The sequence below is a fragment of the Oreochromis niloticus genome, linkage group LG18 (assembly GCF_001858045.2).
Source record: "Oreochromis niloticus isolate F11D_XX linkage group LG18, O_niloticus_UMD_NMBU, whole genome shotgun sequence".
In the NCBI taxonomy this organism is placed as follows: Eukaryota; Metazoa; Chordata; class Actinopteri; order Cichliformes; family Cichlidae; genus Oreochromis; species Oreochromis niloticus.
Window position 1 is genome coordinate 2,436,616 of NC_031982.2, and position 138,250 is coordinate 2,574,865.

Here is a 138,250-nt window from a genome sequence, read left to right on the forward strand (position 1 = left end):
ACGCAGCGAGAGCCAAAAATCAGACTCACAGTGGATCGGCTAAATCCGAAATAAATTAGTTTTTCCTCTTAAAATAATAGTTCCAGCAACAGAAGAATGGAACATTTCTCGAGAATGCTGACAAAACATCTGCATTTGGCGCTTTCTACGGTCTATTTACTGCATTGTACTACCATTGAACTTAAAATGTGTACACCAGCATGGAGAGGTATATTGGTGTATATACTCCAACCTTTGTCTGATTTCCCATCTACCCCAGTTCCTCTTTTGCAAGGATGGTGTTTACAATTAGTTGCTGTAAATTGCTGTAACATAATCTTTTCAGTTGTCCATATAAGGACAATTACTCGTTTCTTTTTTCTTTAACTCATACTTGCTGTCTCCTTCTATAGCCAAAGTCAGAGGAACGGCAAGAAAAAGAAAATGTTATTAACCAAATACGACACAAATTGTGTTTGATAACCGGTTCTTTAATCACATGAACGTTAGCCCTCAGTTTGATGCCGTCTGGTCTGAAGTCCCACTCGGTGTCTGCAGAGACAGAGAACATATGGGACCTGTGAGTGTGGAAAACTGCGATAATGACTGAAATCGCACCGCTTTCGTTCGGCTCAAGGCAAATTGGAAAAAGATCTGGAAGAGCACCTGAAGCTGTTTGTTTAACCAGGCACCGACTGTGAATAATTGTGTATGATTAAAGAACGTTTGTTGTTCTCTTGATGAAATCCACTGTATTTTAGTCCTTGAAATAATAAAATGTCAAACAATTGTCTGCTGAAAAAAACATCCCTTAGTATGATGACAGCTCCTCCTCCTGGCATATGTCTGTTGATAATATTGATTTGGATCCAAACTGTGTGAGTGTGTGAAGTGTTAATGAGAACGCACAAGTGGGTTGCATGGTCTCCTTTGTCATCTCTATTTCTCTGTTCACAGAGGCTATTTAAGAAACTTTAACTGTTGCTGGGTTGGCTGTTTAAATGGTTTTTTTTTTGTTTGTTTGTTTGTTGTTGTTTTTTAAATCAGCTTTTGTTTTAGTGTTAATGATAATGAGACATATCGCTCTCGTTCTGTATCTCTTTGTATTAATGTGTTTTTTGTTTGGTTTTTTTGGCAGATGAAAGCACTCTGGGCAACAGCACCCATTATGGTTTTCTTATTTTTAGATTCTAATAATGTGTTTGAGAATAAAGTCAACGCTGCATTGACATGCAGTCATTACTCCAAACCTGCCTCTTTCATGTTATTTCTGAGTGCTTTGTGACAGCTATTTTAATTAACTGCACATAATAGCGCAGCCCTTTACAACTCCTTTGACACAATACACCTTTGTCTATATCCTGCCCCTTCATTTATTTAACGTAGTTTGCAAGTGCAAAACAAATGCCTTTGAAGTTTCACAAAATAAGTATTTTAACCTCTGTTAGGTCAAACAGAAAATCATACTTTAGTGTTTCTTTTCTTTTGTAGCCACACTGCTTTCTTAGATGGAGACGTCAGTGAAAATGTTAATATTTTGTAATTGGTCTAATACGTTGGCTTGTCACATTGTGTTCAGTATTAAATTGCAGATTTTTGGGTGCCATTAATATATGGTTTATAGGGTTAAAAATAAAACCAGCACTGATGAGCCAAAAACTAATGGACTCTTGAGGCTGATTCCAAAAGCCGTCCCATACAGAGTTTATATGTGAAAGATGGACATATCCACTATGATGTCACCAATTAGTTTTCAAGTCCAGCATGTTGTTGGTGGTGTTTGGAGCCAAGAATTGTTCGCAGTGGTGCAACAGAATGAAGGGCTAAGTGCGAACTTGTTTAGCAAACTGTATGAGAGCAAATTCATAATTAGCATAAACATGGATAAGTGCAATTAGTGCTCATCAAAACTTAAGTATAAAAGCTTATTTTGTTTTTAAATGTTCCGTAGGAATCCAGTTACATGACTTTAATTGAAGTGTGGGCTTTAACATTAAGCCACAGCAAAATCTACATTTTAACCCTAAAGCATATTTTGTACCAGGTTGTAAACAGGCTTTTTAATGCTCCAAAGTTATGGGAGTATGACTCACACATGGTGCCAGCCTAATGTGGCCAGATGAGGAACTGCAGTTTTTGGCACTTCATGGTGTCCTGGTTTCTACATCCATCTTTTTCTATCTACAGGGTGGGCCATTTATATGGATACACCGTAATAAAATGGGAATGGTTGGTGATATTAAAGTCCTGTTTGTGGCACATTAATATATGTGAGGGGGCAAACTCCTCAAGATGGGTGGTGACCATGGTGCCCATTTAGAAGTCGGCCATCTTGGATACAACTTTTGTTTTTTCAATAGGAAGAGGGCCATGTGACACATCAAACTTATTGGTAATGTCACAAGAAAAACAATGGTGTGCTTGGTTTCAACGTAACTTTATTCTTTCATGAGTTATTTACAAGTTTCTCTTTGTTCACAGCCATTGACATGTCGAAGAGGTTAACACGTGAGGAGCGGATCGAAATTGTGTTGATATCTGGTGAACGCAGTAACCGGGTCATTGCAGCAGATTTCAATGCAAGACACCCTTCGAGACCACCCATCTCCCATGCTACAGTTAGCAAACTGCTTGCTAAGTTTTGTGAAACTGGTTCAGTGTTGGATTTGCCAAAATGTGGACGCAAGAAAACTGTCACTAATGAAGAAACATCAGTGGAACAAGATGGTTTGGTGTGGTATATGGGGTACAACGATAGTGGGTCCATTCTTCATCAATGGAAACCTCAAGGCCACTGGATATTTGAAATTGCTACATGATGATGTGTTTCCCTCTTTATGCACTGAAGCTGGCACGTTCCCTGAGTTTTTCCAGCAAGATGGTGCACCACCACATTATGGGTGCCAGGTCCGAGCATTCCTAGATGAACAGTTTCCTGGAAAGTGGATTGGTCGTCGTGGGCCAGTTGAATGGCCCCCAAGGTCTCCCGATCTGACCCCCTTAGACTTTTATCTTTGGGGTCATCTGAAGGCAATTGTCTATGGTGTGAAGATACGAGATGTGCAGCACCTGAAACTACGGATACTGGATGCCTGTGCTGGCATTTCTCCTGCGGTGTTGCTATCAGTGTGTGAAGAGTGGGAGAAGAGGGTTGCATTGACAATCCAACACAATGGGCAGCACACTGAACACATTTTATAAGTGGTAAGAAACTTGTAAATAACTCATGAAAGAATAAAGTTACGTTGAAACCAAGCACACCATTGTTTTTCTTGTGACATTACCAATAAGTTTGATGTGTCACATGGCCCTCTTCCTATTGAAAAAACAAAAGTTGTATCCAAGATGGCCGACTTCTAAATGGGCACCATGGTCACCACCCATCTTGAGGAGTTTCCCCCCTCACATATACTAATGTGCCACAAACAGGACTTTAATATCACCAACCATTCCCATTTTATTACAGTGTATCCATATAAATGGCCCACCCTGTACTCTTTAATGATAACAAGCTAAAATAGATGTAGAGGAAAGATTTCAACCATGCAAAGTGGAGGCTGATTGGCTTATAAAAGGCAGGTGAGAAAATTATTGGAGTAGAGTAATGATGTCAGCATTGAGATGAACAGTGTGGTAAAGCAGTAGTCATGTAAAGAACAGAAAAGCAGGAAGATGAGTGATTACAGATCTTTCTTACTGAACTTACCAAAAGCTTCATATTTTATTTATTTTGTGCTATTTTTGTTAAACTATTTCTATACATGTCCATTTTTCAGAAGAAAAAACATCTACCATGGGCGTGGGAAGAGTCAGAGCCATAACAGAGCCCACTAGGCATTACTTCTCTTGCATTCAGCATTTGCATTTCATGTAGATACTTGCAGACACAGTTACATTTGTACTAAGGTGTACAAGGTGGCAGCACAGAGTGAAGTTACTGCACAATAGTCTTATCTTACTCTTTTTGGATTGCTCATATGTAATAAGAATATTACGGTTTTCTTGTTCTTCTGCATTGACATACCTTTTCTATTTCTCCACCTTCTGCTTTCTTTCTTTCTCCTCTCGTGGTGTGGGTGCGGATTTGTTTGGTGTTACCCTGTTTGTTTCAGTGTTGAGGTCTTGCTAGCTCTCCTTCCTTCCTTGTTGACGCACCTACAAACAGTTTGCACATAGGTGGGTAACTACCAATCTAATCAACAATTACCTGCTACTTAAGGCTGAAAAAAATCCCTCGGTTGTTGCTAAATTGTTGGACTGATGTTCAGGTTCCTTGGTTCCTGATTAGAGCTGTTTTTGCTGTGGACTTGTTTTTGTCATGACCTGGATCTGACTGTGGTTTTGAGCCTTTTAGGCTGTATTCCTTTTTTAGTGTTCATAATTTTATTATATTCATGTTACTGAATATACCGAATATTTGGAGTCCTTAGGTCCTATTATAATTTAGTCACACTTCTAGAGTTTGTTTTGTTCCCTCAGTATTTTTTGACACACTCTTTTGTGTCAACTTTTTTATATTCATTTATGTTTCTGCATTCCCTGTTTAGTTATGGTTCTCACTTCCTGTTTTATTTTGATATATTCTTGTCTCTACTGTCTTACTTCCTAAACCTTATGAAAAGCTTTCCCAGAAGTGTTAAGCTGTTATGGCTGCAAAAGGTTGGCCAACATGATATCAAACCCTATGGATTAAAATGGGATGTCACTGAAGTTCATATGCTCATGTGAAGGCAGACGAGCAAATACTTTTGGCAATATAATGTAAATCAGTTTATATATTTTTAATGCTCCTGGTAGGCTGCTTGTTCTGAGTAACACTTGGCTGAAAGGTTGTGACCTCCCAAATTAACTGGGATTCAAATAAGATTATTGGGTAGAGCCCTCATTGCCATGAATTTTGTCTACACTCTGCTTCCCCTCCAGGTTTGAGTGTGCTGCATCCTCCAGCACAGATTCTACATATCTTTCAATCAATCCTGCAAAATATCATGATTTGGAGAAAGTTTTCCTTAAAGATTTGGTAAACTGCTCCCCACGAATTATCGCTACAGCCTCATCACACCAGGGCATGATGTAATGGGAAAATATATCCATTACTCCCTGGTATCATCTGGCCTTCAAAACAAAACTCTTCTTCTGTATCAACTTCCAAGACTGAATCAACTGTATCAACTTGACAAGACTCTTCTTCAGCATTAATTTCCAAGGTCTGAACCAGATCACTGTTAAAAGAAAAATTTCTTTTACCTTTTCCAACTGTTTTAAAATACTGCAAGGAGCCACTGTCTTTCCAAAGTTTCCACGTCAAGGAAGGAAAATACTGGAAGACAGCATTTAACTCATTTGGGTCGCTTCAAGGACCATCGGATTTACCAATGCTCCAGCTGTTATCCAGGTGTTGGTGAGCCTTGTGTGCCTTGAGAGTTCCTCAACCGCTCCATACTAATCTGTCTGGATAATATTCCCATCTTGTCCCACACTATTTTGGACCATTAACGCCATTTTTATCAGGTACTCCAAAGATTACTTGAGAGCAGACTATGTTAAGGGTGTGTGGCGTGGGTGTGGTCTCTGGCCGGCTGCAGAGGAGGGGTGACGCAGTGAGCTCCTGGGGCGGCGCAGGGGTGAAGTGAACAGGTGTGCTGAGAAGTGAAGGTGATTGTCACTCTTTATATGTTCGCAGTGACAGTCGGAGGCGGAAGAGCGGACGTGACAGCAGAGAGTGGGAGTGACTGTGTCCCAGTGAACCTAAAACCACAGTATTAATAAAAGTATTGCTGTCCCCACACCTGTGTCCCGTGGATGCTTTACAGGACAAACGTTACACTGGTGCCGAAACCCTGGTGCAATGTCCGATCCCCAGCCCGCTCCACCTGCTCCCCCGGTGGCTCCGCCCGCCCAGCCGCCTGCCCAACCGCTGCAGATCTTGGGCCAGATGATGTTGGACATGGCGGCAATGGCGGCTCGTCAGGCTGCCACGCAGGACCACCAGCTGGCGTTGCTTCGCCAGCAATCGGAGCAGCAGACCGCAGCTCTGGGGGCAGCTGCTGGGGACTGCAGCCGCGCCGGCGCTCCCCCCTCCGCTGTCGGTGACTTTGCACCGGATGAAGGATGGGGAGGACTCGCTGGTGTTCATCAAGGCTTTCCAGGCCACGGCGGTGGCCTGTCACTGGCCGGAGGAGGAATGGGCCGCCCGGCTGCTGCCGCTTCTGTCGGGCGAGGCCCAGACGGCGGCGCTGAGCTTGCCCCCCAGCACGCGGGGGGTGTTTGAGGATGTGTGCTGGGCAGTGCTGGATCGTTTGGGCCTCTCCCCGGAGGATTACCGCCGTCAATTCTGGGCCAGCAGGATGACAGGAGGGGAGCGGCCGTTTGCATGGGCTCACCAGCTGGAGGATGCGGCAGCGAGGTGGCTGCGACTGGGCCCCTCGGCTGGGGAGGCTCAGCTGCTAAATCTGATCGTCCTCGAGCAGGTCGTGGGGGGCCTGCCTCAGTCAACAGTTCGTTGGGTCCTGCTCGGCAGATCTGACGGCGGCGGTTACGCTGGCGGAGGACCATCTGGCGGCTGACCCGGGACCCAGCCGTGAGGAGCCGCGGCGGAGCACCCGTATTCCGCCGCCCAGGCCACCGGCAGCAGCGTCACAGCGGAGGGACGCCGGCCCTGTGGGAACGGAGCAGGCAGTGGGGTGGAGCCCCAGGAACCCGTTCCGGCCGCTGCTTCCCGCCGGGGTTGCCCCGGAGCCACGGGGAGCCGCACAGACGCCGGGACCGAACTGCTGGAAGTGTGGGCGGCCGGGGCACCTGCGCCGAGAATGTCCGCTCATGGAGGTGGGGCAGGTGTTCCGTGTTGCCGGCGCTCCAGCGCCCGCCCCCAGTCCAGGAGGGACGTACCGCGTGCCGGTAAGGTGTCAAGGGGGTATTCGCCTTGCTTTGATGGACACGGGCTGCACGCAGACCCTGGTCCACCAAAGTTTGGTTCGACCCGGGGCATTGCTGGAGGCTGACTGGGTGGAGGTTAAATGTGTGCATGGGGATATTCACAAGTACCCAGTAGTGTCACTGTTGCTGAAATTCAGGGGCAAAACGCATAGAGTGAAGGCAGCAGTTAGCCCACGCCTGTCGCATCCCCTTATTTTGGGTACAAATTGGCCGGGGTTCCACAGCTTACTGGGGCAGTACGCGGGGATGCGATCGTGGTCTGTGAATTTATGTAACGTTTGCGCGGCGCTCAGCGGTGACGCAGGGTCGACCGACACTGACTCTGGGGGGGAGGAGTTGGCGGGGACTTCCACGGATGCCCCACTGCCTCCCGTTGTGCACCCCACGGAAGATTTTCCACTAGAGCAGTCTCGGGACGACACCCTACGCTCAGCCTATGACCAAGTGATGGATATTGATGGTCACCTGGTGCACTCTGACACTGCGCGGACTTACCCTCATTTCCAATTGCGGAATGATCGGCTTTATCGAGTGAGCCACGACACTCACACCATTGAGATCCGCACACAGTTGTTGGTGCTGCAAAGCCGCCGGGAAACGATTTTCCAGGCGGCTCATTCGAACCCCATGGCAGGGCATTTGGGTTGTGAAAAAACTCTGGAGCGCATAATGGCCCGATTCTATTGGCCGGGCATTTGGGCCGACGTGCGCCGCTGGTGTGTGTCGTGCCCAGAATGCCAGCTGGTTAACCAGCCGGCCGTGCCGAAGGCGCCGTTGCGCCCATTACCACTGATGGAGATCCCGTTTGAGCGCATTGGCATGGATCTCATCGGGCCATTTCACCGGAGTGCACGCGGCTATCGCTTTGTATTGGTCCTGCTGCATTGCAACAGCGCTTTGCCGACATGTTCTCCCCCTTACCCGGCTGTACTTCTCTCATAGAGCACCATTTTGAGACATAAAAGGAACATAAAAGACAAATTGTTCTCCGGGAATTGAAGGAAATGCTGAGGCTGGGAGTAGTAGAAGAATCGCACAGTGCTTGGTGTAGCCCCATCGTTCTTGTGGTGAAAAGGATGGGTCTATTCGGTTCTGTGTCGATTATCGCAGGGTGAATGAGGTGTCATGTTTCGATGCTTATCCCATGCCCCGGGTCGACGAGCTCCTGGACCGGTTGGGCACTGCTCGCTTTTTCACGACACTGGATTTAACCAAGGGCTACTGGCAGATTCCCTTGTCTGCAGAGTCCAAGGAAAAGACGGCCTTCTCCACTCCGTACGGTTTGTACCAATTCGTTACGCTTTCGTTCAGCTTGTTCGGGGCCCCTGCCACCTTTCAGCGCCTCATGGACCGGGTGCTGCGGCCCCACGCTGCCTATGCTGCCGCCTATCTAGATGACGTCATCATCTACAGTGACACATGGGCGGAGCATGTGCGGTGTGTGGCTGCGGTGCTGGAGTCTCTGAGGCAGGCGGGGCTCACAGCCAACCCAAAGAAGTGTGCGGTCGGCCGGATGGGCCCCGGCCTCAGTCGGGCGGTGGGGATGTGTGGTCTCTGCCCGGCTGCAGAGGAGGGGTGACGCAGTGAGCTCCCGGGGGCGGCGCAGGGCGGGGTGAACAGGTGTGCTGAGAAGTGAAGGTGATTGTCACTCTTTATATGTTCGCAGTGACAGTCGGAGGCGGAAGAGCGGACGTGACAGCAGAGAGCGGGAGTAACTGTGTCCCAGTGAACCTAAAACCACCGTATTAATAAAAGTATTGCTGTCCCCACACCTGTGTCCTGTGGATGCTTTACAGGACAAACGTTACAGGGTGAAAAATTCAAGTTTCATGTTGAAGGTCAAGGTATACCCAGCCAAGGTTCAAGCAGTGATAGAGTGGCCAGACCCCACAAGTCAAACAGTTGCAACACTTCATAGGGTTTCCTAACTTACTGGAAGTTCAGAGATTTCGGTAGACTTGCCCTACCTCTCACGAGTCATGGAATGCTGCAGCCCATCAAAAGCATTCAACACTCTAAAAGGACGGTTTTCCTCAATTTCAGTTTTGATTGGGCCAAGAGTTGCCCTCTCACAGCAACTGAACAACAAAATATATCCCTGTGCCTTTATCTTCTGCCAGCTCATCCAGCAAAGTGTAACTATGTTATGGGGGCTGAGAACTTACTTACTTACTGTCAGACTTTCTTTAGATGAGTGGAGGTACTGGCTGGAGGGGGCAGAGCAACCTTTTGGCTTGTGGACAGACCATAAGAATTTGCCCTACCTCCAGAAGCCCAATGCCTGAACTCCTATCAGGTAGGCCCTAATCAATGGTAGATTTAACTTAGCTATGACCTATTAACCAAATTGTCTCAATGTGAAACCAGACCCTTTCTTGGCACCACTCCACTTTTGATTCCACCTCCAAGTCAGAACCCATCCTGCCTTTTTCCTGTGTTCCCTTACCTTGGAGATTGAATCGCTGGTGTGTACCAACCAACAGAACAGACCAAAACATAGAAGCAGACTACCTAATTGGCTTTATAAGCCTTCTGCAGTTTGACTCAGGTAATTCATCTAGTTCACTTACATGGCCACTGGTTTCTCTTCATTTGAGGCATCACTTAGTTACCAACCACCATTGTGTCCATCTCAGGAAGGTGAGGTCATTGTTCCTTCAGTCTAACACTATATTCAATGTTGTCATTGCCTCTGGACAGCAACCCTAACTGCCCTGCTGAAAACAGCAAATGTCTGCCTGATTGTCACCAGACCTTGGCCCTTGACTACTAGCAGAATTCAGTCTAAGAAACTATCTTCCAATTATATTGGCCTATTTGAATTAGAAATCCTGTAACTGTCTAAAACTGCCCAGAAATATGAAGATTCATAATTATTACATGTCTCCCACCTAAAACCTGTTTTTTCTAGTCCTCTCTGTCCTTCTTCAGGCCAACCTCCAGCCCCCTTGGTGATGGATCGCAAGCCCACCTACTCTGTGGATAAATTGCTGGATGACAACTGGGCTGAGGGTTTCAATCCAGTCTTTAAGTCTTACGTCATTAGCCGTGCCTGGGCCCAAACTCCGCTGCAGGTCCCTAAGTCACACGATCACCGCGGCATCACTGAGAGTTAAAAACTGCCTAAATTCTTTCATCTGTAATAAAATGATCAGTGTGACTGCTCTACCAGGTGTAACAATCAAGTTTAACATCTAGGCATCTATGAAAACAGAATTTATGAAATTTAACGGAGTTAGAAGTTAGCAGGGAGTTAGCTTGCTAGTTTCCATCTAAATATAATATACCATGTTCTGACTGAGGGATTTTTGAAAAAAATTAAGACGTACAGCTCTGCTATCACTTCCAACATAAATGAAGACAGGAAAGTAAACAGCAGTGACATTTGTAGGGTTACTGAAGTTGGGCTAGCTGGTACGTGATCGCTAGTGACACAGCTATGTTAGCATAATTAAAACAGTGAAGCTGGAAGATGAACGCTAACCTTTTTCCACTCGATAAAAGTTAACGTGAGGGTTCCCGATGGTTATGAACAAATGCAATCGCATGGCAGGATGCTGTAAACGGACCGAACTTGAGTTGGGAGAACAACTGAGATAATCCATCCACAATACGAGGTTAGTCATTAATATACTGCTGCATGGGCGGGCTGTAGTTACATTGTAAGGTTTTAATAACTGAGCTTTAAAATGAATAGCGGTAATAAAAACTGAGAGAGGCCAACAGTGATCACTGACTGTTTTTAGGGGCTTGTTGAGATTAAATAGAACAAGATAAAAATCATTAAAACATGTTAAATACACAACAGCCTTATTAAACACAGGGTAGTTTGGGCCTGGAAGCAGGATTTGTCACGTCATCACTTAAAGACCGGATATGTAGTTGATTGGAAAGGTTATCTGCCAGAGGAGAGGACTTTGGTTCCACAGTCAAGGATGCCTCCTTGGTTAGAGATTTTCATTGTAGGCATTCCAACAAGCCAGGTAGGTCACCAGGAGCCTCTTATTGTTGAGGGGTGGGGTAGGGGGTACGTCATGGTCTCCTTGTCCTCCTGTGTTTTTCATCATTTTCTACCGTTTCTCCACCTTATGCTCGCACGTTCCCTCTCCTCTGTTGGTGTGCATGTGTGTTTGTTGTAATTCTGCTTGTTTGTTTCAGTGGCAAGGTCTTGCTGGCTCGCCCACCTTCCTTGTTGATGCACCTCGAAACAATTAAGTAATTATCTACCTGTGTGCAATTTGATTACTCTCCTGCTACTAGGTCCTCAGTTGTTGCTAGATCATTGCACTTACTGTGGTAGTGTACTGGTTTTTTGATTTGCTCTGGAGTTATTCTGTACTCTACGGCGCAGCCATCATGGTTTCTAAATAGAGAAAGTCGTGAAGAGAAAACCACAGAGGTTACCTGTTTGGGGGGGTCTCTGGAGTCCAGTCCAGATCTGGTTGAAAAAGAATAATTTTTGCCCACAAAACCATCTTTGGTCTATTATAAGTGTTAAACCTTTATACTAAGGGAACCCCCCCGCCCCGCCACAGAATATAAACCTGTGTACATTTGACATTTTGATATTTTAGAAGATGATATCAAATGTTAAATGGTTTCATTCTGTCCTGTCAGCCTTTGTCTTTTTGGTAAAATAATGAGTTCAAATTCAACACTCAGGCCCCTAACTCTATCAAGCAAATTAGGTATTTTTCCCTCTGTTATAATTATGTCTCCAAAGTGCCAGATCTGAGTCATAAATCAAAAGTGCAGCTGCTGAAAAAGAAAGGTGCCTCCATTTGTGTCTGCAGGTACACACTGCCCCCTAACAACCACAGGCAAGGACTGCAACCACTTCTTATATGTCATACATTTCCTGGGGTTATTACACTACCCCTAAATTCATCGTCGTCATGTTATCTAAGCTGATTTTGTTGGAAAAGCACCAGATTTAGCTGTGAAGTAATGGAGTGAATAAAATGGTGTGCTTACAACTATAAATATTTTGAATGGTAGGATTTGGGGGGGGGGGAATTCAGCGTGTTACTCTACTTTTGCAAAGTAAGAGTTACATGGGATGTAATGGGAAACAAACCCAAGAAAGAGTTGATTTTTCAACAAAAAAAAAATTCTATTGGTGCATAGCTTCATGTTACTTAACATTATATAGTTACATGCTGCAACATACTGGCAACCTGTCCAGGGTGTATCCCTAAGAGGGAACCCTAAAATCAGGTGTCATGGTGCAGCTGGGAGAGAAGAAATGCTTAGAAAAAAGTTTCATGAGTTGTTTTGTGACTTTCAGTCAATTTTTCTTTGTGTAAGGCTGCAATCAGCTGGCCTGTGCTGCTACTCTGATATTCACTGTGTTTTAAGGATATAACCCACTGAATTCGAAAACATATAAGCAGATGTTTCACAAGCTCTATGGCTGATTTCCAACCCCTAGACACTAAGGAAGCTAGTATGAAAAGGAGTCTGTGAGTGAATCTAATCAGCATCATGACCTCAAATATAAATTTTTTACTCTTGATATAATGATTAAATTAAACACCACAGCATGCTATGCATCAGCCCACCATAGTGCATCACTGTAAACTACACTGCTACTGCCAGCTAACCAGTTTAGCTTGTACAAAACCATACCAAACTGTGTAGTATGTTTTTATGCAACCTTGGAATAACACACAATGATATTGCAGATGGTTTTGCAAGATGATTCGCAAACAATAATTCAATAATTCTGTTTATAAAGTTTCACTTGCTAAAAAGTCCTTACCTTTGTAAAAATCTTTCTCCATCTATGTGTGTTACAAATTAACAAGCTGCTTTTAAATTCAGATCAAACTGAGGTATTTGTACTCAGCCCTAAAAATCTTAGAAACCAAATACTCACTCTGGGTGGCATTACTTGGCCTCCAGTAACACTGTGAGAAATCTTTGAGTGGTTTTTGTCTTTCAGTGTCTTTGAATTAAGCAGATATGTAGGATTTCTTGCATTTTCCAATATCTCTAAAATTACATTACACATTACAAACAACAGATGCTAGTTAATGTATTTATTATTTCTAGGCTGGACTACTCTAGTTCATTATTATCAGGGTGTCCTATAAACTCCCAGAAAAGCTTTCAATTGATCCAAAGTGATTGATTGATTGTTAATTTATTTCAAACATGTAAACAATATACAGGTACATTTAGAAACGTACAACAAGTGTACTGACAGGGACTAGAAAGATAGTTCTCCCGTGATAACTTCTCTTCATTGGCTCCGTATTAATCTAATAATCGGGCCCCATCTTATCTTAAAGACCTCATAGTACCATATCACCCCACTTTGCTCACAGACTACAGGCTTACTTGTGTTTCCTGCTATGGGTTTTTAAAAGTATAATGGGAAGCAGAGCTTTCAGAATCGAGGCCCCTCTTGTGTGGAACCAGCTCCTAGTTTGGATTTACTTCTAAGATCAAACTTTCCTTTTTGATGAAGCTTATACTGTATGAGGTAACCCTGAATCTTCCCTTAGTTAAACTGCACTAGGTCTAGGCTGTCTTCACTCACTTTGTTTTCATTCATTGTGTGTTTATTCACCACTCTGCATTTAATCATTAGATATTATTCCACAGTGTGCCTTTTGCCCTGTCTTCTTTTCCACACCCACAGCTGGTCACAGCAGATGGCTGCCCCTCCCTGAGTCTGATTTCTTCAGTTTTTTTTCTCCCCGCTATCACCAAGTGCTTGCTCAGAGGGTGTTGTTTGATTGTTGCCATTTTTCTCTTTGGTACTATATAAATAAAACTGAACCGAAATGAATTTTTTGTGACCACAATTGTAAGGTTGGAGCTCCAAAACTTTGGAACAGCCCTCCTCTGTCTTATCAGGTCAGCTGAATGTTTGGCTTGTATTAAAAACGTGTTTTTATAAGTTACCTTTACCCTCATCTTTAATTTTTGGCTCTCATTCTTCTTATATATGTGTTGAAGTGTGTACGCAGCAGTTAATGTAAGTATTTGTGTGTTTAAATGTATGCTTATTTTTAATACGTGCTTCTATCCAACCTGTGAAGCACTTTTTTTAACTGTGTGTTTTAAAAAGTAATACACAAATAAAGTTATTATTCTTAGAAATGTAATGCCATCTAAGAATCAGGACCACAGACACCTTCTCTGTGATCATATCCATGAACAACATTAACAAGACAGTGATGTTCGACAGTGTAATATATCACAGTGACTCACGGGAGGAAGAAAGCTCAGACAGTAAATGGACCCCTGTGTAGGTAGCATGTAGAGCTCTGCAGCCTGACCAAGAAACCTAATCCTCTGCAAACAGCCATCCTAGGGCCAAAACTGAAACGCAATCCTGCATGCACACCAAAACCCCAGAAACCTGCTGCAATCTGCATAGAGGTCAAAGTTACAGTGTTTTAGTCCTCAGATCACTGAAAGATGTTGTCTTTATTTCACTACTGTATTTACTGTAGAACTTACTTGGCAGTTGTAAGTTAGCAGCTGAACTAAGCAAAAGCTACGCCTTACATGAAACTGTGCTTCATGTCCATGAATAAAGAAAAATTATGTCATTTTTAACTATACTGTCACAACACACAAGGAAATGCCATCTGTAGATGAAGATCGTGAGGAACGACAGAAAGCTGCAGCAAAGCCACTAAATGGTTTTCATGTGATGCAATTTTATTCAAATGCAGCTTCCAAGGCCATGAATGATTTTAAAATGCAAAACTAATTGATAAAAAATAAACAATATGAAATCCTTTAAATCTCAAAATGATTCAGTAGTAACATTTTATTCAGCTAAAAAGTAGTTTAAATACTGAGTTAGCTTCTAACGTATTTTCCTCTCCAGAGCAGTGAGAGGACGGCTGGATGTCTTCTCAGGAAGCACCAGTCTCAGCTTCCTCCTGAGGGAGGGGGAGCCTCCTTCCTCAGGCAGGTACTCTTGCTGCAGCAGAGCAGCTGCTGTGGAGGATTCACTCTCTGTGGATATACCAGGCACAGAGACACCTGATATGCCTGCCTCCTGCATGCTGGCTCCATACCTCTCCACTGCAGGCACCTCAGTTTGAGCCACAACCCCTACTGATATATCAACCATTGTACCAACAGGTACATTCCTAGTCTCTGCCTGACTGTTACTAATTGATATATTCTCCACTGTGCTCACTGGTTCGAGTCTTTTAGGGGCATCCTCAGACATACAATCCTGCGAGGCAGGGAGGTTCTCTTTGGTTGTGGGTGCTTGAGGTTCAACAGATAGCTGATGCAGTCCTGCATTCTGAATGACTTGTCCCTGTGCTGGTTCAGGTTTTGGCTTAGCTACAAGAGGAGCGCTGTCAGGAAGCATTGGGCTCTGAGAGGCGGACTGGACAGCTGCAGGATTAACACCTGGGTTTGCTGCTAAGTTCAAGGGAGCTCCTCCAGTCTGAGGTGTTGCACTTACATGGAAAGGGTTAGCAGCAGACAGAACTCCTCCTGCAGCTTGTCTGCTAAGCATGTCCGGAGCACCACTTGAAGCCATGTTAGGCCCACTGAATGCTATACTAGGAGCTGGACCTCTGGGGAACAGCAATTTTGATCCTGAGGCCAAGGTGCTGAGCAGAAAGTTCCCCCCTTGAAGAGAGAGGCTGCTGCCATTTAGCTGTGAGCCAGCTGAGCCAAGCAGTGAGAGGTTGGTAGACGAATGCTGAGCACTACCCAGAGTTAGGCCAGCTCCTTGATACTTATTACCCAGCAGACTTTGCCCATGCCCACTAACAATAGCGGACCCTGATTGGTCAGCAGCACTGCTGCTTTGCACAGACTGGTTGTTCTCTGGGTATCTACTCTCTTCTGTACTTTTCTGGTTACTGTTATCACTTTTGGAAGTTGTTTTTTCAGAGAGTGTTTGGCTTTTCTGTCCTTCTTCTCCTCCGACCTCTTCTTCCTTGTTTCCATCCTCAGTCAATGTCTCAGTCTTGGAGGATTTTCTCATTTTTTTCTCGCTAGACTTTCCTTTTTCTTTCTTTTCCTCACATTCTTTTCCATCCGTTCTTTTTTCTTTGCTTTTCTTGGAGCTGCTTTTCTCCAAAGGACCCTGCTCAATTTTCTTCCTTGGATGGACTTTGCTTTTTCGTAGTGGATTCAAGTTTAGTTTGACCTTCACCAACCGGCTGGATTGAACTTTCTGCCTCTTTTCTCTTCTCTTTCTTTTGTCTCTTATTACTTCCTCCTCTCTCTTGTCCTCAATTTGACTATTTCCTTCCTCCAGGGTTCTTGAACTCTGCAGATCAAATGACACATTTCTGATTACTCTTTTCAACTCTGTGTTCTTCATCATGTCAGAGTGGTTATGAGCATTCCTTCCTCTTTCATTCAGCCTGTACTGAGAAGAGAAGCCGTTAGGCAGAGCAAAGTCTCCTGGATTGGTTCCAATCTTCCGTTGTCTCATGTCCTGCTCTGCTCTGTATGTCCTGTGACAACTTTCACAGCGTAAACTCTCATATCCTTTAATCTTTACTTCTGCATGTGTCCTGTGATTGTTCACGTTTCTGCCGTTCTTACAGGCTGGCAGGATCTCTGCTCTCTGACTAAAGGCTTCACTCTGTGGATAAGAAGATGAATTTGTATTTTCTTGAAAAACAAACTTGTTAGGGGTGTCCCTGTTCAAGATTCTATGCTGAACTTCTGTCCTTTTCCCCTCCTCATCGGGTATCCTTCTTATTTTTCTCCTTTCTCTGTCCACCTCTGCCTCAATCCCTCCATTCATCCTGTTTTCTCTTCTCACTGGGTTCAGCTGTGGTGCATCACTGCTGCAGTCAGGACAGCTGAAACAGCCACTGTTCTCATCAGTTCTAAATCTAAACTGGTCTCCAGGTTCATTTGCCCATGTGTCCAAAGTCATGGCATCCTTGTTCCATTGCTGCCTGCTGTTTTCTTGCAAGAAAACATCCCTCCTCCTCTCTCTAACATCAAGGTGATTAACACGGTGGTTAGCCGTGCTGCTGCTTCCTTCTTCTTGCTCTTTCAGTCTTTTACTTTCTTTCATTTTTTTCTTTCGAGACACTTGATAGTAAATCAGAACTATCAGCAGAGTCAAGCCAACGCCACCTGAAGCACAGGAGAATGAGTATGATTGGGTATTTCTCCTGTTTTTATTTTCGAATGTTGATCATTTAGAACTGTGTTGTTTCATATATGCTGGGTGTTCTGTGCTATGATTCTCCATCTAATACTTTAATTCTCTTTTCTTATTCTTTCATTAATGTCTAAGAGTTAAACTGAAATCATTGTTCTTTTATCCTGTGTTGTATATCATTCTCACCGATAAAGCAGATGACTGCAGTGATGACTAGATCTCGAGCATACAACTGAGGCGTTACGCTGGCTCTTGGCTCTATATGCACTGTGATGTTCTGATTGGACGGGACACAATTGGCATCAGTCAGCTCCAGCACTGTGGTTACAGCTGGGTTGTCAGCGCTCGCACACACCATCCTACGGCCATTGTAGAGGATCTGAGATCAGCACAAATAGAGAACAGATTTAAGTCAGTTCAGGTTGTACTGGTGAGTGGACGTAGGTTTAGTGGGGGGAGTTCCTGTACCTTGTCAGGTTGTTGGATGAAGGTGGAAAGGAAGTCGGCGAGCTCCAGCAGCTGACAGGAGCAATTCCATGAGTTGAGGTCCAGGTTGAGATTTGTCAGCCAGGTGAGGTAAGAAAAAGCATCCACAGGAGCAGAACTCAGGCGGTTTCTGGAAAGATCCAGAGTCGTCAGGCTCACCAAGCCACGGAAACTAAGACACACAGGGGACAACATTATATATATATTACATTAGTTTTGGTGAAGGTCCTTTAATTCTTTTAAAGAAAGGAAAAAAATAAACATAGTAATATTAAATACTTACCTGTTTCTGTCCACATGTTGAATCAGATTATCTGACAGATCCAGATTCCTCAGCTCTCTGAGGTCATTTAGAGGGAAGGAACCAGAATCTAAGCTGGTGAGCAGGTTTCCCTCCAGTGTAAGACTCTGGAGAGCCTTGGCACCTTTAAACCAGCCACCCTGGATCTGCACAGCAACACAGAGTTGATTCTTACTTCATGTATTTAGTCCCACAACGTAATATGCTGTATGTTCTTTAAATGCACAAGAAACGTTGTGGAAGACGATAAACATCTACTACCATCTGCACATAGTATGTGGTCTTACTTTTTATGTTTTATATTAAGGCTGTCTTCTTTCTAAATGCCAGCAGGTAGAGAAGAGTTCAGCTTACATAGGAAGATTACCTTGGGCAGCCTTGCTCTATTACCTCAATAAACATTTACTCATCATTTATGACTTCTATCTCTGGTTTCAAGTTTTGCTGAATACAATATGATGCTCATTTTGCTCATTACTGTCCCCATAGATGTCCAGAGGGAGAAAGGGAGGGTATGCTTCACCATATATGATGAGTTAGTCACATCAGGTCTTCAAAAAACTAAGATGGCTGAAAATGTTCAGCTCGAACCTTCAGTTGGTAAAGTGACAAAGGCTACATCCATCTTTTCCATGACTTACTATCCATGATTAATAAAGTAATCACTTAACTGCAAAATCTCTCAACTGAAAATGCTACTGTTGCAAATGCTACTGTTGCAAATAGTAGTTGCAAATTTTCCCCAGCAAAGGTACCTACCATGCTAATGATATTATGGCCCAAGGTAAGGACCTGTAGCTGGGTTAGATTCATCAGAGCTCCACCCTGTAGAGACTCACTGTTCAGGAGGTTGTGGTCCAGCAGTAATGTGTGGAGGAAGGGCAGATTTCTGAAAGACTCTCTAGCAAGTTCTGAGATGTTGTTATGGCTCAAACCTGGATGATCAGCAGGGAGAAATACATTTGAACACTATAAAACTGGGAGTCTAAATGTTTTAATGCATCTAAAAAGTGAAAGATGCAGTTTCTGTCCTGTTGCCTGGCTATACTATTGTTTCTAAAAAGAATCTGGAAAAGAAACAATTTTCCTTCTTTTGTTCTTTTTCTGTCTGTCATCTGCCATTGCTTTGCAGTATTTTTATAGTGCAGAGGACTTTCTTCTGAAGTTTAGTGGGTCACAGTTTTAAAATTAACTCTATTTCATCTAGCAAAAGGGTTTGGCACACTGACCTCTATGGATCAAAAGTGAAAGGCTGTACTAAAAGGGAACATGTAACACAAGCAAGAATAATTGCCTTGCTTGTGTCTAGTTAGTCTTGAGTCTTTATTTTTGTAAATTTGAGAGGCAAAATTTTTCATAGAATGAATACGAAAAGCTGCATTAGAAGCTTTTGCTAGCTACCTTCAAATACCCCTCTTGACCATTGTGGTTGCTGTTTTGATTCACTATTTAAACTAACTTTGATTTACTTTGAAGGACCCGTCCCATCCTTCAACAAACTGTTCCAATTTCTGCAATCAGGCAGGTTCCGCACCATACGGGCAAGAACAGAGCGACTCAAGAGGAGCTTCTATCCCCAAGCCATCTGGGTCCTAAATCAGAACATATCAGAACATGCCCCCGCATTGAACAGAATCAACTTGTCCTACCACTATTGTTGCTGTTTTGCAATTCTCAAAACTCACCAATGACTGTAATGTTGCTCAGCTCAGACAGTGAGGCAGGCTGAACTGTAGAAATTGAGCCTTCTGTTAGCAGCAGAGCCTGTGTGGTATTCGGAGCAACTGGTCAAGGCATACAAAAACACACAACATCATCAGCATATTAGTGCCTTTCGGTTTCATACGTGAGAAGTAAATTTACCACATTAAAGTGGTAAATTTTGTATTATGCTACAAAACTAGCATAAAACTATGCTAAATCATAGTTTTGGGGAATTTCACTTGTCAATAAGCTAATCTGGGAAAGAATACAAAACAATGAATTATAGTAAAAATGTTTCTAGGTTTTATTAATTATATAAGCTTACTAAAAAATTGTAATATATGACAGTTTTTAGTAATGTCAAATTCTGTTGGTTTTCTTTAGTTTATGTTTTGCAAAACTGGCTTTTGTGTTTCTTTGAGCTTTAAGGCTTGATTTTATTATTATTACATTTTGTCATTTTATAATGCATTGTGCAGTAAAATATGTATTAGTGAATCCATTTGCAAATTAGTATTAAAATTCCGAATTGCGGAAGGTAACACGAAAGTAGCACGTAACATTAGCATCACTCCAGGTAGCCCTACCCTTGTAGGCTTGTGTTAACTTGTGATATGGCGGTATTAGCTAGCTAACGTTTTTAGAAAGCTAAGGTCTGTTTTCACAAATAAATTTGGAAACTAATCAAACTGCTGGAACAAGCACTGAGTCCTGTGATTGATAACAGAGTTACTGTCTGTAAACAGTCTCATCAGTTACCACATAGCTTTTTGATACTTAAAGAGTAAAAAAAAAAAAAAAAAGCATTCCTTGTGTTTTTGTCTATTAAATTACCAAATAATGGATATATATTTTTAAAAAAAACATAATCAAAAAGTAATTAGCAAATTATTTTATTAATTTAAAATTGATTATTAAAGCATGAAATGCTTTATTTCAGTGTAACGTAACTCTCCCAGTCCTCCATATCCCAGTACCCTTTAATTCGATTGTTAATCCTTAATGTCTGTGTTCAGTGTTTACCTGTTGAGTTACTTTCTCCTTTATTTTGTTAGTTCCCTTTCTCTCGTGTTTTGATGTCTTCAACTCTGAATACTATGACAAATAATGTTTTTCATATGACTGCCGTACAGTAGGACTATGCACTTATTTAGGCTCAGTTTTCAGTTATAGAGGGGGAATGGCATTTTTTTTTTTTTTTTTACCTATAATTTTAGTCAGTCTTTGGCAGATGACAGCATCCTCAGAACAAACCATACAGGAAGCAGGACACAACGGGACTTGGGACATGCGCTGGGCGCTGATAACTAACAGCAACAACATCCGCAAAATATCTGAAAAGACATTTGCATAATCTTAACTGCCTGCATTGGGCTTCTGCGATGCAAGAAAACCATGTGTACTACTCACTGTACATGTTGTGTTACAGTGAAGTGATGAGGAGGCCTCTCTTCCACAGGGTCGTAACCTGATCCAGCTTTATCCGTATCGCCATTATCATCCGTTTGTCCTACGAAAAGACGTAATTGTATCACTGTAAAAACACCATAATCGCCCATCTTGTGTAGTCAGACCTGCGTGGCTGAGTGTGGACCTTAGCCTGCGGCATCCTGAACAGAACAACACACAAGTACTGTAGACGAATGAGTGACATCATGAATAAAACACATACAGATGTCTTCATAGGTGTTTTCACAGGTTGAAAGTAATTCTTACCGTCAACACCATCACCAAGTACACGTTCGCTCTCTGTTGCTAAGCAAACAAATAACGCTAAATGGTAATGCATCACCATGTGTATTTGTGTGTTAGGTAGCATTGGGGAGATAGAGTTTGTCCCCAGAGGAGGCTGACTGATGGATAACAGCCCGACATTGTAGCCAAATGAGGCCTATCATGTTTCTGCTAAAGCTCTTTTACTAATGGACTTTTCTCTGGTGATAAACAAATGTAAGCTACTCCACAATAACCATAAAGCAGAATGGCTCATCAGATTGACCAGCAAGACAACACATTCATTACAGAGTGCAATTATATTTCAACCTGGCAGACTTTTATCTGCTATACAAGAAACGCATTTCACAGTTTATTCCTAGCGCAGACAGCACTGCTGATTGACACAATAACGTCTAAGCAACACTGATTTAAGAGCTATTTAAGCATTATGTTTTATTAACACTGAACTGAATGTGGAGCTTCCATCTTCACTAAGCTCTTTTTTTTCACTGATGTAAATATACAGCTGCACTCTGATCTTGTGCATTTTTACATAGTGATTTTGAATTTCTTGGTAGTAGTTTTGTGTCCGTTTTTCATCACATCAAGTCTCTTTGTTATCATTTCATGCATCTTTGTGTGTCACCTTAATCTCTTTTGTCTCTGTCATTTTGCCCCATTTTTGTGAGTCTCGACACTGTTGTTCTTTTGCATAGCTTTTTTTTGTAGGGAACTGTTCTAACTGACATTATAGTTTGTCTTTATACTACTGAAGAGACAGTAGACACATGGGAGACAGGTGTAACAGTGAAGCTCCTAGGAATAGAGGTAGTGAGGGTAGACAACTTTAAATACCTGGGGTCAACTATCCAAAGCAACAGACAGTACAAAAGAGGTGAAGAAGAGAGTGTAGGTAGAGTGGAGTCGGTGGAGATGGTGTCAGGGGGATTTGTGACAAAAGGATAGCAGCAAGAAAGGGGAGGTTTACAAGACAGTAGTGAGACCTACTATGATGCAGGGTTTGGAGGCAGTAGCTCTAAGAAAAAGACAAGAGGCTGACGTGCAAGTGACAGAGTGACCAGGATGGACATCATCAGAGGGAAAGCTGAGGTTGAGCAGTTTGGGGACAGAGTTAGAAACTCGAGGTGGGAGTGGAAGTATTAAACAAAGGATGTTGAAGATGGAAATGCCAGGCAGGAGGAAACGAGGAAGACGTCTGAAAAAGTTTATGGATGTAGTGAAGGGGAACAGAAATTGTTGGTGTGATAGAGGAGGTGGTCAAGGATAGGGTTAGATGGAGGCAGATGATCGGCTGTGACAACACTTAAAGCAGCCAAAAAAAAAAAAGTTGTTTTGTAATGCATCTCTTTTTTTTGTGTACTGTATTTCTTTAAAGCTGTTTTGTGTCTCTTTGTTGTCTCTTGACAAGACACATGTGGATGAGACAGGAAACAAAGAGAACTCAAACCGAACACCATAACAGTAAAGCAATCTAGACTTGTAGCCAAAATTTCATAGAAACTAAACAGCCAACAGACCTCACACAATACAACAAGAACTAACGCTCAGAATTAACAGTATGATAGACAGTCAATCATCAGACAGTAATCTAAATCTTCAGGCACAGAATAATAGTAGTAATAACAACTCTAAAGTAAACGAAAGAACCTCAGACCAAGACAAATATACATTTCTTAGTGGAACAGAATAGAATAGCCCTTTATTGTCCTTGTACATGAACAATGAAAATATGGATGCTCCACATCTACTGTGCAGGAATAAAATATAAATAATAAGACATCAGAAATACACACAGTAGGAGAGCTTGCTCTCCACTGAGGAGCAGTAGAAGGCTAGTAGCAGCGTCTGCTCCAGGTTATTCTTCCTCAGGAGCCAGAGGAAGTGCAGCTGCTGCACTTGATCAGCGGAGATGTGATCGCCCTGAAACCTGAAGGTGGAGACAGATTCCACTCATTCTCCATTTATAATGAGAGGGCAGTGAGCCTGTCTGTGCCTCCTGAAGTCCACGATTTGGTATTTTGTTTTAAGGATGTTCAGCTTCTGGTATATCTGCTTTAGAGATTTTCTGCCTGCTGTTAGTAAAACATCACTAAGCAATGTCACAGCATAGTGGTTTATACATTCACAAAACAGTCTAAAGGTCCCTCAGTTCAATCTTGAGGAGACACACGGATCTCTTTGGGTTTGTGTGAGGAACAAAAATCAGCCGAGTCAAAACATATGCAGCTACCTGCTGTGGTGGCTCCTGGTGATTAAAGGGAGCAGCCAAACACAGCTTCATATTACTGAATATGTTCTTATGTGGCACTTTTCTACTTTGTCTCATTCACCCATTCATACAAGCACTGTTTACCATCTTTCTATCCAAGAGTCACACTTCAACAAACACAATTTGGGATTTAGTATCGTATCCAGGATATTTGGCCATGCAGACTGAAACAATCAGGGATCGAACCACTAACCTTTGGATTAGTACGTGACTTGCTCTACCGCCTGAGGTACAGCCACCCTCATGCTGGTTTTAGTTGAAAATGGCATTACTAGTTGGTAATATAGCCTAGATTTCCTGATGAACTGCACTGGTTAATTAAGTGCTGCAAAGAAACTACGAACTTGCCTAGAAACTACATTAGTGAGACTTTCACTGAAGCACATCAGGCCTCATGATAGTGTGATGCTCAGTGTGCAAACATGTTAACCATAGGATATTAGGTTTCAGTCCAGTTCAAACTTATCCCATCTTATTAGTTGACTGACTCCTCGGATACCTTACAAAGTTTTACCCACCATCGTCACGGCAACTCAACTCACTAGACAGTTACAACATTTGGAAAATATACTTTTACATTTACCAAATACCAAATTGTGCACCTTTATTCCAATGCCATCTACTACAGCTTGGTTTCTTATTCTGAACATCTAAACATTAATTTTAAAAAAGATCATTGTCAGACCGTCATCATAGAAATCCGTTAAAAACATTAGCAGGTTCCTTACCTGTTCCTAACCAAGTGTTTTAACCCTGCTGCAGATATGGTGCACTCCACTCACATGATAATCCATCAGAATGACCTGTAGTGCTTGTCTGCTGTAGAGCCATCATTTACTGATTGCTGTAGTGCTGCAACACGTACCGTGTATATGAGTGGGTTTAGCTCAGGTTACCTGCCCGTCTCTGAAGCATGCTCAGTAGAGCTGGCTGTCACCTGAGAGGAACAGATGTCATGTCTGACTCGGAAACAGAGCCTTAAACTTTGTCTTAGTTTTTTTGTTGTTTGTTTTGTTTATCTTAATTCTTATTTCTAAAGATGCATTTTTTATTTTATTTTTTTTAAACATTAATTATTATTTGCTTTTAAAGTGAGGATTTTCTGTTTATGTTTAACCATTTTTTTTTGTGTGTGCGTGGCCACTTGTGGTCTTTATTTGTACTATATGCACCTTCTTTTTTGGTACATGGCTTCTTTTCTCACAGAGCTTTAATCTGCATTTGTGGAAGGCACAGTGAACTGTGTTCACAGACAGTGATTTCAGGAAGTGTTCCTGAGGGCAGGACAGAATCATGCATGCTTTTGTAATACTGATGAAGCGCTAATGAATTAATACATGCTAGGTATTAAGTGAAATATTGGGTTATTATTAGTCAGAAGATGTAGGAATGGCTACTGGAGCTGATGGGCAGTAATTAATAAATACGCACAACACAAAATGCTTTTGCCTGCAAAAGCATTTTGCATGTGTTTAACCAAAACCAAAGAAAAATAACAAGAAAAGAAAAGGAAAACTTAAATAATCACTCCTGCTGCAGCTGTTCAATTAATCAAAAACACAGTTGGGGTGAACAAAGACAACTAAGTAATATCAAAAACACTGATCCACACTGAAGAGGAAAAAGTCCATGAGTTTTATCTGAGTGTCCATGAGAGATGTCCAAGCACTATAAACATTTATTATTCAACAAATATCGGTCAAATCAAAAATCAGAATCAAGTTGTTTGGACAGCAGCAGCCAATTAGCATCAGCTGGTAGCACCACAACCAGTCAATTAAAAGTTCAAACTCACCAATTCCGTTCCGTTCAGTGCACGACAACACTAAGGCTCTGGCTCACAGTAATCAGCGTCTAAGTAGTTGGTGTTAAAAAAAAAATGCATTAAAACGGGAAAAACAAGTGTTTGCCAATACAAACCTGCAACAGCTCTGTCACCTGGCTTGCCCCCACACATCTGACGGGAGGAAGCCGGGACAGGCTTACTATGACCTATATGCCATCTGCAAGTCGTGAGTTCTCAGAATCTGCTCTTTGAGCACAGAGTGACAACATCACGGAGAGTAAGTTTGATAACATCATGGAGAAGCTCACGGCTCTCCAATGGGAGATTGAGAGACCAGTGTCGGACTGTTAGAACAGCTTTGAAATTCTCAGGAGTTGTTCGCACTTAAGTAAAAACCACCATCACTTCATGCGGCTATCCCTTCGGCGCCAGCTGTGGTCTCAAGGCTGGAGCTGAACAACAACACCCTGATAACAGACTGTGTTTAGACTGTTCTTCCCATTCTATGCAAGGCCAACTGGGTTGGCTGGAAGACTGTTTACTTAGGCTGGCAGGGCGAAGGACACTGTCTCAGCTGAACTCTGGACACATACACACACACACACACACACAGACATATATATACACATGCAGATATACACTCATCCCCCCCTCCCCCTCCAAATGCCTTCGACGCTTATTCCCTTCCAATGCTGATGGTGGATCAAGGAGACCAGCGCATAGGCTGCAGGCCCGGATGTACTGTCTACATTGGCTGTCTCTCACCCTTTACCCATCCCTGTTGCTTGTCATGTGTTTCTTTGGTGTATTAAGAGTTTTTTTCATGTGCTATGTGCAAAGGTGTTTTTTTCTGTTCTCAAACTGATCTCCCTATTGGAGCTCAGTCTCGGGGGAGTTCTTTTTTCTCCTTATCTTTCCTCATGTTGTGCATTTTCCATTGTTATACCTCTCTAACCTGTCTACCCCATGTGATGTTTGTGTAATGCATGTATGGTCAGAAGGGTAAGATGGCGCTGGCAAAGGTCGGCAGCCTTAACCCAATTTCCTTCGGGGTCAACCTTCAGGATCAATAAAGTTTTATTGAATTGAATTGAATTGAATTGAATTGAATTGATTGGCTGAGCATAGTCATGTGGTTGGAGTCATGTATTTGTGAGGTGTTCAATGGCAGGAAAAGTGCAGGAAACTACTAAAATCTAGTAAAACAGATTTACTCTGGGTTACACCTTCATGTAATTTTACCAAGGGGCCCAAACATTACAGATATACAGGGTGGGCCTTTTATATGGATACACCGTAATAAAATGGGAATGGTTGGTGATATTAAAGTCCTGTTTGTGGCACATTAGTATATGTGAGGGGGCAAACTCCTCAAGATGGGTGGTGACCATGGTGGCCATTTAGAAGTCGGCCATCTTGGATACAACTTTTGTTTTTTCAATAGGAAGGGGCCATGTGACACATCAAACTTATTGGTAATGTCACAAGAAAAACAATGGTGTGCTTGGTGTCAACGTAACTTTAAGTTTCTCTTTGTTCACAGCCATTGACATGTCGAAGAGGTTAACACGTGAGGAGCGGATCAAAATTGTGTTGATATCTGGTGAACGCAGTAACCAGGTCATTGCAGCAGATTTCAATGCAAGACACCCTACGAGACCACCCATCTCCCATGCTACAGTTAGCAAACTGCTTGCTAAGTTTCGTGAAACTGGTTCAGTGTTGGATTTGCCAAAATGTGGACGCAAGAAAACTGTCACTAATGAAGAAACATCAGTGGCTGTCCTAGCTTCATTCAGCAAGAGCCTACAGTGTAGCACTCGCCGCATGTCACTGGAGAGTGGCATTAGTCGAACATCGCTTCGGCGGATATTAGCTACTCACAAATGGCACCCTTACAAACTCCAGCTACTGCAGCATCTCAACGAGGATGACCCAGATCGGCGCACAGAATTTGCAGAATGTGCAAAACAAAAATTGGAACAGGACCTTCAGTTCACGCAGAAGATTTTGTTCAGTGATGAGGCAAACTTTTATGTGAATGGTGAAGTTAACAAACAAAACCACCGCTATTGGTCTGACACTAACCCACATTGGATGGATCCCTCCAAGACTGTTGGAACAACAAAAGTGATGGTTTGGTGTGGTATATGGGGTACAACGATAGTGGGTCCATTCTTCATCAATGGAAACCTCAAGGCCACTGGATATTTGAAATTGCTACATGATGATGTGTTTCCCTCTTTGTGCACTGAAGCTGGCACGTTCCCTGAGTTTTTCCAGCAAGATGGTGCACCACCACATTATGGGTGCCAGGTCCGAGCATTCCTAGATGAACAGTTTCCTGGAAAGTGGATTGGTCGTCATGGGCCAGTTGAATGGCCCCCAAGGTCTCCCGATCTGACCCCCTTAGACTTTTATCTTTGGGGTCATCTGAAGGCAATTGTCTATGGTGTGAAAATACGAGATGTGCAGCACCTGAAACTACGGATACTGGATGCCTGTGCTGGCATTTCTCCTGCGGTGTTGCTATCAGTGTGTGAAGAGTGGGAGAAGAGGGTTGCATTGACAATCCAACACAATGGGCAGCACATTGAACACATTTTATAAGTGGTCAGAAACTTGTAAATAACTCATGAAAGAATAAAGTTACGTTGAAACCAAGCACACCATTGTTTTTCTTGTGACATTACCAATAAGTTTGATGTGTCACATGGCCCCTTCCTATTGAAAAAACAAAAGTTGTATCCAAGATGGCCGACTTCGAAATGGCCACCATGGTCACCACCCATCTTGAGGAGTTTGCTCCCTCACATATACTAATGTGCCACAAACAGGACTTTAATATCACCAACCATTCCCATTTTATTACAGTGTATCCATATAAAAGGCCCACCCTGTACAATACTTATTTTTTTTGGCCTTATTCCTTGCACACAGATTTCTCCAGATTTTCTGTCTATCTTATGATGATGTTATGAACCATAGATGATGAGACCTGGCATATTTTGACACAGTGTGTAGTGTGTTCTTAAAACAATGTGAGGAAACTGAACAAGTGGAGGACAAAAGAGAAGTGGGAGGCTTAAAAAAACACTATCTACAGCAGATGAGCAGTCATGTCCTTGAGAAAAAGGGCAAAAAAACCACCAGAATAGACCTGACTCTGGACATGATATATGCATGGGGTCCTTCAGTTTATTCATCTACTGTTTAATGAAGCCCTAATCACAAATGCTCTCAGGCGAAGGCTGGCTGTCAAGATGCCATTCTTAAGGAAGGGTAACAAGGAGAAAAGAGTGAGATATGCCAAATTACACAAGAACTAAACTGAAAATCAGTGACAACAGACCTTATGGAGAAATCTGCAAAAACACTCTGGTCATTCTCGAAAAACAATCATATTAAATTAAGCTTTAAAAATACAAAGGTATATTAACACGAACTAAAGAAATAACTTCACCACAGTAAGGTCTCATCCAATTGGCAAATCACTGCATCATGGTACAGTGAAAACAAATCCAGCCTAAGGATTTTCTGCATTATTTTCTGTGATCTAGCAAACTGATTTTGCCATAGAAGCAACAAACAACAACAATAACTGTTTCTGAAACTTTTTATTGAAGTATCACCCATTTAAAAACACCCTGAACTGTAAAGGTGACCTGTGACCCATTACATGGTCGTGTCATCACATAGTTAGGACCATCTTCCCAGCAGCCCCAGGAGACTCGATGATATCATGGTGGGCCTGGGCAGCTTTTTCAAGCGGATACTGGGAACCGACGACTGGACGCAACCAACCAGCTTCCATCCCTGCATACAGTAGAGCTCCACACTCCTTCATCTCCTCCTGAGAGGAGCAGGGGGAGAAGAAAGATGTCCAAATCACCAAATGGGGCACGGAATAAGAATTCTGTACATATTTATGTATCATGTATGGAGTCATAGCTAAAGGTTTTGGCAGTAGCATTACCAATGTGCATGATTTTGCTTACTTGGAAAACTAAATAAAATAAAAAATAATAACAATAATAGCACGGAACACTAACCTTAACAAACGAAACATTTTCAAATAATAACAATCAAACCTACTCTGGAAAATAGGCTTAACTGAATTAAAAACTAAATTTTAAAATGAAATTTTAAAAAAAATTAGATAACTGACAATTTTTGTGATGCTGTTGTTTTGTACCGGTGTTGCAAAGAAAAGGGCCACTCCCACTATGCTGCTCTCTTTAACCATGGTGTCTCTGGGATTGATCTCTATAGATCCTCTGGAGCCAACAACCTAAAGAAAAAGAGCAAAGTAGAGGTATGATTGATGAGTATTTGTAAACTACTGTATATCAGAACATTTCTGGTAGATATGAATCCCAGCACAATGATGTACTGTTCCAAACCTGACAATATAACATTAGAAATACTACTACGCATTTTCATCAGTGCTTTCCTGCTACACCTGTTGTTATGTCCTACAGCTAACTAGTCCGCTATGCTTTTATGCTGCAACAGGTCTGTCAGAATACACAGAACTGGGTGTTTTTAAAATTTTCTAACAAAGCTGAGCTAAAGAAGACCTAAATACATTTTATAAAGAGCTGCATTGTTTGAGTTTGGAGCTAGCTGGGAATGACAGACAACCTCCTGTTACTGCTGCACACCACGTCATTCATACTTTTTATTCATACTACCTGTTCTTTAATAACAGTGAACACTGCTGCTTTGTCCGTTATTTGCTTCTCACCTCTTGCTTTGTAGCTGATGGTTGCTAGAGGACATTACAGCCCTAGAGGACATTTCTCAAAAAAAAAAAAAACTGTAGTCCTACCATCACTCGCCCTCCATAGGCCAGCATCTGGAGGTCCTTACTGAGGTTGATGTTCGACAGCATCTCCACTATCACATCTACACCTCGGCCCTCTGTGGCTTCCTGGAATACATAAACACACAGAGCATATTTCGGAAGGTCAGAAAGAGTTTTTCCTGCCACTTGACTTCTATGTGAGTGAATACCATGATTTTGTCTGTGTATCCTTCTTGTCTATGATTAAAGGCCAGGTGAGCTCCATTGTTAAGGACCAACTTCATCCCTTCTGGTGTCCCTGCTGTCCCAAAAACTTGAAGACCCAGAGCACGGGACAACTGACAGGCTGCAATGCCCACCTATTGGATGAAGAAAGTATTTGATTGTAGCTAAATTTCATTTTAGCACACATTTCTAGTCACTTTTATTTAAAGCTGATGAGCCACGGTAGTACAAGTAATGCAAGAATATATTTATGTAACAGTAAAAAAGTCACAAAGCCCAACATTTATTCATTTACTCCATTTCTGTTTATATTATTTGATTAAAGACAATTTTTTCTAGACATCTGCATCTCTTTAGTTCATAAACTAACACGATCTTGTATTAAAAACAAGTATAAAAACCTGGGAAAAAAGTTACCCTGGTTAGTTGTTTTCATGTTAGTTATAGAGCAGTGACATACACAATCAGACCAGAAGAGGCCAAACAACATAATTTTGCCATAGGAGTAAGTACATTAAATCAAGATACTATATATAAGGTACTGAATTTATGTCTTTTACCTTATCCTTAGGTTTTAGATGTCAGGATTATTAGACAGGAGGTTTACTAATATGGTCTTAAATCTTTTACATATCAGATGCTGCAGTGGTTTGAATCATATCTATATAATAGATTCCGATTTGTTTATATAAATGGAGAGTCCTCTTCCCACAATAAAGTTAATTATGGAGTTCCACAAGGTTCTGTGATAGGACCAATTCTGTTTAGATTATACAGTGGAACGCAAAAGTTTGGGCAACCTTGTTAATAGTCACTATTTTCCTATATAAATCGTTGGTTGTTACAATAAAAAATGTCAGTAAAATATATCATATAGGAGATGTGATATTTGAGAAGTGAAATGAGGTTTATTGGATTTACAGAAAGTGTGCAATAATTGTTTAAACAAAATCAGGCAGGTGCATTAATTTGGGCACTGTTGTCATTTTATTGATTCCAAAACCTGTAGAACTAATTATTGGAACTCAAATTGGCTTGGTAAGCTCAGTGACCCCTGACCTACATACACAGGTGAATCCAATAATGAGAAAGCGTATCTAAGGGGGTCAATTGTAAGTTTCCCTCCTCTTGTAATTTTCTCTGAAGAGTAGCAACATGAGGGCCTCAAAACAACTTTCAAATGACCTGAAGACAAAGATTGTTGACCATCATGGTTTACGGGAAGGATACAGAAAACTGTCTCAGAGATTTAAGCTGTCTGTTTCCACAGTTAGGAACATATTGAGAAAATGGAAGACCACAGGCTCAGTTCAAGTTAAGGCTCGACGTGGCAGACCAAGAAAAATCTCGGATAGACAGAAGCGACAAATGGTGAGAACAGTCAGAGTCAACCCACAGACCAGCACCAAAGACCTCCAACATCATCTTGCAGCAGATGGAGTCACTGTGCATCGTTCAACCATTCGGCGCACTTTACACAAGGAGATGCTGTATGCGAGAGTGATGCAGAGGAAGCCTTTTCTCCGCCCACAGTAGAAACAGAGCCGCTTGAGGTATGCTAAAGCACATTTGGACAAGTCAGCTTCATTCTGGAATAAGCTGCTGTGGACTGATGAAACTAAAACTGAGTTATTTGGGCATAACAAGGGACGTTATGCATGGAGGAAAAGGAACACAGCATTCCAAGAAAAACACCTGCTACCTACAGTAAAATATGGTGGTGGTTCCATCATGCTGTGGGGCTGTGTGGCCAGTGCAGGGACTGGGAATCTTGTCAAAGTTGAGGGACACATGGATTCCACTCAGTATCAGCAGATTCTGGAGACCAATGTCCAGGAATCAGTGACAAAGCTGAAGCTGCACCGGGGCTGGATCTTTCAACAAGACAACGACCCGAAACACTGCTCAAAATCCACTAAGGCATTCATGCAGAGGAACAAGTACAACATTCTGGAATGGCCATCTCAGTCCCAGACCTGAATATTATTGAAATCTGTGGTGTGAGTTAAAGAGAGCTGTCCATGCTCGGAGGCCATCAAACCTGAATGAACTAGAGATGTTTTGTAAAGAGGAATGGTCCAAAATACCTTCAACCACAATCCACTCTCATTGGAACCTACAGGAAGCGTTTAGAGGCTGTAATTTCTGCAAAAGGCGGATCTACTAAATATTGATTTCATTTCTTTTTTTGTGGTCCCCAAATTAGTGCACCTGCCTGATTTTGTTTAGCACACAAATCCAATAAACTTCGTTTCACTTCTCAAATATCACTTTGTCTGTCTCCTATATGATATATTTAACTGATATATTCTATCGTAACAACCAACGATTTATACAGGAAAATGACTATTAACAAGGTTGCCCAAACTTTTGCATCCCACTGTACATGCTTCCTTTAGGCAGTATGATTTGAATAGCACACATCTTACCAATGTGCTCACTGACACCAGGGTCGAGTAAAATGCCAGAAATGTTCCAAATCATGAAAATCTTACCAACAGTTTTATTAAATATTTTATCTCCAAAAAAGAAAATCTATCCATAATTATTCGCCCTCTTCAGGGTGTCACTTATAAACAAAAGTCATTTTTTAAAACACTTTCTTTTTGACACCAAGAGATAAAAACAGAACTCAAGCTCCCTTACATTAGGTGTGAATCATATTTGTAATCAAATTAAATTACGCATCCACTTGTTTATTCCATCAGTCTCTCTCTGGTTTGTGGGGTGGTACATAAAATGACAAAGGTTGTGAAAATGATCTCAATATTGAGGCGTGGAGATGAAAATAACAAGCAAAACCACTGTCTTATATCTATACTATCCGAAGTACATTGAAAATTGTTACTTAGAGAATCATTATCCCGTCACGGTATGGCTTTGGAACTAAAGAGAACCACTTGTACGGCAGTTCTTGATCTTGTTGAAAAAAAAATCAATAAACTAATGCTACAGGTCAATGTGGTACTGGAATCTTTCTTAACTTACTGAAAGTTTGATTCTATTATTTCAAAATCCTCCTAGGCAAACTACAGATTTATGTTGTGAGGGGCACGGCACTCAGTTCAATTAGATATTATATGTAGGAAAAGGAGCAATATGTTTGTGTAAATGGTAATAAATCTCAAAGTATAACTATCAAATATGGGGTCCCACAGGGATCAGTATCAGGACTACTTTTCTCCCTTTTATGCATTAGTGATTTTGTTCATTCCTTTAGTATTTTGTGTGCAATATTGTAATATTTTTCATAATGCATAATGAAGTATTTAGACTTGAGGACAAACTCTGTAATATTCTCCACCATACTCTCCCTTAACCCACTCACACACTATAACACTTCAACTTTTGAAGGGAAAGAAAGGCAAAACAAGTTTTAGTTGACCTACAGATCAGGAAAGCACTGCAAGTGTTCAAAATCTTTTTCGGGCTTTAAAAACAGATTAATACAACAGCTGCTCCTAAAATATGTTTAGATGTATCGGATTGGTGTCACTATACTTTGGCATCCTTCCAGGATATTTTAGAGATCTAGGTCAGCCTAATGATGATTTGTTAGAAATTGGAGCTTTATCTCCTATAGCTGAAGAACAGTCTCACCCCTCCACTGGCTCCATGAATAAGAACGGTCTCTCCAGCCTTGGCGTGCGCTCTGCACAACACAAAAAACCCACAGAGTAGGTGAAAGTTAACAGTATGGTGCTGCATTACTAATTAACCACCCCCTCTATTAAAAACATTGATCTTCCCTTTGTAACATGATGTATGTTCAGAGTTGGGATATGCATATATCTGGACTTGTCAGTGTGGAAGGAAGAAGAGCTGATCAAGGTTTTGACCAGAGGGCAGTATAAGTACCACACAGCTGTGTAGACTTGATTATATACAGGAAGAGATACACATGTATTTCTTGTTGTTATAATATATTTTAGCTGACATTACTTTTTCAGCACTTTCTGTTGTCATATAAGCCCACTAAAAGATTTTTTCTGGACCTTATAATTTGAATTAGAAATATTAATATGTGTTTAAAATCATGTTCACTTGTGTTCCTTATTGTTTTATGACTTGTTGTGTGACTTGCTTCGCTAATAATAACAATTGAATTTCATTGCTTTGCTCTTTAAGATCTGCAGCTGGTGGAATCCTACTACAGCTCGCCCTGATTAGAACAGGTGTGTCTTACTTGTGGATCAGAGCTCTGTAGGCGGTGAAGTACGGGATCCCGATGGCTGCTCCCTGTGTGAAGTCTAAAGCATCAGGCAGCTTGTAAACAGAGTCGCCAGCTGCTACAGTGTACTCTGCATAGCCTCCAGTCTCTGTAGCTGTGGTGAACACACGATCCCCTGCCTGGAAAACCCACACATATGTTCACACACTGTGCACACCTCCTGTATCTCCTTTTTTAAGAGTTCCTTCTCACATTGTCTCTGTGTATTTTCTATAGGCTAAACTTGGATTTACACAAGTTTTAAGTGATGCTAAACAGAAGATGGAGGACTGATCTCGATATGATCATATAACTGCACTGACATGTAGCTGCTATCACATCCCCAGTCATCTGTACTCTGACCTTCACTGCAGTCACTCCTTCTCCAACTGATTCCACCACTCCTGCTATATCAGAGCCAGGTGTGTAAGGCAGGGTGGGTTTCCTTGCATATGTCCCAGCTCGGATGTAAGTTTCCACAGGGTTCACTCCACAGGCATGGACACGGATCAACACCTATATGAGATAGAGAGAGACTTCAGATGGACTGTGCCATGTGGGCTGAGAGATTAGGAGATTTTAAACACTATTACTCAAATATTTCATTTAAATCACTGAAACTTGTATAATAATCACAGGTTACAAACACGCTGTGCACAATAGTGTAAATAGTGCAGTAAATAACAAAAGTCGATACAAGTTTGTCCACCTGGGGCCATTAATTCTAGTCTTAGCCACTTCAATCTTTAAAATTTCTAAATGTTTCAATTTGACCATCATTTCAAGCTTAAGAAACAGCTGCCTGACTACAAAACTTCAACTACTGGATACATTTCTCAGATTTTACCCTTGATTTATTTGCTATTGACTATAACAAAATCAGATTTCTGACTTAAAAACATGTTCACAGCTTTTTTATTCCAAGTAAAAGAATGCAATTGCAATGACACTTGATAGATGTTCTGACGTAAGTGGGGGTTTACCCTTTTGCCACTTTGATAGTACTGTACAGACATTTAACACTCATTCAGTGCCAATTTATTCCTGTGTGATTCAGCACATTTCTTTGAGAACTGGATAACCAGTGCAGAGGTCCATCCAGGATCTGTGACCAGAACAAGTATTACTTGTACTACTTTTTGCTAATAATTAAATTAGAATTGACTTCTACATGATTTCACATGTAGAATTTGATATTAACATCATTCAAAAAAAGGCAAGTATATTTGTTTTGTCAAGAATCAATTTAAAAAATGACTTTATGGGCTTTAATAACTGAAAGGAAGCTGGAGATGAATTTGCAACTTGTTTTGTAGCGGTGCTGTCAGGTCATTGTTGGTACACATTCCTTTTCCACCCCTCCCTTTCAGGGAGTTTTTAGTGTCTGTTCTATTATGCTTGCAGCTAGTGCTCTGCGATACTGCAGAATCTGGTATTAATCTGATACCAAGTATCAGTGCCAGTTTACAAATACTTATACTTTTTACTTAAAAAGGCAGCTTATGTAGTGGAGAGCAGGGTATCATGAGTTTTGAGACAAAGTGTCTCAGTTTCCTTGGCCTCACAGTGTTACTGGAGGCCAAGGTAATGCCATCCAGAGTAAGAATCTGGGTAGATACCGTATTTCTAAGATTTTCAGGGCCGAGTACAATAACCTCAGTTTTATCTAAATTAAGAAGCAGAAAATTAGAGGTCATCCAGCTCTTTATGTCTTTAAGACATTCCTGCAGTTTAACTAATTGGTGTGTGTTATCTGGCTTCATGGACAGATAAATTCGTGAAGCCAGATAAAACGAAAGTTGGGTGTCATCTGCTTAGCAGTAGCAGGGCTTTCTTATAAAGCAGCAAACTATTTCTCCAGGCTAAATGATGATCTTCTAAATGTGTGATACACCACTTCCTCTCTAGCTTACGAGTTATCTGCTTTAGGCTACGTGTTTGAGAATTATACCAGGGAGTCAAGTATTTCTGATTTGAGGCCTTATTTTTCACAGGAGCTACAGTATCCAGAGTCACTCGTAGGGAGGAGGTTTAGTTATTAACAAGATAATCAACCTCTGTTGGAGTAGCGTTCAGGTAGCTGCTCTGCTGTACGTGTGTTGGTACAGGGCATTGAAGATTATATTCTTAAACTTAGTTGCAGTACATTCAGAAAGACGTCCACTGTGATGAAATCTACTCCCCACTGCTCTGTAATCAATTACTGTAAATTTAAATGCTATCAGGAAATAATCAGACAATAAAGAAGTATTGCAGAAGGCCAAGCACCAAAATCAAACACACCGTAATGCAGGTTTATGATTTCATGAAACTCTATAAGCAGATTATAAGCAGTGAGTGTGTTTCAAAAATCACGCGTGATTTTACTGTGACGTGCAGCTGCTGCTGTGTGCCCTTTGCACGGAGTAGTCCAGCTGCGTGGGTCTCACCTGTGTGCGCCCGGGCTGAGGGACAGTCACGTCAGAGCGCAGTCTGAGGACGGACGGAGCTCCGAACTCACTAACTCTGATGGCTCTCATCAGCCTGCTGCCTGACATGCTGGCACACATGCGCTCAAATAAATCAGCCTTAAAAGTCGGACGTCGTACTCTTCGAGACTTCCAAACTGCGTGAAATTGCGCTGCTTCTTCTACGTTTTTAGGCGTTTGTTGAAGGTTTTCTGTATTGTCGCCCTCTCCTGTGCGGCTGGGGAAGTGCTCCGTCGACGGCGTCTACTTCTACAGTCCAGGCCAACACTGTGCGCACACGGCTTTTACTTTGTAATTCTGTGGGATGCTCCAGCACAGCTGCACAAGTATCATGTGTCACATTTAGAAGTACGTTTTTTTTAAAAATACCACACAATATTTACACTGGAATTATTATGCAAAGTCTGTCTGATACTTGACACTGATCACAGTTGTTAGCTGGATCCTTTTCCACTAATTTCAGTGCACGTCAGCACAGTAAGTCCAGTTCTTAATGTCGCATTAATCTGTGTTGTATGTGTGTCAGGAAAATTTACTCTGCTCATTTTCAAATCTGAAATTTCCGGATTTGAAACTGTGAAAGTGAAGCACTGTCAGAGGAACATACAGTAGCGGTTTTTGATAGGAGCGACATGGGCGGCATCTCCAAAACAAAGTTGCTCGTACTCATGCTGCCCCGACGTCATGCCAGCGCATTTTGGAGATGACATGGGCACCGATCGGTTTTCTATCGCCCATTTGCTGGGAGTAAGGGCGCCCTCCGTTTGCGAGGTGCGCCTGCTGCTTGCGGCGGGGGATTCACTGGCTGGCTGGAGCAGCATCTAATAACCAACTCGCAAAATAAAAACAAACCAACAAACACGAAAACACCAGACATTATGATGCAGACTTATAATTTGCACCGATTTTTTTTTTCTCGAAATTCTATAAAGTGAGGTCGAGAGCCCTCGGTGCGCCTGCTTGCTGCTGTGCTGAAGTCAAAGTAAACTTTATTGTCATCTCCGCTATATACAGTACAGTATATAGAGAGACGAGACGACGAGGCTCCAGTTACAACAGTGCAAGTAAACAAACAATAAATATAAGAAGAGTAAGACAATAAATATACACTTTAGGACTAGGGGTAAAGGGATCAAACAATTTAAAATTTATAATTTACAGTTTGATGATTTAAAGTCTCGCACAACCTGTCGAAAGGGGAGGGCCCCGGCTGCTTCCAAATAGAGCACATTTCATTCATAATGTTGTAAATCCAAGCCCATTATGTATTCATGATTTGAATCCTGGGTTGTGCAAAATCGCAGAAATAAACCCTAGATAAAGTGAATCTGTGAACTAAGGTGTAGGTCTATTAGGTTATGTAGTGATGATCCTCGGGTTGGGGGATGGGTGTTCTGGAGTGGAAAAATTAAAACCAATGGAAGATGGACAAGAAAAGTTCAAAGCCATCAGGTGCTTAGTTTAGAAAAAGAGAAAAGAAGAGGAGGAGAAACGAGCAAAAGATACAGGTAAGCAGGTGTGTCATTGGACAATGGCCAGGTCATCCTGAAACAATCAGAATCATATTCAGAATACTTTATTAATCCCTAAGGACATTATGTGGGTTTCAGTTGGTCCAATAAGAAATTCTAAAAATAGTAACAGTAACAGACTAAACTCCAAACAATACTATGTTACAGATTTTACACATTTAGGAAATAGCACTAATATATACAGATCACTATAAATTTTAAGAAATAACAGAGGTGATTATAAATAAATATCAAGAAAATTGGCAAGAATATTACAGAGTAGATCTCCAAAAGTTGATTCTGTTCATCTGGACGTAGCGTTTTGTGGGAGAAACGTTTCGTCAGTCATCCAAGATTGGGGAAACCTGCAGTCAGTTGAGACTGAAGAAGTCACTTGGATGAGTGATGAAACGTTTCTCCCATAAAACGCTACATCCAGATGAACAGAATCAACTTTTGGAGATTTACTTACCTGGATGATTGAGCATGCATCAAGACATTACAGAGTAAAAAAGAGCGTGTGTAAAAAGGCTGTAACTATTGCAGTGTTTACAGTGTAGATGGAGGAGTTGTACAGGGAGATGGCCATGGGCAGGAATGACTTCCTGTGTTGTTCCGAGCTGCTTTTTGGTAATCTCAGTCTCTCACTGAACGTGCTCCTGTGACTAGCCAGTACGTCATGGAGTGGGTGGAAATTATTATCCATGATTGTCCTTATCTTGGACAACATCTGCCTCTCAGACACCACCCTAACGGAGTCCAACTCCCCACATTACTGGCCTTGTGGATCAGTTTATTTAGTCTGTTGGCATCTGTGACCCTCAACCTGCTGCCCCAGCATGCAACAGCACAGAGGATCGCACTGACCACAACAGAGATACAACAAGATAATATTAATTAGTAGGGATAGTGAAAATGTCAGTTTACGTTTGTTAGCCACTTGGCTATGAGAGTAAACAGTAGACACTGATGTAGCTTACTGAATCTTCTGGACTGTGTTCAGCACAATATTAATTAGTCATTGTCAGTTGTTGATTTGTCCTATTCTCATTGTCTGATTAATTATAATGGCTGTTTGTAAGCCGTTTGCATACTATGTATACTCTATCTGTCTTCATATACATATATATATATATATATATATATATATATATATATATATATATATATATATATATATACTACACGCCTTTGGAGCAGAAGATCGCAAGTTCGATTCGGGGGCATCTGTATCCAGTAAGGGTCCTAAGGCTAGACCCCCTATGCTAAGTGAGCCTACCGCAGACATGAGCGAGACAGATAAATATGAAGGCATGCCGGCTCGGACGTCGCCCGGATCAACAAGGTCCGCGTCAGGTGTTGAGGAACCAGGGCACCCTGACGAGAAGTGGGCTACTGGAACAAGAAGGCATCGGTGGGCAAGAGACGAAAACAGGGCGTTGTTGGAATGCTACTACGCAAGTAACCCTGGCGGAAGGGGTTACATGAATAGGATGAGGGACCTATGGACTCTTTGATACCCAACATCCAAAATGACGGCGAAACAACTAGTAGCTCAGTGTTCCAACATTCGAAAGAAGGGACTGCTCTCACAGCTAGAGATTGATGAGGTACAACATAAATGCTACGGCAAGGAGGAGTCAGGACACCAGGTCAGGGGGGAGATATCATCACCCCCACCCGAGATTGGGTACATAGCCCCAAGTGCGATAGGAGAAGGATCGTTGAGTGCGAGAGGAACTGACCTGAAAGATAGGATCATGGCCAAGCTTGAAACCTGGATCCCCCGTAGCCGGTTACCAAGATTACGTGAAGTACCCTCAGAAGGTCTGCTAGATGATGTTAATGCAGCACTACGGATGATACCTACAACCATGATTACCGACACTAACAAGCTGATCTACACTATGGCAGCAGTGATCAGTGAGATGCTTGGCTACAAGTTGAACAGCCACAAGGGGCAGTACCCTCCATGGAGAAGGAGGCTAGAGGGCAAGATCAAAGTAGCACGAAGGGAGGTTAGCCAACTAACGGAGTTGCAGAAAGGCGCGACAAAGAAGGTGCATAAGAAATACAGCAAGCTGTCCATACCTGAGGCCTTGGAAACTGCCAAGCAAAGACTCACAGCCTTGGCCACCCGCTTGAGGAGGTACACCAGAGAGATAGAAGGCAGGAGAATAAACCAGCTGTTCTCCACAGAACCAGCAAAGGTGTACTCTCAGTGGCAAGGGAACAATAAGAGAACAGCACCACCAAGGCTGGAGACGGAGCAATACTGGAAGAGCATATGGGAGAAGGATGCAACCCATAACGGGAATGCTCAGTGGCTAGTGGATCTGAGGGCAGACCATAGCGACCTCCCTGAACAGGGTCCAGTAACCATCACAGTGGCAGATATCCAAGAAAGGGTCTCCAGTATGAAGAGTTGGACAGCACCAGGGCCCGACATGGTTCACGCCTACTGGCTGAAGAAGCTGACTGCACTCCACGAGCGTCTGGCAGCACAAATGAACCAGCTGCTAGCTAACGAGAGACACCCGGAATGGCTAACCGAAGGTCGGACGGTCCTGATCCCCAAGGACCCCAAGAAGGGACCGGTCCTGTCCAACTACCGACCAATAACCTGCCTCAGTACTACATGGAAGCTCCTGTCAGGCATCATATCGACTAAGATGAACAGGCACATGGGTCAATACATGAGTGGGGCACCGAAAGGGATTGGCAAGAATACCAGAGGCGCAAAACACCAGCTACTGGTAGACAGAACAGTCAGCCGAGACTGCAAGACCAGACTGACCAACCTGTGCACTGCCTGGATTGATTACAAGAAGGCCTATGACTCAATGCCCCACAGCTGGATACTGGAATGCCTAGAATTGTACAAGATCAACAGGACCCTAAGAGCCTTCATCAGGAACTCAATGGGGATGTGGCGTACAACACTAGAGGCCAACTCCAAGCCCATAGCACAAGTCACCATCAAGTGCGGGATCTACCAAGGAGATGCCCTGTCCCCACTGCTGTTCTGCATAGGCCTGAACCCCCTCAGTGAGATCATTAACAAGACTGGCTACGGATACCGACTACGGAACGGAGCAGTTGTCAGCCACCTCCTGTACATGGATGACATCAAGCTGTATGCCAAGAGTGAACGAGACATCGATTCACTGATACACACTACCAGGCTATACAGCAATGACATTGGAATGTCATTCGGGCTGGAGAAGTGTAGTCGGATGGTAACAAAGAGAGGGAAGGTAGTCAGAACTGAGGGGATCGAACTACCAGAAGGCAACATTGCAGACATAGAGGACAGTTACAAGTACCTGGGGATCCCGCAGGTGAATGGGAACCATGAAGAGGCCGCTAGAAAGGCTGCAACCACCAAATACCTGCAGAGGGTCAGGCAAGTCCTGAGGAGTCAGCTGAATGGTAAGAACAAGATCCAGGCCATCAACACCTACGCCCTGCCCGTGATCAGGTACCCTGCTGGGGTAATAGGCTGGCCAAAGGAGGAGCTAAAAGCCACTGACATCAAGACAAGAAAGCTCCTTACCATGCATGGAGGGTTTCACCCCAAGTCCAGCACCCTGAGGCTGTACGCTAAGCGGAAGGAAGGGGGCCGGGGACTGGTGAGTGTCAGCACCACAGTCCAGGATGAGACAACGAACATCCAAGAATACATTGGGAAGATGGCCCCAACTGACAGAGTGCTCAGTGAATACCTTAGGCAGCAGAAACCCAAGAAAGAGGAGGGAGACGAGGAACCATCATGGAAGGACAGGCCCCTGCACGGTATGTACCACCGGCAGATAGAGGAGGTGGCTGATATCCAGAAATCCTACCAGTGGCTGGACAAAGCTGGACTGAAAGACAGCACAGAGGCACTAATCATGGCAGCACAAGAACAAGCTCTGAGTACAAGATCCATAGAGGCTGGGGTCTATCACACCAGGCAAGACCCCAGGTGCAGGCTGTGTAAAGATGCCCCCGAGACAATCCAGCACATAACAGCAGGGTGCAAGATGCTAGCAGGCAAGGCATACATGGAACGCCATAACCAAGTGGCCGGCATAGTGTACAGGAACATCTGTGCCGAGTATAACCTGGAAGTCCCGAGGTCAAAATGGGAGATGCCCCCAAGGGTGGTGGAGAATGACCAAGCTAAGATCCTGTGGGACTTCCAGATACAGACGGACAAAATGGTGGTGGCTAACCAACCGGACATAGTGGTGGTAGACAAACAGGAGAAGACGGCCGTAGTGATCGATGTAGCGGTTCCGAATGACAGCAATATCAGGAAGAAGGAACACGAGAAGCTGGAGAAATACCAAGGGCTCAGAGAAGAGCTCGAGAGGATGTGGAGGGTGAAGGTAACGGTGGTCCCCGTGGTAATCGGAGCACTAGGTGCGGTGACTCCCAAGCTAGGCGAGTGGCTCCAGCAGATCCCGGGAACAACATCGGACATCTCTGTCCAGAAGAGCGCAGTCCTGGGAACAGCTAAGATACTGCGCAGGACCCTCAAGCTCCCAGGCCTCTGGTAGAGGACCCGAGCTTGAAGGATAAACCGCCCGCAGGGCGAGATGGGTGTTTTTATATATATATATATATATATACATATATATATATATATATATATATATATATATATATATATATACATATATATATATATGAACACCCAGCACGTCCCCACATATATATATATATATATATATATATATATATATATATATATATATATATATATATAGGGGTGGCTGTAGCGGCAGAGCAGGTCAGCCACTAATCAGAAGGTCGGTGGTTCGATCCCAGGCTGCCTCCTGGCTGCATGCCAAATATCCTTGGGCAAGATACTAACCCCATGTTTGCCTACTGGTGGTGGTCGGAGGGCCCGGTGGCGCCAGTGTCCGGCAGCCTCGCCTCTGTCAGTGCGCCCCAGGGCAGCTGTGGCTACAATGTAGCTTGCCATTGCCAGTGTGTGAATGTGTGTGTGAATGGGTGAATGACTGAATGTAGTGTAAAGCGCTTTGGGGTCCTTAGGGACTGAGTAAAGCGCTATACAAATGCAGGCCATATGTAGAGGGGGTGTTCGCCCCGTTCACCCATACAAGCCTTTCAAAGAAAAAGAAAAAAGCTTCTCTCCAAGCTTTCTTCTTATAAGATAAGATAAGATAACCTTTATTAGTCTCACACGTGGGAAATTTGTTTTGTCACAGCAGGAAGTGGACAGTGCAAAACTTATATAGCAAAATTAGAATACAATAAGAATAGAATAGAATAGAAATAAGAATACTGTACACAACTGTAAAGAATAGAATAAAATAAAATAAAATACTATATACAGTAGAATAAATAGAATAAAATATACAATAGGATAAAAAATAGAATGCAAATGCTTTATACAACTGAGTAAAAAATACAACTTTTTCAGAAAAAGAGTATTGCACTTAGTGTTATTGCACATGTGTGTGTTAGATCAGTTGAAGTCTTTGTTGTGGAGTCTGACAGCAGTGGGGAGGAAAGACCTGCGAAGTCTCTCCGTCCCACACCGTGGGTGCCGCAGCCTGCCACTGAAGGAGCTGCTCAGGGCTATCACAGTCTCCTGCATGGGGTGGGAGATGTTGTCCATCATGACAGCTTAGCCACCATTCTCCTGTCACTCACCACCTCCACTGGGACCAGAGAGCATCCTAGAACAGAGCTGGCCCTTCGGATCAGCCTGTTCAGTCTCTTCCTGTCCCTGGCAGAGATGCTGCCACCCCAGCAGACCACACTGTAAAAGATGGCTGAGGCCACCACAGAGTCATAGAAGGTCTTCAGGAGCAGAGATGGGCAGTAACGCGTTACTTGTAACGCGTTACTGTAATCCGATTACTTTTTTCAAGTAACGAGTAATGTAAGGGATTACCATTGCAAAAACGGTAATTAGATTACAGTTACTTTCCCGTAGGAACGCTGCGTTACTGCGTTACTAAAACCGTGAGTTTTTTGCGAGAATGTCTCATGATAGTGACGTAAGCGAGTGCGACGTTCGTGACAACAGCTGTCTGCAGATCAACAATGGATAATATATCAAGTACGGGAGAGAGTATGAGCGTGCAGCGTTTAAAGCGTGGAAGTACTGACCTTATTTTGAGTTTGATTCCATAAAAAGTGACAAAAACATTAGCGTCCGTTGTGCGTGGGAAGAAAACTTCTTTTTACAGCGAAAAAAACCCCCTTAACTTCCAAGCAAGCGCCGAGTGCGCTACGACTGTAATGGGAAATTCACAGAGAAACTCGCGGAGTCTTCAACTGACCGCTGCGGCACACCTGCACCAGGCTAAACCTCCGCCTACCCCCGTCCTGCTTTACAGGTGAAAATAGAGCAACTAGCCTTTGACTTTATTTATTTTCTGCTGTGTTTTACTTGCATCTATTTGAAAGAGTGAGTGTAAACACAAAAACATATTTTATTTTATGTGCTGGAATGTGCAGAAAATAGGTTTAAATGTTAAACAAATTTCTTCCAGTCAGAGAATGTTGCATATAATTTAATTTTTGCTTGATGCATAAAGTTAAAAGATTAAAACTAATAAAACAAGTTTTAAAAAGAGACGTTTCCATTTGATTACATTTTGTATGATGGATTATGCAGAAAAAGTAGAATTGGGCTGAAAGATCTATCGCTTTATCACCTATTCAGGTTGTAAATTGTGTTTTTAAAAAGTAACTAAGTAACTAAGTAACTAAGTAATTAATTACTTTTGAAAATAAGTAATCAGTAAAGTAACGGGATTACTTTTTGGGGGAAGTAATCAGTAATTAGTTACTGATTACTTTTTTCAAGTAACTTGCCCAACACTGTTCAGGAGTGGGCCCTCTACTCCAAACGACCTGAGTCTCCGCAGCAGGTACAGCCTGCTCTGCCCTTTCCTGTAGAGGGTGTCTGAGTTATGAGTCCAGTCCAGTTGGTTGTTCAGATGAACACCAAGGTACCTGTAGCTGTCCACAGCCTTAGGCAGTTCATTGTATCATGTATCATGTATCATGTATTCTTATTGTATTCTTATTGTGTTCTGTGGTCATCTCTCATAGCCAATTGGCTACAATTGGCTACTTCTCACATATAGAAGGTTTAAACTGCACATGGGTGAGGCTGTGTGCCTGAGATGACCACAGTAGTGACAGTGTCTCTCTGTCAAGACCAGAAAACCAGCTGTTTGGAAAATGTGATGCCTGAACTTGGGGCTTAAAGGGATTACTTTTTACATACACAGTGACCTGATTATTTCAAGATTTGGCCATGATTATAATAAGCCTTTAAATAGGGAAATACAATAGCACTGTCATAATACTTAAAGTACAAATGCAAATATAGAAATTAGTGTTGTATAAATTCAAAATGATACAATGAACTGCCTAAGGGAACTGTAAAAATTCATATAAATATGGAAAATACCGGGACATTCGATACAGACATCTGTAGAGACACAGAAGTTAATGAACAGAGTGCAATAATACATTAGGGCCACATATACAAGGAGAAGCGGAAAACAAACCATAAGGGGAGATATATCTCATCTCAGATAAGCAGTTCAGTTAGGAAGATGCTTTAGAGCAGGTGTGTCATTGCACTGTTAGAACAGTGCAATGAACTATCACAAACTTCTGTCATTTTACACATTTATTGTAGAGTTTCACTGCACACACAGCCCACTTATGATCGAGTGGGCTGTGTGTGGCCCACGATGTGAAACGAGTTTGACACCCCTGCTTTATAATATATGATTTTTGTGGTTTATTTTCTTAAACAAATTTAACGAGTCATTGTCAAGAGAACAAACTTGGGGTTGGTTTTGTAATTCTAATGTTGCGTATAAAGAATCTGGCAACAGACTAAATAACATCATTGTAAAACTAAACTCAAAGTTGCGTTATCTCTAGAAAAAGAATCGGGGATTGATGAAATCTTGAAAGCTTGTGGATTTTTTTCTCGCGAGTTGGATCGATCGTGTCGCAGGTTGACTGTTCTGGTCTAGCAACGTGACGTCACGTCCGGTCAAAGAACGCCGATTGCCACATGACTGGATGAGACTGAACAGATGCACGGAAGCACAGCAACCCATCCTCATGAGCAGGCGGTCGTGAAAACTTCACACGAGTCTTATCTGGATTCAGGAAGAGTAACGGCAGCACACCTGTTCTCACTGCCGTGGAGCTTCATAATGCTCACATTACAACCTTAAAGACTCTGCAGGCCTGTTACTCTGAGGGAGAGGAGTGTGACAGACAGCTCTGAATAACATGTTCTCTTCAGCCTGAGCTTCACTCTGTGTTTGAAAGAAATGGCAACAAAAGGCAGGCTGGTGCTGCGGAGTGTGTTCACGGGACTCAGAGCTCATGCTGTCTGGTATCAAAGCTTAGCTGCGACTCCCAGTCAAGGACTGCTGCTTTGGAGACCTCAGCTCAGACATCTGAGCTGCTCATACGGACTCTGCGGGGCTGCTCCGCCCTCCACAGGTACTCATCAGCTGGCTGTACTCCACCCTCTACACTGACGTGACTTGCGTACGGCCAATGCCACTACTTCTTCTACTGGTCTTCTACTGATCTTAGCCTGTCTACATTTGTAGTTATTGGACAGGATTCTCAGTTGACTCCAGCTTGTCCACATCATTCATGTTTCATTAGAATCCTTTAGGATCTTTGAACTTTGTAGGAGGCGTGTTTGCTTGTATTATGTAAGACTTTTGGACATTTTTATTATTTTGTAAAACATCTGTTCTTCCGTCTCTGTAAAAACTGTAATTCTATACATTTCTGCATATCTGTTAATGCGGCAGAAATTCACTTCAGTTTCAGTAAGTACTTAAAATGATTATCAAAGTGTAACTTGTGACTTGTGTCCCAAATCCATCTTACGATCAGGTCCCAGCAGTCTGTCGTTCAGGAGTCACACCTGTGGAGAACTGCGATCAGATGATGTGGGGAAGAAAGTCACTCTGTGTGGTTGGGTCCAGTATCTCAGGTAGTATCCAGACATGGAACGACAGCCATTGGTTGATTGATATGACTGAGCCCCCAGTGTGTTTTACAGATGGCTGTAGTAACCCACTGTTGTACCTCTCTCCTAACCTCCAAAACCAAAAATGTCCAATTTGGGTTAATCGCTCTATAAGACCTTTGCCGGTTGTTGTGTAATTTGGCATTCCCCAGCCTTTTCTCCCTGTTTCCCTTGCTTAAGAATGGCTTCATGACAGCCAGCTGAAAATGGTCAGGTACAAGGACTGGAGTGGCCAGCACAGGTTTGAATCTGACCCGCAACCCTTTGCCACACGTGTTCCCCTCTCTCTCCGTCACTCTTCACTGTACCCTATCGAATACAGGCAGAAAAAGGCCAAAAAATATTTAAGTAAAACTCTTAAAGATCTCAAGAAAGCCAAGAGAACTAAGACCATCTTAAAAAAAGTTCTTTATCATTCTTCAAAGGGTCTCATATAAATTTGAGAAACAGTATGTGTCTCTGCCCCCTACAGGCAGGACCTGTTCGTCATCCTGCGAGACTTCAGTGGCTTGACACAAATTCTAATTCCTCAGGAAGTATGGAAGAAAACAACAAAATACACTAACATAACCAATGAACGCTTTGCTGTAAAATAAATAACTAAGTAGTTTGTTTCCTCTGTTTTAAGTCTGCAAGTACTTTGAAAACCACATTGTGCAATCTGACGCCCGAGTCTGTCATCAAGGTTACAGGAACAGTCAGGAACCGACCAGTGGGGCAGGAGAACAAGGTTTGTATATGCTTCTGAAGGTGCAGTGAAACACCACCCACCTGCAGAGGGTGGTGAGGAAAGTTTAGTTCCTATACTTTGAGTTTAACTCATATGGGCCAGGAATCCTAATTACTACACCACCCAGTCACACTGTGCTTAATATACTGAGTGCCTGTTTTTAAACGTGGAAGGGGAAAAAAAGTACCAACACTCTCTCATCAATATATTTCACTATATTTATCAAATAGCATAATAATGTTCTAACCTTTAATAAATGTAGTAAAGGACAGGGATCTGAAACTTTCTTTTCCAAGGAGTGACTGTGTGTCCTAAATAATCTGGTGAATTGATACAATTTCATCAATCTTAAATTGCTTTCTGTAGCAATATAATGAGAGAACATGCAGAATATTTGAAGACATGTTTAAAGTTTTGGTGATTAGTCACCTAATTCTGTTTTGAATCATGTGTTTAAACCAGGGGATGCCAACAGGAGAGATCGAAGTCCTGGCAGATGATGTGGAGGTCTTCAATGTGTGCCAGAAGCTGCCGTTTGAGATAAAAGACTTTGTCAAAGTAAGTAACTTAACGTTACATGGACGTGCACTATTGAGCACACTGTAATAATTTAATGTTTTTTACTTACCAGAAGTCCGAGTCATTGCGGATGCAGTATCGCTACCTGGACCTGAGGTCATCACAGATGCAGAAGAACCTAAGACTGAGATCCAAGCTGGTGATGAAGATGAGGGAGTATCTCTGTAATGTGCACGGTATGGACAGCCATGTTTGTGATCTGTCTTTAATTTGCCCAGACATAAAAGATCACAGGACTTTCACTGATGTTGTTGCCTGTAAGAGGAAACCAGGTGCAGGAACTAGTCTCTTCTTGCTGTACCAAGCTCTGATTTTCATATGATTTTTGCTGTTGTTGTTGTTTTGCTGTAATGAATAGGCTTTGTGGATGTGGAAACTCCCACTCTGTTCAAAAGGACACCAGGGGTAAGACATTTGTAGACATTTTTACACGTTTACCAGGTTAAACAGCAGAAACTTGCACAACAATTCATCTTTAATGGTCTGTAAGAACAGTTTCTAAAAAATTCTTTGGTTCTACTAAATATAAATATAACAGCAAAAACCTAATTTGGCTTAAATGTTATGGTTTCATATCTGATATCTTAATGAACCACATGTGTGTTTGTGTTTTAGGGAGCCAAAGAGTTTGTGGTTCCCTCCAGAGAGCCAGGCTTGTTTTACTCGTTACCCCAGAGTCCACAGCAGTTTAAGCAGCTTCTCATGGTGGCTGGTGTAGACAGGTGGGTGCAGGCTCCATTATCTGCTATTTAACAGAAAGATGTTTGTTGTTTTTAAACGCTGCACTGGTCCAGATCGAAAACAGAGTTAAAAGGGAACGAATAATGAGCGTACAGTTCAGGTCACAAGTTTTCATCCACTCGTCGGGAGCATGAATGTCATGGTAATTTGGGGCTTTTAATGATGATGTACATACATGCGTCTTTAATGTATGTATGTACAAGGTTCTACAGTGTCTTTTAACTACTGGTTAGTGATCATGATTTTGCCCTTTGCCAGCATAAAAAGGATTTTTTTGACAGCATTCATTGGACTGACCAGTACTCAAGAATGGGGAAAGAACTCACTTAAGGTCTTGGAAGGGGACCTGTAGATGTATACAAACTGGGAAGGTCTATTGGAGCCATTTCTAAAAAAACTGAATACTGCAAGATAATAAATTTAAACAACTGCATGTAAATGCAAATTGTTTGGATTGTCTGGAGGAAAGACCAATTTCTCCCTCAGAGGAGAGGAAATTGATTAGGTTGTTCAGGAAACAACCCAGGAAGCACCAGGGCTTAAGACTGCCATGAACTCGAACATTAGTGCCACTTTCCCAAGTGAAACAAGTTTTATATTACATGGACTGAGAGGGTGCTGACCCAGAAAGTGGCCCTGATCCAAAATTGACACCTTCAAGCTTGATTAAAATTTGCAGTGACCCACTCGGACAAGCGAAGACCTTCTGGAGAAAAGTTTTATGGTCGGACGAGACAAAGATTGAGCTATTAGGCCACAGTGACAAGGGGTATGTTTGGAGGATTAAAGATGAGACTTTCAAATCAAAGAGGACCATACCAACCATCAAGCATGGTGGTGGTAGCATCATGCTTTGGGGATGTTTTGCCACCAGTGATACAGGTAAATTGCCCAAAATAGAGAGAATAATATAGGAGGACTACTTCCAAATTCTTCAACAAATCCACAGCTGGACGGTTGAAACAGTCTTCCTGATACTCCTGCTCCAATACTTTCAACCCAGTTGAAAATATGTTGGTTACACATAAAGGCTGGGTCCAGGAAACCAACCAATTTAAATATAATATCCATCGAAAATTATGCCACAAGCTTGTTGACGGCTGCCCAAAGCGTCTCGTCAAAGCATTCTAAGGGACATTAAAGAAATAATAGTCAAGTTATATTTGTTATTAAAGATGTATGCTGTACATAAAGTACATGAGAAGAACCAAAGGTAGATTCCACTCCCATACTGAAATAAAGCACTTAGACCTGACTGATTTCCACTGCTGACAGCTTTGCACACATAACAGAATTTTTAGAAGTCCACCACATTAGAGTCAGAACCTGCTGTTAATGGCCAACAACCTCTGTCTTCTGTCTCTTTCTCCTCTGCGGCAGGTACTTTCAGATAGCCCGGTGCTACAGAGACGAAGGCTCCAAACCAGACAGGCAGCCTGAATTCACCCAGGTGAGATGGGATACACACAAGTTTGAAGCGCCACAGTTTAAAAAAAGAAAAATAAATTTTTCAGTCTGTTTCAGACATGAGATACTTAAAATTGCTGGCCAACCTCCCATATATCTATTTACGAGCAGTCCTCTTCATGCATGTGTGACATATGCAGCACACGCGCAGCAGTGCAGGCAAAGAGTTGTGCGCACACTCACAGACACAGCTGAACATGGACATTTTAAAGAAAGCTAACAGGAGAAGTGGCAAAAGCTATCCAGAGCTCAGAGCCAACTGCAAGCCTCGGTGTGAGCAACAAATTTAAAAAAAAAAAAATTACAGAGATGAGTGAAAAAGAGAAAACTAAAAGCTAACATGTCCTGTTAGCTTTGCACCATCTTTGCTCTTATGATATTTTATCACAGATTTCAATTCAGGATTCTGGGAGTACCACAGGTCTCTCCTGTAATCTGACTACATACTGAGCAACATATAGTCTGATTAGTCTGGCCCATAGACCGGCCTTTTGTCACATACATGTGACATGTTGGATCATGTCATGTTGTCTGAATTCTGAAAATCCTCTTGTCGTTTCTCCCAGGTGGACATAGAGATGTCTTTTGTGGACCAGGCAGGTATCATGTCACTGGTGGAGGGTTTGCTGCAGTACTCTTGGCCTGCAGAACATGGTCCTCTTAAGGTTCCTTTCCAGACTCTGACATATGAAGAGGCCATGAGGGACTACGGTGTGGACAAACCCGACACCAGATTCAACATGAAGGTGTTTGATTTCTTGGGGTCCTAACTGAAACTATGTTCTTACTGAACATGCTACATCTTTTACTCTTTTGTTTAATGTACAACATGAGTGAATTATATGATTTTTTTTATTTTTTTATTTGTCTATTTGTGCAGCTAATAGACCTCAGTCAGATCTTCCTTTCCACGGAAATTGAATTCCTCCAATCAGCTCTTGGCCAACCAGGAGGCTCCGTTCGGGCCGTCTGTGTCCCCAGTGGAGCAGTAAGAACAAAACCATTTCCTGTGGCAGAGAATCCTGAAAATGTAGAACAGAAGATGTGTTTTTGTGCCACAAGAGAAGCTCACAACTCTTATATGTGAATTTGTGTGTCTCAGATTATGTTTTCTCTCTTGTAACAGAAACTTTTTACTGGGAAGGATTTGGAAGAACTGAAAGAAATTGCCAAGACTCCGTTTGGACAGGTAGGCCTCTTATCCTTTCTTTGCTTTTATGCCTCATATTGTTCTGACATAAGCACTTTTGTGTTACAAACACTAGTAGAAAGTCACAAGTTGTGTTTTCTCCTTGTGTGTGAAGGAGCTGAGCCTGGTGCTGGTCAGAGCAGACGGGACATTGAAATCTCCCCTGAAGAAGCTGCTGTCTTTGTCTGTCACAGACGATCTACTGAAGTGGACTGAAGCCAAGCCCGGAGACCTGCTTCTGATAGCAGCAGGCTCCCACCACACTGTTGTAAGAGGCTTGGGTTGAGTCAGCTTTCAAACAAAGAAGAACAGAGCTGATACAAACGCTCCCTTCATCTGACTCTCTTTTCTGCTCTCAGTGCCCGTTGCTGGGTCATCTTCGCCTGCAGTGTGCAAAGCTCCTGGAGTCTCATGGTGTGGTAGTGCGTGACCCCGCAGCCTTCCACTTCCTGTGGGTCGTGGACTTTCCTCTCTTCTTGCCCAAAGAAGATTATCCAGAGGAGCTGGAATCAGCTCATCATCCATTTACTGCACCAGTACCAGAGGACACACAGTTACTCTACACAGATCCACACAAGGTACTCGTGTAGTACTTTATTAGTTATTTTAAATTATGTAGAAAAATGCAGGATGTATATTCTGTTTGTAAATTCTGTATTTCCCGGGGGCGATTGTGGCTCAAGAGTTGGGAGTTCGCCTTGTAATCGGAAGGTTGCCGGGTCGAGCCCCGGCTCGGACAGTCTCGGTTGTTGTGTCCTTGGGCAAGACACTTCACCCGTTGCCTACTGGTGGTGGTCAGAGGGCCCGGTGGCGCCAGTGTCCGGCAGCCTCGCCTCTGTCAGTGCGCCCCAGGGTGGCTGTGGCTACAACGTAGCTTGCCATCACCAGTGTGTGAATGTGTGCGTGAATGGGTGAATGACTGGATATGTAAAGCGCTTTGGGGTCCTTAGGGACCATAAAGGCGCTATATAAATACAAGCCATTTACCATTTACCATTTCCCAGGTTCGTGGTCAGCACTATGACCTGGTGTTAAATGGCTGTGAGATCGGAGGAGGCTCCATTCGCATCCACAAAGCCTCAGAGCAGCTTTATGTACTGAAGAATGTCCTTAAGGTCAGTGGTTTCCTCCATCTTGGTGCAGTTCAGTCTTTCACTTAAGAAAGAGTGGGACGTTTCAGTGTTAACCCTAACACTAAATATTTCCAACTTTTTTTTGTGCTTCAGGAGGACCCCGGTCTTCTCTCCCACCTCCTCGAGGCCTTGGATTCAGGAGCACCGCCTCATGGAGGCATTGCTCTGGGTGAGCTCAACTCTGCTTGATTTATCACTGAGTTTGTATATGACTTACATGTGTGCATACACTGTTTTTTTTACTAACCACATAGTGTCAGCCTGATATCATTGCTTTCACTTTAAATACTGTCTGTAGGGGGTCCATTTTCCCTAACCGCTGAAAAGAGATCAGTGTATTTTCTTGAATTGCACTAACACATATCCATGGCAACATGCTTGGTTTTAGTTACATGTTTGTCCATTAGTGGTATATAAATCCCTACTACAGCACTAACTGGGTAATTATTAGTGTTCCCATGCCATTCATTAGGCAGGTCATTTTTCAGCCCACAAACCCACTGTCTTGTGCTACAATGCCAGGAGCTAAAGTCCACATAATTATTTACAGTGCTGGACCAAGACAATAAGGATGGATCAGTGTTTTATAATTCATTTGTCGGATTTTTTTTTTTTTTTAGCTTATAACTGTATGAAATTAAAATTTCTGGTCAATTAGTGCATTCGAGTTTTACGAATGAATAATTTAAGGCTGGTCTTTTTAGTTATATGGAGTAACTGTGTGTGTGTGTTTGTTTTATTGGGCTGTTTTTCTTTTCAATTTGGTTATTATATATTTTGTGCCATATCACAGCATCAATCACCTTAAGGCACCTAATATTGTAAATACTCTCTTAAAAAATAATACAGAGAGAACCCAAAAATCTTGAAATGTCCTTTGAGCAAGCACTTTGTGACAGTGGGAAGGAAAAACTCCTTTTTAACAGGAAGACACATCTAGCAGAACCAAGCTCAGGCAGGGGCGGTGATCTGCTGTGACCGGTTGGAAGTGAGGTGAGGGGAGGGAGACAGGACAAAAGACATGCTGCAGAGACACACTCCAAACTACTCTGTAGTTTGTGAGTCTTGTGGTTCTTTGTTTGGTATTTGTTTTGTGTGAAGTGTGTGAATAGAAATGATAAAGTTGAAAGCTGTACTTTCTGGTTTGACCACATGGTGGCAACAGTGTGTCACTGTTTGTGTCATTAACTGGGACACAGTGACACCTGAATAACATGTTCAGAGCAGAGCAGCACTGGGCCTGAATGGAGTTTCAGTAACTGTGAGCTAGTCAGTTATTGTGCAAAATGATTTGGGTTTGGAAGATGTGACTTGACACATGCGCGGCAGTGCTGAACTTGTCTGACTCTTACTGTTAGCCCATTTCAGCTGTATCTGTCTGAACCATTCGACCAAACACGATCAAGGTTTTTTCTGCCAGGACCTTAGTATAAAATGCATGTATTGCAAAGCCTACATGGACAATTGAACAGTAAATTCAGAGTGATCTGTGCAATATTGAACGGTATATTGATCAAGTTGTCTCTTTATTTCTTTGTCCTTTTCTAGGTTTGGATCGACTGGTCTCAATAATAGTCGGAGCTCCCAGCATCCGTGATGTAATCGCCTTTCCCAAGTCATTCCGCGGTCATGACCTCATGAGCCGTGCACCCGACTTGGTGTCTGAAGAGGACCTGAAGTGTTACCACATTTCTGTTAAGTGGGCAACAGAGCAAGGAGGAGAGAGAAAGTGATTAAGAAGAACCACAGATATTGAAGGATGTCTGTGTAGTCCCAGGTCTGGTGAGGCTGAGGAGATGTGCAGACTATCAGCAGACAGCAAAGAGACTTTGAGACTGTAAGATCTGTGCCAGATGGCACAACAACAGAGACAAAGAGGAAGAGCTGGTGCTGTGGTTGCAGCTCTGGATGAGAGATACTTGTGGCTGCATTGATGCTGCCACAAGTATGTGGTCCTTCGCATCCTCTATGTTTGTGATCCTTCGCATCAAGTTTTTTTTAGATATTTATATCTTTTTACTGATTCTATACAGCTGCTTATCATGGGGTGGTTTGGTGTACATGTTCAAATGAGGCATTATCTGAAATAAGAATAAATTTATAATGTCATTGTTTTTGATGCCAAGAAGTTAAATTTCAGCATGTGCAGAACTAAAATCCAAAAGTCATAGATTCTCACTTATGATTTTCTGGTTGTATAATCATACAAACACATAATATTCAAGTAAAATACAACCCACTTTCAAAAAGTTTGAATCTTCTGTGTAATGTAAATAAAAACAGCAAGCAATGATTTGAAAATGACATAAACCCATATTTTAGTCTCAGTATGTGTATCATTTCATGGAAAATAGTATCTCAGTTTGAATTTGATGGTAGCAAGATGCACCTAACAGGTCAGAAATAATGAGAGCATCTTAGTGAATCTGTTTCTTAGAAGTAAGTATGGGACAGTGCTCGCTAACACTGTTTACAAATCATAGAACGATTTCAGAATAATTTCCTCAATGTAAAATTGTGATGACTGAATTTTTTTTCATATCAGTGCATAATATACCAAAATCTGGAGAAATCTCTGTGCGCAACAATGAGGCTGAAATTTGTGTGTGTGATCAGTGCATGGACTCAGGAATAATCCCAGAACTGTGAACGCAGTTTGCTGTGGCACCAAAAAATACTGATTAAAGCAAAGAAGAAGCCATATATGAATATGATCCAAAAGCACTGCTGTGCTATCTGTGTTAATAAAATTGACTCAGGCAAAGTGGAAACCGTTCTGTGGCCAGACAAATCTAGCAACTAGCCAACTTTGATACTAATCTCCATTCATAAAATAAATTAGTATAGAGTATAGATAAATAATAAACGTGTTTATTTTTTCATTCGTTTATTAAAATAAACGGGGGGTTTGCACATACTGTAGGGGCATCCACCATTGTCAGTGCACAGTATGTGTAGTGTTACATAAAACATCTGAATTTGTCTACTGAAGGTACTGTTATTAGTGCATGTCATTCACCTTTAACTAGAAAGGGACCAGTTTCTCCAAAAAAAAAAAAAAAAAAAAAAAAAAAAAAAAGAATAAGGAAGTCACTTATGATTAAGGTATAGGCTTGCAAAGTCAATATTATGCATTTATAACTCCCTAATATGTATAAGAAGTCAAATTAGGATAGCATTAGGATAAAAAAGAACCCAATTTTAGTAAAAATTTTAAAAACTAATAATTTTCTTAAGTCATTAACATTTTTGTGACAAAATATGATTTTTTGTTAGGTGAAGATCGGTTTCCAAAGGTTATCTAATATTTATTGGCTATAGTAAAAAATTTTAATCATCCCAATGTATGTTTCAAAATGAAAGAATTTTAGTAGTAATAAAAATAAGTGCTATCTGGAAGTTAGACCCCCATTTACGACTTTATACCAGTTGGTGGCGGTAATGCACAATTTTGCTCTTTGCCAAACGGCAATTAAAAAAAAAAGTCAAGAAGGAGAAGAAGAACTGCCAACAGCCAATGACGACAGCAGCGATAACCCGGAAGGGAAGTGAGCAGTCGTGACATCTGTAGGTACATAGGGAAAATGAGTGAACAGAGGTGTGTTTGTTCTGCTGTGCCTTTTACGCCAGTGAACACTTGGCTCGTTTCAGTTAGTTAACAGCGAGAACCAGGAGCGGCGGAACTGTCCACGAATCGGAATGTCGTTCTAAATGGGAGCGGTGGCCTCGTTTTTGGGTGAATTCTCTCAGACGTGTCGGACGATGCTAAACGGCTAGTCAACTGCTAAAAAATAGCCAGTGTGTTGGGTTATTTGACAGCCTGTTTCGCACCTTTGCTTTTGCACAGTCGAGGTGTTTATCAGAAGATTAGCTGCCAGTTGTGAGGCAACGCGGATCTAGGTTTTCGTGACTGTTTGGCGGCGGGGGACAGCCACGTCAGCTAGCTTCTCTGTCGCTCCTGTAAGCACTTGTGTGCTTTTATTTTGGATTTGAGTAATCATTTTGCAGCGACAAAACCGAAAAAACGCTCCGTGTAGCCATGGCTCCGATGGGTATCCGGTTGTCACCGCTTGGTGTAGCGGTGTTCTGTCTCCTTGGAGTCGGTGTCATCTACCACTTGTATTCCGGGGTCATCTCCAGCCGCCTGGCTGCCTTCAGGTCCCAGACTCCCCTCTCAACACAGTAAGTGGTACAACGTGACAAAACTTGTCACTGCTCGTAGAGTGTCTGTCTGTGGATTTATTCTCATGTACATGTCTCTAAAATGCATTTATTTTCTTGTCAGCTGACACAATTCTTTGATAATAAAAGAAGAGTATGACGCTAAAGAACTGCGCTGATGCGTGTTCGTAATTTCGCCAAAGTTCAGTAAATTCTCTCCCTGTCGTTCTTATTCTCACACATTCTTATGTGATCTGCTGATAGTGAGCCCTACAACTGCAGCATACACTTTATACTATCTGTACTCGGAGCGGATGTTAGTCCGCTCCTGGTATGCTGCCAGCGGGGCAGTCCAACCAGATCAACCCGTCACATGTCTGCACCATGCACAATACATCATACATAGCGTCTGCAGGTGTCAGTGCTTTTATGTACCGTTCCCTTACAAAGAAACTACCTGTAAGGTTTCTTAGAAAGGAACCTATTAACACCTTCTGGCAGATGATGTCGTTGCATATTAATATTGATTAACTGATGTAATTGTAACTCAAACTCTGATGTTAATCTTCAAGGTTGAGCTGAAATCTGGTCCGAATGAAGAAGGTGCACATATGTGACAGGTTAATCTGGTTGGACTGCCCTGCTGGCAGCATACAGGGAGCACACTAACATCCACTCTGAGAACAGATAGTGAGGTACCAACTGCAGCATACACTTTATACTGTCACCAGGTAATCTGAAACACAGGCTCATATCACTCTTACATTATATGTAACACTTGGCAGTTTCAGGCAGTAAAATTAAAGTAAGGATACTGTTAAAAATATAATTGTCTTTATTTTTCAATAATTTAAGGAAATAACTTGCCACAGTTTCAGTGGATTTAGTTCTTCTCAAGTCTGTCGCTTCATGCAGCCCTGAATGACTGAACTTGACTCTGAATGACTCTGACTGTGCAGTTGGGTTTGTTGTCCTGCAGAATGAATATGCCTTTCTAAACTACTCTGTGTAATTTAGGAAAAAAGATTATTGAGAGCGAGAACTGGCTTTAGTTAAGAGGTTTGTAATCGGTGTGGGTTTTGTGAATACTGTGATAGCGCTGGTATGTTTTTCTTAAAAAAATGTCTAGGACTAGCCTCGATGTAGTTCTGTGACAGCCTCCCAAACTAAACACTGCCTCAGCCCATTTTAAAATCTCAAAATCTTTGGCCAAATACCCACACCTGTAATCACAACACTGAGATAAAGCTATGTCATTCTTTGTCTTTTCAGTGATCTCTACTGTCCTATTGTAGTTCTTTATTGACAAGACCAGCCAGAAAATGAAGAATAACATTTAGTACTGTGCAAAAGTCTTGATCCAGCCTTTATTTCTTACTATAAAAATGTGAAATAGCTGCAGCAGTTTATTGAAACATGCAAACATACAACAAAAACATGTTTGTGTAATTCCAAAAAGTTTGAATTACAAAGTTTGATTTAAAATTGGCTCTTTGCTAAGTTGTCCCTAATGTTTAGACAGAACGCTGGCGCATCACTTGAGCTAGATGCCTTTTTTGTGTGTGAATGATTTATATGTCAGTGTTAAGTGGTTTAAGAAAGAAAGAAATATATTAATCTCACAATGATCAGGTTCAAGTACTGGACTGAAAAGGAGTGAAATGTCAGAGGTCATTCAAGCTCCCATTTCAGCAACATTGAATTATTAAATAGTTACCAGAAATGTCAACCTGGCTGGTGTGTGTGTGAATTTTTATCAGCGATTACCCGATAGCAACATTAACCATTGTCATTAAGGTAGTGGCTACCAGACTGTAGTTGGACAAAAGAACAATAAATATTGCAGGCTGAATGGTTTGCATATGGATTATTGAGCTGTGGTATAGCGGATACATGGCTGGCTGTGTGGAGGACTAAAGAGTGAAATCCAGAACAGAGCAGTCAAATCAGACTGTTTGAGGCCTGAAGAGCTGCGACTGAGGCAGAGCAGTGTAAACACTTTTCTTTTCTTTTTTTGTTCAATTGTCTTTATTTTAGCATAAGCTCACTTTATCCAAAGTTCATTTTTAATATTTTCATAATGCTGCTCTTTTATAATAATTAAATTACTTGGATGTGTTAGGTATTGTATTGTTTGCTGTACCCTTTGTTTATTAGTAGGTTCTAAAATATAATTTACTGTCATGATCTGTAATGAAATGATTAAAACCTCCAAACTTGATCCTAAATACGTAGCTGAGTAAAACTAACCTGTAACTGGGAAAATTTGATTAAAAAAATTAACAAGTTTACTTTGTCAAGAAATGACTTATTTGTCATTACTGCTATTACTTCAAGATGAGCTCAAAACTTTCCCCATGGTATCAAAAGTACTACTAAATATTATTGAGTTTGAAATTCTAGCATCATATAAAACCTGATAAGGCTCATACAGTTTCAGCAGGTTAGCTGTGAAGAGAAGTTGAAGCGGTTTCATTGGGAAGCTAACGATCCTTGTTTTGTCCATTTATCCATGTAGGCAGAGAAGAACAGTGGATTTGAGGGACCTGCTGGCTGTCTCAGTGGAGGCAGCAGAACTCGGTGGCAAAGAGGTAAGAGTTCAGTTTTACTTAGGCCCCATATGACTGAAAATAAAAATTTCTCACCATTGACAAATTCGTGTCAATCTCTGATTGTAGTTAAATATTGATGTTTTTATGTTTCAAAAGAAAAAAACCTTTCCAAACAACTCCTTCACAGATATCGAGCAAACCATCTGCAGAGTGTAGAATAAACTGGATAATAGGGCTGCCACGATTAGTCGACTATTCAATTCAATTCAATTTTATTTATATAGCGCCAAATCACAACAGCAGTCGCCTCAAGGCGCTTTATATTGTACAGTAGATACAGATAAAAACCCAACAATCATATGACCCCCTTTGAGCAAGCACTTTGGCGACAGTGGGAAAGAAAAACTCCCTTTTAACAGGAAGAAACCTCCGGCAGAACCAGGCTCAGGGAGGGGCGGGGCCATCTGCTGTGACCGGTTGGGGTGAGAGAAGGAAGACAGGATAAAGACATGCTGTGGAAGAGAGACAGAGATTAATAACAGATATGATTCAATGCAGGGAGGTCTATTAACACATAGTGAGTGAGAAAGGTGACTGGAAAGGAAAAACTCAATGCATCAGTCGACTAGTCACGATTACGTCGACTATCAAAATCGTCGACGACTAATTTAATAGTCGACGCATCGTTTGAAGCTTTGTAAGATCACAAAAGACGCAGGAATAAGTAGTAGGATTTGAGAGTGTAATAACGGACTGAAACAGAAGATAGCAGCACTGCATGTACAAGGATGCCAGCTGCCGTTAAAGGCAAAAGAAGAAGAAGAAGCTGTGTCCCAGAATTCACAGCGCGGCCTTGCTCAGTTTCCAACAATGGCGGCAGCTAGTTAGTTTTAATATTACTCTTATTATTCTTTCTGGGTCACAAAATAAACGTTTAACATGTTTTCAGGCGAGAATGTAGCTGTGTAAACTTCCAATATCTGCTCAGTTTATCAAGACACCACATAGCGCTCAGACGTTTTCGGAGACATCTGTTACCCACCAGCTCGATAGCTAGCCGGGGTTCTAGGCTCACTAGAGCCAGTGAGAACTCCGGGCAAAAACCGCCGTCTTTCACTACTCAGGTTAAACATGATATATTAGTCACTTAGATAACTTAAAAATGTTATTGTTTGGCTTTTTTTAGTATTTTATTTGTTCCTGGGTAAATCGGTTTGGCTGAGATTAAAGTTATAGTTTTACACAGCTGAATAAACGTCAAGCAGACAACTGATTATCAGAAGTGTGAGATGCTTGAGAATATACTTCGGTGTCCTGTTATATTTTAGATAGCAAGGAGCAGACGGCTGAGTTTATTAAACTCCACCGAAACAATCTGCAGATTTCATTAAAATTTTATAAATTATCATCTTGTCTTTATTTTTAGTTAGCACATACCTTAAACACTTAAAGCTGTAAGCTAATGATAGTTATTTAAGAGCAGATGCATGCTGGTGCAATAAGCTGTACGTTTTACGTCCAGTGGATGCATGATCTGATTAGTCAACTAATCGCAAAAATAATCGGTGACTAGTCGACTATCAAAATAAGCGTTTGTGGCAGCCCTACTGGATAATAAATGAATTTATAGAGAAAAGTAAGCCACACACAGCCATCATTAGCTGGTGAAAATGTGAGCTTTGTTTTGTTGTGTAAATCTCCCTAGGTAAAGCAGGTGCGTGACGAAAATGTCCTGCAGGAGAAATCAAAGGGCAAAACAAAGGAAGGAGCTAACGATCCACTCACTATGGGGGACCTGCAGTCTCACAGGAAGATGTTTTACCTGCTAAAGAACACATTCCCTGAACTTATGGTGAGCCCAGATTTCTTTACTTCTGCATGCTGCCTTATTTTGAAATCTCCTGGGAAAACACAAATTATCTTGCCTTGTATTTGTTGGCAGGTGAGGGCTCTCATTTATAAGCGGCTCCACAAATCTGGGAGTTAAATCACAAACTGGGACTAATCTCCCTCTCTTTGTTTGTTTTTAGGTGAACAGTGAAGAACACGACAACGTGGAAGATAATTCAATACGATGGAGCCAGAACATTCCAGGTACAATAAGTGAGAAGTTTAAGGGGAGCAGTGAAGTTCCTGTTGAGAGCATTACTGTGTGGATCGATCCCCTAGATGCGACACAGGAATATACAGGTGTGCATATCACTGACGTTCAGCCAGCCTCATCTCATACTAATATCATATTTGAAGATCCACAGGAGAATAGTATATTCACCTAATAGTGGGAGCTTGTGTGCTCTCAGTGAGGTTTTTTTTATTTTATGTATGATGTTTGATGATGTCAAATCTCCCATTTTCAAAACAAAACAAAACAAAAAAGATACAATAGACTATAGAGCATTTGTGTGTGTCCCTTTATTCTGTTCAAAATGGGACACGCACTCTAGGGTGGTTGAGCATGACTGAGCTAAGATCCTGTGGGACTTCCAGATACAGATAGGCAAACTGTTGATGGCTAACCAACCGGACATAGTAGTGGTGGACAAGCAGAGGAAGACGGCTGTAGTGATAGATGTAGCAATACTGAATGACAGCAACATCAGGAAGAAGGAACACGAGACGCTCGAGAAATATTGGGAGAAGGGCTCGAGAAGATGTGGAGGGTGAAGGCAACAGTACTCCGTGGTAATTGGAGCGCTCGGTGCAGTGACCCTGTCTCGAAAACATGTAATTAATTCCCATTTCTTGAATTGAATCTGCAAAAATACTAAATATATTTTCATAGGCATTTAATAGTATTTCTGCACCAAAAAGGTGATTCTGAAAGTGCTGTTAGCTGGAAACGTGGTGTATTTTGGCATGGTGTGGACAAGTGGAGGACAAGAGAACATAAGACAAATAAATAAGGGATTGCTCAAGTCGTTTGCACAGTACTGTATAAAATCATTTGTGGGAAAATGATTAAAAGAAATCCAGTTACACAAGTTCAGTAAAGATCTGTTTGTTTCCTTGACACAAAAAAGGCCATTGGACATCAGAATCTGCTCAGAATTGCACAACTGAGGTGTGTTTTTTTTTTAAAGCTCATTATTTGTTAAATAAAGAAAAATATATCTCGATAAAATGTCTTTACAGTCAGTATTGTTATATAATACAGTGTTACATAACAACGATTGACCTCTTTATTAATAAAGAGCAGGAGAAACTCCGCTGTATTCTCGTTTTAATATAAATGAATAGTTGAATTTATATTAAAATTAGATTAAAATTGAATAATAATTTATTTGTAAAATATATCAAGTCATTAGTATTCTTTCTCACAATGCACCCGGGTAACAGTTTAAATGTTGGTCTGTTTCGTTGGCAGCCTCCCAGATGGAGGAACACGCTGGGTGCTGATGTGTATTTGTGAGACTGACTCTGTGAACGTGTCTTTATTTATGCGCATACTGAGTATCTGTGGGTGATGACAGGCTGTGCACATGACCTACTTTAGTTTAAAATTAGTATGCTGGTTGCTGTACGCTTGAAAAACGTGCAGTGGGCGGTAATTAAAGCAGAAGTGTGTTTAGAGATGATTAGTTGATTTAGGTGACTGACAATCAGTCGCTGAGGTCCAACGTTTCCACCGGTCACAGTGACGTGCTCTTCTAAACTGAAGCAACATGTTGATTTCTTAAGAAGTAGCATGTAAGGCTGCGGAAAGGCTTTCAGTGCCATGCAAATGTAATATGAAAGTGATACTTGTAGTGTGCTGGAATCCATAACTGTGTTATTAAGGAACATTTCTGTGAAAAAGTATTAGAAAGCCAGAGAGTCATTTTCAAACGCTTGTATATCAAGCTTAAACATTTAAACTGCCACGGGACCCTTTGGGTTTTAGCAACAGCATAAATTATTGTTGTGATTCATTCATTTTATTCTAGATTAAGATGTCTTTTTATCCGTTTCTGTCTTATCCTCACTCTGCCTCTTTGCTCATCTGTCCACAGAGAATCTGGTGAAATATGTGACCACTATGGTGTGTGTGGCTGTAGATGGTAAACCTGTGATTGGAGTTGTACACCAGCCATTTGCTGGCTTCACTGGTAAGTGCTTTAGCAGCTCTCACATTAAACAAGGCTCCACATTTTAAATGTTACACATCCAGTCCAATAATATAAGGTCATTGTTGAGTGGAGTCAGCTTCTTGGGTGATTGGCCAAGTCCATCACTTGGTGAGTTTTCAGGGGCGTTTTCTTTTTCTAAGTTTTTGCTCTTCCCATTTTGGAAGTCATCTTGGTAAATAAGTAAACTGTAAAGCGCAACTGCGTCACAGTTGCTGTGTTACAGTGCAGAAGCAGCAAATTCTGGTGCTACACAGTTAATCAAATGTCAAGTGCCGGAAACCATTTGTTCCTCTTCCTTTGGAACATGGCCAATAGAGGCTGGCTCTAAAAGTCCCTCATTCTCTGTAGACTTCCCTGTTAAAATGTCCAATTTGGCTATAAAGAATTTGTTAATAGGCTGGTATAAAAACCTGTTGTGCTATCAGTGGATATTTCTGACTTCAGCAGCTGTACAGGGTTGAATATTTTTACAGCTCAGCCCTCTGGATTTTCTTAAGGACTAGCGTTATTAGGGGCATGGCTGCTTGGACTGATGGTTGAAGGCACAGGCAGCTTTATCTGATAGGTGTCTGCGAGGTGTCACCTTCATTAATAGTTTGGCTATTTTGCTGTGAGGCACCGAACACCCAATACACTTTGTGCATACACTGTACGTTTAAAAAAAAAAAAAAAAAAAAAAAGGCTTCTTGCTCTGCATTTTGAAGCCTTTGTGTTTGTGTCTCAGCTCCTAAAAACAGATCTCCCTCTTTAGGTTCTAAACATTCACCAGCTGCTAATAGAATGAGCAGCATACACCATTTTAAAGCCAAAATAATCCAGAAGACTTGTTTTGTTTATTTGTATTCAGAGTACCACGATTACACTGCACGCGCCTGCATATTGGCATGTGCCAGTCACTTGGAAAAGTTGAACATATCATACAAAAAGCCTGTGTAACTTTGGGCCAAATTGCTTTTACATTTATTACATTTATTAGCACACTTTCCTTTTTTTTTTTTTTTTTTTTTTTTTTTTTTTTTTTTTTTTTCATTGTAACAGACTTTTTTTTTTCTCTCTCTCTCTCTGAAAAAAGAGACATTTACAGCTTCTTCCCTCTCTCTGTGTACTTTTCATCATTCCTTCAGCTTGGGCAGTTGTAGGTCATGGATCAAATGTGAAGCGCCGCTCGTCCTACAACGCCAGCCCTAAGAAAGTGATCGTATCACGTTCTCACTCTGGAAAAGTTAAAAATTATATTCGGAATGCTTTTGGAAATAGCACAACAATCATAGAAGCAGGTGGAGCAGGTGAGTGGGCCTTTACATTTATTTAACATTTAAAAGTCAAAGGCTTTAATTACACTTAAGATGTCTAGTTTTCAAATCAATTTTCCATTCACACCAAGACTTTCTGTGTTGCAGTCAGTCAGTTAGTTAGTTTCTGTAATTTAAGAAAAGACACTGCACAGTGTGTTTTTATTGTTTGTTTGGTTTTTTTGTTGCTTTTTTTTCCCCAATTTATGTTTTTAAAATTTCAAATTTTTGATCTGTTATTTGTCTTTTTTCCTGCTTTCAAACATCAGTACAAGATGTCACACCTCAGCTATGGCGGATGAGGATGCTAACATGGTTTAATATTTCTGTCTTTCTCAGGATACAAAGTACTGTCACTGCTGGACACACATTCAAGTGAGACAAGCACTATAGAGGAGGCAGATATTTACGTCCACACCACCTTTATTAAGAAGTGGGACATCTGTGCTGGTGCTGCACTACTGACTGAACTGGGTAACGTAGCAAAGATTTTTCAGCCTGTCCTGTTTTCCCACTTCATGAAATTAACAAGAGCATTGTGAGACGGTACGTCTCAGACGAGGCTAAAAAGATCACTACTATAAGCATGAGTCCTCGTCAAGAAGCATCTGGTTCCAGATTCATTTGAAAAGATTTAATAAATTATTCTATTTTCATATAACTGTTGGGTCTGTGTTTCCACAAGCCCCGCTAGTTTAGAGACTTATTCCTCATGAAGAAAACAAGACATAACAGAACATCTTCAACCCGCTAGTGAGGGAAGTTTTTGGTCAAGAACCAGCTCTCGGAGCTCACGCTCCTAACCTGTCTCCAGCCCAAAATCCTTCAAAGATAAGCTGTCCCCGTAGCTATTTATTGACATGACAGTTACAATACACAATACAGCAAAAGCACCCCCCTCTGTAAAACCCCCCTTGGTTAAAAAGACAAGGCACTATGTGTGTGTATTCGTAAGCACCTGTATGCATGTGCAAGAACGTGTGTGTGTGTGTGTCCTCCTGCTCACCAAAAGGGTCATAAGAGCAGGAAGCTTACAACACAAGAAACAGATCTTCCAGATAGAATGTATCTACAATAAAACCTCCCCCAGCACAGAGTGGCTGGAGAGGTGGTCAGAGACAAAGGAGTGTCTTGATCCTATAGATTGAACTAAGACCTTACAAATTTTAAGAAACACAATGACAACATTCAACAATTAGACTTAACAATAACTGTCCATAATGTTTTGGATAATCCAAACAGCAAACTGAACCAATCATCCAGCCTCCTTAATGAAAGTAACAGTTATTACCTTAGGCTGCATTTTGGCTTAACTACACCTAAACAGATACTTCAAAAGAAATGAAATTCTAAATGCAGCTGTATTGTTGTCCAATGACCATTTCAATCATGTGATCACTGTGATTGTAGGGGGCCACATGACAACTCTAAAGGGAGAGAACATCGACTACAGCGGAACTCCAGTAAATGAAGGAGGACTGGTGGCCAGTGTAGGTATAGATCACAAGGCCTTACTGGAGAGACTACCAGCTAACACAGACAATGACAAGCAGTGAAACACACAGAGATTGTGTTTTTAGGTGGTTTGATTAGGGTGACACAGCAGCTAGCAAGAGTGGGCTGGAAACATAATCAGGCCTGCATGATTTCATCATCATGGGACACCAAACATCTACCATCAAGTTGCACTGGAGTCACAATTACCAGCATGGACAAAAGAGCAGGACTGTGGAGCCAAATTGGCTATGACTGGAAACTGCAACAGCTGGCACAATGGCTCTGAATACTCGCTCCTCTGAAAGCATACTTTCTTGCAGCTTGGAGAACCGACATGTCTTCCTTTTGTCAGGAACTTGCATACAAGGACATACAGTGGAAAACAACCCCCCCCCTTAAACTGAGGAGCACAACACTGAACACTGCAGCAAAACCCACAGAGGGACATCTCTGGTGTTCGTCATCTTTATCACAACAATCAGAAGAAAACACAAGAACAACAAAAGAACAAAAGAACATGTTACAGGCAAGCACACTAGAATACTCATCAAGATTTCATTTAGTAACCCCCCTGCTTATAATAATAATAATAATAATGATAATAATAATTAATATTATTATTAATTATAATATTATAATAATATAATATAATTAATTATAATATTATTATAATATTATTATTAATATTATTAATTATTAATATATTAATATATTATTATTATTATTATTATTATTATTATTATTATTATCATTAGGTAGGTAAGTAGTAGTAGTAGTAGTAGTAGTAGTAGTAGTAGTAGTACCGTAGTAGTATTATTATTTGAGACTGGGCAAATACACCATGTCCTAGTGTCTTCATATCATAAACTACCACTGTAATATGGGGTTAACCACCCTATGTTATATGAACACACCACAGTTCACTTGGTGTAATAGTTTACTTTGCTGTTCTTGATCACACTTGAGCTACAGGTCTATCAAACTGTAGTCCAGGGTCTCTTGTAATATATACACCCATCCATCCATCTTCTTCCACTTATCCTTGTCAGGGTCGTGGGAGGGCTGCAGCCTATCCCAGCTACACTGTAAAATATATTCAGTCACGAGTCAGTCAGCACATTTAATTCACAAGGTGTAGTCCAAAATGTCTGCTTCTGCTCCTATAAAAATCAAAAGGCTACTTACAGTCTGATACTGGGACAAATACAAATTGATGATGTAACATGCTCCTGACCTGATAGACCACCTTTGGGCTTGGACACTGAAAGCTGCTTTTTAGTCTGCATGTTGTGACTCACGGCCTGTTTCTGTTCACCCTGAGAGCTGCATGAAGGTTTGGTCGTTTCGACACAGGTTGTGATGTTTGCTCTCTGTGAAGTCCAAATATGTACTCCCAGAGAGTATGGGAGTCTGATATCACTGCAAGATTGAACAACTATACCAGATTTAAATTGGATTATTATTTTTAAATGTGTACAGTAAAGGGACTTTTTCCACACCACATATTAAAAAAAAAAAAAAAAAGAAAAAGTATGATCTTTAAGGGCCATTAATTTGTTTTTGTTTTGTGTTTCCTCCTTCCTTTCTCTTTCAGTGATGGGAGCTTTAATCAGCTAAAATAATGTAAATGTTCCTATATTTCTGCATTCATCTTCAGATTCCTGCAAATACATATGTCAGACTTAGTATGACGTCAGTCAGCACCTTCTCAGCTACTTCACACAGCCTTGCCTCCACCGTTTTACATACGTGAGCAGAGCATCAAAGCTAAAGACTACAGATTATACAGCAAGGGGCTCTCAGCTCTGCCGAGAGCAGTGTACAAGTCCCACCACGTAAGCTCAGTCACATTCATTGACATCAACTTAAAAGCAGACTGTGACAAGAAAATCAATCGTGTGTTTCAGTGGTGTCATGTTGCCATCAGCTAAATGTAAGTTTTCTAAAAAAACCTTTCATAGAGAAATGTATTTCACAGATGTGTATGTAAAACAACCCGAGATGGACTGATGTATATCGTCTCCAGTTTGAAAAACAATTTCTGCTACTGTGCAGTCTACACACTTGGAAAATTAATTGGCGGGAAAAACTGCTGAAATGCCGGTGCCAGATTTGGTGGATGCTAAACTGTACACTAACTCTATGTGCATGGTTTTGAATTTTGATTAGCCTTTTAATTCTCTTAATACTTCATCATACTGAAAATGTCACAGGCTTGATGAACCTCTGTTCCTGCTTGCTGCTCTGAAATCTTTCTGTACTGTCTGTCTGATATTTCTATAGCCCCTGAAGCTGGACTGTTTCACTGTGAAATAATGCTACATTGTGAAAAAAATCCCAGCAAAATACAAAGTCAAGTCTGTGTCTTGAGTTTGTGAGTGACCTGTTCCTTTTAGCTTGACTTGGGACCTTTTGGGTTGTTCTTTTTGTTTGGATAGAGGTCAAAAGTTCAATGGTGGGATTGTTCTGTTACAGACTGATGGTACTGCAGCTGTTTGAAGGCTGTTAGATGTTGGGTTTGCTAAGTGTATATACAGTGTGACAAATTTCCATTGTACCTGATTTGAGTATGTTTGATCTGCACTAGACTGTCAATGAATGTTTCTATGCTAACACTGGTTGATATACCAAGGGTCATTCTTTGTAGGCAGTTTAAGAGGGATTAGAGAGACTTTTCAAGTACTTGGGTACTGTTTCTGTGTGTGTGTGTGTGTGTGTGTGTGTGTGTGTGTGTGTTTTTGTGAGTGCTGTACATGGCCTTACCTTGTGCTTTTGTCTGAGAACTGTTTTCTAAGCTGGTGGCTCCATAAGGAGCTGCAAGAAATCTAAAGTCATTTTTACACATGAACACATGCGTGCTACATATAAGGTACAACTGTGGAAAATATCCTGAGCTGATTTTCTTAGGTGAAGATTTTTTTTCTCCATACAGTTTGCAGTAGATTTTTTTTTTTTTTTTTTTTTTTTTTTAAATTTACTCAAGTGTTAAATCTTTTTTCCCTTCCCAAATGGAAAGTAAATTCCCAGATATCTTGGCCTTGACTGAATGTGAACCAGTTGTGATTATATATGTAGTTTGTTTGGAACCAGAAAACCCTGGAGCTTCATGTGTGAAAATGTCTTCAAGTGATGCTATTTCCATTAGAATTTGTTGGTTCTACAAGACAAGTTTTGAATTAAATAAGAAAAATATGAAAAACTATTATTATTATTATTATGATAGAAGTGAGTTACAGACCTTTGTTGCCTTCTCCTCACACACTTGTAGGCAGCAGGTTTTCATTAGGAAAATCAATCTACAGTGAATCTGTAGGATAAAATTATTAGACATTAAACAGGGGTACCATGCTCACAGACACCTGTAACCTTTGCTTAAATGGTGTATTCAGTTCCTTAAGCCTTGAGCACAATGGAACCAGTATGGGTGCTTTAGTAGTTGCAATGTCCTGCTCCTGTCGGACACTTTTAGAAACGATAATCAGTTGACCAAATGTTAACAAATTGTACTAGTAGCAGCCATGTAACTTTTGGAAATTTACCGGAGTCCTTACATTCTGATGTGACGTATTCAGCTGCAAGGCTTCAGATGAAATGCATGTAAACCAGTGTTCACACTTCCGACCAGGGGTGGGAATTTGAATACAATATAGACAGAGCCTACTCATCTTGAATTTGGTTTTTCTTTGTTTTTTGTTTTGTTTTATTTTATTCTGTGTGGTTATCTGCCTGCCTTTCTAACAAGAGTAGGTTCAATTTGCATTTGGTTCGGACAGGGGATTCACATTTTATTCAAAATAAAACTAATAACAAATGACTTATGATTGGAGTGGGGTAGCAATGAGTTGATAGCCACTTCAGTTTACTGGTTTTAAATACTGTGTCTTCTGACACCTGTTTAAATTGTTCTGGTTCCAGCCATACAGAGGTCAAATCAGTTGGGTGGTTAACCTGACCACTCACTCTGCCTCTAACCAGCACATAAGGGCAATAATAATAAACTGTTTCTTTGAATTTGGAGGCTGGGTGACATATTTATGCCAGTGTCGTCTGGGGCTTTTTACATGAAAGGGTAGTGGACAACTAAATCTGAAGCAATTAATGAAAGTTGATGTGCTATTTAAAGGCTATGAACTGAGGGTTACTGTCAGGTGTTTGATTATTGGGTTGTTGTACAGTTGCTCTGTGAGTGATTAATCATTCTTTTGCTGTGAATTCTCAATAAAGCATATGTGTGCATGAAGGAATGGGCTGCATAGTCTTTGATATTACTGTAGCAGGCACATGGTAGCACTGAAACGGTTCAAGCATGATATAAAAATAGCACTTTTGTAGAGTTTTAATAACATAAGAACTTCACACTAGAAAGCAAATATTATGAGATTTAGGATGTACAGCCAGTATTTTACCAGACATTTTTGGACCACTAGCATGGTACGAATCTTCTCTGCTTTAGAAGCCACCAGGAAAGGTCTGCTGCTCCAAATGCTTACACAATGGCTGAGAAATATAAGCAGGAGAATAGTCAAGTCTGCAAATGACCGTTACCATGTTTATAGCGTCACCGGATGGAGAGAGAGAGAGAGAAAGATATAGAAAAATATATAAATAGAAGAAAAAGTGTTTGAATATATCGGTGGTTTTAAGCGTGTTGGTTCCATGGTGTAATGGTTAGCACTCTGGACTCTGAATCCAGCGATCCGAGTTCAAATCTCGGTGGAACCTGGTTGTTTTTAAGCTGTATGTTAAGTTAACTTGGACGGATTTGCAACAAAGACAATTGTGGAAATAAAATATGAAATATTCCATCGAGTAAAGTGTGACAATATTTTTATGAGGACCAACTTTTGGTCTGCGCAATGCGTCCATATCACAGGTGTCCGACGCCTTGATATATTTATTTTCACCATGTAGACCTTGAAATGCTACCAAATGTTAATATAAATTAATCAAGGCACATGTATTTATGGGATTAGTAATTTGACTTATTTCCCAAGTCTGACTATTTCGACCTATGGTCTATGCGTCGCGAGCTACAATAATTTCGAGTGAGACCTTTAATTTGAAAAGACCGGTGTTCTGGGAATCCATCCTACCTGAACAAACATCCTACCCAACGTTTCTGCGCAGACGCGCCGCATCCGCACAACACCAACGCCGAATTAACTTCTTTTTTTCTCTCACCCATCCAGAATACTTCTTAAGGTTATGGTTAGGGTTAGTCGCAAGTCACGGTCAAATTATAACACGGGTAGGACGTTTTGTCAGAGTAGGATGGTTTCTCAGAACACCGGATCACACGTCTGCTGGCTAAGGCGGAAGTGGAACAACGAATGGATGTGTGCATTGTGACCGTGTAGATAACATTAATATTTAACAAAACATTTGCTTATTGTACCACGAATATATACTCCTACCATCTTATCCCGCATCCATGATGTTCAACAGACAGACGAGTCTCTGGATGGGTGATGTATGTTTGAAATCCATGTTTCTGTGTGTGATTTTAGCTTAGCTATGTGTGGCGATTGCTAGCTAGGTTGAGTTAGGTTAGCCCAGCTATTTGTAAAATGTTGGACTAAACTGTGTTCCAGTGTACACAGTTTGAAAAGATTTGATGTAACAGAATTCAATAACACCACATATTATCGATTAACGACGATACGTCATCAAACAACTCTAATGTCTACGTTATTGTCTGTGGCTAGGCTCCTCCTCGTATTGTAGCGAGCTTTAGCAAGTGATGAGAGCTAATCATTAAAGTTTAAATATAATGCCAACAAAGATTAACAGATTAAGCCGTAAAAAAGTGCCACACACAAAATTATTCTCTAAACTCAAAGTTGGTATAGGGTTAAGGAAAGGACTTTTTTTTTTTAGTTTGAAAAAAGAAAAAAACAACCTCGGTCTGGAGGCGCGCTGTGTCTGTGCTAAAGACACACAGGTGATCGATCAGTTTTATTGGTTGTGCATTGCGACTTTTGCTGTGGGTTTCGGCGACATCAAAATCCCAAATGTGTCGCTTTTTGTCAGTCATGTTAGTTAGTTGTGCATTTTCTCATGTGATTTCGAAACCGCTTAATTACATAGGAATGCTAAAAGTTAGCTTTAATTTCTGTTTGTTTGGTTATTTTTAGTAAATATTCTGTAGTAGAAACAAGTGTCAGTTAGAACAAAGAGCCATGCTTTGTAGCATTATACTGTATTACTGCGTAATAACATACAGTAAATCATAAGCATGTATTGTATTATATTGCACAGAACCTAATGTGGTGCATATGATCTTTCTTTGTATTTTTGTGTAGCTCGACCCATATATGGATGAGAACTTCATCAAACAGGCCTTTAGTGCTATGGGAGAATCTCCATTTGGGGTCAAGATCATCACTCACAGGATAACAGGGTAGGATATATGCATCAGCCTAAATATATATGTATTAACTCTGCTAGACCCCTGAAGTTGTGCTGTGGTATCTGCACCAAGATGTTACCAACAGATCGTTTAAATGATGGAGGCCACACCTCACAACTTACAGAACTTAGACTTGTTTGTCCAGCACATCCCACAGATGCTTGATTGGATTGAGATCTGGGGAATTTGGAAGCCAAGTGAACACCTCAAATTCATTGCTGTGTTCCTCAAACCATCCCTGAACCACTCTTGCTTTGTGTCAAGGCGCATTATCCTCCTGAAAGAGCCACACAGCCATCAGGAAAAAGAGTTACCATGAAAGGTTTCACATGGTCTGAAGCACTCATTAGATAGGCGGCAAGTGTCAAAGAGACATCCACATGGATGGCAGGACCCAAAGTTTCCCAGCAGAACATTGCACAAAGCGTTTATCCACTGTCTCAAATTCTTAGCGTTGCCCATTTCTCCTGCTTGTACCACATCAACTTTGAGGACAAAATGTTCACTGGCTCCCTAATATATCACCCACCAACAGGTGCCATGATGAAAAGATAATGAGTGCTATTCACTTCATATGTCAGTGGTCATAATGTTATGCCTGATCTGTCTGCGTTTTTTTTTTTCCCCCTCTTTCTCGTTCAACGCTAAAAATAGCTAACGGTTCTGTTCTCTTGTGCAGCGGTTCAGCAGGATACTGTTTTGTGGAGCTGGCAGATGAAGCGAGTGTGGAGCGGTGTGTCCAGAGACTCAACGGGAAACTGGTTCCTGGATCAAACCCGGTCAGTTCTGTAGTGCAGCTGATATTTACCCACATATATTATTTGTCATTATTATTTCATCATAAATACAAAAATATTATTGACATGTAATACCGCCTTCCTTTTTCAGTAGAATTATCAAATAGTACTTAACTGTTGATCTGTGGATAGTGGAGCTCAACTAGTCTTGGTCCTGCTTTGTTAGGACAGAAACACAGAAGTGTTAGGTGCTTAGGAGTAAGTTTAACATTCCGTTGTTATTGTCTCTGTGAACACACCAGATTTTTGTTGCTCTTAGTGCTGTCACTGTGATGATTTCCCTGTCAGTTTAAACCAGTTTTATCAAGAAGCAAAACTAGTTAAACATCATGTTAAGTGCAGCTGTCTTGTACTAACTGCAGAGACGGCTGGTCCAGTTAAGTCTGGTGATGAGAGACAAAAAAGGCATCCCAGCTTTCAAATTTCAGTTCCAAGTGGTTTGGGAAGTTGTGAGCTTTAGCTGCTTGCTACTTGGTTTGAAATTCTTTTGGCCCCGTGGGCTGGCCAAGCTACTGGGCTCCCCTGTTCACTGGGCTGTATCTGCTGCTGAAGGTGGCTAAGAGGCTTGTACATGAATGTACTTTGTTTGAAGCTGGTGAATAGAGTCTCTGGTAGGAACTAACTGAGGAATGGGCTAAAGGCTGGTCTGGGTGGTGGAGGTATGTAAACCCAAATAACAACCATAGTAACTCCACTTTTTATTTCCAGCAATATCAGTGCTATACTACATGTCTTTGGTGTGTCTGCCTAGCTTAGTGTGTGTTTTTTCTCTTCCTTTGTGCAGCCCCGGAAGTTTAAGCTAAACTATGCCACCTATGGGAAACGGCCAGAAGCAGGGTAAGGCTTTATTTCCATTCAGTCTTTGTTTGCTACTTAACACCAAAATTTTGGAGGCAGTTTTCTGGAGAATTTAGTTCCTCCAGCTAACTTGTCTAGCTGGAGGAAGAGAGGGCACAGAAAAGAGGAACGAAGACGATGGACGGCAATCGGGGCAAAAAATAAATGAGAACAGAGAGAAGATTGAAGTTAATGACATGCAGCAGTGGCATACAGGTCCCTACATTTTTGGACAATAACAGTTTTCTATTGATTTATTTTGTTTTACCCTCAGCCATAAAAGGCTGGTGGGGTGTTGCCATCACCTTGCCAGGGTGGGTGGGCAGGCAACATGGGCCACCCAACCTGAGGACGAAGTACCGTAGGAGTTTCAAATTAAGGCCTCTGACCTTGACCTTGAGGTTAAAGGGAACCCCAGTAGCCGCATAGACACCAGTAGTTTTCCCTCACTGTCGCGTCCTTGTGTGACGGATTGTTTTCATCTTCATCTAAATTAAGTACTGAATGACTATTTTCATCCTCTCTCTCGGTTTGCTCTGGTTCAAACTGGAAAGACTGAACAGAAGCCATTTCCAGTGCGTTGCTAACTGTGAACTCGATGCGGTGCAACCGTGTGACGTCACTACCCAGAGTGCATTGAGAAGTAAATAACAATGGCGGCCTACTGGTAAATCGGTTTTATGTAAAATGTGCTTAAAAGGAAAACATTTGGCGTATTTTAATACCACATATATGTTATTGAAAGCACAGTGCATATTTTAGCGCAGACATGTGTTAATAGCCGGGGTTCCCTTTAAAAAATATGGTGAATGCAATAAGTCAAGAAGGAAGTCACCTAGGATTTTAAAGTTGATACTATAGGTCTATAGTAAAATGGCTGTAATTCACAACACTTCACTTGAACACCTTGAATTAAAGCTGAAAGCCTGCACGTCAATCACATTTTGACTGTTTAATTTAAAATCCACTGTGGTGGTGTGCAGAAAGAAACATGACAAAAAAAATTATTGTCCATAAACTTCTGGCCCTTATTGTATAAACAGTGAAAGGTGAGGGTGACATGCATCATGGGAGGGCACCCAGATTGTATTATAGGTAGGAAATGGGCAATTATATTTTGATGATCTAAAACTGAACAAATTTGTTCCGTAAATTGTCCAGCTTCCAATACACTTCCTGTTTAAATACAAAGGATAACTTGCATAAAAGTCCTTATTAAGTGGGATGTGGACTAAAGTAGTCAACATATCAGTATATCATACTGAGTAAGAATATTTGATCTTGCTTCTCTCAGGCCAGAGTTCTCAGTTTTCGTGGGCGACTTGGCTTCTGAGATAGATGACTTCCAGCTGCATCAAGTTTTTAAGAAGTACCCTTCATGCAAAGGAGCCAAAGTAGTCACCGACCAGTATGGATACTCAAGGTACATCAGCTCATTGAGGTGCACATGACAGCAGCAGCAGTGTTATCCTGTTTGACTGTGAATTTTGTATTTCTTAGTATGATGTATTGCCTTCTTGTATGAATGTTGTAAGAGTATACTGTAATATTTTTTTTCTGTTTTCTGTGCTATAATAATGATTTGGATAGCAGTGCTATGGACGTTGACCATCAGTGCATCTTCATCTATTTTCGGAAAAAAAAAAAGGCTGAAGAAATGTTTTCTTGCCGTCTTAATGCTAAAACTATTGTTTTCCCCATATAGGCTAAGCAAGAGCAACTCACAATTCAAGTGATGCTACCTCATGTTAAAAGTAAAACAACAAGTTTCAGTTCTACCATAATAATACCCATTATATTCTGTTTCTCATTATAAGTGGCTATTAAATGCCAAGTATGGAGTGTGCGTTGGCGGTGCAAAGGAGGCGTAACTGTTCTCTGACTTGCAGAGGCTACGGCTTTGTCAAGTTTGGAGAGGAGAGCGAGCAGAAGAAGGCGATCGAGGAGTGCCAGGGTACGATGCTGGGAGGAAAGCCACTCAGGCTCAGTATTGCTGTAGCAAAGAGGTAAGACCCAGACAAGGATAAGAGAGAATAGAATAGAGAAAGTGCCAAAGAAAATAGGACAGAGGAGTTTGGATTCACCTGAACTCAGTTTTATTTACTTGGCTCCAAATCACAACAAAAATCACCACAAGCGACTGTATATTGGTATTCTACAATGATGGAGAGGAAACCCCAACATTCATATGATGCCCTATGAGCAAGCACTTGGTGATAGTGGAAAGGGAAAAACCCCCTTTTTAACAGGAAGAAAGGAGGGAGGAGGGAGAACTCTGGCAGAACCAAGCTCAGGGAGGGCCGTCTGCTACAGTCAGTTAGACTGAGGGGACAGAGAAAAAAGCAGTGGGAGGTGGGATAAAAGACATTCTGTATAAGAGAGTCACAGTTTAATAATGACCAATTGTTAAATGCAGAGTGCTTTATAACCATAGAGAGGGAAAAGAGGTGAGTGACCAGAGCCTAGGATGATTGTAGCACAGGGTCAGTGCTGGTGAATGCTTCATTGAGGGCTAGCAGGACAAGAGAAAGAGAAACCTGGGGTTGTTCTTATTATCAGGTCTTATTTGATAGTCTTTTAGTAACCAGAAGACCGAACTAAAATGCACACTTTAAAATTCAATCTGCCTCAAAGTCAGCCTGACTGGAAAAATACAGTCATGTAAAATGAAAGTAGACCCTCTTTCAATTTCAAGGTTTAGGACATAATAACATAATAGCAAGTCTTAAAATGAGTAAATGCAACCTGAGATGACCAACAATATATTATACTCTCATAATTTACAAAGAACTATGATAATAATCAAATAGATGTAGTTAAGTGTGACCACCTCTGTAAAAGCAGATGTTTTGGCAGTTTGCTGGTCTGGAGAGTTCATGTGTGTTTTAACACAAACCTAAGAAGGTCTTAGGGAAGCAGTTATTGTTGTGCATCAGTCTGGGAAAGGTTAGAAGGCCACTTCAAAACAATCTGAAGTCAATCATTCTCCAGTGACAAAGATTATTCACAAGTTTAAAATATTCAAGACATCTTCCCAGGAGGGGCCAGTCCCGACCTTCTGCATTTTGGCTCTGTTTTTGCTAATTGACATGATGTAGTATGCCATATGTTACTGGTTTGATGTAGTGTTTACCTAAACTTTAACACCTGCTAAGGACCAGGTTAGGTTTATTATATAGATATCCAAAAGCTTACTTAGGTGTACTTTTTACCATTACCGTATGACTGATTTATATTTGATTTGTCTGTAACAAAAGTATAGTCCGGTTTACTGTTTTAGCATATGTCTACACCTTTAAATCCATCCAGGCTCCTCTGAGACATGTTCATTCATGAAGATCTTTCATCAGATAACCTTCAAACAAACCAAAAATTGTTCCTTTTGTTGTTTTACAGCCAGAAGATGAGCAGCTACCACGGGGGCCAGGGCCAGAATTACCAGAGCAACTACAACCAGACTCAGTCTGGTTACTATGGTAGCCATAGTGGTGGAAGCCAGGGTTACTATTCTCAGTGGGGGGGCTACGACCAGTATGGTGGCTACAACAGTACCGGCTACAACAGCGGCTATGGCAGCGGCTACAACAGTGGCTACAACTACGGCTACGGAGCCTATGGATACCCACCACCAGGTCACATGATGCCACCACCTCCCATGGGGATGCCACCAATGTCCACAGACATGTCAGGAGCCGTAGAGGTAAGGGGATCACTTTCACACCAGTGCTTAAAGGAACACAAAGCTTAGCAAAATGACTTTAAGCGTGAGAAACTGCTAACCTTTGCTAAAGCAGAATCAGCTTCCTTCCAAAAGTTTAAGATTCTCATTTACATCATTTATCATGTTATATGGAGTGCTCGCAAGTAATTCATCCAAACACCAGCTGGCTTTACCCAGAATGGGCCAATTGAACTAAGCAGCTTCAGTGTAGACAGGACAAGTGACACTGCTGAGTTAGCTGACTACAAAGTGTACAGACGTGAAACTGTTGATCTCTCACTCCCAAGTGAAAATTCAGGGATGTGTCAGAGTCAGTTATAACATGTTCACTGTGTACACACAGTACAAGTAGCACAGCTGACACACTGTCCATGTTTATATTGTTTTAATTAGTGCCATGTATTACCACATCCAGGCAGTTTTCAGATTTATTTCCATGTTTGAGAAAGTTGTTCTAATCCCTGATGTCATTCTGCAGCAGAGCCATGTGGAGGCTGAAGACATAGATGAGGATAATGCAGAAGGTAAGGCTGAGTCACATAACATTAGGGAAAAAAATCTATCCAGAGAAATGTCGGAGACACTCACAGAGTGAGGATTTGCATTGTTGTTTCTTTTTTCTAGAACCCATTCCCGAGTGTGACGTCGACCTGTGGAACAAAGATTTCATGCAGCGCAGTGAGGAGCTCTACGATGCCATGATGAATTGTCACTGGGAGGCTCTGGACTCTGTTGACTCCCCCATCCCCTCATTCTCTTGATAATGTCTCCCACACCCCCTCCTGAAATGTTTCATTTAAAAAAAAAAGTTTTTTGTTTTTTATTCCCAGAATATTAACAACACACTGACATCTTCTAGAGGCCAGCTTTCATTTCCTGTGTCAGTTTTCACTAAGACTGATAATACGCACACGTTCCTCTTTAAACACCTAAAATATTCAGACTTGGCTGTAACATTTACCATGTTAACAACAAACAGCAGGTCAGTCATTGTTCAGTGAAGCTGCTCTGTAGTTTCTATCATCTGAGGTGCTGCAGCTGACCAGCGCTCAGAAGCTGTTGTACTGCAGACTGAGTGTCATGCACCACCACTGAATTATGCCACTGAGGAACAAACTGTAGTTATTTGATGATGGAATGACCAGCAGATGCACATTCAGCAACATTGAGATTGACATCTGCAAACAAAAATGAAAAACCATGCCTTTATTGTCTTTTGTCATGTACTTCCTGTGAGTCCAGGATGGTCGTTAGAATTGCTTTGTACATACACAACATCGATCTTTCTCATCTTTTTTTTTTTTTTTTTTAAATGAAGGAATTCCTGTCTTTTTAAAAAATTTCTGATAGATTATTGAACTCATTTAGGAAGAGTTGAAAACTGAGTTAACACCCTACAGAAAAACACATCAATCGGAAACGTTATCTGTTTTTCAAACAAGAAGCTCACAATCTTTCTGTGTGCTAGATGAACGAGACAAACTCCCAACATGTTCGAGTGCTGTGAAAACTGTGTAAGGACTTTAACGGCTGATTTGATGTCAGACTTCGAGGCAGCATTTATTTTCTGCTCTTTGATGGCTGAAGTTTTGTATATATTTTCTTTCTGGAGATGTTTTATCAATAAAATGAATTAAGGTGGGAAATGTCTCTTGAGAGTTTGTCTTTACAGCCAATGCTGGAAGGAATGTATTAAAATATACAGCATTATTAAAAATGCTGTTATAAGTTAAGAAGACATTCAGTTGCCTTCTTAAACTATTTATTGTATACAAAAGATGGGCGTAGGAACATCGATATTACCCACTGGCTTTAAGTCTTAATGTTAGCAATATGGCTACTGTAGTGTTGGTAACCGTATTTGGACTAGAGGGTGGTGTGATAAGTTATCAATAAATAGTAGTTTACTGGGTTGCTACATCTATGAACTGTATAGGTGCATTTTGTGAATTTTTTTTTCTTAAAAAGCATAATATAAATAAATCTTAGATATGTCAGGACACCTGTGAGTCACACAAACCAAGGTGGGCCTGTTAGAAAAAAAAAGTACCCTCTGTACAAGGAAGGAAACTTAACTAGAGGAGTATAGGAGTTGGCTCCAGAGGTTGCCATTTGTTTTGGATCCACAGTCGCAACCCTGAATTGCCCTAATCTCTCTCTTCTGTTCTGTCTTGTTTTTTGACCCAGTATTAACCATTTTTGAAGGGTTAAATGCGAAATTATCAGTGAGCAAGTGTAAGAGTAAAAATTTTACACACCTCTAACAATGAATAGGGGTGAATCCCAAGCCTTAGTATAATTTAAACAGATACATATGTACATATACATAAACCTACAAAGAGCAGTAGACATCAGAGCAGGTGATTACAGCCTGTACACAAAGAAAACCTACTGGTGCTCTGAATAAAAATTGTGACTTCTTTCTCCACCCTGCACCACTATGCAGAGTGGAGGAGTTTATTTGGGCCGGCCTGTTAGAGCAGAGTGAAGCAGAAACCGTTTACACCCTATGGGCCAAGGCCTGATCACCAGATTCTTTCCCCGGAGCTCTCTCCCAAGGCCTAGGGAGCCCCGTAACCCTATTCCAGACAATGCTTTGTGCCTTCGTTTTTTGTTCACCTGCCTGATTCCTTTGGCTTTGGTTATACTGAGCTTTGACTTTAAATTGCCTCAGGTAAGCTTGTTTTGACCTCCAACAGTCTGAATGTTGCATTTAAGCCTTCACACCAAGTCATTTTGACAGTTCTTTCCCCTTTTCACTCCCTGAAGACTATTAAATATGTTTTAGACAGTGTTGGAGAGTAACGGAATACATGTACCGGCGTTACGTATTTAAAACACAAAATATGAGTAACTGTATTCCATTACAGTTACCGTTTAAAAAGGTGGTATTCAGAATACAGTTACTGTATGAAATAAAGGGATTACACGGCGGTTTTTTCCTGTTTCATATGTTGCCAGGATTTATACATCGGGGAAACCAAACAACCTGTAGCGAAGCGGATGGCACAACACAGAAGAGCAACCTCATCAGGCCAGGACTCTGCAGTCTATTTACACCTACAGGCCAGTGGACACTCTTTCAATGATGAGGATGTACACATCCTGGACAGGGAAGAACGCTGGTTTGAGCGCGGAGTCAAGGAGGCCATTTACGTGAAAAGGGAAAGACCATCTCTGAATCGAGGAGGGGGCCTAAGGGTACATCTTTCGCCATCTTACAATGCTGTGATTGCAGCCATTCCCCAACTCTCTGTGAATGGTACTCATGGCCATTGATCAGTGTTCTTTGATCAGTGGGTTTTGGTCAGTGATTGTTGATCAATGGTCATGGGAATTTGCATAATTATGATGAAGGAACTGACCTCACAGCCCATTGTTCCTTCAGTGGGCTGGTTTCAGTCATTATGCAAATGTACTGTTTATAAGGTTTGGGGAAACCTGCAGTCAGCTGAGACTGAAGAAGTCACTTGGATGAGTGACGAAACGTTTCTCCCACAAAACGCTACGTCCAGATGAACAGATTCAACTTTTGGAGGTTTCATATGTTAGGCTGTCCCCTCTCTATTTCTGGTCATTCCCGGTGGAAACCCAAAGAAAACACGCATTAAGAGGCTCTAATACCTGTGACTCAATCTCGCGGCCCCTGTCACCTCTCTACCTGCGGCCCGCATAATGACGTGAAGACACATTTTTAAAAATTACTGTTCAAAAGATTATTTAATATGAGGGCAATAGGCAGAGTGTGACAGGCATAGCCCTAAAGAATGTAGCCTCATGGGCAGTGTAGCCCAGTTGTAAGTAAGCTATAAAGACTCGACTATGTTCGTGTTTTCCTCCGAAACAATAAGCTTCGTTGGAGCAGGCTTTCAACGCCTCTCTCTGTCTCTCGCAAGCAAAGTTGACTCAGACAACAAAGTAAAGCTAGTTTTCGGCTACGAGCCCGACACGGAACCCGACGTATTAGCCAGAGGTCCCTTTAATACCATTCGGAGCCACGGACCTGTTTTATATACGCCCGGAATAGTTTTCTATAGGAGATCGCTGCAAAAAGTGCAGCCTTACCTAATGTCCACCCTACTGTTACTCATTTTATATTAAGATTTAAAAATCTAGTTGGTATTGGTATGGCGAGTAACTTTCAGTAAGAGTAATAATCACACAGTAATAGTACATTCATGTAGTTGTAAAAAGCCTAACAATATATTAAGTAATCCAAAGTATTCAGAATACGTTACTCCTATTGAGTAACGTAACGGTTACAAACGTACGTTACAAAATACATTTTGGGGCATGTATTCTGTAATCTGTAGTGGAATACATTTTAAAAGTAACCTTCCCAACACTGATTTAAGATAAAGTGATCATGCATTAGCATAAGTTAAAATCAAATAGAAGTTATATCTATTAAATGAGCACAAGATTAAAACCCCCCCAAAAAACAGTCAACAGGAGAAAAAAAGTCATGGAATTCGGAACTATGAACTATGAACTATGAACTCTCACTAACACCCAGATGTTCTTCTAGACTTTCTTCCAGTGAAAAAAATTCCCTGTAAAAATGGCTTGGTTTAAAGTTTGCTTGGTCATCTGATCAGATTTACTGCTACTGTTCATGTTCATACTATCCTACTTGCTAAAAAAAACAAAAAACTTTGTATTTGTATTGTTTATATTCAAAGGTTATCTGTGATTTTATCATTTTGAATCACATATTGTATCTGTATATGATGTATTTTGATAAAATATTTATTTTTATACTGTGAAATGTCCTGAAAAACAAAATATACAAAACAGTAGCCTATATATGACATCAAGGACCCATGGCACACAGCTTTGCAGGTACTTTATCTTTGTTTATGATATTGCCACGTCTCAGGTTGGGCCGCTATACAGCTGCTTCTCTCCAATGCAGTACACACAGCTCTCAGGTCCCAGCATCCTACTCAACAACAACTCAATGATTATATGATGGATCAGCTGTGTGGGTCAGCCTTCCACTGACACCACACACACCAAGTGGTACCCCTCTGGTGAAAATGATCTGAGTTAAGCCCTTCTGTTGTACAGGCACTGCTGATGTTGCTGAGCCTGGAGCAAATTCTCTTATGACAACCTTCCCAATGTGCGCAGCTTTGCTCTCAAGTCCAAATTTATTGAATTTCATTTTTAGCTGGGCTCAGACCTTCCTCCTAGTGTTTTTTTAGTTATCACCGCGGCGTTCTGCTGAACAGTAACTTAAAAGGAGAAAAGCTCGTGGAGGCCTGGGGCCAGCACCTCCACTGGCTGTGCCGGTCGCTGGTGCATCATCCTCCCCACAGGACTGTTTTTTGCACTGTGATGTAAAGGACCCACAGCACACAGCTTTGCAGACATTTGAATGTTAATTTATGATATTTTCATGTCTCAGGTTGGGCTGGTTCTCTCTCTCAGGTCCATCTCTCTGTGAGCCTGGTTTTTTAACTTTAAACCCCAAACTAGCCCCTATACAGACTTGGTCAGCAGTCTGACAAAGGGTGGGGACAAGAACAAGAAGAACTGGAGCAAATGGTACTACTGTACCATGCACTAATTTTGTGTTCATCAAATGTTTCATGAACATTCAGGGTAGTTATGTGCAGGATAAAGAGGTTAGCTTGCATTAATCTGGTGAATTTACAGTAAAACACTGTGTTAGCCTGATACTCAGTGGCTGCAGTGGTCAGTGTTAGGTTACATATAGTGTAGAAGATGGATTTGCATTTAAGCTGATGATGCTTAGATTCATTCACTTGATGAATTTATCCAACTGTCTAGTACAAAGGCAACAACCAGTATACTGTTAGTGTAAGAAATGAAACTCCACCGAGATGGCTGTGAAACACATGTTGAAGTCAGTTGTGTAAATCCACAAAGAGCAGCAGGTCAGCTGATCACAATTTGTCCACTAAGAAAATCTACTCAAGCTTACATTCGAAATTATTGTGAGTGTTAGCATTTTCCCCACGTTGAGCCAGTACAATAGATCTTAGTGTTCCCCCACTTGCCAAATCTCACTTTACATTCTTAAAAAAATTTTTTTTACTTATTGTGTCGTAAACAACAGATTCAAGCTGGGTGCATTCATTAGAATTTAGATTTGACTAATATGTGTATTCTCATGTACTAATATCGATTTAATATTATATTAATATAGCGGCTGATCCAGTTATCTGTGCATAAAAATGGTTAGTAGAATTGTCCTTCAAGGAGACACTTTTCACTTTCTTACTTTGAGTACATTTCAGAGCCTGTACTTTTTCTCTTGTACTTGAGTAAAGAAGTTTAATCACTACTTCAGCTTTTACTGGAGTATTTTTTTTAATGCAACTATTGTACGGTTACATTGTAACCTTTGTTCTCTGAGTGAGAGACTATCTCTCCACTTCATTACATATTCCATACGTACGGGGTATGACGCCACGGCCAATGGGGGTCATACCCTGTACATATGGAATATGTAACAGAGTGCAGAGATAGTCTCGCTATGATAAAGAACTGCACTTCTGCTTTAGAACAGAATGTCTATATTTTGCCACCTCTGGCTACAAGTGACAGGACTGTAGCTTTTGGCACTTCTTCATTGCCTTGAAGTCCACAGCAAAAAATCTGGACAAATCAGAAAGTGAGAAAACTCAACCAAATTAATGTCTCTGTAAATCTGCTTTTGTGTTCTCCATTTGTCTTTCCAGTGCTGGACTGATTTGGCTGTCACACAATTCTAGCTTTCAAAGGAAAGAGCAGATGTGAATCATCAGTTGTACGTAACAGAAAAGGTAAATAAACATATTTGACATGAAAGAATTAAGAGGTCTGATAACCCACCTTGTACATCTGTTTGTTTGGAATTCAATTTATTTTACAGTTAGTTCTCAAATGTTAGGGGTTTTTTTTTAAGTTAATTGCAGTGATCGTGATTCGGTTGTTTCAGTTGTGCATCCTCCACGTCATTACCGATAGCCTTTATGTTAAGTAGTCCTAGGCCAGGCCTCCCGGGGCAGTACCAGCTGGGCCCCAGGCGGTACCAGCCCTGATATAGTCCTCTCCAGCTGAGACAGCCAAGAGCACCCCCCAGCAGCTGGGTGGGGAACTGAGGAAAGTAAGCTAAGAGACAGAGCAGCAAGAAGATCCAGAGCCAGAGCAGGAGAACACAGAACAGAAAGAGGATTCTCAGTGGGGCATCTGAGATTCCCCCAAGGCTCAAATAAGGTCCAAACACAGCTGTTTCCTCTACCAGCAGCAGGCAGCAAAGGCAGAGAAGGAAAATGTCTTCAGAAACCTCATATCCCCTCCACAGCATTCCAGCTTTCAGGCACTCAGACTTGCTCTCCCCCTCTCGCAGCACCAGCAGAGTCTGGCCATTTGTGACCACTGTTCCAGCTTCTAAAGGTTCATAGCAGCTTCCTGTGGCATTCTCCAGGAGGTCCAAGAGTTTGCAAAAACTTAGCCATAGTCCACCAGCCACCGCAAGCCGTGAGAGGTGGCGGATGGAAAGAGACAGGGAACGACGGATGGAAAAGGAGAGGAGGAAAACAAAAGAGCCAACAAAGATGCAGGTCCAACCCCAACCAGAGTGCAAGAACATCCTGGAAAAAGGAGAACAGAGATGAGACCAGAGGAGACAGGATGTGATGGAAGAAGAAATTATATCGATTGAATATGAAATATTAAATATCAGTGGAACAAAGTTGACAGGAAGTGTAACAGGAAGCAGTCTCACCTGTAGAGGAAGTGATTCTTCTTGGCAAAGATGCTGTGATGAGACACCCAAAGACTCAGCATGGGACCGAACATCACCAGCGCTGACAACAACAGGTGGAAGTGCCGCCGGAACAAAGTGGTACCCATAAACCTGGCTGCCAGGTCTGTCAGGACTACGAGGACTGTGTTGAGGAACATTTGGACCAAAACACTGACCGAATTTCAAATAATATACAAAAGCCACCTGCTGCTCGCTCTGAATGCAGCAGTGTGTTTGTGCAGATTATCCACCTCAGACCCTACAGTGTTCACTGTTTCATGTGATGACTCTGTAATCCTCTACAGAATGCATGTAACGCATTACACATTACACATTACACATTACATTTGCAGAAGAAGAAGAAACAAGAAGAATTCACCATCTCATGTAGTCCAGAAGATAGTAGCAGTGACCAGACAAATGCAAATGCACAATAAAGTCTACTTGCAATCACTGAATTTGGGAAAACAAACTGCAGTTTTCAAAGATTAGATCCATTGGAGCACTGATGATTAATGATGATTGATCCTCCAGTCCACTGTTGCTTAGGGGTGTGATAAAAATCCACTGATGTTAGCTGCTGTGATGTTAGTATTTACTTCTAGGGGTATGAATGAATTGACAACTGGCTTTTAACGTTCCACAGACTCCAAATAAGTCCTCCCCATGAAATCCAGCCCTAAAATTCTTCAGTCAAGCAGGCACTTCTACTGAGTCAGAGCAGTTTGCTGGTCTCCATTCGCAGCTTTAGTTCAGAGCTGAGTGAGCTTCTGTTGAAGAAGGTCTCTCCTTCCGACTGTGAGACTGTGCGTTTGTCACTGGTCACGCATGCATTGATTCTTCAAAAATGCAGTGTTAACCCGGCTGTGACACTCAGAGACATCTCATAGTTGTAGCTCCAGAATACTCTTCTGCTATCTTCAGTGTAACAGTAGCTTCTCCCTCAGTGCTCTTGTCATTCACAACCACCCAATACATACATAGTGTGCTCTTACCCGGTCATATGTATCCTGGGCCTTGAAGGTATCACATTGCTCATATTGGAGTAGCTGAAGGTTGAACGACTGACATGAATTCCTTGACAGTAAAATGGATATCATAGGGTTTCAGATTATTCACATTAATGCAAAGCAAAGTTAAAGGGTGAGAGTAAACTGAGCAATGCTGACTTGAGCAGCGTCATGAATCAGAAGTGACATCAATTAAATTAAATGTGTCACATTATGTGTGTGTTTGTATGTGTCCTGGTGTATTAATAGCTATAACCTTTGTACTGTATCTGAGCTGAAGCTCAGCTGCTGTAGAAGTCTGTCTCTGTCAATCACTTGCTGTCCTTTCTTGCTCTCCGCAGTCTGCTATCACTCTGTTTAATTTAGTTTCTTTAATTGAGCCAAATTGACTAAGGCACTTCTGTCCTCTCGGCACCCAGTCACTTAAAGTCCACAGAGGTCTCTCTGTAACAATTTCTGTTATACACAGTGATCCTTCAACTCTTAGTGGCTCTTACACCATACCAATAAATGGCATTATTGTTATTATTATTACGTGAAGGGTTGTACTGTTGTGCTGTTTTAGCATTCTCTAAATAATTCCAGTTTTTCTTATTTTTTCTTATAATTTCATCTGCATTGGTTGTTATTAAGTCTTTGTTTTTGTTTACTTTTTAAATATATAGCTGTTTTGCTTTTTAGTCATATTAATTTTCAGTTATATTCATGCTACATATCAACTGTATGTCATTCTGTAAACTTCACTGTCATTTTATCACTAGATCTTTCCTGCTTAGCAGGTTCAGTGTTGTTGCATTAATCACTTACAGTCAATAGCTTTGTCTTCAGTGTAGACTTCATAGAAAATTAGTTCTGAGAAATTCAATATTTTGGGAAATACATTACATAATTACATAACTGTAACCAGCATCTTATGAGCAGGCTTTGTTGATGAAATCCATGATATGAAAGGGTCTGAATCACACTTTTTGATACCTGACCTCAAGTATGAAAGACTAAGTTTAGTGTGCTGAGTAAGTTACAAAACGTGTTTGTGTTTTAGGAGGAGTATCATTACAGGCCACAGTATTCCCCCTCTGTCTTTTTATGTCACTGTAACTCTTTGAGCATGTTCTTTTTTTAAGCCCTTGTTCAAGATTGGTGCCTTCTGTCAGTCCTGCCCCCTGTACTGAACCAATGGTCCAGTGCAATCCTCCGATGAAGCTGGACAACCTATGTCAAGACAACACTTAATGCATCATTAAGATTAGTTTGCTAGAAGCAATGAATAGTGGATAAGCTACAGTGAATGGATAAACAATTAAAATAGAAAGCTTCAACTATATATAAAACTATAGTTTTATAGTTTTTGTAAGCATAACAAAATTATGAGAACTCAATCAGCCACTGAAATATGTTCAGTATTTTTATTTACTCTCATTGTATTACCTAAACTAATGTCTCTATTAGTGTGTGTGCTTCTGTGTTATACGTTGTCACACTGTAACACCGTCTGCAAATTCTTTTGTTACAGCAGTTGAAATCATGATGAAATAAGGTTCGTCTTCCTTTAACTTATTATTTGACCATTCATCTGCATTGTTACTTCTATCCCGAGCAGCTCCACCATAGTGAGATGAAGAAGAGTTTGAGATTCTTTTTTCCACATGATTGCAAACAACAACGTTTGTAAGACAGGTAATTCAGAGAGGTCGATTCAGTGGTGCAGTCTGTATCGCAACAGCACTCCCAAGAGCAATACAGAGACCCTCTGTGCTTGGATTTCATTATTGTAGTGCTGCTGACATCTACAGGAAAAGCTTTTTTTACTTGAAAGAATCCCCCACCCCACGCGCCTTAATAAAAAATGTGGATTATTGAGAGTCAATGAGAACCATTATCTTATTGTTAGAGCTACCTTTTTTTTATATATTCAGCTTGGAGAACTGGAGTTTTGACTGAAAAGCGATCTGTTGAAGGCTATTTGTATTTGAATACGCATTATTGGACAATGAACATTAGCCTAAAATTAAATATGGAGAAATGCTGTTTTGAGACTGTCATGGTCCATCTATTTATACAGAGCCAAATCACAACAACAGTCGCCTCAAGGCGCTTGATATTGTAAGGTAGACCCTACAATAATACATACATGTTTTTTTATGTCCTTGTTTAAACATGTGCTGTGGTGTGGTCTCACTTTGCTTGTGACTTCTTCATGTTTAGAAATATAATAGATAAAAAAAAAAACAAAACACACATTATATGTAATAATTCAAAGCACAATCTTATAATAGGTTGGGAGCATGCTTGTGCTATGAAGTCCCTGCCTCCACATGCTCATGTGATCGACCAGTGGACAGGTACATTTATATATAATATATCAGAACTTATATGTATAGTGTATGCTTTTGACTTGGGGGTGAACAAAAACACTGCCACTCTGTGGATCAGCTGAGACATAACAGTTTACTGCAACAGGTGTAATAGTCACAATAACTTTCATGCAACAAGTAATGGACAGTATGGACCCTAAACATAACCTGAACTCAAACAAGCCTTTACCAGTCTGGTGATTTTCATTAAGTAAACTTCGTTTGTGCCCCCAAAGGAAGATGGATCCCTAAAATATGACTATAAATGTCTGTATGACACACACACACACACACACACACACACACACACACACACACACACACACACACACACACACCAGTGATCAGACCAGTCAGACCATAGTAAGTCAATGGTCACATTATCCCTTTTCACCCTCAATACTTGTAGTTGCTTTTCAAAATCTGGTGATATCATTGAGACAATGAGTCATGCTCCTGTTTACCAGGATGCCATTGCTGCGATCCTCTGGTGTGACAATCCTGTGTTCAGCTGTAGCAGACCACAGAGTCGACAACACAAAGTAATGGAGGCATCATATAGGTACAACTGTAGAGCAGATAAAAGCGTGAGGGATTTAAAGATACCTAACTCAAAATTTCGAGTTATGGATATCAAAAAAAACTTTGTTCAGTGGCGGAAACACGTTTCAGTACCCCTCTGATGCTAACAGTCACTTCTAAAAAGGAGACAGAATTGAACATGATTTATTGATATACAGAATTCAGTTATAGGAGTTAGAGCAGGACCCAGTGGAGTCTAGATGCTGGTGGTGGAGATGAAGATGGAGGCTTGGATGGAGCCTGAGTAACAAGTAAGGTAAGGTGGAGATGGGGAGGAGGTGGGTTGCATGAAGGCATCTGCAAGGGAGAATGACAGATGCAGTGAGACTTAAAGTATGCAGAGTGGAGGCTGATTGGACTTGAGAACGCAGGCAGAAAGATGATTGGACTAGACCAGTGATGTCCACAGTGAGCTCGACAGAGTGGGAAAGTGATGTAAAACTTAAATTAGCCACCAAAAACCTGGAAAGCAGACAGATGTGTGACCACAGATCTTCCTTATTGAACTTAAGCATCAGTTGTCTATTTTTTTGCTGGATAACAATTATTGTATAATTATTTTATCTCTTGTATGTCTTCAAGTAAGCGCCTAGTTAATAATGTTAACTTCTGAAAATAGTTCTACACGGGGGCATTATGGGTCATTATGTTGGACAAAATGATGACTCAGACCCAGTTATCCTGCTCACTGCTTGGGGTTTTCTTTCAAAATCTTCACATAGCCTTCTTCTTCATGATTCCTTGCACCTTGATGAGATTATGCTCCCTCTTCTCAGGAAAACAGAGGGAGAGAGAGAGAAAGGGAAGATAGCGGGAAAGGGCCACGGGTTGGAATCAAACCTAAGTCGGCTGCTCTCTGCAAGGCGGCATATGGTCATGTGCTCATCCCAGTGAGCTAAACCAGCAGCCAAGTGAAGTAGTTCTTGGCCTGCAACCTCGCACTCCATTCCTCTGCAAGGTTCTAGTGATTTTTTTCATTGGAACTACTTCCCAACTTGGCTAAGTCATTCACAAGTATTTTGGCAATTGTTATGGTGTCTTTAGACACATCTCTAGGTAATTTTCTTTCCAGAATCTTTGAAATCTTTCGCTTCCTACCTCTGTCAAGCTTGTTCTGTACTGTGTGATTCTGAATTTCTCTTTGATGTATATGATAGAAAACTAGTATGTTTACAAATGCTGTGCTGCCTCTCCCACTTCCAGATCCATTAAAGGGTCGGCTATCTGTGTGGCGTCCAGGCAGTCATCGAAGCTGTCAGCTGTGGGATCTCGCCTCTAATCCCCCATAAAGACTGACTGGCAACACAAACAGCTGCTGACCTGATCTCCTCTGCCCTGTCCTGTTGCTGAAAATGTTCCAAACTGGAAAGCCAGAAAGGACAGACAGGGTTGGACATGCTGGAGTCCTCTTTCATACTTCATTTTTATGTTTTTTACTTAATTTTTTTACTCACTAAACTCATTTTGTGTTGTCCTTTGTAGTTCAAAAAGTAACATTATATCAGCCTGACAATAACCGCTTCAGCCTCTCTGTGTAGTTGTTTTGGTTATATTTTATTCCATGACTATATCTTCTGTGCATGGCTCAGATCTGTTCTTGTAAAAGCAAGCCTTTATCTCCCCACCTGCTATCAGGCGGAGAATGCTACTGATAGTGTGGACAGTACACAGGCTCTAACACAGTTAGTCCAGTCTGCCCATGCAGTGGAAAGCAGCGGGGTCAGGCAAGGTAGCAAATAAAAGGTCTATTATTAATCTATCACACCCGCAGTTAATAAAGTGCACACATGCTTAATACATAAACAATGACAGGACAAAGGTGAGCGCTACTTTCTATTGATAGGCTACTTTAAACTTAGTATAGTAGTAACTAAAAAAGTATGCTTGACTCAAAGGGCTCTGTATGGTTTCGATCCAGTTGTTCTCTTAGAGGAAAGGTTCACTTCAGAGCAGTAAATAAATGTTCTGAGTGATAGCATCATTCATGAGGGGTCACTAAAGGATTTAATGAATATGATGATGTGAGTATGTCCTGTCTGTTAACACTGTTAACAAATGGTAAATTAATAGTGAAATAAATTGTAATAAACAGTTGTTTTACTGTTAATAAACAATTAAATTATAGTATACACTCACCTGCCAATTCGTTGGTTACATATTGTTAGTACCAGGTTGGACTCTCTTTTGACTTCAGAACTACTTTAATTAATTATGGCATGAATTCAAAAAGTTGCTGGAAACATTCCTCAGACATTTTGGTATATTCTGATGTCACATCCCAAAGTTGCTCTATTGGATTAAGATCTGGTGACTGTGGAGGATATTTGAGTGGAGTGAACTCACTGTCATGTTCAAGTAAACAGTCTAAGATGATTTGGTCTTTGTGACATTGTGTGTTATTGTCAGCCATCAGAAGATGGGTGCACTGTGGTCATAATGGGATGGACATGGTCAGCAACAACACTCAGGCTGTGATTTAAATGATGCTCAGTTGGATTTAAGCAGCCAAAGTGCACCAAGAAAATATTCTCCCACATAACACCTCCATCACAGCCTGAACCATTGATGTGAGGAAGGATGCAGCTCTGCTTTCATGTTGGTCACACCAAGGTCTGACCCAACACTCTGAGTGCAGCAGCAGATATTGAAACAAATCATTTCTTGCAATTTTTCTCCAATCTTCTATTGTCCAATTTAGGTGTGTCTGTGCAAATTGTAGCCTCAGGTTCCTGTTGTTAGCTGAACAGGAGTGGACCCAGTGTGGTCTTCTGCTGCTGTAGTCCATCTGCTTCAAGGTTCCCTGTTTTGCGTGCTGATGCTGATGTATGCTCTTCGGCATACCTTAGTTGTAATTCAATTCAATTCAATTCAATTCAATTTTACTTATACAGCACCAAACCACAATAACAGTCACCTCAAGGGGCATTATATTGTAAGCTAGACCCTGCAATAATACACACAGAGAAAAACCCAACAATCACATGACCCCCTATGAGCAAGCACTTTGGCGACAGTGGGAAGGAAAAACTTTTAAACTTTTAACAGGAAGAAACCTCCGGCAGAACCAGGCTCAGGGAGGGGCGGGGCCATCTGCCGCGACCGGTTGGGGTGAGAGAAGGAAGTAGTTGTAAGCTTGTAAGAAGTAGTTGTTTAAGTTCACTCTCAACTTGTCACATTTTAACCCAAACCACAATATCTTGCTAATCTTCAGCAAGCTCAGCGAGCGGTTGTGGCTCGGGTGGGTTCCACCAGTTGGAAGGTAGGTGGTTCACTCTTCAGCTTCTTCAGTCCACTTGTCAAAGTGTCTTTGGCTAAGGAAATTGAATGCCATATTGTCCCCAGTGGATCCATCAGAGTGTGAATGTGTGTGGTGGTTAGAAAGTACCTAAAAGAACACCAACAGAGTAGAAGACTGCTAGTAATTACCACTATATTTACCATATCTGACCAAACAGATTTAATTTACATTTGTTAATGATGATGATTATAGTATTAGAGGATCTTCTATCTTCAGGTGTTCATTCCTGCAGTAGGATTTCGAAGACCTTTAGACTGGCAAGGTGCACAGAAACTGACCAAAATGACTCCACCATTCTCCTGAAGATTAACAATGCTGTTATTAAAAAGTCAGCAGCTAATCTTTAACTAGTCAACTTAAACAGCAACCACTTCACAAAGCCAGACTGCAGATTTTGGTTTATTTTTTCATTGTTTCAAATCTGACTGATGCCATCAACAGAATGTGTCAACATAAAACATAGAGGTTTTGGAAAATCTGTATTTTGTGTTCAAGAGATATCATAACTTTTTCTTACTTTCATAATTTACAAGTCATTAAGAATACATTCTTACATATATTTATAGTGGCGGCTTGGAAAAAGGCAAAGATCCTTTAAGAAATTAGGATAACGCTAAAAAGAAGTTTCCATAATATTCAGAAGTTTCCATATTCAGTATATTTGCAACAAATTCATTCCGATATTTATCATTTAGAGTGCAGTCAAGTGGAAAAACAAATTTTTCTATGGTCTGTAAGGGATTTGAACCCTGACCTTGTGATCACTTCATAGGAACTGGAACCGACATGAATGTAGCAGTCTAAAGCCAGGCATTGTCCTCGAGAGTTGAAATAACTGCTCTTGAACAGTTGATGTGCATATGATTAGCTTAGTATATCAGTGCAGACCAATTTAAAGATTCATTCACTCATTCATTCGTTCTTTGAATCCTGTGCATGTGTCAGCTTTGTTTTAGTGAGGCAGGAGGTCCTGACAGAGTTGTCACTGAAGCATCAGTGGTAGCTGATGACAGGATGCCAACTACATGTATCAAGCAGGGGCGGATCTAGAAGGGTGGCGTGGGGTGGCAAGTGCCACCCTAAAATGATCCCTTGCCACCCCAAGTGCCACCCCAGTTTTGCATATGACAGTGTTGTTTATTAAAATAAGATAGCATTAACAGTTTGAGCATAGTTACAGTCAACAGTGAATATAAATGCTAAAACTGAATATATTGCATAGTGTTCCCCCCCTCCACCATTAACAAATGGTTCAGCCCATAGCAGGACCGGCTTACTTCTTGTTTTCAGTAGCGAGCGATGTTTATGATTGTGCCAGAGCCAGAGGCGGATCTAGAAGGGTGGCATGGGGTGGCAAGTGCCACCCTAAAATGATCCCTTGCCACCCCAAGTGCCACCCCAGTTTTGCAAATGACAGTGTTGTTTATTAAAATAAGATAGCATTAACAGTTTTGAGCGTAGTTACAGTCAACAGTGAATATAAATGCTAAAACTGAATATATTAAACCATATATTAAACCACATTAAACTCATGGACTGAACATACACACACCCACAACCACCTACACACACACACACACAATGGACAACTGTACCCTCAAACACACAATAATAACATGGACTGAACCACCACTCACAACCACTAGCACTAGCACTTTATATAGCCTCTGTAGAAATTATCCACATATCTCACTTATCTTAACTGCACTACTGTATAGTTCTGTGTAAATAATCATTCTGTACATACGATAATTTTTAATCCTACAACTGTTCATAACTTGCATAGTTCACATTTCTGTATAACTGTATATCTCATATTTCTGTATAGTTTTTTATTTCATATTCTGTATAGTTTTTCATATTTATATCCTGTTCATAGCCTGTACATAGCTTGTACTCACTACAGCCTGTACATACTTATAGTTATAGAATATTCATAACATACTTCATACCGTGTACATTATAACATACCATAATAGATCCATTTCTGTAATATACTTACATATCTATATTATTGGTAATATATATTGTAATATATCTATATCATGGCTAAAGCACTTCTGGATGGATGCAAACTGCATTTCGTTGCCCTGTACCTGTGACATGTGCAATGACAATAAAGTTGAATTCTATTCTATTCTATTCTATTCTATATTGCATAGTGTTCCCCCCCTCCACCATTAACAAATGGTTCAGCCCATAGCAGGACCGGCTTTCTTCTTGTTTTCAGTAGCGAGCAATGTTTATGATTGTGCCAGAGCACATTTTAAACAACACCATGGGAATTTCGGATTTTACACAGGTGGCTGGATGTTACACTCTGGAAATGGAATGAAGGTGAGTGTTATTAACTCTCTGTGGTCCACGGACACGCTGCACCTCCAAATCACATGACTGATGTAAGCTGACATAGCAACAAGCTGCAGCCACGCCGTCTCTATTTCAGCCCATATTGAAAGTTCGGACTTCAATGTTTTTACATTTTAATTACAGGCCAGTAAATCCAGAGTTATGATAATATATATAAGCCACGCTTTTTTCTAAATACTGTCGTCACGTTTTTGTGTGTGTGTGTTTTAAGCGTTTTCTAAGAAAAGCGCGAAAACAGTAAAGAAAGGAAAAAAAGCCACCTCTTTCCTATCGGTGGAAAAATGCACCATGTCGACCAATTAAAAAAAAGTCAACACGTGGGATTTGGTTGTTTAGGAAGAGGGGAGAGTTTTGGGAGTGAGGGTAACGGCAGCGAGACAGAGCGAGCGAGAGAGAGAGAGAGAGTTTTTAGATGTGGGAGATTTGTGACGTTTAGTGTGGAGTGTATACTTAGTGTTGTGTTGTCTTGTGTAGCTGTTCTGTTGTGTAGTCGTTTTGTTTTGTGTGTCAGTGAGGGCACTAATGAACACAAAGTCACATTTGCAACGTAAACAGTGTCACTAAGTAGAAAACCAGCGGAGTGATACACCTCCTGTTGTCAGGCCTGCAGATTTATCCCTGTGCTGTTCTCCTCTGTCTTTTGGTGAACAAACATTTTTTTACTGGCACACATCATTTGTGGCTCATCTTATTGCGACACCTGATTGTTCTCTCACTTTAGTTTTAGTAATATTTTTAAATGGCTGTGCAAAATGAAAAAAACGGCAGGTGTATTGGCTGCATTTTTAGATAAATAGTTGTATATGTTTACAAAATGTATAATTATATTTGCATTTCAAGTTATAAAAATTTACTCAACATGTCTGTTTTTTTTACAGTAAAAAAATACTACTAGGATTTTAAGTTCTTTGTGTGATTTCAGATCATTAATACTAATGCAGTATGTCAGTGAAAAAAACAACTAAATTCAGTTGAGCTTAAAAGAATGATACCAAACAAGGCAAGGTGGAAAAATAAAATGAAGGTGAGGGTGAAATACAAACGTAAACTCAAAAAGGGTCAAAAATGGCCGGTTGTATTTCAGACCTCAGTGGGTTAATCCAACAAATCATGAAAAATTAGGTTTAAATTTTTGTTCATGACAGTGCAGATTTCTGACATTTTGTGCAATTTAAGCATCTAACAATGTGATTGTTTTCTAACAAAAAACAGTGTGAAACTTAAGTTAGACTTGTGTTTGTAAATGAACCGCCCCATGTTGTGTAGCTTTCTGGATTTTATACTTATTGGGCTACATATTTATTTATTTATCATACAGGCTATACAGTACATAACATCATAACTCACATGTTTTATGTAACTAAAGTGTGTAATTATGTGGGCTACAGACAATAATTAAGGTATAGACTATATTTATATGAAAAACATGTATACTTACTGCATTTGAATCACTTTAACCATATATAACCACCTGCATATGTGTTTGGAAAAAAAATGCTTTGATTTTGCCACCCCATTTGATTTCTTTGCCACCCTCATGCCACCCTAAGAAAATTTCTCTAGATCCGCCCCTGGTATCAAGACCACCCTGCAGTGTATACAATAGGGCTAAAGCTGGGCTATGGTGAGTATGTGATAATGAGAGAAGGGTTTAATTTACCCATATCACTCAAACACTTAACCCTGCTATCATACTGGAGGACTAAAGTGAAAGCCAATTTGCACGCAGTGACATGTCACACCTTTCTCTCTGCTGTGTGCAAAAGACAAAGTAACTTCAAGGTTTGGTTTCAGAATGACAGTTTTAATAATGCTTACAAATTAGTCACCCAAAAGTTAGACTTTCACAAAAGTAAGCACTGACTAAAACTACTAATTAGACATCTTAGACCATAGGCTAACTCAAGCTTAAGAGTGATGTTACCAGCAGTCATTAATGCTTGCTTAACATGGAAATCATGGTTCGTATAGTTGCACAGAACAAATTCACAGCAGTGACTACATAATTTGTGTTTGCCCACAGAAACCATTCAAGTAACACAAGTACTGAACCTGGTGACATTAGCTGGGGTGATGTTACTTTGGGCTGGGCTACTTTGAAATGGGGAGCAGGTCTGTTACTGCTTGCAGACAGTTGCTGTCTTTAAAGTTATTGTGGTGCGTCAATGCAGTGCTAAAATAGCAATAACGCAGCCAGTTTCAGCTAAATGGCGTCAAGTTCAGCAATTACATTCTATCTGTTTGTGATAATATGGTGATTAACGGTAATAATTCAGTGAAAATTCCCTGCTCAAAAAAGGCCCAAATTCCTGACTTTAACTAATTTAATTAAATGTTAATTTTCCATGTAAAAAAGTGCAATGTAAAATCTGGTCAAAAGAAATTTACATGATCGATCTTTACACACCTGCACGCGCACGCACCATCAGCACATCTACGACAGCCTCACAGTGCACTCAGACATATAGGAAACGCGCGCACGCACATACACACACACACACACACACACAAGTGTGTAAACGCTTGCTGGAGTTAATATCCACACACACATAATCAGACAACACCAAGCACCACTGTCGTCTACATATTGCACCCCAGTGTAACCTCGTGCACTTTTTTTTACACTTTTTTACAATCAGCATCTGTTCTCTGTGAAGCAGGGAAAGCTGTGATGAGAGGTAAAATAATTTCATTCTCATCAGATAAAAAGAAAAGAGTAAACAAATGTATTCAGGAATTAGAAGAAATCATCAAGTCCTTAGAAGAAGTCTGTCTTCTGCCAGGGACAGGAAATGCTGAACAAAACACGTAAAGCAAATCTAGAATTAAATAAAATTATTAACAAAAAAAAATTTAATATGAAATCTTTGTTTGCAAATATTTTAACATGGTAATGAGTCAGGCTGATCTTAAGTCAACCAGTTAAAAATAAAGAAAGAAAAAAACGACCATATGTGCCGTTAACGACTTATCTGGGAACACAGTATATGACCCTAAAAGAATAAATAACACCTTCAGAGACTTTTACAAGACTTCATATTCACTCATCTAACCCCATCTAATGACAAAAATGATCAGTTTCTTAATGTTTCTTGACATAAACCTTCTGAAATTTACCCAATAATAAGGCTCCAGGTCCAGATGGATTTCAAGCAGATTTCTACAAAGAATTCTGGACAATTCTGGCACCAGTATTCCACGGAATGTTGCAGGAAATCAAGGAAAATGGCCGACTACCACTAAATATGAATTCTACCAAAATTAGTCTCCTGCTAAAACCAAGAAGACCCTGTATTTCCTACCAGCTATCGTCCAATATCACTTAAAATAATCTGCAAAGCTCTCTCAAAAAGATTAGTGAAGATAACCCCCCTTTTAATACATCCTGACCAAACTGGTTTCATAAAATCATCCTCCAGTAAAATTATAATTCATGTTGGCAGTAATGACACTCAGTTACGTCACTCGGAGGTCACTAAATTTAATGTCTTTAATGTCGGACTGTAGACTTCATCACAGTAAATGGCTTTCTGAAAGCACTGTAACTAAGTTTAAGAATATAACCCATCCACTGTTATTATCTTCAATGCCCTGTACCAACACAGAGCAGCTACCTGAACGCTACTCCAACAGAGGTCGATTATCTTGTTAATAATTTTACCTCCTCACTACAAATGACTCTGGATACCGTAGCTCCTGTGAAAAATAGAGCCTCAAACCAGAAGTACTTGACTCCGTGGTGTGGTATAATTCTCAAACACATAGCCTAAAGCAGATAACTCGTAAGCTGGAGAGGAAATGGCGTGTCACAAATTCAGAAGATCATCATTTAGCCTGGAGAAATAGTTTGCTGCTTTATAAGAAAGCCCTCCGCAAAGCCAGAACATCTTACTATTCGTCACTGATTGAAGAAAATAAGAAGGTTTCTCTTCAGCACTGTAGCCAGGCTGACAAAAAGTCAGAGCACTGTTGAGCCAACCATTCTTTCAACATTAACTAGTAATGACTTCATGAACTTCTTCAAAAATACAATTTTAACCATTAGAGAAAAAATGACCTTATAATCATCTCACAGATGTAATATTATCTACAGCTACTTTCAGTACCATTGATATTCATTTAGAGTCTTTTTCTCCAATTGATCTTTCTGTGTTAACTTCAGTAATGACTTCCTCCAAACCATCAACGTGTCTTTTAGACCCCATTCCTACAGAACTGCCCAAAGAAGTCCTTCCATTAATTAATGCTTCAATCTTAAATATGATAAACCTATCTCTAATAATCGGCTATGTACCTTCAAGGTGGCAGTAGTTAAAATGTCTTGACCCAGCACCCTTTAGCTAATTACAGAACAGACTTTATTCCGTTTGATAGATTAGTTAAACAATATGGATTATCAAGAATGTATTTTTAGAATATCAACAAATTAAATCTATTTTAAAAACGAAATTTAAGCCTAATCCATTAAAATTACAAAAAACAAGAAAATGTGGTACAATTCCTTAATCTCAACACCCCCCCCCCCAAAACTGTCTAAAATATACAGGACACTCTCCAAAATAGATGAATCAATATCTCTTCCTATTGCAAAATAGGAGTCGGATCTATCAGTCAGTTTGGACCAAACTTCTGGTCTCAGATATGTTTGAAACCTTTAAATTGATTAGAATTCCCTAGAAGTCGGAGTTTTTCCCCACTTTTTTCAGCATCTGTCAGATCTGGAGTTTATAAATTAAAGAGCAATACTTGCAAACCTTGACTGAGAATGATTACATGCTTCCCTTAGGCAGTATCATTAGAAGACATAGCATACATTTTCACTGCTATGCAGATGACACTCAACTCTATCTATCCATGAAGCCAGATAACACACACCAATTAGTTAAACTGCAGGAATGTCTTAGAGACATAAAGACCTGTATGGCCGCTAACTTTCTGCTTCTTAATTCAGATCAAACTGAGGTTATTGTACTCGGCCCTGAAAATCTTAGAAATATGGTATCTAACCAGATTCTTACTCTGGATGGCATTACCTTGGCCTCCAGTAACGCTGTGAGGAACCTTGGAGTCATTTTTGACCAAGACATGTCCTTCATTGCACATATTAAACAAATATGTAGGACTGCTGTCTTCCATTTGCCCAACATCTCTAAAATTAGAAATATCTTGTGTCAGAGTGATGCTGAAAAACTAGTTCATGCATTTATTACTTCCAGGCTGGACTACTGTAATTCATTATTATCAGGATGTCCTAAAATCTCCCTGAAAAGCCTTCAATGAATCCAAAATGCTGCAGCAAGAGTACTGACAGGGACTAGAAAGAGAGAGCATGTTTCTCCTGTATTGGCTTCCCTTCATTGGCTCCCTGTTTGTAAAGGTCCAGTTTTGTTTATTGATCTAAGCCTGAACAGCTACTCGTAGTGTCCAGTAGAGGGCTCTGTCGCTTAGTTAGCGGCAAGCTTCACTTCCAGCTCAGACCGGTTTTGTGGCGCACATGTGCCAGTAGGCAGCTCTCGATGAAGCGTGAAGCAGCGTGATACCGGACTCTAGCGAAAATTACAATTTGCAGCCCTTGGAATGCAGAGCGAGGTACATGTTTTAAGTTGTATTTGATTGCTTAGTTGATATTTTGTTGTATTTTCTGCTTTATTTGAGTTCATATTTGTAATAAGCGTCTAAGAAAATGTATTTTGTGTTTCTGTTTAGTTTTCACGGTGCATTGGCGTACCTCAGCACTGTTTGATTCTGAATGAATCTCAAAGTTAAAAATTACTGCACCTGTCAAGGCTCTCTCTATTTCTTCCTTGGTCCGGGGGACTGCTACAGTGAAAACTCGATCGCTGAGTGAAGGCTACTTGCTAGCTCCCATGCCAGATGAGTGCAGCCCGTGCCTGTCGAGCTGGGTCCGTGTGTCAGCTGTGAGAGATTTCTACACCAGTCAAGATCATCATTGCTTTGTCGCCTACCTCCACTTTGAACTCTGATGGTCATTTTACAAAGGTGCAGGTATTATGCCCATTAAGGACTTTGCTGATAACAAAGTTAAAATGTCTGCACACTAATTCAGAGTTACTTGCCTTAAATATTTTTGTGGTTTACAGCTTTAAAGGTATACTGCATTGCACTAAGTAATCACAGTCTTTAAATTGTATGGGTTTATTCTTCTTGAAAGTAACGTTATGGTATATCAGCAGTATTTACAGTTACATTTGTCTAATATGTGGGTGCTAATCTGTTTATTTATGTGATGTAAACGTCTGATGTGAGCATTGTTTCCAGAAAGTTAAAGTAATACTCACGCAAGTTTAAGTCCAGACGTTATCGCATAGAGCAACATACACATTACAGTAACAACATGTTGAACCCTGCTGAAGAAGCCGACGACTCAGAGCAACAAGGAGTAAGATCCAGCAATCGTGAAAGGCATTTAACTGAAAAAGGTAAAGAAATGCAGGAATATGAGGCAAAGAAAAATGAGAAGGCATTTAACAAAGCTTATGACGCTTGGAAGAAGGCAGCTAAAGAAATCAGAACAAATCTGAAAACTTTCTGCTCACCTGAAGAACTAAATAATGCCAGTCATGACATAAGAGACAAGCACGCTGTAGTACAACAGCATTATGAACCCATTCGCCGCAGCCAATCCATGACGCCAGACATTCTTAAGCGAATGGATGCTTGTGCAGTGCTTACAACTGACATTTGTGAAGTTATTGCTAAACGACAGGAAAATATCAATCAGCTCTTTAACGATCGCCTTGAAAAGGAAAGAGTTCAAGTGATGTTAAACAAGAGGGACCATGGTTCTGTGTTTGGTGATACAAAAACTGAAACGTCATTCCCAGAGGGTTCAGTCGCACGCTCAAAGGCAAATTCTACTGGCAGTCGTGAGGCGGAAGCAGCCAAAGTTTGGCTGAACTTGCAGCCAAAGTGGAACAAGCAAAGGCCACACAAGAAATATTGGCACAGGAAACCAAGATCAGCCAAATGGAAAATGAGTGGAAAATAAAGGAAGTGGAAACAAAGGCAAAGTTGGAGGAGGAAAAGACTAAACTTCAACAGTTAAAGGCAGACAGTGAAGTGAAAGTAGCAGCTGCACGAGTAAGAGCCCTTAGCGCTCAAAATGACATTGAAAGCCATGATCAAGTGTCCTGCTACAACTTAGAAAATTCCGCAAATCTCCCCAACAGTGCACCACGGCTCTCTTTAAATCCACGAGCACCGACATTTAGACCTCACAATACTACTCCAGAACAAGAAGAACTTAGCTTAGTTCAAGCCCTTGCCAGCTCTCTTACCCTAAACAGGCTTCCTGTACCTGAGCCCACCATCTTTAGTGGCGACCCCCTAAAGTTTATGGATTGGAAGGTATCCTTTATGGCACTAATTGGTGACAAACCTTTACCTGTGTGTGAGAAAATGTTGTATCTAAAGAGCTGTCTTGCAGGTGAAGCACGAAAGGCAGTAGAGGGATATTTCTTCCGCAACAGTGAGCAGGCATACGCAGGCATTTGGAGCGTTTCTAGAGGAAAGGTATGGCAGCCCATTTGTTATCCAAAGAGCCTTTAGGGCTAAACTCACAAAATGGCCTAAAATAGCTGCCAATGATCCTATAGCACTGAGGGAGTTTGCAGATTTTCTCCAAAGCTGTGCAGAGGCTATCCCTCAAGTCAAAGGCCTAGATATCCTTAATGATTGTGAGGAAAATCACAAGCTTCTAAGAAAACTGCCTGAGTGGATAGTGCAGAGATGGAGCCGCATTGTGGTGGAGGAGCTAGACAAAAGCCAAGACTACCTCAACTTCGCTCGCTTTACAAAGTTCATACAAAACGAAGCTAAAGTAGTTTGCAATCCTGTTGCCTCACCATTCCTAATGAGCGAAAGGGCATCAGAAGAGCGGCACGTTAAAAGAGCGAAGGCACTCAGTACTACCATCCAACCAAAATCTCCACCAATCCCAGTATCCACTTCTAGACCTAAACCCCCATGTTTGTTTTGCAAAGAAGAATCGCACGGCATAGCTAAGTGTCCTGCTTTTGCAGCGAAAACTAGTGATGACAAGAAAGTTTTCATTCAGGAAAATCATCTCTGCTTTGGGTGTTTGAGAAGGGGTCATGTAACCAAAGAATGCAGAGGACGTCACTCCTGTAGTAAGTGTGGTCGGCGTCACCCCACCTGTCTACACACAGAAAGAGTGAATGAACCTAAAGAAAGGAAAACTGAGGATTCTAAATCCCCAGATGAAGGTGCAAACAAGGAAGTGCATAATGTTATGACTCATGTACTAATAAGGAAAACATCTTCCACATCCAGCATAGTACCAGTATTTGTGTCAGTTGCATCTGAGCCTGAGAAAGAAATACTTACATATGCCCTGCTTGACACCCAGAGTGACTCATCCTTTATTTTAGAGGATTTGGCATTAGAACTAAATGTAGACACCCAACCAGTGCAGTTAAAGCTTAGTACCATGACTTCCGTCGACACAGTTGTTGCAAGTAAACTTGCCAACAACTTACAGGTGCATGGGTTTGACTCTGAGACTCGTGTCCAAATAGAACAAGCCTACTCTCGTGACTTTATCCCAGTTGACAAGTCTCATATCCCTACCAAGGAAACTGCACTACAGTGGCCACACCTTGAAGGCTTAGCTGACAAGTTACAGCCATTGCAGAACTGTAAAGTAGGTCTATTGATTGGTTATGACTGCCCATCAGCACTAGCCCCAGTAGAGATCGTCACAGGCAAAATAAACGAACCTTTCGCACAAAGAACCCTACTAGGATGGAGTATTATTGGTTCTGGTAATCCCCACCTAGACAGAGAAGGTAACCAGAGTTATGTGCACAGGATCACAGTCAAAGAAATGCCCATACCATCAGCCACAGATGTACTCAAAGTCCTAGAGACTGACTTTAATGAGAGAAACTATGAGGATAAGTATGTATCACAGGATGATGTTTGCTTCATACAAATCCTCAGTGATACAATAAAACAAAGACCAGATGTACACTATGAGATGCCGCTTCCCTTCAAGGGCAATGATCCGCCAACTCTTCCCAACAACAAGAAGCTAGCCACAGTCCGACTGCAACACCTGAAGAAAAGGCTAAAGGCTGATAAACAGTATTATGAACATTTAGGGCTGTGCGATATGACTAAAATCTCATATCCCGATATTAAGACATCTATCGTCCGATAACGATATAAATCACAAAAATGTAACATTTTCTGTAAATTCTGTGAATGTCGGGCAGCTTGACTTGAGTGAAGTGTTTCCAGCTGGGCGTCGCGTACCTGGAGTCGAGTGTTTTAACTGATGCATGAAACGATACATTTTTAGACATAGGTTGTAACGGCCGCCGTTTTCTTTGTGAGTATTTATTACACGGCGTGCTGCGGGGAAAAGCCTGTTCTAACGTTTGAGTCTAAGGTTTATTTTTTAGCACCTGACGGCTCTTTTTTGCTTCTCATCCGTAAATACTCTGCATCTTTCACGTGATTCAGTTTATTTTGAAGTCTCAACAGGATCTTGAGCTTTATTGTGAAAGGTTTATGTGGAAAATAAACAAGCGGACACGAGGTGGTTTTACCGTCGTTGTTGCTAACGACAACGCATAAACACAAACGCTTGTCCGTCTGTAGTGTGGTTATATTAAATATAAGAGAAAGAGAGAACTTTAGGAAATTAATATAGCCACTACAGTGACCATCAAAATGATGAAAAAATATTGCCATAAACAGTTTATTTTGCGACACCACGAAACAAACGATAGCGTAAAATGAAACGATAGACGTTTTTATATTGTCATCCGATATATATCGTTATATCGAACAGCCCTATGAACATTACTGTTCCTTTATGAGAGACATTATCAGCAGTGGTGATGCAGAATTAGCCCCTCCTTTGTCTGATGGCGAGACTGCATGGTACATCCCACACCATGGGGTATATCACCCGAAAAAACCAGCCAAGCTAAGAGTCGTCTTTGACTGTTCAGCAAAATTTCTTGGTGTCTCATTAAACGACACTCTTCTCACAGGTCCAGATATGATCAACTCATTGGTGGGGGTACTCTGTCGTTTCAGAAAGGAAAATGTAGCCATAATCTGTGATATCGAGAGAATGTTCCACCAGTTCTCTGTTTGTCCACACATGCGCAACTATCTGAGATTTCTGTGGTGGCAGGATGGACAATTAGACACAGAACCCAGAGAGTACAGAATGGCTGTAAATCTATTCGGTGCCAGTTCATCCCCTGGATGTGCTAATTTTGGCCTGAAATACTTAGCACAACAGTACAGAGCAGACTATCCTAAGGCCTCAGAGTTTGTTGAACAGAACTTTTATGTAGACGATGGTCTAACTAGTGTCCCATCAGTTAAAGAGGCACAAGAACTCGTCACCGAAACGCAAGCGCTTTGTAGACTTGGTGGTCTACATCTGTACAAGTTCAACTCAAACCAAAGCGATGCGCTTTCACAGCTGGAACCCTCAGACAGAGCAGACACCACAGAACCGCTCGATCTCAAACCTGACACAACAGCTGAAGGCCATGTGCTCGGCATCCAGTCGTCAATCAAAAATGACACTTTCAGTTTCAAAATAAACACTAAGGACCAGCCTCCTACTCGCCGGACCATACTGTCAGTGATCTCATCCCTGTATGACCCACTAGGGTTCGTTGCTCCCTTCACCTTAAGAGGCAAAGGTATCCTACAGGAACTGTGTCACAGAGGCACTGAATGGGATGACCCCCTTCCTGACAACTTACGTTCACGGTGGGAGGACTGGAAAGATGGTTTGGAAAGACTAAAATCGGTTGTAGTGCCTAGATGTTACCACCCACCAGAACTGACAGACATTGTAAAGGTGGAATTGCACCACTTTTGTGATGCTAGTGATTTAGGATATGGTGCATGCTCTTATATTAGGTACCTCAGCAACGAGAAGGTACACTGTAGTCTTGTTATGGCTAAGGCAAGAGTCGTACCTACCAAGGTCACAAGTATCCCACGATTAGAACTCTCAGCCGCAGTCACATCAGCCAGAATGAGCAGCATGCTAAAAGCAGAGCTTCAGATGTGCATTAATGAAGAGTTCTTTTGGACTGACTCCCAAGTAGTCTTAGCCTATATTAACAATGAGGCGCGACGGTTCCACGTCTTTGTTGCTAACCGTGTTCAGTTAATTAGGCAAACTACAGATCCCAAACAGTGGCACTACATTGACACAGCTCAGAATCCTGCAGATTACGCCTCTAGAGGGCTCAGTGCATCAGAGATCATGCCAACATGTTGGTTGTCTGGTCCAAAGTTTCTGTGGGAACATGACATTTCATATGCACCCAGCCCCTCAGATGTGCTGTTAGTTGGGGATCCAGAAGTCAAAGTAGTCAAAGCTCTCACAACTCAAACAAGTGAACAAGACAATAACTCAGCTGTTTGTCAAGGTTTTCAAGCTGGTCAATGCTCCTTAAAGTGGTTGCAAGGATAAAAACACTGAGATCCAGCAAAGCTCAGTATGGAAACTTTGTAACAGTAGACGAACGGGAAACAGCTGCTGACACAATAATAAAGCTCCTTCAGCAGCAGGCCTTTTCTCAAGAGATGGAAGTGTTGAAGGTGGGAGATAACCTTCCGAGTTCAAGTCCCCTCTTTAGAGTAGATCCAGTACTAGATCAAGGACTTCTCCGTGTTGGAGGAAGACTGAAGAAGTCAACACTCTGTCAGGGACTTAAGCACCCCATCATCCTCCCGAAAGACCATCACATTACAAAGTTGATCATTGCTCATTTTCATGCGCAGATTTGTCATCAAGGTAGAAGCCAAACTCTCATGGAAATCAGATCAAACGGATTTTGGGTGACTGGTGGGAGCAGGGAAGTTGCAAAACTTGTAACCAAATGTGTTCAATGTCGAAAACTAAGACGTTCACCAGAAGAACAACGCATGTCTGAACTTCCAAAGGAACGAGTTGAAATCTCAGATCCTTTCATGTATTGTGGAATGGACTGTTTCGGACCATTTGTCACAAAACAAGGTCGCAAAGTTTCACGGGTTGCTTAGAGGATCCACTTGCAGGACTCCTGGGTAGCGTTCACACAGAGATAGTTTATTACAAATCTTCACCGAGTGTATGTATAGACAGTGCGGGGTTAGTGCTATATACAAGACGTGAGGGGCAGGGGTCCAGGGCTCCAGGGAAAACGGGGAAACCACACTCGCGCTCCAAACAGCCTCTCTCCTCTCCACTAGCGACCTGTCACTCCTTCCACACACCACACGGGGAAACACGGGAACGGGTCCGGGGAATCTAGGAACAAAGGAACACGTTAAGTCTCAGAGACAGAGGCACGGGAAACTTGAGCTGGGTGTGTACTGACAGAAGCCTTCACAACAATCCAGCGTTGAACAGCTGATCTCCTCCTTCTGATATACCAGCTGGTCTGATGAGGCCCAGGTGTGCACAATCCGAGAAGGCGTGGACCAAGGGCGTGAACCCGCCATGAGTTCCGCCCCGGCAAAACAGGGGAGAGAGAGGAAAAAGAGGAGAGAAGGGGGGCTAGGAGTGGAGTGATGCTGTTCAGCGCCTTGCCGATCCCGCAGGCCGTGACAGCACCCCCCCCCCCCCCCCCCAACGGGAGCCTCCCGGCGACCCCCAGGCTTCCCAGGGTGAGCCTCATGGAACCGCCGAACCATGGCCCGGTCCAGCAGAGCCGCCTGCGGGATCCAGGAACGCTCCTCGATGCCATAGCCCTCCCAGTCCACAAGATACTGCAGGCCACGACCCCGGCGCCTGACGTCCATAATCCGAGTCACGGAGAAGGCCGGATGGCCAGCGATGACCCGGGCGGGCGGAGGGGGTCCGGAAGGAGGGCACAGAGGACTGGAACAGTGGGGTTTGAGTTGTGAAACATGAAACACATTGTGGATACGCATGGTCCTGGGGAGCTTGAGACGCACAGAAACGGGGTTAACAACGGAGTCCACTTCGAACGGTCCTATGAAGGTGGGGGAGAGCTTTTGCGATTCCGTTCTGAGAGGTACATACCGGGTCGAGAGCCAAACCCTCTGTCCAGGTGAGTAGGCCGGAGCCGCGGCCCTGTGGCGGTCTGCCTGCCGTTTGTTCCGGTCCGCTGTGCGAAGAAGGGCAGCTCTGGTGGCCCGCCATGCGCGCCAACACCGTCGCAGGTGCTGCTGAACAGAGGGCACAAAGTGCTCACCTTCGATAGCAGGGAACAGGGGGGGTTGGTACCCCAGGGAGGCCTCGAACGGAGAGACGCCCGTGGCTGCCGAGGTAAGGCTATTGTGAGCGTACTCCACCCACGTCAGTTGCTCGCTCCAGGTGGTCTGATTAGTGGACGTCAAGCAACGGAGAGCTGCTTTGAGTTCTTGGTTGGCCCGTTCTGCTTGACCGTTGGTCTGTGGATGAAAACCTGACGAGAGACTGACCTGGGCCCCCAAGGAGGTGCAGAACTCCTTCCAAACACGCGAGGTGAACTGTGGACCCCGGTCCGAGACCACTTCAGCGGGGATCCCGTGGAGGCGAAACACATGAGTTGACAGAAGCCGGGCGGTCTCCAGGGCAGTGGGGAGCTTGGGGAGAGCAACAAAGTGGGCAGCTTTAGAAAAACGGTCGACAGTGGTGAGGATGACTGTGTTACCTGATGACGGCGGAAGACCAGTGACAAAGTCAACCGCAAAGTGGGACCAGGGGCGGCTCGGCGTAGGTAAGGGATGAAGTAGGCCGGCAGCGGGCTGGTTGACAGGTTTATTTTGGGCACAGGTTGGGCAGGCGGCGATGAATTCTTGGACGTCCTTGGCCAGAGTAGGCCACCAGGCGAACTGCTTGATGAAGGTGACGGTGCGATGAATGCCCGGATGACAGGTGAGTTTTCCCCCGTGGGCCCATTGAAGCACCCGTGAGCGAACAGATGTGGGAACAAAGAGCGATCCCGGGGGGCCAGTCCCTGGATCCGGTTCTGCCCGCTGGGCCTCCCGTATGGCGGACTCGATCTCCCACGACAGGGCTCCGATAACGCATGTGGGAGGGAGAATGGGAGCCTCATGGTTGGGATCCTCTGAGGAGGTGAATTGGCGGGACAGGGCATTGGGTTTCACGTTCCGAGAACCGGGCCTGTAGGTGATGGTGAAGCAGAATCTGGTAAAAAACAGAGCCCACCTGGCTTGTCGGGCGTTTAGTCGTTTAGCCGACCGGATGTATTCGAGGTTCTTGTGGTCAGTCCATACTACAAAGGGTTCTGTTGCGCCTTCTAGCCAGTGGCGCCACTCCTCCAGGGCGAGTTTGATTGCCAGCAGCTCCCTGTCCCCGATGTCGTAGTTCTGCTCTGCGGGAGAGAGACGACGGGAGAAGTAAGCACAAGGGTGGAGCTTACCCTCTAGTTGCTGGGAGAGAATGGCCCCGACCCCTACATCCGAGGCGTCCACTTCTACAATGAACTGCCGCTTGAGATCCGGTTGTCGGAGGATGGGAGCCGACGCGAAGCGTTTCTTTAGCCGAGAGAAGGCCTCCTGAGCTTGATCATCCCAGCAGAAAGGTACCTTGGGGGAAGTTAAACGGGTTAGTGGCAGAGCAACTTTGCTGTAGTCACAGATGAATCTCCGATAAAAGTTGGCAAAACCGAGGAACCGTTGAAGCTGCTTACGGTTAGGTGGAGTGGGCCAGTCCAAGACTGCTTGTACCTTAGCCGGATCGGTTCTTAGATCGCCCTGTTCGATGATGTAGCCCAAAAATGACACAGTACTCACATGAAACTCGCACTTCTCCCCTTTAACAAACAGGCGATTCTCCAGGAGACGTTGCAGGACCAGTCTGACGTGGCGTACATGATCAGAGAGCGAGGGGGAGAAGATGAGGATGTCGTCAAGGTACACAAACACAAAACGATTGATGAAATCTCGGAGAACATCGTTGACTAGACCCTGAAACACAGCGGGAGCATTAGTTAGTCCAAACGGCATGACCAAGTATTCAAAATGGCCCAGGTGCGTGTTGAAGGCGGTTTTCCACTCGTCTCCCTCTCTTATCCTGACTAAGTGGTAAGCATTTCGCAGATCGAGCTTAGTGAAAATGGTCGCCCCCTGTAGGAGTTCAAAGGCGGAGGATAAGAGTGGCAGAGGATATTTATTCTTAATAGTGATGTTATTGAGGCCCCGGAAATCAATACATGGCCGAAGGCTTTTATCCTTCTTAGTAACAAAAAAGAACCCGGCAGCCACGGGGGATGAAGAGGGGCGAATCAGTCCATTAGCCAAGGATTCATTAATGTACTTCTCCATGCATTCACGTTCAGGTTGAGAGAGACTGTATAAGCGACTAGTGGGAAGAGGTGCACCTGGAAGCAAATCAATACTGCAATCGTACGGGCGGTGAGGAGGGAGAGAGCGTGCTCGGTCCTTACAAAACACTTGCTTGAGATCATGATACTCTGATGGGATGGCTGAAAGGTCAGGGGGCTCGTGTGGTTGAGAGTTAGATGCTTTTCCGGGAGTAGCTGCTCTTAAACAGGTCATGTGACACTCCTCCCCCCACCCCAGAACCCTCTCCTTCTTCCAGTCGAGTACGGGGTTATGCTGGCGTAACCATGGAAATCCTAGCACTAGGGGTGTGAGAGGGGCTTGAAAGACATAAAACTGTAACATTTCAGTGTGATTCCCAGACAGAGATAGGGACACGGGTTCAGTGATGTGAGTTATGTCGGGGAGACGCTGACCATTTAACGCGGTGACCTGCAATGAGTGGGGCAATGCTTGTGTGTAAATCTTGAGTTTGAGAGCCAGGGAAGCATCCATGAAGTTTTGCTCCGCCCTGGAGTCAATCAGCGCCTGAAGGGAGTGAGAGGCAGAGTGAACAGTTACTTTAGCAGCTAGCATGAGGCGTGGAGGAGCATGTGAAAAGGAGACCTCGCCCACCCGTATCCTCCTCTCTACTGGCGGGCGAGACCTTTTGGCCGTACTGGACAGACCTTGGCGAGATGGCCCTTTCGGCCGCAGTAAAAGCACTCACCGGACCTCCATCTGCGTGCTCTTTCCTCCGGGGAAATTTGGGAGCGTCCGATCTGCATAGGTTGCTCATGCTCGTCGCCACGGTCCGCTTCCCGATCGCTGCTTCCGCTTCCGCCGGAAGCGGTGTCTGCTCGCCCCACGGGCCTCTGGGAACTGTAGTTGCTAGTGCGGCGACGCGCCCTCAAATGTTCATCTACCTTAACACATAAGGTGATTACTTCTGACAGGGTCTTGGGCAGCTCCCTCATTAATAGTTCGCCCTTGAGTTCATCACAAACATTGTTTAATAGGGTACTTATCAGCGCAGGCTGCCCCCATCCGGTCTCCTCCGCCAGTGTCCAAAACTCCACAGAGAAGTCCGCCATACACCGTCTTCCTTGTTTTAAATTCAGCAAACGGTGGCCCGCTGCCTCTGCTCCGGTGCCCCTTTCAAACACACTTTTAAACTTAGAGAGAAAACCAGCATAAGTAATCTCCGGGTTGGTTCGTAACACTGCTTGAGCCCAGTTTAAGGCTTGACCGCGGAGTAACTGAACAAAAAAGGCTATCTTAGCTCCATCACTTTCATATGTTCGCCGCAGCTGCCTAAACTGCAACGTAATCTGTGTTAGAAACCCAGCACACTTGTGGAACTCACCAGCGAAAGGCTCCGGTGACGGTAGAGCTTGTTCCGGGGGCTCCGCGGAAGCGGAGGCTGGCGGCGTGGAGAGTTCCGGGGCTGGCGGCTGTGCGGGAGCAGACGGGGGGGGCATAGCGGGACCTGGCGGAGGTATGAGCTGAGCGAGAGCCTGAGTGAGCGCGAGCAACTGATGGTTAATGTGTTGTAGCATCTGCTCGTGTCGCTCCAACACGGCTTCTGGAGGGGGGCGGGTTGCTGAGCTGAGTCCGCTGGATCCATAGTATGGCTGGATTGTTACTGTCACGGGTTGCTTAGAGGATCCACTCGCAGGACTCCTGGGTAGCGTTCACACAGAGATAGTTTATTACAAATCTTCACCGAGTGTATGTATAAACAGTGCGGGGTTAGTGCTATATACAAGACGTGAGGGGCAGGGGTCCAGGGCTCCAGGGAAAACGGGGAAACCACACTCGCGCTCCAAACAGCCTCTCTCCTCTCCACTAGCGACCTGTCACTCCTTCCACACACCACACGGGGAAACACGGGAACGGGTCCGGGGAATCTAGGAACAAAGGAACACGTTAAGTCTCAGAGACAGAGGCACGGGAAACTTGAGCTGGGTGTGTACTGACAGAAGCCTTCACAACAATCCAGCGTTGAACAGCTGATCTCCTCCTTCTGATATACCAGCTGGTCTGATGAGGCCCAGGTGTGCACAATCCGAGAAGGCGTGGACCAAGGGCGTGAACCCGCCATGAGTTCCGCCCCGGCAAAACAGGGGAGAGAGAGGAAAAAGAGGAGAGAAGGGGGGCTAGGAGTGGAGTGATGCTGTTCAGCGCCTTGCCGATTCCGCAGGCCGTGACACAAAGAGCATAAAAGATACGGACTCCTCTTTACATGTCTTTCCTCACGTGCAGTCCACATTGAGATGCTTGAGGATCTTTCTACTGACTCTTTCATCAACACTCTGAGATGTTTCATCAGCTTAAGAGGAGCTGTTTGTAAGTTGTACAGTGACCAGGGTACAAACTTTATTGGAGCCAAAAATGAGCTAAGGGAGTCTCTTAAACAATGTGACACAGATGCCTTAGGAGCATTCCTTGCCAATAAACAGTGTGAGTTCGTCTTCAATGCCCCATCTGCTAGCCACGCCGGAGGTGTGTGGGAATGACAGATTCGAACCATCCGCAATTTTCTCAATGCCACCATTGCTCAATGCCAAGGCAGGCTGGATGACAGCTCTCTAAGAACTCTATTCTATGAGGCGATGTTTATCGTTAATGGCCGACCACTGAGCGTCGATGGAATCAATGATCCTAAATCTCCTGAACCTCTAACTCCAAATCACCTCATATTGATGAAATCAAAGGTTGCACTGCCTCCACCAGGAAAGTTTGTGAAAGAGGACTTATATGCAAGGAAACGTTGGCGCAGAGTCCAGTATCTCACTGAGCAGTTTTGGAGTAAATAGAAAAGAGAGTACCTTCTGAACATATCTACGAGACAGAAATGGCATGTACCACGTCGAAATCTTAAGGTCAATGACATAGTCATTATCAAAGATGACATGCTTCCCAGAAATCAGTGGCAACTGGCTCGAGTGGTTGAAGCACCAGAAGAAGATGACGGTTTGGTCCGCAGAGTCAAGCTTCAAGTTGGTGATCGAAGCTTAACAAAGAAGCAGGGTACAGCACACAAACCTCACATAGTTGAGCGACCTGTTCAAAAGCTTGTAGTTCTATTAGAAAATAACTAATTGATGTTTCAATCAATACTATCACATCAGGCGTATTTTTGCGAAGGTTTATTGATGATGTGCTTGAAATTGTGTTCGGTCTTGTAGTAATGTCCATATGTTAAGTCTGGAAATGATGTATAGAATGTTGTTTGTTATACATGATTTGGTGGGAGTGTAAAGGTCCAGTTTTGTTTATTGATCTAAGCCTGAACAGCTACTCGTAGTGTCCAGTAGAGGGCTCTGTCGCTTAGTTAGCGGCAAGCTTCACTTCCAGCTCAGACCGGTTTTGTGGCGCACATGTGCCAGTAGGCAGCTCTCGATGAAGCGTGAAGCAGCGTGATACCGGACTCTAGCGAAAATTACAATTTGCAGCCCTTGGAATGCAGAGCGAGGTACATGTTTTAAGTTGTATTTGATTGCTTAGTTGATATTTTGTTGTATTTTCTGCTTTATTTGAGTTCATATTTGTAATAAGCGTCTAAGAAAATGTATTTTGTGTTTCTGTTTAGTTTTCACGGTGCATTGGCGTACCTCAGCACTGTTAGATTCTGAATGAATCTCAAAGTAAAAATTACTGCACCCGTCGACGCTCTCTCTATTTCTTCCTTGGTCCGGTGGACTGCTACACTGTTAAATCCAGAATTGAATTCAAAATCCTGCTCCTCACATACAAGGTCTTAAATAATTCAATTCAATTCAATTTAATTCAATTTTATTTATATAGCGCCAAATCACAACAACAGTCGCCTCAAGGCGCTTTATAATCAGGCCCCATCTTATCTTAATGACCTTGTAGTATAGACCTTGTATAACCCTATTAGAGCACTTCGCTCTCGCACTGCAGGCCTACTTGTTGTTCCTAGAGTATTTAAAAGTAGAATGGGAGGCAGAGCCTTCAGTTTTCAGGCCCCTCTTCTGTGGAACCAGCTTCTAGTTTGGATTCAGGAGACAGACACTATCTCTACTTTTAAGATTAGGCTTCAGACTTTCCTGTTTGCTAAAGCATATAGTTAGGGCTGGATCAGGTGACCCTGAATCCTCCCTTAGTTATGCTGCAATAGGTGTAGGCTGCCGGGGGACTCCCATGATGCATTGAGTTTTTCCTTTCCAGTCACCTTTCTCACTCACTATGTGTTAATAGACCTCTCTTCATTGAATCATATCTGTTATTAATCTCTGGCTCTCTTCCACAGCATGTCTTTATCCTGTTTTCCTTCTCTCATCCCAACCGGTCGCAGCAGATGGCCCCGCCCCTCCCTGAGCCTGGTTCTGCTGGAGGTTTCTTCCTGTTAAAAGGGAGTTTTTCCTTCCCACTGTTGCCAAAGTGCTTGCTCATAGGGGGTCATATGATTGTTGGGTTTTTCTCTGTATCTATTATTGTAGAATCTACTATAGAATATAAAGCACCTTGAGGTGACTGTTGTTGTGATTTGGCACTATATAAATAAAATTGAATTGAATTAAATTGAACTTGCAAACCTTGACTGAGAATGATTACAGTTAGTGTGAGTTGTGCTGTGATTTTTTTGAAAACACATTGACAACTGTTTTGCGACTGAGTTGCCCAAAGCATGAAGGTGACCAGTGAAATAATTCAATAGAATCACCGGGCATAGACAGATTTATCTTAATCACAAGGAGGTTGCTTCCTATTTTTACTCAATAGTGACTGAATCATAAACTTAAAATGAAAGTTTGTCTTTGTAAAATCCATTTGATCTGTTTGTGGTGATTACAAACAAAGTCTGACTAAAACAGAGGAAGTTTGGGGTGAGTGAATGCAGCTGTGAGAGGCTTTAAATAGACCAACAAATCACTTCAGTGAGGTGTGATGGGTGTAAGAATTTGCTACCAAGAATAGCATCTAATAATACCCTGCCTGAACTGACAGACTCAATATCATTAATACAACCAGTACTCTCAGAAATATTCTTTTGTACTTACAATAAGAATGGAACTAAAATCCTTGAGGTGGTGATGCAGTATAGCCTCCTCTGTTAGAATTGGTTTGCATATGGCCAGGTGTTAAAAAAAAGTTTTGAAATTAAACTAAGAAATAGAACATTTCAGGATTGCAGTTTTAAAATTCTAGTGTTCAGAAGGTTATCCCTTGGATGATTTCACTATTACGATCAGTCACAGGTTAATGTTCAAACATCTTTCAGTGTACTCAGACATATTTGAAAATTTTATTTTAATGTAATTTTGCTCATGCTTAAACATTCTAAATATTTTCAAGTTTGAATTTCATATATACAAATGTCATTCTCGCTCCCGCTTTCTCTCTTTACAGTGTAATCATCATCTATAAGGATTCATAATCTACAAATTCTGTGCAGAAGATCTCTGAGACATCTTGTGAGACATAATCAAATCCAACCACATGTAAAATCAAAAGTGGAACTTCCTGTATAATAACTGAAAAAATAAAACTGTTATTAGAACGTGTATTAGAAGCCCATGGCTCCAAGTTGTCTGTCACTTGTTCACCATCAGTGCAAGCTTTGGTTCAGTGAGTCATTCCAAAACACTGACCACTACTGAACCACCAACCTAAATCCAACCTCTTCCCAGAAAAACAACCTCGCCTAGAATCGAAGGGGGTCATTTGATTGCTGGAGTTTAGGCTGTAAATCAATCTCTCTGTGCCCCTTTGATTGGCTTTGTCAAGTCTTTACCTTACAATATAAAGCATGTTTAGTTGACTGCTGTTGTGATTTGGCACTATATGAACTTCTAACTGTTCTCACACAACCTCACAAACCCTTTGAAACAGTTGTATCTGTCAAAACCAGATTCACTCCACATGACATCAAAAAACAGAATGTTCAGGGCTTGGAAAAGCTTTTTAATCCCATGGGGCTGTGTTGGGAATGTAAAAACCAAAAATACAGTATCTATACAGTATCGTGCAAAAGATTTAAGCCAATCTATAACTGATAGTGTTCATTGCATGTTTTTCTATCCAATGTTTTTACTGCATCGGGAGTGTGTTTGGGATCATTGTCAGACTGAAAAATGAAGCCGTTACCAATCGGACGCTTTCCAGGTGGGACTGCAGAGTGGATCAGCTAATAGCTCACTGGAAATCACCTTGAGCTAGGTGCCTTTTGTATGCTTTGAATGATTCATAGGTCAGTGTTCAGCAGCTTAACAACAACAACAACAACAAATAACATTTCTTTGAAAATAGTCTGTTACAATGACTTGACTGAAAAAAAACTAACAAAGCAGTCAAGACCTTCAGACAGCCTGGAAAACTGTTGCTCATGACCAGCTTATAAAATAACAAGAAAATAAGCAAAGTGTTAAAAAAAAACAGGGGGTGGCTCAAGTCTTTAGCAAAGCATGTCTAAAGACTTGAGCCATCTTCAATTTTAATTTACTTAATAGTATCCAATTTCACTTTTTACTCATCCAATATAATTATAAAAGATACAACATGAACAAATATGAGAAAAATGTGAAAGGGCACACTTTCCCGAGTATCTGAAAGTCCGACATATATTAGTCTCATACTATACCAGGTCTGTTTTCAAATTGCCTGTCATTCCATGTAAAAATACTTGAGCTTAACATGGTTATTGGCTCAAATTTAATCTGAAATTACTTTCCCTTAGATTGTTTTCAGTCGCTGGTATCAACCTTGTGTGCAGAGCTGTGCACTCTGAAGTGCATCAGTTGTAACGAGTCATTATTAACATCATTCGTAACAAGTGCGAACAGTTCTGAGTTGTATTTTAGAAATGACAACTGTGATGTATTTTTAAACTTGCTTTATCATTGTGTCTCATGTGTAACACAAACATGTGTTTAAGAAAACCTGCAAACTGTGCCTAACTGGGTGAAAACTGCATAATGTTTTGCTAAGATTCCATCTGCTCTGTGGGCTGCTGGATGTTGGACTGGTGACATGGAGAAAAGTCCAAGCTATGGAGATGCACTGCCATGGCAAAAATGACTGAGTCATTGTAAACTATAAGTAAATAAGGTGGCAATTTGTGCCTTTCAAGTGTCATTCTGTCCTTTTCGCCCCTTCTGCCCAGGCAGTAAATGGAATCTGGTTTCCATCCATGACCAGTCCCCACTTGGAAGAAGAATTCAGTGCAAGAGATGACAGGAAAAAAGTGTGGCAGAATTAGAGATAGAGAAGCTATGTTTGGGTGAGTCACAGATGAGTTATGCTGCAGAAAGTTCCTGGCAGTGTTCCCAAAAAATCACATTATTTGGACATGAGAGGTGGAGACAAACAAGCAGAGAGGGCAGCCAGACATCATGAGAGCCATGGAGAGCCCTGTCATAAGTGATGAAAATGATGGCGGTTACCAAGTAAGTGTGTGTGTGTGTGTGTTATCAGGTCAGGGTGGTGCCCTTGGCCTTGTAAGGTAGGGTTATCTGGGGTTATATATTTGATTCCTGCTTTGCCTGCAGGTCTACCAGCTACTTTCTCTTCACCTGGCCTCTGTAAGTCTGGTTATACTTTGCATGCTGTTATCATAGTTTATTTTCCCATTGTCTAAACTAGACAGGTTTAAATGTGGTGTTTTAAGATCTCCCAGTCCTATTTAACACTTAGCTAACACTGGACTGGTGTACTTTGTATGGCTGTGGCAGGTTATCTACTAATCTAGAAGTAGATAACTGAGTATGAATGTTAGATGGAAAGCACTTAGATGTGGAAAAAGTACTTGGGTGACTGAGACATGTTGTATTCAGCGCTTTAAGTGCTTAAGTATTGTAGAAAAGCACTTTATAAGATCCAGTCCATTTATATGACCCAAAAGGATGCTGCCAAATCTCATTAAACACTCTTTCTGCAGGTGAATCATCATTTCATACAGTGAAGTCTGAGCTCACTTGTCATCTGAGTTGAACCCACTGGTAAATGATCCTTCTTTAAAGTTTTTTTTATAACAATTTATATTACAGAGTTAATCATATGGCTATATATTTCCATCAGTGGAAATTCTATATATGGTTTGGACAAAGAAAATAAGTTAGATTTTCATTTGCATGAAAATGGAGTGCAGTAAATTTTTAAAGAAAAGAAAGAAAGAGTATCAAGCTCTGAACCAACTCTTTGTATGTATATTAGTGCTGTGATGGGGGATGCAGAGATGTCTGTGTTTGGGGCGGCTGCCCCGTACCTAAGGAAGTCGGAGAAGGAACGTATGGAGGCCTCGACGCGTCCTTTTGACATTAAGAAGGAATGCTTTGTCCCTGATCCAGTGGAAGAGTTTGTGAAGGCAACCATCACCAGCCGAGATGGAGACAAGGTCACTGTAGAGACCCAGAATGGGAAGGTTAGTTGGTTGCTGTTTTTATCATTGTGTTTGCCCTCATTCTTATCACACAGTGAGATCGCAGTTAAGTCAAATATACTCTCACTTAGGCTACCTTGCATGCTGTAGTGGTAGGCACAGTCGAATCGATTGCCTGGTCCACTTGATCATTCAGTACACCACTTTGTACCAGAAAACGAAATCTATCAGGTGATTTTGATAAACTGGAGCCACTCCAGTAACCAGGTCAGTTAGAGCAGCACAGGAACCACATTAGATGTGAGTGTATATGAGTGCATGTCTGGGAGAAAGTGATAATCTGAGTGTAAATCTATGAATGATTTAAAGTGTGTGTCCTTAAGTGAGTGTCAGGACAAGTTCAAATGGAAGCCTGTCTACTAGTGCAATTAAAGTCTCCACTCACAGCACAGAGCAGCTGAGTGATGAAGCGAGGTATTGCTGCCATCTGGCAATGACAGCCTGTGGTATGCACTGTAACACTACACAAGTAATGCTGACAATAACAGGGCAGAACAAGCAGGTAACACAGACAACAGGAAGTAAATGTTTGGTTTCATAACCTGAATCATAAAAATGCATTCTATTTTCTTCCTTCCAGACTGTGACTGTCAAAGACTCGCAGATTCTGCAACAAAATCCTCCAAAGTTTGACAAGATTGAAGACATGGCCATGCTGACCTTCCTCCATGAACCAGCGGTGCTGTTTAATCTCAAAGAGCGTTATGCAGCATGGATGATCTATGTGAGTAGTCAGCTAGTCAAAAACAAGGAAAACCTGGTAAAACCTATTTGCAGTCATTTACATCTGGTGCTTTCACTAGATGAGGAGCAGCAAAATGTTCTGAAAAGAACAGGAATGAGATGGCATTGATTAAATCAGACACAGCATGAAACTGAAGAGCTTGGGTGGGTTGCAAAGAGGATAGCAGATGTGTAACAACTGTAGGCAGGTAAGCGTACAGTTGTAAGCGATCGGCTGGGGAAGGTTGGCATGAAGATGACCTATGAACTGTGGTTAAGCTTGATATTGGTGGCTACCAGGAATATTCTGAAGCTTCATTTTTTCTAACTTTGGCAAATATTGTATTCCATTAATTAGGAATGCACTTAAAATGTTAACATAGAAACAAGAGCTTTTCCCCCCAAGCAGTCAGAGCCCTCAACTCACTACCGCCAAAGGACTGATAAACACAAACACTTTTACAAACACCTTACAATACTCACCAAAAGACTCAAAAACAACATAAACTTCCACAAATCTACTACAAACCAGGAACAATTTGTAGTATTTGCTAAATTATACTATATTTGCACATTTTGCATCTTGCACATGTCTTTGTCCTGTCTTGTCTACAATAACCTGACTCATAACTTGAACCTGGTATTCATACCTACTGCACAGTCATTTCACTTTAATGTAATTGCACATGACCACTTCATATTGCCTCTGTCCTGTCTTTGTTTACTGTACATAGATATAGTCAGTAATAGTACCTTTTTATCTCTTAACTTTACCCAAATTTAGTGAGTTATTATTTATTAGTAATTTCTACTCTGATATCTGTTGGAGATATTCTTGTAAATGCATCATGGGGGGCTTGGGGTGAAACGGCATTTCAGTACACTGTACTGTGTATATTGTTGTATTGACAATAAAGATCTTGAATCTTGAATTTAGACACAACAATGTTCTGGGAGTTACCATCAAATTAGCAGCATGTCCAACGCCTGAAGCATATCCAAACACAAAGTTCTAAATCAGAAATAGAAATGCATTTATGCCTTAACAGCAATGGCTTTCTTTATATTCTCAGACCTACTCTGGGTTGTTCTGTGTGACTGTCAACCCTTACAAATGGCTGCCAGTCTACAATCAGGAGGTGGTTCTTGCCTACAGAGGAAAGAAGAGGAGTGAAGCACCTCCTCATATCTTTTCCATCTCTGACAATGCCTACCAGTACATGCTGGCAGGTACAGATGGATATTAATAGATACAGTTTGGGTTAAGTTTTGTGACATATACTGACATAACCTTTACAAACGTACTTTTTTGCAGACCGTGAAAACCAGTCAATTCTGATCACGTATGTAAAGTCTTGGATACACAACACAACATTAGTCTACAATATGGTGTATTTACATATTGATGAGTGACTTTGCAATTACAGTGGAGAATCTGGTGCAGGAAAGACTGTCAACACAAAGCGAGTAATCCAGTATTTTGCGAGTATTGCGGCTGGAAGCATTAAAAAGGACGCCAATGTCAAGGACAAGGTAAGTAATAAACTCTGTCTTAGGTCCAAGAGCTCATCAATGATGCAAAGTACCTCAAACCCTATGTTATCAGAACATGTTAGGCTTTTGAAAATTGTTCTCCAGGGTAACCATGGGAAACAAGTAAAGAAATAGATATTCTAATTCACACTAACCAAAAGAGTTTTTCACTTTTAACCAGGGTGACAGGCTAGGATTACTTCTCATCACTGATGATGGCTTAAGACCCGCAAAGACTACAAACGTTTCTCCTGATTTCATATAATCTGCTAGTAAAGAGATTCGTAATAAAAAAAAGAAAAAAGAGATAGCCTCTAAATATTCACACATTTAACAACCACAGTGTTCCTTTATGACAGGGCACACTGGAGGATCAAATTATCCAGGCTAACCCTGCTCTGGAGGCCTTTGGCAATGCCAAGACCATTAGGAATGACAACTCCTCCAGATTTGTGAGTGTCAAATATTTTTACAGCTGAACCATGAATATTGTGAATCTGGTGTTTCTATGGAATTAGTCAGTAAGAGGATAAGTTATCAATGAATGTTTTTAAATGCAAATATGATCTTTTCAGGGTAAATTTATCCGAATTCACTTTGATACCAGGGGAAAACTAGCATCTGCTGATATTGAAACATGTAAGAACAAACATTCTTTCCACACTTGTATCATATTTATTTTGTCAAGCTGTAACAGATGGAAATACCTTCTATTTCACGTTTGTCAGACCTTCTGGAGAAGTCTCGTGTGATCTTCCAGCTTAGGGCTGAGAGAGATTACCACATCTTCTACCAGATTCTGTCCAACAAAAAGCCTGAAATCTTGGGTTAGTGCACGGAATGGTATAAAAAAAGAGATAAAACATAGGCATTGTCACGTGCCCACCTTTATTACCTTTTTTCATTCATTTGTGTGTCTTCCAGAGATGCTGCTGATCACCAATAATCCCTATGACTATGCCTTCATCTCACAGGGGGAAACCCAAGTGGCCTCCATTGATGACGCTGAGGAACTCATGGCAACAGATGTCAGGCTCTCACTTATTGCTATTTTATAACCTCTCATTTAATAAGTCCATGTGCTGGTCTAATAGAGCACTGTAGAAGTTTTGGACCGATTACTTAAAGTGATATTTTCACTTTAAGGATGTTGAGACATTATTGTATGCTGTTCTACAGAGTGCCTTTGATGTGTTGGGCTTTACGCAAGAGGAAAAGAACTCTGTGTACAAGCTGACTGGTGCCATTATGCACTATGGTAACATGAAATTCAAGCAGAAGCAGCGAGAGGAGCAGGCAGAGGCTGATGGCACTGAAGGTACAGTGTGGTTCTGTTTGGCACTTTGGCACAGAATCAAACCACAGAATTTCAAAGTATTCTATTTTTTTCTTCAGATGCGGACAAATCTGCTTATCTGATGGGCCTAAACTCTGCTGACCTCATCAAAGGTCTCTGTCACCCAAGAGTCAAAGTAGGAAACGAGTGGGTCACCAAAGGACAAAATGTTGCCCAGGTCAGAGAATAAGAGAAGGCACATTTCAATACAGTTATCTTTAAATGGTTAGAAATAGATTCAAAAATGAGGAATGCACCCTCCTTGCTTTGTGGCTTCTTGTATGGTCCTTGTGTTCCCACTCCACAGGTGAACTATGCTGTTGGTGCTCTATCAAAAGCTGTTTATGAAAAGATGTTCCTGTGGATGGTAATGAGAATCAACCAGTCACTGGAGACCAGGCAGCCTCGCCAGTACTTCATAGGGGTGCTGGACATTGCCGGATTTGAAATCTTTGATGTGAGCAATCACAGTAAACTGCATCTCTCCCAACATAATATGTACAGAAAGATTAAAATTGAATACATTTTCTTTCTTTCTTTATTTACAGTTCAACACGTTTGAGCAGATGTGCATCAACTTCACCAACGAAAAACTGCAACAGTTTTTCAACCACCACATGTTTGTACTGGAGCAGGAAGAGTACAAGAAAGAGGGCATTGAATGGACTTTCATTGACTTTGGCATGGATCTGCAGGCCTGTATCGACCTGATTGAAAAGGTGACACCCCGAACTATTACATGTTCAGCTCAAATTAATGCAAATATGGCATTTTTTAAATTTTTGTTTTAAAAAAGAAACACTCATTTTTTGCCCTTTCACTCATAAATTGCAGCCCATGGGTATCATGTCCATCCTTGAAGAGGAGTGCATGTTCCCCAAAGCCACTGATACCACCTTTAAAGCTAAGCTCTATGACAACCACCTGGGAAAATCCAGCAACTTCCAGAAGCCCAGAGTTGTCAAAGGAAAACCAGAGGCTCACTTTGCCCTAGTTCACTATGCTGGAACTGTTGATTATAATATCAACAACTGGCTGGTGAAGAACAAGGATCCTTTGAATGAGACTGTTGTGGCATTGTACCAAAAGTCTACCCTCAAACTTCTTGCAACTCTCTTTGCAAATTATGCAGGAGCTGACTCAGGTACACCTGGATGAATATCTAGTTTTAAGATATTTGTAGGGTTTCTTGTCTAGTACTAACAACACACATTTTCTCAACAGCTATGTCTGAAGCTGTCGAGGGTAAAAAAGAGAAGAAGAAAAAAGGATCCTCCTTTCAGACCGTGTCTGCTCTTCACAGGGTACTTATGTTTTACATTTCTTGGACTAAATGGTTTTTACATGCAACTATCATTAGTATTTTTAAATATCTGTTTCATCTCATTAAAGGAGAACCTGAACAAGCTGATGACCAACTTGAGGTCAACTCACCCTCACTTTGTACGCTGCATCATCCCCAATGAGACCAAGACTCCAGGGGCCATGGAGAACCCTCTGGTGATGCACCAGCTGCGCTGTAACGGTGTGCTGGAAGGCATCAGGATCTGCAGAAAGGGTTTCCCCAACAGGATCCTCTATGGAGATTTCAAGCAGAGGTATTACCTCATTAAGATCACAGGTTGGAAATGCTCCCACATGCGAGATACCCAGACCACAAGAAAAACAAACAATATTTTTCATACTGTCTAAGATGTCTAATATATGAAATGGGTTCTTGTTAGTGCTGTCAAGAACAGTGCTAGTTCTTGTGTAAAATATTTTACTGCAAAAATATTTACATTGACAGATATTGTGATATGCACCCTAAATTAACTAAAAAACCAACAAAAACATCACAAAACAAAACTGTAAAAGAATACCAGAAGGGCCCAGTAAGGATTGTTGGAAAGGGCACCATATAGGCTTTAACTGATAGGAGCTCATGAGTAACTGGTTTAGGGTAGTTGGATTAATTTTTTTTTCACATTAATGTATGTTTCATTTGTAATTTAAACCAACCCTAATGAGCCACAATCTTTACAGATGTATTTCTAAAATATCCATGGTAAGTCTTTGAAGATTGAAAAATTGAAAAACTCATTTAGTATGGAGAAGCTAGATGAGTTACCTAAGTTGCTAGCTTTAAGCTCTTTAGTGCTAACCCGTATTCAATTTCTTGAGTTCATTTTGTACTTGTCTGTTAGATGTTTTATTAAACATTACTTTCTGCAAGAAAAAAATTAATGTTCCCAAGAAAAATTATAAAGAAAAATGCTTCCCAATGAGCAATAATCATCATGTCTTCAAGTTTTCAAAAAGAAAAAAAAGTTGAAAAGTATATGAGAACATTCAGCACAGATTTTCATACTTAAAAATACTTGAAAGTAGTAAATTTACCTAATACATTAAGAAATTCACGTTCTGTTTTTCAGACATGTATAAAGACCCCTTGTTGACTCTCTCACACCAATTTAGAAAGAATCAGACATCCCATTATGAAATTACATGAGTTCAGAGTATTATTTTGCAGTTTTTTTCTTTTACTAATTATGCAGTAAAATATTTTTATACAAGAAGAAATTTCATATATTAGACACCTTAGAGAATATGAAAAACACTTGTGTGCTTCATTCTACTTTCAGTAGGGGTATCTCAAAACAAGCTCAAGTTTACATCATCATTTTCCAGATATCGCATCCTGAATCCTGCTGCCATTCCCGAAGGCCAGTTTATAGACAGTAGGAAGGGAGCTGAAAAACTTCTTGCATCTCTGGATATTGACCACAACCAATACAAGTTTGGGCATACGAAGGTATCTTCTCAGGTGTTACTCATATCAGTAAAAATGTCCAAAAATAAAAATAGGATTTTCCAACCTTAAAACCCATTGCTGTTGTTAGGTGTTCTTCAAGGCTGGCTTGCTGGGTCTGCTTGAGGAGATGAGAGATGAGCGTCTTTCCAAAATCATCACAGCGATTCAAGCCAGATCCCGTGGTCTTTTGTCTCGCATTGAGTATCAGAAGATGGTGGAACGCAGGTATCTTCTACAGCCACGTGATACTGGTCATGAAATATTCAGCAGTTATTGTTTTGTGATTTTATTCTTAACTGAATCCCTAATTTACTTGAAAAAACTTCTAGAGATGCTTTATTAGTAATCCAGTGGAACATCCGTGCCTTCATGGGGGTTAAGAATTGGCCCTGGATGAAGCTTTTCTTCAAGATCAAACCTCTACTGAGATCTGCTGAGGCAGAAAAAGAGATGGCCAACATGAAGGAAGAATTCCTAAAACTCAAAGAAGCTTATGCAAAATCTGAAGCTCGAAGAAAGGAACTAGAAGAGAAAATGGTGACTCTTCTCCAAGAGAAGAATGACCTGCAGCTCCAAGTTCAAGCAGTAAGAATGACACCATAGTTATATATTGTTTTAAACGTGTCATTAAAGTGAACACTAACAAGAATTCTATTTGGTAGGAACAAGACAATCTATGTGATGCTGAAGAACGATGTGAGGGGCTGATCAAGAGCAAAATTCAGCTGGAGGCCAAAATCAAAGAGCTGACAGAGAGGCTGGAGGATGAGGAGGAGATGAATGCAGAACTGACTGCTAAGAAGAGGAAGCTGGAGGACGAGTGCTCCGAGCTGAAGAAAGACATTGATGACTTAGAGTTAACTCTAGCTAAAGTGGAGAAAGAGAAGCATGCCACTGAGAACAAGGTACGACTAATGTGATATCTCTATTTCTGACAACAAGGGTACGAAAAAGAGTCATGTGTCTAACCTGTGCACAGAATTTGTAATACCATCATTTACTTACAACAGGTCAAGAACCTTGTTGAAGAGATGGCTGCTCAGGATGAGATCATTGCCAAGCTGACCAAGGAAAAGAAAGCTTTACAGGAAGCTCATCAGCAAACTCTGGATGACCTGCAGAGTGAGGAAGACAAAGTCAACTCTCTGACCAAGGCCAAGGCTAAGCTGGAGCAGCAAGTGGATGATGTAAAATATAAACTTTTTGAAATTATGCTACCTAGATGGCACTATATTGGGGATTAAGCTATTCAGAAATGCAATAATATTTCATTTTTGCCATAAGCTTGAAGGATCTCTTGAGCAAGAGAAAAAGATTCGAATGGACCTCGAGAGAGCTAAGAGGAAACTAGAGGGAGATCTAAAGTTGACCCAGGAGTCTGTGATGGATCTTGAAAATGACAAGCAACAGCTGGAGGAGCGTCTGAAAAAGTAAGCATTCATTTCAACATTGTTCAGTCAGTATCATCACTGAATACCATGTACACTGTTTTGTTGCCTAACACTGACAAGAAAAAATGCTGCAGGAAAGACTTTGAGATCAGCCAGCTGAACAGCAAAGTTGAAGATGAACAGGCCATCGTTATTCAACTGCAAAAGAAACTGAAAGAGCTACAGGTGACAAAATGTGCACTGTTTATTGTCTTAACTGTAGTTTTTAAAGTACTGACTCATTTCAACATGTTATTCTCGCACCAGGCTCGTGTAGAGGAGCTGGAGGAAGAGCTTGAAGCAGAGAGAGCTGCTCGAGCCAAGGTAGAGAAGCAGAGAGCTGACCTGGCCAGAGAGCTGGAGGAGATCAGTGAGAGGTTGGAGGAGGCTGGAGGAGCGACAGCTGCCCAGATTGAAATGAATAAGAAGAGGGAGGCCGAGTTCCAGAAACTGCGCAGAGACCTCGAAGAGGCCACTCTGCATCATGAAGCCACTACTGCCACACTCAGGAAGAAACAAGCCGACAGTGTTGCTGAGCTGGGAGAGCAGATTGACAACCTGCAGAGAGTCAAGCAGAAACTGGAGAAGGAGAAGAGTGAGCTCAGACTGGAGCTGGATGATGTGGTCTCCAATATGGAACAAACTGTAAAGTCTAAGGTAAGTTTAAAAATGTGGTTGGTCACTCTTCAAATAACAGATTAACATCTAGACTGTCTGTGAACTGTTATATTTCTTTAAAGACTACACTGGAAAAGACCTGCAGAACTTTGGAGGATCAAATGAATGAATACAGGACCAAGTGTGATGAATATCAAAGATCCCTTAGTGACTTAACCACTCAGAAAGCCAAACTTCAAGCAGAGAATGGTTTGTATTATCCTGTGTTCACTTCAAATGTCATACGCATTTAATACAGAACAATGGAATTTAATGAACTTGAACCTCTTTAGATGAGCTTTTAAGACAGATGGAAGAGAAAGAATCTCTTGTTTCTCAGCTGACTAGAGGAAAGAATTCCTATAACCAACAACTTGAAGATATAAAGAGACAGCTAGAAGAGGAAATAAAGGTATGCAAAACTAGTATAGATCCAAATAAATTAAAAATAAAAACACAAGCTGCAAGATAATTGCCCCCATTATACATATATTATATATATATTCATCCAGGCCAAGAATGCATTAGCTCATGCAGTGCAGTCTGCTCGCCATGACTGTGACCTGCTCAGGGAGCAGTATGAGGAGGAGCAGGAGGCTAAAGCTGAACTGCAGCGTGGCATGTCCAAGGCCAACTCTGAGGTGGCTCAGTGGAGAACCAAGTATGAAACTGATGCCATCCAGAGGACTGAAGAACTAGAAGAGGCCAAGTAAGTTAAATACAAACAAGAACATTAATCTAAACTGTGAAATATGATAAAGAGCTCAAAAGAAGTACAGTAAAGATAGGACCACCTGCTTCAAGGAGTGTTTATACCCGTTTATACTATCAAATGGTGGCATGGCATGTTGTGCACGTCCCAATTTTTACAACCTGCTACGCAGGTACCACGAGTGTTTGATCTTTAGTGCCATTTCAATAATGTATCAGTACAGAAGCTCTGAGATTTCCAGATGATAGGTAGAGAAGGTATACGTGATAAGGCGAGACTTTCTGGAGGAAACTTTGAAAACAGTTGCAATTTTTTTGTATCTTTTTTTTACTCCAATACCAACAGTGGTGCAGAAGATTTTGCTGAGTGGCGACAGCTGTGATGACGATAATTATGTCTTCAATGTTTTGATTTGAGTAATTTTGATCTAGGAGCTCAAGTAATGAGCATACACCCCAATGTCCACAGTGCACATGGGGTCCTTTGCTGGATGTCGTTGCCCCAGGATGACCTTAACAGAAAAACAACAATACTAGTTGGTTATATTCAAAAGTTAAAAAATGCCGCATACATAGTTGACTTCTTGTGGTCGTCTGAACAAATGTAAAATCTAACATTTTCTGAAAGGAAAGTGTTGTTACTGGCACTGAAGCTCCCTTTCAGGCAAAAACAAAACAAAACAAGCTTCTAATATGTAATTGGAAGCAAGCATAAGCTTGCTTCCAATTACATATGTCTGCAAGCCTTTGATAGATTTTTATATCTATAGAAGGCTACAGAGTACAAATGTTCACTAACTAAATAATGGGCCAAAATATAAAAACACTTGCATTTCACTTTTAGAAAGAAGCTGGCTCAGCGTTTGCAGGAGGCTGAGGAGGCTGTTGAAGCAGTGAATGCTAAATGTTCCTCTCTGGAGAAGACCAAACACAGGCTGCAGAATGAGATTGAAGATCTCATGGTGGATGTAGAGAGGTCTAATGCTGCTGCTGCTGCTCTGGACAAGAAACAAAGAAACTTTGACAAAGTATTTTTCATATTTTATTGTTAAACTACTGCAAACACATTAATCATTAAAATCATGCTTTCTGTTCTTCATGTTGAACTATAAACCTGGCATGTCTGTGACAGATAATGACCTCTTGCTTTGTCAAAGAGTTGTTACAGTGCAGATACAAGGGAAACTATGGAGAGGTCAGTGATTTAAACCTAAATTCATACCATTTCTATCTCAATGTCTATCTCAGATTCTTTCTGAGTGGAAACAGAAGTATGAGGAGTGTCAGTGTGAGCTGGAGAGCTCCCAGAAGGAGGCCAGGTCTCTCAGCACTGAGCTCTTCAAACTTAAGAACTCCTATGAAGAATCTCTTGAACATTTGGAGACAATGAAGAGAGAGAACAAGAATCTTCAGGGTAACTGAATGCACATTGACAACACACACACACACATACAGGTACAAAAGAAAAGTACACTGAACACAACCGCTTTCATACACAGAGGAAATTTCTGACCTCACTGAGCAACTTGGTGAGGGGGGAAAAACCATTCATGAGTTGGAGAAGGTCCGTAAGCAGCTGGAGCAAGAAAAGAGTGACATTCAGTCTGCCCTTGAGGAAGCAGAGGTGCGACTAAAACCTAACATCCTCCAGTCTCTTATGTATATATATTTATAACTTTAAAAAGAACAGTTCAAAATATGATTTCACAACCATCTTAGGGTTCTCTTGAGCATGAGGAGGGCAAGATTCTAAGAGCTCAGCTTGAGTTCAACCAAATCAAGGCTGACATGGAGCGTAAACTGGCTGAGAAGGATGAAGAGATGGAGCAGAGCAAAAGAAACCTGCAGAGGACCATCGACACCCTGCAGAGCTCTCTTGAAGCTGAGACTCGCAGCAGGAATGAGGCTCTGCGGCTGAAGAAGAAAATGGAAGGAGACCTGAATGAGATGGAGATCCAGCTAAGCCAGGCTAACAGGCAGGCAGCTGAGGCCCAGAAACAGCTTAAGGCCGTCCATGCACATCTGAAGGTAAACTAAAAAGTAATTATTTCTCATGTTTCTATTTCTGTAATGGATTATTTATAACCAGAGGATCTAACATTTTTCTAGGACACACAACTTCAGCTGGATGACTCTCTGCGAGCCAATGATGATATGAAGGAAAACATTGTCATTGTTGAGCGACGCAACACCCTGCTTCAGGCTGAAGTGGAGGAGCTGAGAGCAGCTCTGGAGCAAACGGAGAGAAGCCGCAAACTTGCAGAGCAAGAGCTGCTGGATGTTACCGAGAGGGTGCAGCTACTGCACTCACAGGTGACACAGACAGAAAGGTTCATATTAAATTGCTGACAAAAGGTACTGCATATCATATGACATCATTTGTCTTTGTTTATTGTATGCAGAACACCAGCCTGATAAATCATAAGAAGAAGCTGGAGGCTGATACATCCCAGCTTCAGAGTGAAGTGGAGGAGGCAGTGCAGGAGTGCAGGAATGCAGAGGAAAAGGCCAAGAAGGCCATCACTGATGCTGCCATGATGGCAGAGGAACTGAAGAAAGAGCAGGACACCAGCGCTCATCTGGAGCGGATGAAGAAGAACATGGAACAAACCATCAAAGACCTGCAGCACCGCCTGGATGAAGCTGAGCAGATCGCCATGAAGGGAGGCAAGAAGCAGGTGCAGAAGCTCGAGGCCAGGGTGAGCAGTTCTTTTACATATCTGTGCTATTTCTGGGAAATTAAATTTTTCAATTCTTGAAAGAAATTCTTTGGAGAGTTATCTGTAAAATCATCTCCCCAACCAGGTAAGGGAACTAGAAAACGAGGTGGAAATGGAGCAGAAGAAAAGCAGTGATGCTGTGAAGGGGGTGCGTAAATATGAACGTCGCATCAAGGAACTCACCTACCAGGTTTGTGGAAACTATCAGCATCCATTTCCCAGGTTGAATTAAGCATTTTTTGTAAGTTTGAAACCATCCGTCCATTTATTTTCTTCACTGCTTATCCGCTTTAGGGTTATGGGAGTGATGGAGCCTGTCTCACAGGGTACAGAGTACACCCTAGACAGGTCGCCAACCTTCCACAGGCCAAATGTGTAACCTTGTTTCTCATTTCCACAGACTGAAGAAGATCGCAAGAACATCGTGCGGCTCCAAGATCTAGTGGACAAGCTGCAGCTGAAAGTTAAAGCCTACAAGAGATCTGCAGAGGAGGCTGTAAGTATGGTAATGTTTGAGGTGAAGTCTAAACGTGGTGTCGTCTTCTGTCTCCAAATACTCAGGTTTGTTTCGTTAACCTTAACAGGAAGAACAGGCCAATGTTCATCTTGGCAAGTTCCGCAAGATGCAGCATGAGCTGGAGGAGGCTGAAGAGAGAGCTGACATCGCTGAGTCTCAGGTCAACAAGCTTCGTGCCAAGAGCCGCGATGTCGGATCCAAGGTTTGACGCATGCACTTTGCAGCATCTGACCCTGACACGTGCTGCCCTCTAGTGGCTGCATTTAACTCGTTTGCTGCTCTGCTGTTTGTTCTTTAGCACGGATAGAGTATGTGTTCTGTCAGTTGATATCACTTTGTAATTATATATATATATGTATATATATATATATAGAGAGAGATATATATATATGTGTGTATATATATCTGAGTTGCTTTGTTGCACTAAAGCCGCACTAATCTGAAGACCTGACAGCTGTTTCTCTTCTTCTTTTCCAACCTCCCCCGGCTGCTACAGAAAGGGTTTGATGAGGAGTGAAGCTTTGGAGTCAACAGAAACCCCTTTGTCTGCTGTGTGTTATAGATCCCCTCAGCTATCACTATTTACAACCTGTAGTGCTAATAAAATCTCATTAAGCTGTTGCACAACATTGTATTCTTTCTGTTTTTTTCAAAGTGGGTTCATGACAAATTGTACAAGATTTGAATGATCTCTAACACATGGAATATAATGCAATAGTACATGGATTATACTGTAATAACTGCTAGTTAAAAAACATGAAATTTTATATATGCCCATTAATGGTGAAATTGCAGCTACAATGTTCTAGTTGCTAAAAAATATAGATGTCAAATGCATTTGAAGGCATCCTCCCTTTACTCGTATTTACAGTAAATAAATATCTTTGAAGTAGATTATAACATAAACCATGAGTCAGGTATGGGATAGTGGCTCATAGTAAAAATATTAAAGTTTCGGGTCAATCCAACAGCTGAAAGTACCTGGGTGTGGTAGGGGATGGGTTAATCTTGACTTCTCAGCTTTGTTGTCTGCATTTGTAATTGTACACTGGATTAGACACACTGCTGTACACAGTGTTGGGAAGGTTACTTTTAAAATGTATTCCATTACAGAATACTGAATACATGCCCCAAAATGTATTCTGTAACGTATTCCGTTACGTTACTCAATGAGAGTAACGTATTCTGAATACTTTGGATTACTTAATATATTATCATGCTGTTTACAACTACGTGAATGTACTATTGCTGTGATTTATTACTGTTACTGAAGGTCCGCGGCTCCGAACAGTAGTAAAGGGACCTCGGGCTAATACGGTGGGTTCCCTGTCGGGCTGGTAGCCGAAAAATAGCTTTACTTTGTTGTCTGGGTCACTTTGCTTGCCAGAGACAGAGAGAGGCGTTGAAAGGCTGCTCCAACGGAACTTATTTTTTCCGGAGGAAAACACGAACACAGTGTACAGTTGAGTCTTAATAGCTTACTTACAGCTGGGCTCGTCAGGCACTCTTCTTGGCTGCAGTGGTTATTATTATATTTACATGCTTCCAGCTCCTGTTTTTGCTCCGTGACAGCTGGGACTTTTCCTTTCTCTCCCTCCCTCGCTCACAGACACATAACGTGTATGGCAGTCCATTCTCCCTGCAGCACGGACTACACTGCCCATGAGGCTACATTCTTTAGGGCCATGCCTGTAGCATTCTGCCTTTTAGCTTAGCACAACAACAACAACAAAAAAGCGCTCTCTCACCCAGGAAACACGCAGAGAGAGAGCGCGTCACCCTGTAACCATGGCAACCGTAACGCTGCCGCCTGGAACAACAGAACATAGCTGTCAAACAAACCCAAACAGTCCTGACCCGCGACAATATGAAACAGGAAAGTACCGCCGTGTAATCCATTTATTTCACCAAAGTAACTGTATTCTGAATACCACCTTTTTAAACGGTAACTGTAACGGAATACAGTTACTCATATTTTGTATTCTAAATACGTAACGGCGGTACATGTATTCCATTACTCCCCAACACTGGCTGTACAATTACAAATACAGACATGTGTTCAGTTAAATCTATAATAGTGAAACTGACCAGATCATGTTGAGGGGAATACGCCTTGAACAATAATCACTTTTAATAAAATGCGATAAGGAGAGGCTTCAGAACGGATTCTGTCAGCGCTATGAAAACAAGGAAACAGCAATTGTCTACACTTGCAAAATATTGGCTATTGCAATAGCATTACAAGCAAGTAATGTAGGTCTGTAGCAAGGTCTTCTTTACTGGAAAGGTTTATGTCACGTTAACACATGTGCTATGGTGTGAAATCCAAAGCACTGGCATATATCAAGCTTTAGGCCTAAATGGGAAAATTAGAAGTCGAGTGAAGAAGTGGGAAATAATTTGAAAAGTGAAATAGTGAGATAGTGATGATAACTAAAAGAGACGAGAGAGAAAACAAAATCCATGTTCTTAAAATAGAGGTCAAGAAAGCCCAAGAGCCTGGACCTCAAGGTCAAACATAAACCAGTGCTCATTCTTGGACCTACTGTAATACCGCCTGTAATCACTTGCAGCTGGTCAATGAATCCCTGCCCAGGTCTGTCTGTTCCAAAGGCCTGGGGAGAATTCCAGAGGATTAACAAGCAAACATCGACAGAAAAATAAGCACAATGGGATGCAATACAAACTGCATGTCAGGATCTTTATGCTTAATTTAGCAGGTTTGACTCTGTTGGTTTATTTACTTTTTAATCAATTAATGTATTTTTTTTTTTTTTACAGTATCTTGAACATAATATTTGAAAATGCAGCTGTTTCTGATTCGTAATAGTTGCAATGGTGTAGAGGCACCATTGCCTTTATCATTTACAGAAACTGCTAATCTTACCTGTCTTGAGCTTTGCCTTGGTGCTGCTGTCAGGTCTTAGTGGTTGTTGTTTCCGCTGGAGACTAAATATTGATATGAGGCAGGAGAGGAGGTGGGAGGAGAGGGAGGCCCCAGACTCCCTTTGTGTGAAATTTAGGGAGCCCTATGTCTTCTCTTATTACATCCTATATCTTTAACTCCCTGTTTGGGCCCATAGGTACAGAAGTTTGTCTATGAGCTAATGAAAGCACATTCACACCTCTGCTCACACCACATACAGCACAGCATGCGCTGAAGATTATCAGTGTGATTAACAAGATATCAGAGCTCACGCTCAAGTGAATAAGACAAGCCATGAATGACACAGCAATTCCCTGCTTCTGTAATTAGACCACATATGAAGCTATATATTAGACTGTACCTTGAAGTTCTAGATAGAGTCTTCTCTTTTTTTAATCTTCTAATTTCGTCTGATTGTTGAAATTCTTCCAAACATTCCTGGTTCCAGATCTAGACAGACTGCAAAACTAACCCACAATAGCAGTGATAACTTTATTTACACAGCACTTTTATAAATACTTTACAGTGAAATACAGAGTAAAGCACATTAAAAACATTGTTTTTATGTAAGTGGGCTTTTTTCTTTTAAAAAATCATAATACTCACTGATACAGTAAATAACAACAGCTGCCTATCGAGTGGATGTCCTCTGGGGCCAAAGCCAACCCTTTATTTAATTAAGTGTATGTGGTGACAATGTGTATTTGTTGTGACATAAAGAAAATATTTCAGTCACGTTTGACCTTTAAGGTTGATGTTATCTTCACTTGCTCTTTAGCAGGGCATGGAATCTCTCACTTCCAGCTGACGCCAGCTGTCAATAAGAGGGCCGGGGAAGTTATCAGAATGGAAATAATCTCAGCTCTTGTCAGCAGCTGTTGACCCTCCTTTTATCTCTTAACCTTTCAAGGAGCTGTTATTACTGGTGCTAGTGGCTGGCTGTGATGAGTGCTATGCATAATGTATGCATGTGTGTAAGTTGCACATTATGAAACAGTATTATATTGTTAAAGTTATACAGATAACATTTATTGGGACTATGTATCAGTAGGTTTGAGTGGTGGGATTATACTTAACAGTGTTTTAATGCATTTAATGCATTTAATTTTGTTGTTGTACATATCATATCATTATTAAGATCTAAAGTAAATCGTGCTACAATGTTGAAGGCAGCTAAGCTCCGACTCCACAAAGAAGCAGGAACATTCTCACTTGATAGGCTGTGGGATAATATCTGTCACTCTCAGGAGATTTATGTGAGACTGAGATCAGTGTGAGACCATCATCTGCTATAGTTGATCCTAGCTGCAAGCAATAGCAGCACCCTGAAAGCCTCCGTGGCTGTTCTCCTCGATCAGTGCCGCGTTCTCAGCAGGAATTTCACACAGTTATCTTTGTCCTCAAAGTTGCAATGCCATTTAAACGGGGCTGTAACCACGGGGCCAGCTTTTGCTAGCTGCTGCCTGATAATGTGAGGTGCCTTTTACGGTAACCTTAGCATCGCACTGAACCGGTTGTATTGTGCAGAGGCCTCTGTTGTGTGTCATCATCATTGCCTTTCAATGAATCTCAAGCACGTCACCTGTGGCAGACCTCTGTCTGTGTTACTCCGCACTTGTCGCCTAGTTGAGCTCAAATGCTTATGCTCTTTATTTAGACCGACTTACTCAGTATGTGATGTCTGTTTTTGTCACCACAAAGCTCATTCTCTGATAACTACACACAATACAATGCCTCTCCCTAAGCTCCGAGAGTAATTGAGACCCATACATAACATACTTCTCTAAAATATCTCCCTAGATACGTTGTGTGCCGTCTTTTGTGTTTCAGCAACATCCGTGGGATGGCAAAATATTCAAAGGATGCTTTTTTGCTATAAGCAGGGATTACATGGTTACACACTTTTCACTAAGGCTTTATTTGGGGTTATTTTCACATTTTTTCTCATTTCTGTTTCCACTGTTGTTTCAGTTTTTAGTTTTTATTGCAGTTAGTGTTTGGTTTTGGTGGGTTTTGTAATTACTTGTAATTACTGTAATTACTGATCTAAAGGTGTTTTTGTAAATTTGCACAATCTTTAGAAAAATAGATAAAACATAAAAACTACTTCTGGCTGCACCACATATTTGATTTGGCAGTTTTATAACAGATACTACAAACTACACGCAAAGCATTTTTTTATAATATTTTTTTTAAATTGCTAAATTACCTTTATTTTTTAAGTACAAGATTTTGCTTCAGTTAGTTTTCATTTTTAAAATTATTATTATTAGTTACTTTTACTACTTCTTATTTTTATTCAAGTGAGTTTTTTCACACCTAGTTTTTAGTTGAGTTTTAGACACTACAACTACCTTGGGTTTCAAGATAAATAGATAATGCTGACTTAATTACATTTCAAACTGTAACTCAGTTATTTCTGATCATATCAGAATAAATTCTTCAAAGAATACACAAACAAACAAAACTGATACATAATAACTAACTTAAATCGCCTCCACTCTGAATTTTAGCAAAAAAAAAAAAAGATCAATTCAGTGTTGTCATCTACCTGTCTTACACTACACTGACACAGACACACAGGGGGTTTTAAAACGGGGGTTTTTCCACTTCCTTTGTTATGAAAAAAAGGATAGCACTACTAAGAGCATGCCAAATGCAAGAGTTTGTCCAAAAGGTCTAAAATGTTGTAGAAAAGTTGATGACAGGACAAAACTTTTTTCAAATACTCATGTATGTGTGGGCAGGGCCTTAATAAGGATTTCTTGATCTTTGTATTTCTTTTAAATTTTATTTAATCATCATGTTTAACAGTGATGTGCAGAAAGAACAGCTTTTTGTTAGTATTTGTCCTATGATAAATGTATATATATATATCTTAAGGTTTTACTAATATATATTTTGGTAAGAGCTTTTAGACCCCTGCAGGATCTGTGAAATTCACACATCATTTAAATACATTTAAACATTCTTCACCGTGTGCCAGTTCTGCCTGTGTTAAATGAGGATGCCTCTGTTCGGTACGAC

The 138,250-nt window shown here is 41.5% G+C and overlaps 8 protein-coding genes and 1 non-coding gene across 22 annotated transcripts in view; 6 read left to right on the forward strand and 3 right to left on the reverse strand.

Moving 5' to 3' along the window:
• tox (thymocyte selection-associated high mobility group box) overlaps positions 1 to 1,228 on the forward strand; it is a 54,611-nt gene extending 53,383 nt beyond the window's left edge. The window contains exon 11 of the mRNA XM_025900523.1: positions 1 to 1,228. This exon is cut by the window's left edge and continues 122 nt beyond it. The gene's annotated coding sequence lies outside the window, so the exon portion shown is untranslated.
• Positions 1,229 to 14,686: 13,458 nt separating this feature from the next.
• lrrc53 (leucine rich repeat containing 53) lies at positions 14,687 to 21,416 on the reverse strand. 12 transcript variants are annotated; one of them, XM_013276316.2, is made up of 10 exons: positions 21,240 to 21,271; positions 21,098 to 21,133; positions 20,934 to 21,033; positions 20,729 to 20,857; positions 19,505 to 19,603; positions 18,579 to 18,754; positions 17,802 to 17,965; positions 17,501 to 17,690; positions 17,219 to 17,411; positions 14,687 to 17,004 (listed from the first exon to the last, which is right to left on the reverse strand). In XM_013276316.2, exons 3-10 carry the CDS (start codon positions 20,938 to 20,940, stop codon positions 14,744 to 14,746), a joined length of 3,219 nt encoding a protein of 1,072 aa, XP_013131770.1. In that variant the 5' UTR covers positions 20,941 to 21,033; positions 21,098 to 21,133; positions 21,240 to 21,271; the 3' UTR covers positions 14,687 to 14,743. The 12 variants fall into 12 exon arrangements, with proteins under 12 accessions (XP_013131770.1, XP_013131773.1, XP_013131772.1 ...); XM_013276319.3 differs by lacking the exon at positions 21,098 to 21,133 and having other exon boundaries at positions 21,240 to 21,415; XM_013276318.2 differs by lacking the exon at positions 21,240 to 21,271 and having other exon boundaries at positions 21,118 to 21,222.
• A 7,497-nt stretch (positions 21,417 to 28,913) lies between these two features.
• cryz (crystallin, zeta (quinone reductase)) lies at positions 28,914 to 37,207 on the reverse strand. Of its 2 annotated transcripts, none has more exons than XM_003453162.5 (8): positions 36,987 to 37,207; positions 34,921 to 35,073; positions 34,534 to 34,697; positions 33,948 to 33,999; positions 30,332 to 30,481; positions 30,147 to 30,248; positions 29,511 to 29,606; positions 28,914 to 29,168 (listed from the first exon to the last, which is right to left on the reverse strand). In XM_003453162.5, exons 1-8 carry the CDS (start codon positions 37,104 to 37,106, stop codon positions 29,007 to 29,009), a joined length of 999 nt encoding a protein of 332 aa, XP_003453210.1. In that variant the 5' UTR covers positions 37,107 to 37,207; the 3' UTR covers positions 28,914 to 29,006. The 2 variants fall into 2 exon arrangements, with proteins under 2 accessions (XP_003453210.1, XP_013131767.1); XM_013276313.3 differs by having other exon boundaries at positions 29,484 to 29,606.
• A 9,373-nt stretch (positions 37,208 to 46,580) lies between these two features.
• dars2 (aspartyl-tRNA synthetase 2, mitochondrial) lies at positions 46,581 to 55,740 on the forward strand. Its single transcript, XM_003453144.5, has 17 exons — positions 46,581 to 47,041; positions 47,450 to 47,549; positions 48,058 to 48,121; positions 48,214 to 48,315; positions 48,778 to 48,873; positions 48,947 to 49,070; positions 49,253 to 49,299; positions 49,510 to 49,616; positions 51,016 to 51,085; positions 51,669 to 51,848; positions 51,983 to 52,090; positions 52,229 to 52,291; positions 52,407 to 52,559; positions 52,651 to 52,869; positions 53,296 to 53,406; positions 53,518 to 53,593; positions 54,973 to 55,740. Exons 1-17 carry the CDS (start codon positions 46,867 to 46,869, stop codon positions 55,155 to 55,157), a joined length of 1,980 nt encoding a protein of 659 aa, XP_003453192.1. The 5' UTR covers positions 46,581 to 46,866; the 3' UTR covers positions 55,158 to 55,740.
• Positions 55,741 to 56,942: 1,202 nt separating this feature from the next.
• Positions 56,943 to 67,537, forward strand: bpnt2 (3'(2'), 5'-bisphosphate nucleotidase 2). Its single transcript, XM_005457958.4, has 8 exons — positions 56,943 to 57,606; positions 60,104 to 60,176; positions 61,843 to 61,989; positions 62,168 to 62,327; positions 64,127 to 64,222; positions 65,368 to 65,529; positions 65,875 to 66,009; positions 66,946 to 67,537. Exons 1-8 carry the CDS (start codon positions 57,464 to 57,466, stop codon positions 67,089 to 67,091), a joined length of 1,062 nt encoding a protein of 353 aa, XP_005458015.1. The 5' UTR covers positions 56,943 to 57,463; the 3' UTR covers positions 67,092 to 67,537.
• A 4,145-nt stretch (positions 67,538 to 71,682) lies between these two features.
• Positions 71,683 to 71,754, forward strand: trnaq-cug (transfer RNA glutamine (anticodon CUG)). Its single transcript has one exon. It is a non-coding gene; the product is annotated as a tRNA-Gln (tRNA).
• Positions 71,755 to 72,131: 377 nt separating this feature from the next.
• trnau1apb (tRNA selenocysteine 1 associated protein 1b) lies at positions 72,132 to 80,438 on the forward strand. 2 transcript variants are annotated; one of them, XM_025900525.1, is made up of 9 exons: positions 72,132 to 72,502; positions 73,335 to 73,432; positions 74,121 to 74,220; positions 75,023 to 75,075; positions 76,370 to 76,498; positions 76,965 to 77,081; positions 78,472 to 78,775; positions 79,278 to 79,320; positions 79,421 to 80,438. In XM_025900525.1, exons 1-9 carry the CDS (start codon positions 72,464 to 72,466, stop codon positions 79,555 to 79,557), a joined length of 1,020 nt encoding a protein of 339 aa, XP_025756310.1. In that variant the 5' UTR covers positions 72,132 to 72,463; the 3' UTR covers positions 79,558 to 80,438. The 2 variants fall into 2 exon arrangements, with proteins under 2 accessions (XP_025756310.1, XP_005458016.1); XM_005457959.4 differs by having other exon boundaries at positions 72,136 to 72,502; positions 79,275 to 79,320.
• A 5,213-nt stretch (positions 80,439 to 85,651) lies between these two features.
• Positions 85,652 to 88,078, reverse strand: fitm1l (fat storage inducing transmembrane protein 1, like). The gene is made up of 2 exons (XM_003453147.3): positions 86,535 to 88,078; positions 85,652 to 86,400 (listed from the first exon to the last, which is right to left on the reverse strand). The coding sequence occupies exons 1-2, from the start codon at positions 86,711 to 86,713 to the stop codon at positions 85,713 to 85,715; spliced, it is 867 nt and encodes a 288-aa protein (XP_003453195.1). The 5' UTR covers positions 86,714 to 88,078; the 3' UTR covers positions 85,652 to 85,712.
• Positions 88,079 to 118,842: 30,764 nt separating this feature from the next.
• On the forward strand, positions 118,843 to 132,924 carry LOC100711599 (myosin-7). The gene is made up of 40 exons (XM_019347878.2): positions 118,843 to 118,884; positions 118,987 to 119,019; positions 119,376 to 119,436; positions 119,651 to 119,858; positions 120,457 to 120,600; positions 121,673 to 121,829; positions 121,915 to 121,942; positions 122,027 to 122,132; positions 122,492 to 122,584; positions 122,708 to 122,771; positions 122,861 to 122,959; positions 123,057 to 123,160; positions 123,312 to 123,450; positions 123,528 to 123,646; positions 123,776 to 123,925; positions 124,017 to 124,187; positions 124,303 to 124,612; positions 124,693 to 124,772; positions 124,861 to 125,066; positions 126,139 to 126,262; positions 126,351 to 126,487; positions 126,592 to 126,847; positions 126,925 to 127,167; positions 127,273 to 127,449; positions 127,547 to 127,692; positions 127,788 to 127,878; positions 127,960 to 128,349; positions 128,433 to 128,559; positions 128,643 to 128,761; positions 128,862 to 129,058; positions 129,905 to 130,088; positions 130,309 to 130,474; positions 130,560 to 130,684; positions 130,780 to 131,088; positions 131,170 to 131,373; positions 131,463 to 131,759; positions 131,866 to 131,970; positions 132,181 to 132,276; positions 132,365 to 132,499; positions 132,794 to 132,924. Exons 4-40 carry the CDS (start codon positions 119,658 to 119,660, stop codon positions 132,812 to 132,814), a joined length of 5,820 nt encoding a protein of 1,939 aa, XP_019203423.1. The 5' UTR covers positions 118,843 to 118,884; positions 118,987 to 119,019; positions 119,376 to 119,436; positions 119,651 to 119,657; the 3' UTR covers positions 132,815 to 132,924.
• The last annotated feature ends 5,326 nt before the right edge of the window (positions 132,925 to 138,250 follow it).

Coding starts and splice junctions, on each gene's coding strand:
- lrrc53 (XM_013276319.3), bottom strand. Junction 18,755..19,504: donor GAGCAACATTACAGTCATTG/GTGAGTTTTGAG, acceptor CTGATCATCCAG/GTTTGAGCCATAACAACATC. Junction 17,005..17,218: donor TGCAGTCATCTGCTTTATCG/GTGAGAATGATA, acceptor CCTGTGCTTCAG/GTGGCGTTGGCTTGACTCTG.
- bpnt2 (XM_005457958.4), top strand. CDS start 57,464: ATGGCTCCGATGGGTATCCGGTTGTCACCGCTTGGTGTAGCGGTGTTC. Junction 57,607..60,103: donor CAGACTCCCCTCTCAACACA/GTAAGTGGTACA, acceptor TTATCCATGTAG/GCAGAGAAGAACAGTGGATT. Junction 60,177..61,842: donor CAGAACTCGGTGGCAAAGAG/GTAAGAGTTCAG, acceptor AAATCTCCCTAG/GTAAAGCAGGTGCGTGACGA.
- fitm1l (XM_003453147.3), bottom strand. CDS start 86,713: ATGTTCCTCAACACAGTCCTCGTAGTCCTGACAGACCTGGCAGCCAGG. Junction 86,401..86,534: donor AAGAATCACTTCCTCTACAG/GTGAGACTGCTT, acceptor TCCTTTTTCCAG/GATGTTCTTGCACTCTGGTT.
- cryz (XM_013276313.3), bottom strand. CDS start 37,106: ATGTGTGCCAGCATGTCAGGCAGCAGGCTGATGAGAGCCATCAGAGTT. Junction 34,000..34,533: donor TACAGAGCTCTGATCCACAA/GTAAGACACACC, acceptor TGTGTTGTGCAG/AGCGCACGCCAAGGCTGGAG. Junction 30,482..33,947: donor TTCATGGAGCCAGTGGAGGG/GTGAGACTGTTC, acceptor TTCATCCAATAG/GTGGGCATTGCAGCCTGTCA.
- dars2 (XM_003453144.5), top strand. CDS start 46,867: ATGGCAACAAAAGGCAGGCTGGTGCTGCGGAGTGTGTTCACGGGACTC. Junction 47,550..48,057: donor GGTTGGGTCCAGTATCTCAG/GTAGTATCCAGA, acceptor TGCCCCCTACAG/GCAGGACCTGTTCGTCATCC. Junction 52,870..53,295: donor TCTACACAGATCCACACAAG/GTACTCGTGTAG, acceptor ACCATTTCCCAG/GTTCGTGGTCAGCACTATGA.
- LOC100711599 (XM_019347878.2), top strand. CDS start 119,658: ATGGGGGATGCAGAGATGTCTGTGTTTGGGGCGGCTGCCCCGTACCTA. Junction 122,772..122,860: donor ATCTGCTGATATTGAAACAT/GTAAGAACAAAC, acceptor CACGTTTGTCAG/ACCTTCTGGAGAAGTCTCGT. Junction 123,161..123,311: donor AGGAACTCATGGCAACAGAT/GTCAGGCTCTCA, acceptor GCTGTTCTACAG/AGTGCCTTTGATGTGTTGGG.
- trnau1apb (XM_005457959.4), top strand. CDS start 72,464: ATGATGTTCAACAGACAGACGAGTCTCTGGATGGGTGAT. Junction 75,076..76,369: donor GGGAAACGGCCAGAAGCAGG/GTAAGGCTTTAT, acceptor TGCTTCTCTCAG/GCCAGAGTTCTCAGTTTTCG. Junction 78,776..79,274: donor ACATGTCAGGAGCCGTAGAG/GTAAGGGGATCA, acceptor GTCATTCTGCAG/CAGAGCCATGTGGAGGCTGA.